The sequence below is a fragment of the Triturus cristatus genome, chromosome 1_1, assembly GCF_964204655.1.
Source record: "Triturus cristatus chromosome 1_1, aTriCri1.1, whole genome shotgun sequence".
Classification (NCBI taxonomy): Eukaryota; Metazoa; Chordata; class Amphibia; order Caudata; family Salamandridae; genus Triturus; species Triturus cristatus.
Window position 1 is genome coordinate 136,672,837 of NC_140579.1, and position 144,179 is coordinate 136,817,015.

The window sequence follows — 144,179 nt, forward strand, 5'->3', positions numbered from 1 at the left end:
TGTGATTTTAGCACGGTGGTGCGCGCGGCAGTTGTGATTATGTGTTCATTGCAGTCCAGTTGAAAAACAGCATTTCCTTGGCAATGAGGCCGACTAAATCCACTTAAGATCCCTTTGAAGAGTGTTGAGAGGTTAAAGAATTTTGGCAGGAGAGCCTTGAAATTAAGCGTGGGCAGAGAACTTCGCTCCGCCAGCGGAGTGTGCGGAGATTTCCCTACACCGCACTCCGCTAAGAACGCGGAGTAGGGGAAAAAAACTCTGACTCCTGAGCGGAGTTAGCCAGCTCCACCCCCCAGTTCATTGACCCCCCACTTCCACCCCCCCAAATAAAATAATAGTAACAAGTTAGTTTAAAAGAAATAAGCTACTTACTTGAATAGCAGCGTCCCCGGGCGACCCTCCTCCTCATCACCGTACATCTTGCATGAACTGCGCATGCACTCCAACGCGCGCATGCACATTTCTCACAATGAAATGCACATGCGCGCATGTGCAGTTTGTTCAAGATGTACGCAAGGAGGAGGAGAGCAGCCTGGAGACGCTGCAATAGAGGTAAGTGTCTTTTTATTTATTTTAAATTAACTTGTTACTATTATTTATTCAGGGGGATGGAGGCTGGTGGCGGAGCGGAGCGGAGTTTCATGGAGTTTCCCCCCAACTCCGTGGACCTCCGCGTAGTTCCACTCCACCAGCTCTACCCAGGGTTACTTGGAATAGCCCTGTATGAATAAGGCAAATTCAGGCAACCCACAGTCCACTGCCAATGACTTCAATAAAATGTATTTGTTGAAATGTTACATTCCTGTCCAGGTGGGAATTTTAGCAATAGAAAAAACAAGCTGGTGGAAACTGGCAACTGAGAGGCAGCCACGGGGATGGCAGATTAGGAGTGTGGATGGGGGGCAGTCCCATTGGAAAGTACCTCATGCCACTCATTTTCATCCTGATTCACGCACATTTCGAGAGATGTTTATGTACATTGCACAGCCTTTTATTTCCATCCAAACACACCCTCTTGAAAGAGCACACTGCAATCAGCTTAGCACATGAACTGGGGAACCAGATGAGGGGAAGAGAGGGAAGGGGGTAGGAGAAATAGTACCTCAATCATGTTAGGCACAGCGGACGGGTACTGGTTAAGTTTGATTAATCTGTACATGGTCCCTGCTCCAGAGAGGCAAACGGAACTAACATTTGGGCTGCACTGGCCAGTCAGAAGGCAGTAAAGAAGGCTGAAACTGGAGCCACCAAATGGTAAGCAATGGGTGGACTATAAACCTTTATTGAACGTAATAGTGTCACACGCATACACTTTCAGGCTCAACCTCTAAAAAGGGCCTGATCACTACAGGCCAACCCCAGAAATAGCACAGCACAGGGGCAGTCTCCTCCTTCAGCTTCTATGGTTCTTCTCCTTGGCAAAGGTTTGTCTTGATTCCCAGAAGTGATCTAAAGTTCTGGTGTCTGGGCCCCAATATTTATACTGCAAAATCCTTTGTCCTCTGAAGGCAGAGGGTGCCTGTGCCCTGCCAAAACCAGTTCTGTGCAGTTTCCTGGCAGGAGGTGGAGACAGCATTGTTGAAAGCAGACCTGACCCAGGTAGCTGAAAGGAAATCTCCTCACCCTACTCTCTATTCTATGAGGGCTCAGGTCAGTGAAAGGAAATCTCCGCCCCCTACCCTCTAATCTATGTGTGCTCAGGTCAGTGAAAGGATATCTCCGCCCCCTACTCTCTATTCTATGAGGGCTCAGGTTAGTGAAAAGAAATCTCCTCCCCTACGCTCTATTCAATGCAGGTCCTATTCAGCCGAGCCCTGACCCATCAGACTGCCGGAGCCAAGGCCCTCTCCAGCCCCCTGTCACTCACAAACCAGACATGGAATACACAAACATAGCAGAGGCATACTGGATGTTTAGGCAAGAAAACACCTATTTTCTAAAATTGGTATTTTCAAACACAGAATGTAAAAATCACCCACACTAAAAGATGTATTTTAACATTCTGAATTCAGGTAGACTAAACTTTATTTTCCTACCTTGTTCCCTGGGTCAGTTAGGATTAGAAGATGTTATAATCAAACTGCCCATTCTGGCCTATGGGAACAGCTAGCCTTGCAGTAGTGAAAAACAAAATTGTCTGTAATTCACTATCAGGACATGCTACACACACCAGGGCATGTCCTACCTTTTACATACAATGCACCCTGCCCATGGGGGTACCCTGGGCCTACCTCAGGGGTAACTTACATATAGAAAAGAGAAGGTTTAGGGACTGGCAAGTGTGTGGACTTGCCAAGTCGACATGGCAGTTCCAGACTGCACACAGGCTCTGCAATGACAGGCCTGAGTCATATTTTATAAGCTGCTTCTGTGGGTGGCACAACCCGTGCTGCAAGCCCACCAGCAGCATTTGATTTGCAGGCCCTGGGCAAACATGGTGCACTGTACTAGGGTCTGCCAAGTAAATCAAACAAGCCAATCATGGAGTCACTAATCCATAACACAAATTACAGAAGAGAGCATATGCACTTTAGCACTGATCAGCAGTGAAAAAGTGCCCGGAGTCATAAAACCACCAACAACAGGTCAGAAAACAATATAGGAGGAAGACAAGAAGTTCAGGGATAACCCTGCAAAAAGGGCCAAGTCCAACAGGCATGCTTCCTTATCTGCCCCCTCCTCACTGTAGTTGCCAAAGGTTGCCACGGTAGGCTCACTGCCGATCTCTTTAAGAGCTTTGAATGTTTGGGAGCCTACTGGTGAAGCGAGTGGAACCTATTTAAATAAAAAGTGAGTGAAGGTGTATGTTGCCCATCGGTTATTCTTTGGCCTCTTTACCAAATAAATAAAAACATTGTACTAAGGAACTTAAGTAATGCAATCCCCTAGTCTAGAGTCAACATGTTTCTGCCTCTTAGTAATAGCTCTATCCAGGTCAGGGGCATTCTTCAGGTCTGCTCTCACCCTCCTTTTAGCCTTATCAACTCTATAGTGATCTTGTTCTTTAAGGTGTGTTTGGGGAGAAGAATGGAAAATGAAGATAGAAACAAATGACTGCACCTGAGTTGATGTAGTGCAGATTCTTGTTCTGTGACCTATGAAGATAATAATAATCACATAGTTATTCAGACTCTTCCCTGCAGGGGTGAGGAGAAGAATTGCCTACTAATTACATATACCCAATGCTCACAGTATTATTTTACTATGATTGATATGATGGTAGGCATGTTGAAAATCCTTTACTCATTAGCATCCTGTTAGAAACTGGGCTTCTTTGCAGATACCCCTCTCTTTTTGCCCCATTTTAGACTGCTATATGCAGGTTTTTCACTCTGAATGGGCATTGGGACTTACTAACCGGGCCCCAGTGCTTGTGTTCTTTTCCTTAAAAGTGATGTAAATTGGTACACCCAATTGGCAAGGTACTTTGCCCCCTTCTAAGTCCCTAGTATATGGTACCAGTGGTACCCATGGCAAGGATGGTAAAGGGATTGGGATCACCAGGGCTGTAGCACTGTTTGTGCCACCCTGTGTGACCTAAGTAATAGTGTGTCTGCAGGTCTGCCATTGCAGCCCTGTACGAGCAGGCTGTCTGCTCGAGAGTGACTTTGCACACACCATGTGATGCAAAGCCACATCACTGCCTTAATGTAAGTAAGACACTCTTAAGGTTGTCTTCCTAAGCCCAGGAGGTAGAGTGCATTATATTAAAGGTGTGGATATATATGTCTATACAAATATATCCCTACAGTAACCTTGTAAAGCAAGGTTTTATTGTAAGTGACTGGTGGTCCATCGAGTAACATGGACTGGCTACCGAGAAAACTTGAGATAGCCGGTTCCATTATGGAACGACAAAATTGTGTCGTGTTTGGCCTCAAACATCGTGCTTTTTCACTCCAACACGATTCTCGTGTTGGGTGAGCCGGCCTGCATGTAAGTGCCACCCTTAGTGGGTGCCCACCTAAGGTTTAGGGCTCCAGTGCCTTGGCAGACTCCTTCGTGCCATTTGCCACCAAGACAAGAGTCTTCCCTCCTGCTGGTCATTCTAGCACATCCACAGGATGGGAAGGACCTGGGCAGGAAGGTGGTTACATCTCCGAATTCCCAGGATGGCTAGTGTTTACTGTCATCAAGGCTGTGAGCCTCAAAGGCTTTCACCACCCTTGATGTGTAATTACTCATCCCCCACTCGAGGACAAAGCCTTACTGCCCTGTCCATGAACCACTACAAAAGGGGAACCCCTAAATCAATAGAGGTAGAGCAGCAGGGGATAAATCACAAGTAAATACAAAACGGTCTGCTATACCTACAATCTTTTAACTGTTGCATCTAAGTCAACTTTTGAAAAGAGAAAAACCACTCTATCTAGACCATGCATAAATCATGATATAAAGCAATTAAGGATATTTATCTTTTTTTTATTTTATTTTTCAACTTAATTGGAAAAAACTTACTTGATAAGTACACAAATTAATATTGTAAAGACAATTTAACATATAAAGGACAAAATGGTCCTACAAATCAATAATGCCCATGGGAAACCTAAGATATAAAATAGTTCAGAACTCTCATTCATACTCAATCATACCATACATCCTAGAGGGTAAAAAAGTGAACAATTTAATGGCCCTACGTGGTAACCTAGTCTTATAAGGCGTAAACACACAGATAATCAATTGGACATGAATATTATACAATCAAAAAATATCCAAACATGGAAAGAAGAATGGAAAAAACAGGGGATTATTTTTTGAAAGATTGTAGAGTCTTAATAAATCCGTGTGAAGAAGAACAATTCAATTCAAAACGCCGACGCGCGTTTCGGTGTGACACCCTCTTTCCTGGGGTAACACCTTCTTCAGGGCTTAAATTATTCAGATACGGTTTCCATGGGACCTATCAAATAATAAACAATGAACATATAAATTGTTACATTTAAGTTGAATAAGCACTGGTCTATACAGTTGAGTGGTTGAGAACCGAATACATGGTTTCTGTTAGAAAGTTGCACACATCATACAGATAAACGGAAAAAATGAAAAATAAGAAATATAAAAAGTGGGATTTGTGAAAGAAACAATAAGAAAACAGTTTATGACAGATGTCAAAGTGTAAAATAAGGATTGCTAATAAATTTCTTATTCCTATACACAAGGTAGATAACTCGGAGAAAAGCTACAGATATATGCTCATCAAAAAACATGCGGAAAATGTCCTCAGATTTAAGTGGGACAAGTTCAGAGTTTCTTGTCGGGGACGTGAGTAGCAATAGGATGAAGCTCGTTCTCAAAACGAGTTGATGGATCTAAGAATAAATAAGGAATAAATAAGGAAGGGGGATTATTGGTTCAGTAGTAGGGCCTGCTTAAAACTGATACTACATAACATAAGCCACAAAAAATGGGATAGATCTACCTGAGGCCAGCGTGTCACAAAATATCTTTAGTGGGTGCTCCTAGGCAGATAAGAATTCAGGGTCTAAAAAAAGGAAATACAAACAATGTCGTTGAGTCGTTCTGAATAAGACTACAGATGGCGAACAACAAACTTGATTGTTGGGGTGAGCCACCTACTTGATAAACAAAGGAAAAGACTTGACTCCGCTGCTTAGGCCAGCCGTTGTATTGGGGTGAATGATGAGTAATATTGATGTTCCTTTGAGATCTGGGAGTCAAAAAAACAAACAATTGGTGTTTAGAAAGAAAATAGAAAAGAGAAACGTGAGTTTAGAGGCACCTCTACTTGCATAATGCCGCCGGTTTAGTAACTCGCTCACCATAGGGACTCGATGGGTCGAGGGAAAACACCACGCTGCTCGAATGAAATATGTGGATTGAACAATAACGCGGACTCGCCGCTAGCCGCGGATTCTAAAAATGAACGAACACAAAAAATGTTGGCGTTTGTGGAAAGCGCGGGAGATTCGAAAGCGCTTTAACTAGCACAATTGCACTATTCTTTAGTAAACGCTTACCGTAAAGACGTTTCTTGATAAGATGAAAAACCGGTCTCGACTCACTCGAGCAGCGCAGACAATGGAAGGCGCTTTATCCTCAAGGCTGGCCCCTCGTGAAGGAAACAGCCACGTAGCTCTAATCGGACAGGTGGGTCAGACAGTAAAGCGGGCTTGCCGCGAGTTCTGAGCGTAAACAAAAAGCAAATGGTGTTAGCGCTTACAAGAAGCGCAAGGGATTTGAGAAAGCTTAAACTAGAAAGCTGCCACCGGTTTTTAAAGCCGCTTACCGAGAATAATTCTTAGCCGTGTGATCACTCGTCTAAAATCGCTCGAACAGCACAGACTGTTGAAGGTGCTCCTCCCTCAAAAGGACTCTCTCCGAGGAAAGAGAAACGAACAGTTTGAAGGTACTCAGCTGTTTAAGTACCATTGAGGGGAGTGCCCAAACTGCGTCAAAATGTGAGATGTAAGAGATGGCTATGGATTACACCAGAGAGGTCGGAACGGATTTTTCAAAATTAGTGTCAGCGGCAGATCACTTAGAAGTACACTGACTATTATATTATTGTGCGTATGCTCAGACAAGTCAAACAAATATCGCTCAAATGGAAAATATAAAGGAAAAATCTGAATAAAATTTGTCATGGTCCTACGACAGTACAACGATATAGGACAAGTAAATCAAAGTGCGAAACAGATCTAGCGTGCAAACCACGATCACGACAAGACAGAGTAACGAAGCTTAATCTTCAGGAAGGCAGATAATTCACTATATCAAGAAGGTTATATGATTGCGTTTTCCCAAGGTAAGTCCTCGTTTAATCCCCGCGTTTTAGAGTCCAGAAGGAAAATCCAAAACACTTCTCGCTTCTTTCGAATGCGAGCACTGTCGGTGCCCTTTTGCGTTCTGACCTTCTCTAGGATGGTCCAACGTAGTTCCTTGTCCGTATGTTTGGACTCCATCCAGTGTTTGACCAATGGGGCCGTGAGGTTGTTACGCCTGATGTTGGATTTATGTTCCCCTATGCGTATTTTGCATTCTCTGCCGGTCTCTCCAACATAGGGGATATCACAGGGGCATAAGATGACGTATATGCAATTGGATGTTTTGCAGTTTGTCATCTCTTTAGAGTTGATTGTCCTTCCATTAATTACGAGACTGTCACCAACAATGGCATTCGGACATGCCTGGCAGCCACCACATTGATAGTGCCCTACAATGGGAGTGCTGCCAGTTATGGATCTCTGTGTCGCAATATTCCGTTCTGGTAGTTTAGCCCTCACCAGCATATTTTTGAGGTTTTTGTTTCGTCGGAATGCGAAAAGAGGTTTCGGGATCCTAGTTGTCTGGTTGTCTAGATTGAGCAGATGCCATTGGGAGTTGACAATTTGACGTATTTTGTGGTTTATGGGAGAGTGTTTGATAACACAGACCAGTTTTTCCATTTCATTTTCCTTCACTTTGGGGATGAACAACGTATCCCGATTGTAGTATCTCGCTCTCTTTAGAGAATCCCTAACAAGCCTGTTGGGGTATCCTCTTAGTATGAATTTCTGTTTCATAAACTCTGAATGAAAGAGATAATCTTTGACTGAGGTGCAGTTTCTACGGAGTCGTAGAAACTGACTGAATGGTATACTTGATTTTTGGCTGTTGGGATGAAAGCTCTTAAAGTGGAGCAAGGTGTTCCTGGCGGTTGGTTTCGTGAAAAGTGATACCTGAAGTTGGTGGTCTTCATGTTTGACATAAACATCCAGGAATTCTAGTTTTTCCACACTCCTTTGTGCTGTAAAACGCAGGTTGGAATCTGCTAAATTAATCCAAGAAATGAATTCGTTAAGGGATTCTTGGTCACCGCTCCAGACGAAGAATATATCGTCAATGAAGCGTGACCAGTGACGGATGTTCTCGTAGAAGGGGGCGACTTCGTTGTAGATGTTACGGTCCTCGAAGTGCCCCATGTATAGACAGGCGACACTAGGCGCACAGGCCGCCCCCATGCTGACTCCCTGTATTTGATGATAGAAATCACCGTCAAACTCAAAAAAGTTTTCTTCTAGAACAATCTCCAAACATTGAATCAGGAATTTTTTGTTGTGTAGTGATGTCTCTGATTCAATTTTGTCTTTGACTGTTCTCAGAGCATCCCCTTGTGGGATATTCGAGTATAAGGACTCGATGTCCATAGTGACTAGAATTTCTCGTTCAGGATCATATTGTAGACCCTCTATTTTAGAGATAAAGTGTCCTGTGTCCTTGACATAGGATTGGAGCGAAGTAACCAAAGGTTGTAGAAACCGATCAATATATTTTGAAAGTGGTTCTGTCGCCGATCCTATAGTGGATACAATGGGTCTCATTGGGGGGTCCTTTTGATTTTTATGAGTTTTAGGAACTCCATAAATAATCGGGATCCGAGTATGAGTAGGGGTAAGATACTCTGCTTCTTTTTCGCATATTTCCCCCCTCTCTACTGCTGATACGACTACCTGAAGGATTCTACGTTTCAGTCTAGGTTCCGGATTGATGTTGATTTTTGAATAATGTCTAGGTGCCCCCAAAAGTGCATGCATTCTATCCTTGTAGTCACAAGTGTCAAAAATTACTATGCCTCCCCCTTTATCACATGGTTTCAATGTGATGTCCTTGTTGTTTTTCATGGTGGAGAGGGCATTGTTTTCTTCCCTAGTGATATTATTGGTGGGAAGGGGTACAAACGTAGTTATTTTTTCAATTTTGCTGAGGACAGCTTTCTCAAAGAGCTCTACTTCTTTACCGATTTGATCAATAGTAGGCGTAAAATTCGATGGTGGTTTGAGGCCCGAACGGTTACCATTGTCATTATGTGCATCTCTGTTCTGAAAAAAAATTTTGAGTCTGATTTTACGGAAGAACGCATGCATGTCTGTCATGAGTTCAAATTTGTTCATCTTAACTGAAGGGACAAAGGATAAACCTTTTGTGAGTAAAGCTTCAGTGGGATCATCCATCGTGTATGATGATAAATTAAACACTGGAATTTTCTCTATGTTCGCCAGTATTGATTCTGGCGGGTCCTGATATATCTTTGTGGCTGAGCTGGTTCCTGGTATCTCTGTTGTTGGACTGGTTCCTGATACTGACTTCTCTGATGCGTGCCCTGATATTGATTGCGGTATTGGTTTTGAAATCGTGGGCGGAATCCGCCCCTTCGGTTCCCTAAAAAACGATTCTCACTCTGATGTCTCTCTCCGTCTGATCTATATTGGGGGGTTTGATAAGATGGCCCCTCACTGTCTGAGTCAGTAGTATCTGAAAATGTTATAATACGTTTGTTGCTCCACTGGGGGTTGGGGTTACCAGTCAGATTGTCATTTGTTGAAGAATAGAAGTTTTCAGATAGGTAAGGATAAGCCTTTTCCTGGGAGAACAGTCTGATATCCTTTCTTAGCTTCTCTGTTTTTCTTTTTAGTAGATATTCGCTGAATGAATCTAACTCTATCACAATCTCTTCTAATTTCTTCTTACCTTCTTCGAGGCCGCTTGATGCTTTGAGTTTGTCTTCTAGGTCCTGGATCTCCTTATTTAATAACTGGATTACCTCCCTTGCAGTTTCGACAATCAGGATCATCCAGTCCCTAGAGCATCTATTAGAAATCAGGGCCCATTTTTCAAGGAATTGCCTGATCTCAACAAATAGGCCTGGTATATTCCTAACTCTAAGGCCAATGGGAATAGTACCCGCTTTCAGATATTCCAACATAAAGTTGGCATGTGACTCAGTACGTTTTGTTTTTTTCTTTAAGTTGAATAGTTTAGTCCAATCCTCATTGGGGCCTTTAGAGAGTGAGAAAGGTCTATCTGGGTTAGGTGTTTGACCTATAAGGCGTGCATAGTCTTCGTCAGAAAATCCGAAGGTTTTGATACTGTCCATATGAAATTAGGGATAATAAACCGTTGGGTGAGGTAGGGGCAAATAGAAATAATAAAGAAAGGATGAGGAAAGACTAGGACAGAATAATCAGGCAAGCCCGGCGGGCTGAATTAAAGTTAGAATAAAAATAAATATAAAAGAAGTGTGTGCAACAATCCAGAACAAATTCAACAATACAACACTTCGAAAAAAACCCACAGCAAACAAGGCTGGGAAGGAAAAACCACTACAAAAGGGGAACCCCTAAATCAATAGAGGTAGAGCAGCAGGGGATAAATCACAAGTAAATACAAAACGGTCTGCTATACCTACAATCTTTTAACTGTTGCATCTAAGTCAACTTTTGAAAAGAGAAAAACCACTCTATCTAGACCATGCATAAATCATGATATAAAGCAATTAAGGATATTTATCTTTTTTTTATTTTATTTTTCAACTTAATTGGAAAAAACTTACTTGATAAGTACACAAATTAATATTGTAAAGACAATTTAACATATAAAGGACAAAATGGTCCTACAAATCAATAATGCCCATGGGAAACCTAACTCGGAGAAAAGCTACAGATATATGCTCATCAAAAAACATGCGGAAAATGTCCTCAGATTTAAGTGGGACAAGTTCAGAGTTTCTTGTCGGGGACGTGAGTAGCAATAGGATGAAGCTCGTTCTCAAAACGAGTGCTCCTAGGCAGATAAGAATTCAGGGTTTAGACCCTGAATTCTTATCTGCCTAGGAGCACCCACTAAAGATATTTTGTGACACGCTGGCCTCAGGTAGATCTATCCCATTTTTTGTGGCTTATGTTATGTAGTATCAGTTTTAAGCAGGCCCTACTACTGAACCAATAATCCCCCTTCCTTATTTATTCCTTATTTATTCTTAGATCCATAAACTCGTTTTGAGAACGAGCTTCATCCTATTGCTACTCACGTCCCCGACAAGAAACTCTGAACTTGTCCCACTTAAATCTGAGGACATTTTCCGCATGTTTTTTGATGAGCATATATCTGTAGCTTTTCTCCGAGTTATCTACCTTGTGTATAGGAATAAGAAATTTATTAGCAATCCTTATTTTACACTTTGACATCTGTCATAAACTGTTTTCTTATTGTTTCTTTCACAAATCCCACTTTTTATATTTCTTATTTTTCATTTTTTCCGTTTATCTGTATGATGTGTGCAACTTTCTAACAGAAACCATGTATTCGGTTCTCAACCACTCAACTGTATAGACCAGTGCTTATTCAACTTAAATGTAACAATTTATATGTTCATTGTTTATTATTTGATAGGTCCCATGGAAACCGTATCTGAATAATTTTATGCCCTGAAGAAGGTGTTACCCCAGGAAAGGGGGTGTCACACCGAAACGCGCGTCAGCGTTTTGAATTGAATTGTTCTTCTTCACACGGATTTATTAAGACTCTACAATCTTTCAAAAAATAATCCCCTGTTTTTTCCATTCTTCTTTCCATGTTTGGATATTTTTTGATTGTATAATATTCATGTCCAATTGATTATCTGTGTGTTTACGCCTTATAAGACTAGGTTACCACGTAGGGCCATTAAATTGTTCACTTTTTTACCCTCTAGGATGTATGGTATGATTGAGTATGAATGAGAGTTCTGAACTATTTTATATCTTAGGTTTCCCATGGGCATTATTGATTTGTAGGACCATTTGGTCCTTTATATGTTAAATTGTCTTTACAATATTAATTTGTGTACTTATCAAGTAAGTTTTTTCCAATTAAGTTGAAAAATAAAATAAAAAAAAGATAAATATCCTTAATTGCTTTATATCATGATTTATGCATGGTCTAGATAGAGAGGTTTTTCTCTTTTCAAAAGTTGACTTAGATGCAACAGTTAAAAGATTGTAGGTATAGCAGACCGTTTTGTATTTACTTGCCCTGTCCATGAAGACAGGTGGGAAACTTGCCTATTAGGCTAGCCTTAAGGGTGGGCTAGGAGGTCTGTACAGCCAAGGAAGGGTTCTGCCATGTTGGAAGACCCTGATAGAGAGGACTCTGCGTAGTAAAGTGATATACACCTAAAGGATGTTGGCACTCCATTGGCCACTGTCCCTCACACTCTTAACCAGTGTTCCCTGTAAGGTGTGCGCACACCTCTGTCCTCCCGAGCTCGCAGTGCTGTGTGTGAAGTGTGATGTCACTGATCATGTCATGAATGATGTAATATGTGACGTCATGAGCAGTGCATTGCGGGTTCCCGAGTTATAGTTAGCTGAACTAACTATAATGGTGCAATTTCTATGGTTTTGTAAAAGTGAATTGTCCAGCTAACTAAAACGTCCGTGAAACCTATGGTTTTTTCAGTGAATTTCTAAGGTTTTGTTAAATGAAAATTCCTAACTATAACATACCTGAAACCTATGGTTTTTTCAGTGAATATATATTACCTACTGGCGGTCGCCAGTAGGTAGTTATAGTTAGGACCACGTTTCCATAGGAAAACCTCAACATTCTATTTTGAATAACTTTGGCGCCGGTCGACGAATCCTCGCGAATTTCTCAAAATAGGTGGGGCGCTACGCTCCGCTCCTACCCTGAAAGTCTCGGGGGGATTCGTCAAGCGGGGGCTGAGATAAAAGGGGGGTCCCAAAACGCGTTTTTCCCATGCATTTTTCCATAGGACCTTTAGAACGAGCTACAGCCCGAACGGCTGAACAGAATTACTAGAAATTTGGCAGAGAGGTAGTCCCTAGGTCAAGGAAGTGCCTTTTGTAGGTTTGGTGTAAATCTGTTCAGTAGATTCTGAGAAAATAGCCTTTAAATCAATATATATATCTGAGCCCGCTTACGGTACGCTTACCGTACGCTTACCGTACGCTTACCGTAAGCTTACGGTGGCGTGCGCGAGCGCGATTCTGATTGGCTCTTAGATCTTAGTAAACATTCGAATCGGCCGAAACCAGGAAGCGGCGTCCGCCATTTTGTCTCTCGCACTGAGTGTTGTTTATCAAACATGATGGCCAAAAACATGTTACGGGGCTGTTTTGACAACTCCCTCCCACATAGTCATGTTGAGGGAGTCCCCAAACATCCCCCAAGAGCAAAAACGGTTTTATTTTTTTTTCGGCAATTTCGCGGGGTACGCTTACCGTACGCTTACCGTAAGCTTACCGTACGCTTACGGTAAAAAAATAAAAATAAAAAAAACACTATCCACACTTACCCCACCCCCTGTGCTTTTGGTGGCCGCAGGCCACCAAATGTGCAGGGCTTATTAATAGAGAAAAAAAACGTAATTTTGGCAACATGAAATTATAAAATCGAAATAAAAAAAACACTATCCACATTGACCTCACCCCCTGTGCTTTTGGTGGCCGAAGGCCACCAAATGTACAGGGCTTATTAAAGTTGATAAAAACCGTGCACGGAACGAACTGCGTTAAGTGGGCGCGCACGCCACAAATGGCGTAAAGTAACTTAGCATTTAAAAAACCGTACAAATTCACTGAAAAAACCATAGGTTTCACACACGTTATAGTTAGGAAATAGCATTTAAAAAACCTTGCTAATTCACTGAAAAAACCATAGGTTTCACACATGTTATAGTTAGCTGGACATTTTACTGATAAAAAACCAATGAAATTCCCCCGTTATAGTTACTGTAGGCAACTATAACTCACGCGACCGTAATCCTCTGCTGATGACATATGTGTCTTTATGAAAAAAAAATATTTGTAATATATGTATAGCTAAAATTTAATGGAAGAAGATATGGGCAAATAAGTGTCTAAATACAGTATTAGCATCAGCAGAGGATTGCGGTCGCGTGAGTTATAGTTGCCTACAGTAACTATAACGGGGGAATTTCATTGGTTTTTTATCAGTAAAATGTCCAGCTAACTATAACATGTGTGAAACCTATGGTTTTTTCAGTGAATATATATATATTACCTACTGGCGGTCGCCAGTAGGTAGTTATAGTTAGGACCCTGTTTCCATAGGAAAACCGCAACATTCTATTTTGAATAACTTTGGCGCCGGTCGACGAATCCACGCGAAATTTTCAAAATAGGTGGGGCGCTATGCTCCGCTCCTACCCTGAAAGTCTCTGGGGGATTCGTCAAGCGGGGGCTGAGATAAAAGGGGGGTCCCAAAACGCGTTTTTCCCATGCATTTTTCCATAGGACCTTTAGACACAGCTACAGCCCGAACGGCTGAACAGAGTTCCTTGAAATTTGGCAGAGAGGTAGTCTACAGGTCAAGGAAGTGCCTTTTGTAGGTTTGGTGTGAATCTGTTCAGTATTTCCTGAGAAAATAGCATTTAAAAGCATATATATATGTGGGCGGAGCCTAACCACACATCTCATCCTGAGATCTGATTGGCTGTCAGCACTTCATCCAAGAAGTGTTGGCAGCCATCTTGGGACCAATATACATGATAGCACCTCATTATAAAGCATTGCAGTTAATAGAAGGTTTTAAGACTTTAGTTACATTATAAATCATTTGTTGATGGTACCATACTCATTTTAGGAATTGTGGTATGTTCTAAGGTGATTTCACCATGTGAAAAAGCCTTCTGCTGGGATATCATGATTGAGAGAAAAATATTTTCTCATGCTTTTATCACAGAGGTTTGGAAGGTGATCTATAAGCTAAACTGAGAGCTTATTTTCTGTAAATTCACATTATCTTTCTCAGTCATGTGAGAATGAAGTCTGACATTCTCAGTAAAACATGTACATCCAACAAGGGCAGAGACTGTCAGTTGATTCCTTTGTGTTCTACTGCAGCTTCCCAGAGTGTTCCAAAGAACTTCTAGAGCGCTAACAGTCCTACTTATGATAAACGTATGGCACACCTGAAGCCATCTTGCTTGGATTAAAGTGGTAACTCTTAAAACATTTAATTTAAAAAGGAACAAAATGAGGGGGTTCATTTTTCCATAAAAAGTATGATTAGTGCTGCAGAAAGAAAAATTAGGGCACATTTTGAGTGACTTCTCAAATCCTCTTCTATTTCATTAAAAAATTCTGACATGCAGACTGAAACATGCACTTTCAATACCAGCAGCAGTTTTCCCTGGTGAGCAGTAGCTTTACTACAGTGATCTAATGAGCAAAAAGAGTGCTAACATTCTGAATTTATGGCAAATGTGTGACACATCTGAATGCCTTCTTTATGGAATCAAAGTAAAAAACTGAAAGTATTTCCTACTGAGGAGACTGCAGTAAATGAGGAAATTAGGAAACTTCATAACAAATAAGTCTCCCAAGATGGCCACCAGAGACAAAAGAGCCCAAATGTAGCCCAAATATCACCCAGATGTAGCCCAAGTATAGCCCAATGACAGAATGTCCCAGAATGTTCTTAGAAACAACTAGAGCGCTTACTGTCTTCATTATGACAAAAGTATGGCACACCTGAAGCCATCTTGATTGGAATAAACTGGTAACACTTAAAACATTTAATTTAAAAAGGAACACAATGAGGGGGTTCATTTTGCCATAGAAATTATGATTAATGCTGAAGAAAGAAAATGAGGGCACATTTTGAGTGACTTCTCAAATCCTCTTCTATTTCATTAAAAAATTCTGACATGCAGACTGAAACATGCACTTTTAATACCAGGAGAAGACTTCCATGGTGAACAGTAGTTTTACTACAGTGATCTAATGAGCCACTAGAGTGCTAACATTCAGAATTTATGGCAAATGTGTGACATATCTGAATACCTTCATGATGGAATCAAAGTAAAAAACTGAAAGCATTTCCTACTGAGGAGACTGCAGTACATGAGGAAATTAGGAAACTTCATAACAAATAAATCTCCCAAGATGGCCACCGGAGACAAAAGAGCCCAAATGTAGCCCAAAATCACCCAGATGTAGCCCAAATATAGCCCAATGACAGAAGTGTGCAAAACACTTATTATTTTGTGTTTTTGCAGTGTTATATAGTGCAGACTTGTCAGGTATTAGAGTGCTTTACATGAGCATTGGTTACATCACACAAGAACAAATTCATTTTGGTTGTAGACATGGGGAGACTAAGTGATTTGAGCAGAATCACAGAATGTCGAGCTGAAGCAGAAACTTCAACCTGGATCCCCAGTTGTAAAGTCTGCAGTTCTGGAAGTAAGACCACATCCTCTCCCCTAAGTGCAACATATAATCAAGAGGTCAACTGGATAAAAAAACATAAAGATAACAAATAATTTAAAAGTGCTTTGTCGCTATTTGAAAACTCAGAAAATATGTCCTTATTTTAGTCTTTTAGAGCACTAACCATAATTTTGATGCCAATAAGACCCTCTCATATATGTAATTTCTAAAGGAAATGCTCTAGGTATTACAGTTTTGATTACATCAAGATGATGTCAGGCGTTCCACACTTTTGTAATAAATATAGAATTTTAGCAATCTAGTTGTTCATTAGGATACTGTTGAGAGGCAGAGGCCAGGGGCACGGACTCTGAAAATTGAAGGCAGGTAGGAGGGTGCAAAGGCAACAATTTAACCACACTGAGCAGGCAGGAAGGGCCGTGGAAGCACAACAGACTATGGAGGGCAGTGGAAAGGGGGGCAGGGGCAACAAACCAACAATACAGGACTTGCAAGAGAGGCTGTTGGAGGGAAGATCTATTACGGGTCAAGGAAGGTAGGGGCGGTCCCCAGAGCCCCGGGAGCCACCACAGAACTGAGCAGGAGAGTGAGTCAGGGACAAAAGGGGCACCTTAATTTGAGCCGGGGTGCCTAGGAACGCTTGCTCCAAAAATGAAGAAAACAGACATATGAGACATGGAATTGGAGGCAGAATACAATGGCAGTTTAATGAGAAGATGCAACTTCAAAGAAACCGCAGAATAGAGACATAAAGTACAAAATACAGAATCCAGATAATCATACAGCTGTCATGATATTCTCTGTATCTCAATTAATGTACTGACAGAGAGAGAGAGAAAACACATCTATAAATGCATCATGAGAAACAAGTTACACCAAGGAAAATGTTACCTAGGAACACTCACGTTTACTCTTAGAGCAAGCATTCCTGCAATTACAATACAAAATCTTTTAAATGCAAAAGTAAAGAGAACAATGGTTAAACATAACATGACATTTCATATGGGTAAAATAGAATAAGATACTTCAAGCAAAGCAGAGCAAGACATTTTAAGCAAAGGAAGACGAGCTCCCAGCTCTTGGGGAAAACCTGCACAGCCTGTTAACCTACATACAGACGGCGAGGTAGTCCGTCGATATCTGTGGGTGCTCCCTTTTTATATCATTTTGTGGGCTCCTTTGCACACTACATCTACCTACATATGCTACCCAAAAGCTTCGTCTGCAGATTTTACCAGACATTTCGTCATTTACCCACTTAATGCTGACAATGGACTGGGTGAAAAGGTCAGTCTCTCAGGCCAATCGCTTATCGTAAGTTCCATAGAGCAAGCAGAAAATAATGGGTATTGTACGGGAATTCAATATATTCATGTATAAGATCTCCTCAGTTCTCCTAACTTGACGCTCTGCGGTTGCCACTTCCTTGAAAGCGGGAAACCTGCCCAGGAAGCAAGTACCAGTCCAGGATGCAGCCTACTGTATGTCGACAGCTTCAGGGGGATGTTGAACTTTGATACCGAGCACGGAGCACTCGGGTAGGGTGGGGGCTACTAGTTTGGAGCAGAAGGCCTCGCAGACCTGCCTTCAGACTGCTATACACTAAAATTGCAGAGCTATGGTCAATTTAACAAAGAGGCCTACATATTGAACAGAAGGGCCTACACAGGGGTTTTATGCTGGCTGAGTGGTAAGGATGTCTCAGGATAATTATAGAGCAACACAGGACCCGCTGGTCAATTTAATACGGCCTACAAATGCGGCTGGCAGGGCAAGGACAAGGGTCTCATACTTCAGGTGTGGACAGAACGGGCCAGGGGCCCCCTGTGATACAAAATCTACCCTCCTTCAAGGCTGTGGCAATGTAATAGACCATTGTGGGCAGAAGGAAGAGGCAATGGTAGTACAACCATACATGCCAACAGACCCGATTCAGCCAGGAAACGTCCAATGTTTTTAAGCTCAAATGGGCTTTATTTGATCTGTCTCCTGTCTACAATATCCTCTTTTTCAATGTAACTCAAAGGGAAAAATCAATACCCCAGTTTTTTTTCAAAATCTCCCTCTTACCAAGTTCAAAATGTTCGCAAGTATGGTACATTGGATCATGGAAGGAAATGGGATAGGGACATGGACTTGGATAACAGAAGACAGGAGGGACATGGAGAGGTGCACCAAACTGACCCTGCAGGGCAGGCATCAGGGTTTGCAGCAGCACAATACACCACACAGGGCATGCAGGACGGGAGTGCAGCACAACAATCCATAGAAAGCAAGAGGGAGGGGACAGGACCATGCACATGGACAACAGAGAACAGAGGGGCAAGAGGCAATGGTAGCTAGCTGACCATAATGGACAGACAGGAGAGAAAGCTGCAGCATAACAGACCATAAAGGGCAGGAGGGACGGATCAGGGGCATTACAATGGAACAGACAAGCCAGGAGGGAGGGAGTAGGGGTCTGCACATGTAAACAGAGGGCTGGGGGCAAGGGGGCAGGGCAGGAGCAGCAAGATAGCCATGGAGGTCAGGCAGGATGGGCACTAGAAGCAAGACACACCATGAAGAGCAACAGTGAGACTGTGATGGCATACACACAGACCATGGAGGGAAGGTGGGAGGGGGTCAGGGGCAGCTAACTGACCACACAGGGAAGGTGGGAGGGGCCATGGCAGCACAGAAGACCATACATGGCAAGTGGGAGGGTTAGTGGCAGCACAATGGCTATGATGGGCAAGAAGGAGGGTGCAGGGGCATGCACAAAGGACAATGGAGGATAGAAGGGAGGGTCAGGACCTATGCACAGACAAGAAAGTTCAGGGGAAGGGACCTCACAACAGACCACACGGGGCAGGCAGGAGGAGCAGTTGCAGCACAACAGACCAGGGAGGGCAGAAGGGTGTGGCAGTACAATGGACCATGTAGGACAGGAGGAAGAGGATAGGGGCATGGCATGTGGACAGGCAGGGTGGAGGTGGCAGGGACAGGTTACAGTCATCTGACAATGCTAGGCAGATGGGAGGGGAGTGGCAGCTCAACAGAACACTCAGAGTAGATAGGAGTGGCAGGTCCATGGGACATGGTGGGCAAAAAGGATGGAGCAGGGGCATGCACAAAGACATCGGAGGGCAGGGGGAAGGAGAATAGGGGCAGCAAGCTAAGCACAGAGTTTAAGTAGGAGGTCAATGATGGGGCATAGAATTGGGCAATGGAGGGCAGGAGGAGTGGATTGGTACATCATACTAAATTGAGGGCAGTGGCAGCACATCAGACCATGCATGGCAGGAGGGAGGAGGCTAGTCCATGGATTCACACAGCAGAGGATAGGGAGGAGGGGGATGGGGCAGCAAGCTAACTGTTCACAGAAGGCGGGTATTAGGAACTTTATTGTTTTTAAAACATTGTGTCTGTGCGAACTACTTAAAATTTGAACAAGTATGCAGCATAATCTCACTTTTATTCAGGAAGAAGAGGACGTTTGTGACTGTGACTCCGGGCTCACTTGGCAGCAACACCCCCTGACCCTCCACCCCCATCGCAAAATGTAATGCCCGTGAAAAGGGTAGGTGAACACAGTGTTATATAGAACATAGTCCTGAGAGCACGATTGAAAATGAAAACTAGATATAGTGTATGGTATAAACTATGCACCAAAAAGTGTGATATAAGATGAACCGGGCGTGAAATATAATATGCAATACATTGTGCGCAATGACAGATTCATTGGAGAGCGCGAGATAGCACAGGCACTAGCGCGTGCTATGCGATATGCGCCTTGGAGTGTAATATGCACAGGGCAGTGTTGTGTAACCTAACTAGTCTCTAAAGTTGTAATATAAAATATGTGCTGGGGAGTGTAACGTTGCATATGCACTGTGACAAAGATATGGATCCCAGATTGTAATATGTATGGCATAGCACTGTGCGTTATAACATAGGCATCGAGGAAGGCACGTTAGATGGGGCAATATAACCCGTGCGAAGACAAGTGTGGCATGACATATTCACGGGGTGGTGTTACAGTGCACATGGGCTAGAGAGTGTCATAGCATATGCACTAGCTAGTGGAATACAACACAGAGGTGTGTGGCACTCGGCAGGCAATGGTGGGTGTAACATAGCATTGGGCTCTGTCAGGAGCGCGCTGTGACTCTCAAGTGATGTTCGTCCCCTTTCCAGAGAGTAAAATAAAAAGTATTACACATCCGGCAGTGGATGTGTGTTTTATTAACTGTGAGGGGGGTTTCTTGCATAGTTTTGGTCCAATTTTTGTCGAATCCCCTTTGAATGGCTTGGTGTGCATGTGTATTAAATGTGCCCGTCAATAGCTACCCATGTTTGTATAAATAAACGACAAGGGTGTCTACCGGGATTAGGCACGGTAGGGCATCAGACATGTCAGAGCTTCACTAGTGGTGTAAATACATTCCACGTGGATTCATTGCATGCATAGTCGCCTTTTAATGAATATCACGCAAATCGTCATGGTGATAGGTACGTACGGTTTGTCCAGCATGTCCTAGGTGTGTCTATAAATAAATATTTTTTATAAATAATAAAAAACAGTGGCCGACCCTGGGGATTGGGGTCAAAAAAATATAATTAGGAGACAGGCCCTGGGGGATGGGGTCATCAGGGCCAATAAATTAGAATAAGAAGGGGAACCACACAGCCCCCCTTCTTAAAAAATTTAAATAAATAAAAGACTGGCATCGTGACGGAGGCCATGCCCCCTCCGTGCAGCACTCTGCAAACGCGCCCCCAACAGGCATCTCCAGTATGCGCCAGGGAGCTGCGCTGCAGACAGGTGTTCTGAGGCCAAGCCCCTTTTTACACCTCTCTGCAACGCAGCTCTGTGGCGCTTACTGGAGGTACCTAGTGGTCTAGTTTGACCCTAGGGACCCTTAGGATTCAAGGGGACTTAATCTCTCAACTTAGAACAGCCACAGGGCGCGTTTACACAGTGGTGAAGGGAGGGGACGGGGCCTGAGGTGACGTGTGCAAACACGCACTATGGCACGTTTTAAATTGGGGATATAATTTCCCTTCAATACTGAGGGCCCCTGGGGGCTAACTAGCCCACCAAGTGCTTCCAGTAAGCACCACTGAGCTGCATTGCAGAGAGGTGGTCCAGGCCGTGCCACTTTTTACACCTCTCTGCAACGCAGCTCTGTGGCACTTACTGGAGGTACCTAGTGGGCTAGTTGGACCCTATGGACCCTCAGGATTCAAATGAACTTAATCTCCCAACTTAAAATGGACACAGGGCGTGTTTACACAGTGGTGAAGGGAGGGGATGGGGCCTGAGTTAACGTGTGCAAAAACGCCCTGTGGCCTGTTTTAAGAGGTAGTTTTAATCCCCATGCCCTATTATATACTAGGGGCTTACAGAGGAGGTCATGCTAATCACAGGGGGACCCCAACGCATAATGTTCCCTAGTGTATGTAGGTGTTTTCACTGTATTCTAAGTGTCTTTTAACATAGCACTGGCTCTAGGACTGGTTAGTCAGACTCAGTTACCACCAGTATCCGTCTGAAAAAGTTGAGGGTACAGGATGATTTTGCAACAAGGCTTCTTTCTGCTCTTCTTTTTGTTCTTTCTGCACGTTATCCTTCTTCCTGCACTTATCTTCGTATTTGAGGACTTCTGTTGCTTCTTTCTGCACTTCTTTTGTTTCTTTCTGTGCATTTTTTCTTCTTTCTTCACATGTCCTATCTCTGCAGGCATAGTTAGAAATTAGCATTTAAAAAACCTTTGAAATTCACAGAAAAAACCATAGGTTTCAGGCACGTTATAGTTAGGAATTAGCATTTAAAAAACCTCAGAAATTCACTGAAAAAACCATAGGTTTCAGGGGTGTTATAGTTAGCTGGACTTTTCACTTGTACAAAACCATTGAAATTCCCCCGTTATAGTTAGTTCAGCTAACTATAACTCGCGCGCCCGCAATACACTGCTGATGACGTCACATATTACATCACTCATGACATGGTCAGTGACATCACTCATGACATCACTGATGACATCTCAAATGACATCACTGATGACATCACTGATGACATCATCCTTGTGATAGAGTGGCAGACCTCCTCTCACCCTAATATAACCTTTGATATACACATTCAAAAATAGAGACTAAAATTTTCAAAACAATGGACATACCAATACCAGTTACAACAACCTCTTCAGTAATTGTAAGATCCACATACACATCCACTCATTCACCAACAGTCCTATACAGTCACTCATACATGTACTCACTCATCATATGTACTCATACACCTATACATCCTGTTACACAATGCCACTCATCCATAGAGTTACTCACACACATAGTCACTCATGCTAATAAAGAATCAAACATACATTTACTTGCATATACAGTTAAACACACACCACCACACTTACTTCTACGGAAACTTACACATACTTAGTCTTTTAAACAATCACTTATAGAAACACATACTTATTCATACAGGAACTCTTTCAATCTCTCACTCTCACATATACTCACATATATACACCAATAGTCACATATACTAGTTTAAAACATATGTAGTTACTCATAAAGACACTATTGAGACAGTCATTCACTCACTAACACACCCATACACACACTCATCCACCCATACAGTCCTGCCCACATGCTGTGTTCAACACATACAAACAGTGAGTCACTCATTCATGCACCTATGCACTACGTAATACCCCCCACCGAACCATGCAGACACTCAGACTGATACTCAAAAAACCAACTAATAACCTATATAGACACCCATGTAGCTACTCACCAACCCATGCAGCCACTTATACACAAAGTGAGAGACTGATACAGATATTTACATATTTAAACATTACTCACTAAGCCATGTATTCACTATGATACACTTAATCAGTCAGTTACACAATCAATTTTTCAGAAACAAATCATCCATTTAGACACTTATATACCCATTTATTCTTCCATCGACCTTGAGATATACATATATAAAACATATTTAATTTTCAGAAAAACACACATTCACTGGATGATGTCATCAGTGATGTCATCAGTGATGTCATTTGAGATGTCATCAGTGATGTCATGAGTGATGTCACTGACCATGTCATGAGTGATGTAATATGTGACGTCATCAGCAGTGTATTGCGGGCGCGCGAGTTATAGTTAGCTGAACTAACTATAACGGGGGAATTTCAATGGTTTTGTACAAGTGAAAAGTCCAGCTAACTATAACACCCCTGAAACCTATGGTTTTTTCAGTGAATTTCTGAGGTTTTTTAAATGCTAATTCCTAACTATAACGTGCCTGAAACCTATGGTTTTTTCTGTGAATATATATATATATATATATATATTTATATTTATTACCTACTGGCGGTCGCCAGTAGGTAGCTTTAGTTAGGACCAAGTTTCCATTGGAAGAGCATTTTATGTTTTGCTTATAACTTTAGCGTCGTTTGATGAATCTTCATGAAATATGCCAAACTAATTCTTTGTTCATATCAGCTCATATGTTGAAAGTCTGGAGGCGATTTGTCAAGGGGGGGCCGAGAAAAAAGGGGGTCCCAAAACGTGTTTTCTCCATGTTAATTTACATAGGAAACTTTAGACAAGGCTACAGTTCGAACGGGTGAACGGAATTACCCCAAATTTGACAGGGAGAAGGGTCTTGGTCTAGAAAGCACGCTTTTGTTCATTTGGTGTAAATCTGTTCAGAAGTTTTGGAGAAATATCGAAATTTGCTGATATCAATATTTGGGAATTCTGCCATCTGATTGGCTGAGGCGTTACGAGCATGAGCTTGATGCTTATTGGCTGCGAGCGATTGCAACTAGGAAGTGTTGGCAGCCATTTTGTGATTCCGTTGAAACGAGTAAGGGGGAAAAGGGCAAAAAGAGTAGGAAACAAGAGGATAGGAGCACTGTAAGCTCTGTGGGGGAGTGCGAAGCGAAGTAGTCACTGTAGGAGAGTAGGATCTGCTCCACATTGGTACCCCCACTTTTTGCTGGTGTTTCACTGTTTTTTGACTTTAGTCTGGCTGTGGCCCTGCTAATCAGGACCACAGCCTAGCTGCTTCCTCTCTAAAATGGTTTGCATGTAGATTAGGTACATATCTAATTGGATTCTGGACTCCCTTATAAGCCCCTAGTATATGGTACTATGGTCTGCGCAGAGGCGTCAGTAGCAGCCCGATGATGAAGCATGCCACAACTTGTTGTGGGTGAGGGCAGTTTTTACAGAGTATGTGTGCTCTCCTGAAACATTTTGCAATTGCTATTGGATGTAGGCCGTTTTTTCACTCTACCTCTTTTTGTGTGGTTTACTTAATGCTTGAGGAGGATGAGGTAGGGTCTGTACCTTCTCCCCCTTTTCTTTATTGTGAGTATTATATTATCACAAAATGGATGCCTCTGCCACAGACACAAGTCTGGCCTCCTGCTGCTGACCGAAACTCCGGCAGGGGAGGCCTGGACAATAGGTTTCTTGTCTTCGGACACTTCTCCTCTTGACGGCAGCAGCAGTTCTTTGCAGGCTTCCATTGCAATCGACGACGCGACCCGACACCAAAAGACACCTATGCACCCGGCTTCCCTAGATGAGGTAACTCGAGTACTCTGGTGCTCCCGTGGGTGCTAGCCCTAGAACTTCTTAAATCCAAAAAGGGTTTGGTCCTGGCTCGATTCTAAGTGTCCCTAATCTTTTAAAATTCCTACCACGACATTGCCCATAGAAGATAACGGGAACCCGCGGTTGTGTTTACACACTGCATACAGTCCCCGTGGGTCCCCTGTGTCACTACCTTGGGTGGTTCCTTGGGGTCCCAGCGATTCTACAGGCTCTAGGCCTTGTGTCTATCCCAGACGTGGTTCTTAGACCACTTTTTTGGTATATGGTTTGGTACGCCCCCAGGGCCCAAACGTGTATTTGTGCTATTACTGATAATTGCTAACTTGTAAACAAAGTACTTCGAACTCCAGTCTCATAAAGAGACTAGAGGGGTGTGTTTTAACTTAAATACATATATTTTGAATATATACCTGGTGTGCTTGTCCTTTCATTTGATCATTCAAGAGATTATAGACTGGTAAAACAAGCTGCTTTACATTCCTTCAAGACTTAGCCTGAAGGCTGCTCTCCATAGCTACCATCAGGATAGCTTTCAATAAAGGTTGTCTTTAACCTATCACCATAAGGGGTTGTTTGGACTGATACAAGGTGCCCACTAGAACTAGTGGACAGTACATATCAGGCCACCTTCTCACATTGGTGGCAGCGGTGGGATTCCAGCTTGCTATTGTTTTACCAGATAATCTCAATTGAATAGATCAACTGAAAACCACTAAAGGTACCTGAGGTACATATAATATCAAGTTTAGCTACAGTAAGTTCTACTGAACTTAGAGTTGTGTGTTAAGGGCTAGCACACCCTTTCTACAACTCAAGAGAGTTTAGTAGGCCACACTAGTGTAGGTAGTGCAATACACCACACCACATTAGTAATGTCTAACCAGCCAGGAACCAGTGGGTCCCTGCCAGGAACCAGTGAGCTCCTTCCCTATATAAATATGAGGATCTCTCCTTTGCTCAGCATAGGGCCTTATGTTCCATTAGGAAGCTGAAGACAGGCAAAAGTCCATCCACCCAGCATCTCATAAAGATACTTAAGCAGGATGATATCACAGGGCCTAGTGGGCCTGATGGGATAGACAGTGTGGGTGGGGCAGCACCTGAGGGTGGGCCTAGGGGTGGAAACTCCCCTGACCCTACCTCTGATGCTGACCAGACTGGTGACAATGACCAGACTCTGGTGAACCCAGATCTCCTGGATGAGGATGAGGAGGATGACAATAATGCTCCTTCCTTTATTCATCCATGTAGACCTGACAACAGGATGAGAAGAGATAGATCTTTGTCAAGGGGATCTGTCCAGTCTAACTCCACTATAGGGACCTCTGTCTCTTCTCACAGAGGGAGGGAAACCTCCCAGGAGAGGAGAGAGAGACTGCTGAAGTATGAGCAGGACAAGTTCAACCTCAGAAAGCAGCAAATGGCCTTAGATAGGGAAGCCCTAGAGCTCTACAGAGCTAGTAAAAAGGAGGGACTAGAGTCCCTTGGTGGCAGCAATTTCCCTAGAGATAGGGAGAGGTCTTATGACCATAGAAACCTAAGTAAGATTGTCCTTCCCTACCAGAATGGGGATGATATCAACAAATGGATAACTGCCTTGGAGAGGTCCTGTAAAGTACAGAAGGTCCCTCATGGTCAGTGGGCAGCAATCTTACGGCTCTCCTTTGCAGACGAAGGTAGAGATAAGCTCCGCACTGTAAGAGAAGAGGATGCTGATGATTGTAAAGTCTTGAAAAGTACACTGATAGATGGGTTTGGCCTAACCACTGAACAATACAGGTTAAAGTTCAGAGACACCCAAAAAGCACAAAATCAAGACTGGGTTGACTTTGTTGACTGTGCTGCTAAAGCTCTGGAAGGTTGGTTATTGAGCAGTAAAGTGTGTGACTTCAAAGGATTGTACAATCTGATGATGAGGGAGCAGATTCTTAATAACTGTCAAAAATCAGCTGTTGCACCAGTACCTGGAAGACTGATCTGACCACTTCCCAAGAATTGGGAAAGAAGGCAGACAAATGGGTCAGAACCAGGGTGAGGCAGAAGGTACAGAACCAATGTGGTGACCCAAAGAAGCAAGATTCTAAAAACTCTGACAAGGGTGGGGACAAGGGTAAAGACCAGAAGTCTTCTCAAGGGCCCCATAAATCTTCTTCAGGTGGGGACACAGTCAGGAATGGGTAAAGGCCAAAAGAAACCTTGGTGCAAAATCTGGAAGCAGAAAACTCACTGGACCAGTGACTGCACCAAGGCCAAAGAAAATACTCCAGCCACCACCAATGCCCCTAAGGCACCTGCTCCCCCTAGTGCAGTTACAATTGGTGGTGGGAATACACAGAATACGTGTGTAGTAGGGTTGACCCTGGGTTCTGAGATGGACTATGGCCTAGTCAGAGTACCAGCTCAGGCTGTGATTGTCAGTGATGGGGGCATGGATATGACCCCCTTTGTGAGTCCCAGTAACTTGGGTAAATACAGACAGCAGCCTTTAATTAATGGAGTAGAAGCTTGGGCATTCAGGGACACAGGAGCAAGTGTCACAATGGTGAGAAAAGATCTTGTGGATCCTTGGCAGATTATGCTTGGTGAAATGTACCAAGTGACCCATGCTAACAATGTCAGAACAGACCATTCTCTGTCATTTGTTAACTTCTCATGGGGAGGGGTAACTGGCCTTAAGAAGGTTGTGGTAAGTGCAGACCTACCAGTACAGTGCTTGCTTGGCAATGATCTAGAAACTTCAGCTTGGGCTGAAGTGGAGCTCAGGACACATGCAGAAATGTTAGGGATCCCTGCACATGTAATTGCTGTGACTAGGTCACAAGCCAAAATGTCTAAAACTGGACAGGCCCTGGATTCTGGAATAAGGGACCAGGTGCCTCACAAGAGGAGGAGCAGTAGGGTTAAGGCAGAGCCTTCCCACCTCTCTCAGGGTACTGATCAGTCTCCTCAGGGAGATGATCCTGAGCCTGAAGAAGGAACTGTCCCAGAGGAGGTTGAACCTGACCAGGTTGAGTTCTTGGGGACAGGGAGCCCTTCCAGGTCTGATTTGAGCCAGGAGCAGAAAACCTGCCCCTCTCTTGAAACCCTCAGACAGCAAGCTGCTGATGAGGCTGCTGGGAATGCTAGTGGCACCCATAAAGTTTATTGGGATGATGAACTCCTTTACTCAGAAAGTAGAGACCCCAAGCCTGGTGCATCCAGTACGTTGGGTATACCTCTGACGTTTAGGGGTTTCCTATTGACACTAGCCCATGATATTCCCCTAGCAGGACACCTAGGCCAGAACAAGACTTGGGACAGAATTGTTCCTCACTTTCACTGGCCCCACATGTCTGAAGACACAAAGGAGTTTTGTCGCTCCTGTGTAACCTGCCAAGCCAGTGGCAAAGCAGGTGGCACTACAAAGGCCCCCCTGATACCACTACTTGTGGTGGGGGTACCCTTTGAAAGGGTAGGGATTGACATTGTTGGTCCCATGGATCCCCAAACAGCATCTGGGCACAGATTTATACTGGTGGTAGTGGATCATGCCACCAGGTATCCAGAAGCAATTCCCCTAAGGACCACTACAGCACCTGTAGTGGCAAAAGCTCTCTTGAGTGTGTTCTCAAGAGTAGGCTTTCCTAAGGAGGTAGTATCTGACAGGGATGCAAACTTCATGTCTAGTTACTTGACTGCTATGTGGAAGGAGTGTGGAGTGGACTACAAGTTCATCACACCCTGTCACCCACAATGCAATGGTTTAGTTGAGAGATTCAACAAAACCTTAAAGGGCATGATCAAAGGACTCCCAGAGAAGCTCAGGCGAAAATGGGACCTACTCTTGCCCTGCCTTTTATTTGTATACAGGGAGGTGCCTCAAAAGGGGGTTGGTTACAGCCCATTTGAACTTTTGTTTGGACACCCTGTCAGGGGTCCATTGTGTTTGGTGAAGGAGGATGGGAGTTACCTCTCAAAACCCCAAAGCAAGACATAGTGGACTATGTACTTCGTCTCCGCTCCAGTATGGCTGAGTACATGAAAAAGGCAAACAAAAACCTTGAGGCTACCCAGGAACTGCAAAAAGCCTGGCATGACCAAAAGGCTGTACTAACTGTTTACCAGCCAGGACAGAAAGTGTGGGTGTTGGAGCCTGTGGCCCTAGCAGCCCTCCAGGACAAATGGAGTGGCCCCCATACAATTGTTGAACAAAAAGGGGAGGTTACCTACTTGGTAGACCTTGGAACCCGTAGGAGTCGCCATAGGGTACTTCATGTCAACAGACTTAAACCATATGTTGACAGGGCAGACATGGGCTTGCTCTTGGCTACTGATGAAGGACAGGAGGAAGAGAGTGACCCACTTCCTGACCTGCTTTCTCAGAACCCTGATGATGGGTCAGTTAATGGTGTAGCCTTGGCAGGCGGCCTCACTGCTCAGCAACAAACTGACTGCAGAAACCTTCTCAGCCAGTTTAGACATAAGTTTTCTCTTACTCCAAGTCAGACAACCTGGTGCACTCATGAAGTGGACACTGGGGACAGTCTACCTGTGAAGAATAAGAACTACAGGCAACCTGACCATGTCAGGGACTGTATAAGGACAAAAGTCCAAAAGATGTTGGATCTGGGTGTGATTGAACCCTCAGTTAGCCCTTGGGCTAGGCCCAGTAGTCGTGGTACCAAAACCTCACACCAGTAGTGGGAAAAGAGAGATGAGGTTTTGTGTAGACTACAGGGGTCTCAATGCAGTCACTAGGACTGATGCCCATCCCATCCCTAGGGCAGATGAGCTGATAGATACTTTGGCCTCAGCCAAGTTTCTAAGCACATTTGACCTAACAGCTGGCTACTGGCAGATCAGACTAGCTGATGATGCAAAGCCAAAGACAGCATTTTCTACCCCTAGTGGGCACTATCAATTTGTGGTAATGCTCTTTGGTTTGAAGAATGCACCTGCCACTTTCCAAAGGTTGGTGAATCAAGTCCTTACAGTCCTGGAAGACTTTAGTGCAGCATATCTAGATGATATTGCTGTCTTTAGCTCCACTTGGGAGAATCACCTGGTCCACCTGAGGAATGTTTTGGAGGTCCTGAAAAAAGCAGGCCTAACTATCAAGGCTACTAAGTGCCAGATAGGGCAGAGTCAGGTTGTGTACCTGGGACACCTTGTAGGTGAAGGCCAGGTTCAACCACTACAGAGCAAAATCCAGACCATAATGGAATGGATTGCTCCAACTACCCAGACTCAGGTGAGAGCCTTCTTAGGCCTGACTGGGTACTATAGGAGATTTGTCAAAGGGTATGGATCAATAGTGACACCCTTGAATGACTTAACTTCTAAAAAGATGCCCAAAAAGGTTCAGTGGACAGCTAGCTGTCAAAAGGCATTTGATGACCTGAAGCAGGCCATGTGCACTGCTCCCATTCTGCAGAATCATGAATTACTCCAACAAGTTAATTTTCCAAACAGATGCATCTGAAATGGGGGTAGGGGCTGTACTGTCACAATTGAATGATGAAGGTCAGGATCAGCCAGCAGCTTTCATAAGCAGAAGGCTGTCCCCTAGAGAGAAACGTTAGTCAGCCATTGAGAGGGGGGCCTTTGCTGTGGTTTGGGCTCTGAAGAAGTTGAGGCCGTACTTGTTTGGTATTCACTTCCTTGTTCAGACAGACCATAAGCCCCTCTTATGGCTAAAACAAATGAAGGGTGAAAACCTCAAACTGCTTAGGTTGTCCATTTCCCTACAGGGGATGGACTTTACAGTGGAACATAGACCTGCGAGTAATCATGCCAATGCAGATTGACTCTCTATGTATTTCCACTTAGAACATGAAGACTCAACTGGTCAAGGTTAGTTTAATGTCCTTGCGTTTGGGGGGGGGGGGGTTGTGTAGGAGAGTAGGATCTGCTTCACATGGGTACCCCCACTTTTTGTTGGTGTTTCACTGTTTTTCGGCCTTCGTCTGGCTGTGGCCCTGTTAATCAGGACCACAGTCTAGCTGCTTCCTCTCTAAAATGATTTGCATGTACATTAGGTACATATCTAATTGGATTCTGGAGTGCCTTATAAGCCCCTAGTATATGGTATACTATGTACCTAGGGCATAGGTATCTCAGAGGCCTACCAGGGGCTGAAGCTTGTATTATGCCACCCCTGGGAAGCACTCCAAAATCGCACCACAGGTCTGCTACTGCAGCCTGGGTAAGGGTGTGCTTGCACCCCTTACAGTGGTATAGGCTACCTATATCCACATATATATACAGACACATATAGACCTATAAGTCACTCCTATGGCAGGCCTTGACAATCCTGAAGGCAGAGTGCTTGGTTTTGTGTGAGAAGGTGCCCAAGCATGAGCTGAGCCCCTCTGCAGCTTTCGGAAATACTTCCTTATGGCTGTTCTGTGATACAGCCATATCATATAAGTGTATTATAACCTCGCGGTAAATGCTAACTTTGGAATGGCTGCATCAAAACATGTTGTGTTTGGTGTCAAACGCTTTGGAATACTATTCCCCCACCAGTCCTTATAGAGGGAGAGATGTTCACACTGGTCTAACCCGGTAGGACTTTTCTGAGCCCTGGCATCACAAAATGGATGCCTCTGCCACAGACACGGGTCTGGTCTCCTGCTGCTGACCGAAATCCGGCAGGGGAGGCCTGGACAATAGGTTTCCTGTCGAAGGGAGGTGTAACCACCTCCCCAGACAGGCAGATGTTTATTGGGGCTGGGCGGGAGCACTCTCTGGTGCTTTGAAGTCCTGCACTGGGGGCACATTTGGTGTCCCTGTACATAGTCTAGTTCAAACTGGTTGCAGGGGCTACCTGCAGGCCATCTTCCCACAGTCACTCCTACCGGACTGAAAGTGCGGTGTTGCTCTGAGTGACATGGTGCTGAGGTGAGATGCTGCTACACTCGGGTATGAAACCGAGAGCCTAAACCGTGAGGTCATTGCTGTAAAGTGATGTGCTCTGGTCTTTGTAACATACCTGTGGAAGTAGTGTTAGTAGGCGTTTATACCATACAGGGAGTGGGAAGCGAACTACTGACCTCTATTGTGTGTTTATACTATACCGGAAGTGGGAAGCGAATTACTCACCCCTACCGGTCTGAAGACTCGGGGATTAAACCGTGAGCTCATTGCTGTAAAGTGATGTGCTATGGGCGCTGTAGCATACCTGTGGTAGTAGTGCTAGTTTGTGTTTATACAATACAGGGAGTGGGAAGTGAACTACTCACCCCTATCGGTCTCAAGACTCATGGATGAAACCATGAGCTCATTGTTGTAAAGTCATGTACTCTGTGTAGTAAGTAATAGTAGAATGTTAGTATGTAATGCTACTTGAATGTAAGTATGTAATGTTAGAATGTAGGGCTGTCATGAGGGGAATCTTGGGGAGTTTGTACACAGTGCTGGAAAAGACGGTTGCCTTGCTGTCTGGTCCTGTTGGTGGCTGTTTAAGCGGTCTTCTTTTCCTGCAATAAATCTACTTATCGGATCCACTGCTGTCTTCCTCTTCACTACATAAATTTGGCGAGGAGCGGGAGAAGGTAAAAAGAAGGCAGCACTCATCAAGATTTTGAGCTTGCTTGCGATCCTACCTCCGGTAGGATTTATATTTTTTGATTTTGGGATTCCTCTGCCTCTTCACTACACTCTGGTTGCTGTACTACACATGTGCAAGTAGTGTCGGTATAGTTTATACTAATTCTTTAGTTATGCATTAACCAATGCATCATGGCCCTATGGAGCGCCACCTCCCAGGCGCAGGTCATACAATGTCCCGGGGTGTGCATCCGCGGGACATTTATGTTTGCTATTACAGGGTGGGAGCATTGCTTCCACCCTGTGATAGTAAATTCTTGTTTGCCTCGTTGAAGCGAGGAGGAAAACCTTGTATCGCTTCAATAAAGCGGATCCGGATGGTAAAAATGGAGAAAAAAAAAAATGAAGCGGGGTCTCACCCGTTCATTTAAATGAGCCCACTGGTGGGTAATGCTCCGTAATGCTCCGGGGCCAATCCTATTATTATATTGCGGGGACCTTAATCTCATATGTAAATTAGGCGCGGGAGGGCACAGAGACGTTTTGCAGACATGGGGATCGACACCTCCCCGGGTATTGTTTACGAATTGTTCGGGGGGCTTCGAGGCCAACTCAAGACCGGGTTTGGCAACCTCCGGGGTTTTACTTAAATATGCAGGGTGGGCCTCGCCATTCCTTGAAGCCTCAGTGGCCCTAGGCAGTGCCTTATTGGTTCTGTAATCACATGGGCAGTACTCATGGTGTTATAAAGTGATACACTCATAGAACCCTTGCCGTTCTAGAATTACCCAGGCTTCATTTATGTAATAGTCTGTTGGTTTATATTTGGTAGGTGCACCGCAAAATTACAAATGTTTTCGCTCATAACCTCCTATCAACCGCCGATTTTCACAATAAACTACAGACAAGTGTTGTCAGAAAAAGAAGACCCATACACTCACTTATTGGTTAAAAAAAATTACTTTTATTAAAACAACACAAATAAATGGAAAGGTAACTTTATTCGAACAACAGTAAAACATGAAAGAAGTGGGTGGGAGAGTCAAAAGAACAGAGGGAGGAGGAGACAGAGCGTTGACCTACTGCACCCAGCCCTTACTGTTCACCTCCTGTCACCCGTGTGTCTGGGATGCTGGGGTCCACGAGAAACAGTGCGGTCCAGCAAGTCTTTAAAATGAAATGATATGAATAAGGCCAGAGATTATATTATTAACTACGGCAACATCGCTTGCCTGCACCTGTGCACTCAGGCTGCTGGACCCCAGGCCCTTCCCCCGCACTGTGCTCAAATGCAGCTCCTGCGCACCGAGGCGTCACTGCTCACCTGCCACAACCGGTGTGTCCAACGATGTGCCGGTGCGAGCTCCGACTCCGGGGTGGCACAGCAGGTCTCTGGTCTGAGACGGTGTCTTGATACCACGATGGAAGGTGTCAGAAAGGCCAGAGCATCAGCACCGGTTGAGCACCTGCTGCGTGCTTTTTCGTGCAACTAACTCTGTCTGAAAAGGGAGAAATCATATAATGTGGAAACGTCTTAAGGTAAATGAAGGTTTATTTCAAGCTTAAGAGAGAACACCAGTTGAGTGCATCCTTCCTTCTTGAAGTACGATCTACCAACTGTTGGTGGTAATCATGGTTCAAAGAGAAGTTGGAGTGCACAAGTCTAGACAAGGGTAAATAATAATATGTTATGCCAACGTTCACATACAAAGGAACAGAGCGCATGCTAGAAGCATAATGTGTGCATGCAATGCAGTGGCGCAAGCCTGTGTGCATGTACACTTAGTAGTCAGCTCACTACAGTGCCCCAAAAGCCGACGCCACGTGTCTGTAGGGCAGCGCTGCCCGCTGGCTCAGGCCTACAGTACAGTCCAGCAGGTCCTTAAAATGAGACAGAGATGTGACTGAATGAGGTCAGAGATCACATCATTACGCACGGCAACATCGCTTGTTTGCACCTGTGCACCCAGGCTGATGCACCCCATCCCTCCCGCCACACCGTGCTCAATTGTAGCCCCTGTGCACCCAGGCCCCACTGCTCACCTGCTGTCATTGGTTTGTGTCCAAACACGACGGCCAGCAGGGTTCACAATTTAGATGTAGTTTTGATTTCCAGGATGATGTACACCTCATGGATCCCTTTTTTTTATTGAGCATTGTGATATGCGAGGTTGATGCGGCCATATCACCTGAAGCAGTGTGGAAGAACTGGGACATGTGGCTCCTTCGTTATCCTATTTATACGTACGCAAAGTGGGCTGGGCTTGCATACGGCAGGCCAGTGTAGGGGTGTGAATAATTATTCCGGGGACCTGAGCGTTGTTCAGTTCCTGCCTGGCCATGAAGTGTACTTATGTGTGTGTCCCTGTTGCAGTTGTGACGTTGCACAATCTGCAATTTACATTAATGTAGCATATACCGGGAGGGCGGCAACTATCGCTAATGAGATGCTGTCCAAAAACATTGAATGGACAACATCACATGTCGTTGTCAAGCTTGTGGATATGCGCAGACACGCATGTCAATGGTGTGTGGTATTATTGAAAGTGTTGCTATCGCGAAGCACACACATGTGAATGTGCTCGGATGGAGGGAGGATCAGCAGTGAGGCTACGTCATACACAGTGATAACACTCATTACAGTCAAGCAATGCATGTCAAATGTGAATCTGAAAGTCTCACATATGACACTCTAGTATACTGGTAAAGCCTGACAACAGAGCATAGTGCAACACAAATCTACACATTACTCTTTACAGTTTGTCACATGTGATCTAGGATCTGCACTCTGCCCGTGGCTGATGATACCCCTTCGAGCCACCAAACCCAGGCCGAAAGGCAGCACAATAATGCCCGCACACACACACCAGGGGCATCAAGTAACACACATTTGTTTTTTGATGTAACATTTCAGATGCATGGCTATCACACGTGGAAGGCTTCTGTACAGAGCATGATTATTGATCAAGATGATCGTTGCATGTTGTGTGTATTATAAGATATGGGTACACAGCAAAAAAGTTTTCAAAAAATCTCTGTAAGCAAAAGAGGGGTCTCTCATCAAACGGTGTAGAGAGAATGACTAAAATGGGTGGGGTCCTCCAACTGTTACAATGGGAAATGTTATGAACCAATCAAAAGCGTTTTTTTAAGGTCACATGGCAATCGCGCACAGAGCGCGGAAAGAGGCCGCATCCGACGCTATTTTGAGAAAATATATTTACCATAATATGTTTATTACAGTTAGAAATATATAAATGTGGAAAATATTTTAGATTATCGCTTGCTCTCAACTATACTTTAAACTTATGTATTTATCGTTTTGAAACATAAAAAAATTAATGAGGGAATGGCGTACCCGGCGCGATACCATACGTCCATGACATAACACAGGGCCTGGCAGCGTGCACTCATCGCTTGGTACTGCATGTATTGGTACCGCGCAGCCATCGCATACCAAACTAGGAGTTGGCGCAACCTTATACGTATATGATGTTAGGCGGGACACGGTGCTGAGAAGCCGTCTGATATGAAATGCGCATCCTTAACGAGTTTTGCAATATCGCGGCTAGGATTCGCGTGGTGATGGAGCTTGGTACACTACCGGTATGGGAGTCTAGTTTTCTAAAAAAAAAAAAAACATATATACATACTTTTTTTTGAAGATATAAAAAATTACATAATTTTTACAATTTTTAAAAAAGGATAATAGAGTTCCAAAATATTACAAAAACATTTAGAAAAAATATAGGTTTTATAAATATTAAAATATGAAATTAACATTTAAAAAACCTTTGAAATTCACTGAAAAAACCATAGGTTTTATGGACGTTATAGTTAGACATTTCACTCATATAAAACCAGACAAATGTGCCCGTTATAGTTAGTTGAGCTAACTATAACTCGTGCACCCACAATGCACTGGTGATGACATCACATATTACATCACTCATGACATGGTCAGTGACATCACTCATGACATCACTGATGACATCATCCACGTGATAATCTGATGCACATGCTGATGGCCTAATATAAACTTTGATACACGCACTCTAAAATACAGACTACTATTTTTGAAACCATACACACAACAATGCCAGATACTACATACCACCCACTATTTCCTAGGTCTACACTCACATCCACTCACTTATACATGCAGTTACTCATCAATACAGTACTATAATATGCACTCATACACCTATACATACAGTCACAGTCCGCCACTCATCCATAGAGTTACTCACACACTTAGTCAGTCCTTGCAAAGAATCAATCACATAGGCATTTACTCATGTATACAGTTATACACACCAACTGTGTTATTTATACACACACCACATCACTTATTTATGCAGATACTAACACATACTTACTGTCTTATACAATCACTGATACAAGCAGACACTCTTTTATACACCCACTCTTCAAATAACATGCTCTCACGTTTAGTCATTTATATACTCCAATACTCACATTTACTGCCTTAAAACATATGTAGTTACTCACACATATACCAGTGAGACATTCATTCACTCACCAACACACCCATACACACACTAACTCACCCATACAGCCCTTCCCAGATGCACTTTTTAATCCATACAACCAGTGAATCACCCACTCAGACATGTATGCACAGTCACACCCCCCACCCACCCATACAGACACTCAGGTACTCAGACAACAAATCAATAACCCATATAGACACTCATGTAGCTACTCACCAACCCATGCAGCCGCTTATACACCAACTGAGACACTAATATAGACTTTCACACAGTTTAGTCACTAACCCATACATTCCGTAACACATGTTCAATCACTCACTTATACAGTCAGTCAAGCACCTACTAAATAATCCATTCAGGCACTTGTAAATCCACTTGGGCAGATTTACAAGAAAGTGACACATCGGTAGAGATGCGTCACTTTCCCTGCGCCAACATGCTAAATCCTTACGTCACCATGGATGCGCCGTAATTATAAAACGGCGCACCATGGCGCAAGGATTGACAGATGCGTCACGCATTGCTGGAGTCGTGTCGCAAGCACGACGCAACTCCAGCAATGCTCAGGGGCGGCCTATGCCTAACATGCAGCGTCAATTCTTACACCTGCTTTAAGCAGGCACAGGGTTTTGACGCAGAATGGACATAAAAGTGACTCCGCGAAATCTTGTAGATTTCACTGCGTCACTTTTACGGGGCTTCCTGCGATGGAACGCCCACCCTGCATACATTAAACCTGACGTAAGTTTAATGTGGCGCAGGGCTTTACAACGTGATGCATCTCCCTAGATGAGTCACGTTGTAAATGGTCCGCAACTTTTACGCTGCCGTTGCATCACAAAAGTGACGCCAAGAACGGTGCAAAAGTGACGCAAGGGGCTTGTAAATCTGCCCCACTGTTTCTTCAATACACCTTGGAATAGATATATATGAAAAATATTTAAACTTTATAGAAACACACATTCACTGGATGATGTCATCAGTGATGTCATCAGTGATGTAATTTGAGATGTCATCAGTGATGTAATATGTGACATCATCACCAGTGCATTGCGGGCGCGCAAGTTATAGTTAGCTCAACTAACTATAACGGGCAAATTTCTCTGGTTTTATATGAGTCAAATGTCCAACTAACTATAACGTCCCTGAAACCTATGGTTTTTTCGGTGAATTTCTAAGGATTTTTAAATATTAATTCCCAACTATAACGTCTGTAAAACCTATGGTTTTTTCAGTGAATATAAATATATGTATATATAGTACGCCACAAATGCTACCCTTTTTTAACATTACGAGTCACACTCACGAATGAGATTAAATCATTTTATTGAAAGAAAGTTGGCAGACAATGCGTTTCGGTCCCCCCGGACCTTGTTCATGGGTTATTAGTTTAGTCTTTCTTTCTTTATTGTTTATATTCCTTGTCATCATTCTCCTCATTCCCGTTTCGAACTCCCATATGCTGGGATTTGTAGTTCGTATGAACTGCAGTAAAATGCAGAACAGTACACGAATGTGCAAAACTGTTGAAATATTGACTAAAGTGCAAATGTGATATATGTTATTTTAAAAATAAAGCAAAAATAAAAGAAGGAAACATTTAGTAAGGGGCATTGTTTATCCCTCAGCAATATATTATTCTTTTTTCAGTTGCTAGGTTTCATGCACGTGTCGTGATTTACGGCCATTATCTTAATTCACTTGGGTATTCCAAAAATGTCAATCAACCTTGAAATCTCTACTTTCCACTCACGCATTCCATGTCCTTTGCTCTTTTATGTTAAACTCTTTATGATTAGCATTGATTGAGCATGACTATCGTCATCTCAGAGGCAGCTCCTCCGCTACTGTGGAGGAGCGTCACCCCCCCATCAGCCTAAAAACGTGAAAAATAAAATTATAAAACAGGTTTTTTTATTGTTTTATTTTTCAAGTACTAAGGGCTGAGCTGAGTCTTGGGGCGGGGCCATCGCGGGGTGGGGAGTCACGAGGGGTAGGGGTGGGCACTGCTATCAGTGCACCTGTCGGTCTAGCCGGCCATCTCAGGACGGCCGAACCGACATGCACACTGAGCTGTCTCCAACCCGAGCTGCGTTGACAGGTTGGAGATAGCAAGCTCAGGATCCCAGTCTCTGAGAAGCACACATTTATGGCACTCAGGCCAATCCTGATGCTGCTTTCATGCTGCCAGCAGCATGAGAGCAGTGTCAGGATTGGCCACAGAGGAGTGTGGGAGCCTGTGCTGCAGTGAGGACTCGGAGCAGAAGAGCAGCGGGCAGCAGGTAAGTTCTTTTTTCCCTTTTTTCTTCGTGTTTTCTTCGTCGTCTGTGTCCATCATGTCCCCTGCCCTGCCACTCTGCCCACACACCAGCCACTACTGCGTTATCTCCAAATACGACACAGCCTCGACCAAACACCATGAAAGCCTATAGACTGTCCCAGACTGTAAACCCATTGAGGCCCACGTCACAATGGCCCCTTAGGTAGAAAAGGGATGTCTGTGATATATAGAACACATGACAGCACCGAGAGAGCAATGGGAGGGTGATGTGGGTGTTTTGGAGGAGGAGGATTGGGTAGAAGCAAAGATGGCCACCAGAGTCCTGGGTATCTGTCTGATCCAACTCCAATATCTACACCGGGTGTACTACACCACATCACAGCTGAGTAAAATGAAACGTGGCCTAGACCCACACTGTTTAAGGTGTAGGGTGGCATTGAGGGCTTTCTTTCATACCATTTGTGAATGCCCAGTGATACAAAGCTATTGGCGTTTGATATGCAACGTACTGTCCTCGGTAGTGGAAATCTGGTGATACCAGAGTTTAAAACGATGCTGTTGGGACTGATGGACAAGTGGGGGTAGCAGGTACACTAGACTCCTGGTGACCACGGCCTCCTCCTCACCAAATGAGGCATAGCCCTACATTGGAGGGTTGAGCAGGAACCCCTTGTGATGGTATGGAGTAACGGTATGGACTATTCTGCCAGGGCAAAGGAATATGTATACAAATTGAGAGTGGCTGTCCTAAAAAACACAGCAAGATATGGGGCGCCTATATAGCCTACTCCGCAAACATATATACTTGACTTTCTAGATATTGTTGCCCTGTGTACGGTTATGTTACACCGGGAACAAGAGATGGGGTGTGCCAAGAATGATATGATTTGTATGATTAATGTGAGCATAAACCACATTGCAAAACGAATAAAAAAGAGTTGGAAAAAAAAATGACATCTGAAATTGAAAATGGAGAAGGAGAGAAAGGGTAATATATGTCTGAGAAGAAAAGGCAAAGGTGGAGTTAAGGTATAAAAGGTTGGAGAAAGGAAATTGTGTATGAAATAGTAGGTAATCTTTTATCAGGAGAAGAGTCAATCTTAAAAGGGATTATGTATGTAGAAAAATGTTAATTTTAATCTACCAAAACATTGGGAGGGTGTCTGCTATAAATCTTTAGTGATTCCTAGTATCTATCGTGTGAAAGATATTGATGATACAGTAGGACTTAGAAGAACAAACAGGAGTTCTGATTCAGTAGTTTTATATATTTTAGGAGCTATTATTCCCTCTGTAGGTGTTGCTATGAATGACATAAAAATTAGGCAACTTTCAACCTTAGTAGATAGAATGATGTAGATAATTCAGGAGCTTTTAAGAAAGTAAATGAATAAATGCTTACAATGAGAGCAATGATGATTCAAAATCGCTTAGCATTAGATATTGTTTTAGCAAAAGAAGAAGGAGTTTGTAAGGTGGCTCATTTTAAGAATTGATTTACTTATGTGCCAGATTATAGGAAGATAATGGAGTCACATCTACTTAACCTGATTATGGTTTCCAATGAGATTAACTCACTACCTGAACCTAGATAACAAGGGAGTGTAGGTTCCTGGTTAGGAATCTAGGGGAGAGTTTTAAGGAGTTTGGTAAGTGGATAGGTGAGGTGAGAGGTGATACTTTGAGATATCTATTAAACCCTGTGCTAACATTATTGGTTTGTGCAATAATTCGGTTTTGTTTAATTATTTTTTGAAAATGGGTAATTAAGATTGGTCAAGGTAACAGGTTAAAAAAGACGCTAAAGAAAATAGGACATTTCTATGGAAAGTGAATGTCAGCGTTAAAGGGAGGATGTCTACAACCAGGTGACAGTGGTTGAAGGGAATTCCTGAAAGAGGACGACTTCTTTAAACTAATGGCTGATCAATTAAGAATTATTACAGTAGATTAGATTATTATTTAATAAATAATCAGAGGGGGATAACTGCTAAAGTTTTCCCCAGTGCACATTTTAACGTAAATACAAGAAATTGAAATGTACCAATTTTATCATAGTGTATGACTGTTGTCTATGTATTGATAATCTTGCTTTTAAAACATGATCATTTCCTTTAGAAATGTGTTTTACAACGTGTTTTAGTTAGGCCAACTTTTGCATTTTAATGTAAAATGAACTCTGTACTGAGGATTTTACATGAAGCGCAAATGCTGCATAAACTGCTCTTCTTTTATACCCCCTCCCATCGGGAAAAACATTAATTTATGTACGTGACTTTATTTTTCATGATGTAATGTTTATTTTGTAAACTGTGAAAAATACAGGATGTAGAAATGTATCTAAGCTTTCTTCAGCAGCAATCAAGCCTGTTTACAGATGAGCAGCATTTGAAACACAACGTAGCGAAAGCAAAGTTGCTTGCAAAGGACTTTTCTAGTTCACATGCTTGAAACATTCAAGGTATAGGCAATTGCTCTGATGTAACACTGTTTGTTGCTGTCTCCGGATGAATATGACGTATTAGTTGCTAGTAGCAGTAGGAAGAAGGGACTAGTGTTAAGAGAACTTACAATGATGCTGAATCCTCTGATTTGTTCCGAAACGTACCTCAGCCAAATCTGCCTTAGCCTCATTGCACTGACTTCCTATCCAGGAAAGGATTCAATTTCAGACCATGTGCATCGCACATAAATCATTGACAGGAAAAGGATCCCGGCTGATTCAGGCTATGGTACACCCCTATCAACCTAAAAGAGACCTAAGATCAGAGGGCAAATATCTGTTAATAGTTCCAAAAGTTACACAAACCAGATGTGGAGGCCGTATGTTCTCATATTGTACTGCCAAGCTCTGGAATCAGGTCCCTCTTCATGTTCGCTCTCAACTTGACCACTGTCACTTTCGCAAACAGTTAAAAACCTTTCTTTTCCCTTGATAGGTTATGAATTGGATTTAGTGTCTTTTTAGCTCGGGGATGGCTTTGGGTAACCAGGCGCTTTATAAATGTTTCTTCATTCATTCTTCTTCATTTGCTCAATATGGGTTCACACCACTGTAAGTTATTATTTTTAAGTATTAACTATGCAAAAATTTGTATAAAAAACCCTGGTTTTAGGGGTGAGCCAGAGACTTTCCAATTTCCTCCCGGGATTCTGTTCATTTGTTCGGAGACTATCCTTTCAGAAGCTCTGTCAGTTTGATTTCTGACTAGAGACTTTGGGCCCGACTACGAGTTTGGTGGTCGCGCAGCAGGCCGCCACGCCAGCACCCCACTCCGAGACCGCCAAACTCGTAATCCGTCCACCTGCCAGATTATGAGTTAATCCTGTGCTGGCGGTCCTGCTTTGGCGATCCCACGGTGGTGCCTTTTTAAGGCTCATATTTGAGCCTTAGAAAGGCACCACCGTGGTGCCGTGGGAGTGCCAAAGCACGTTCCTGCACAAAATAGACTGTGCAGTCCATGCCGTCCTGGAACAGGGGGTGCGAAAACAACATGTGCCCCCCCATGCACAGATGTTACAGGAGGCCCTGTTATGGCCCCCTGAGTTTCCCCACTGCCACCCTGTTCATGGTGGGCTTACCGCCATGAAAATGATGGCAGTGAGGAAACTCATAATATATGCTCTGCAGTGCCGCAGCAGCATCACCAGCATATTGCTGCCTCAGGCTGCTGCGCCACCGCTGCAGGATCAAGGATGCCAGCGGGTGCAGCAGCCCAGTGGTGGTCCAACCGCCAAACTCATAATACGGCGGGAGAACCGCCAGTCTGGTGGTCCACAGCCTGCATGTCGATGGATCGCCATAGTCAAAGTTAGGCCCTTTGTCTTTTCCCTATTCATACTTTATTTTCATGCAAAGTTGAGCTCAGTCAGTCAGGCGCCTGCGCATTTAGTGCATGTCTTGCTCCTGGCTGCCATACTTGCATAAAGAACCCTGTCTGTCAGGCTGACCATCTTGTTGAGAAAAATGTGGGGAGTCGTGGCCCCTCCCCCCGAAAGGACGGGTCGCAGCTGGTTTAAAATGAGCAAATATGATCCTCACTTTCTCCCCACTACTGCGACCTCCCAGTCTGTGTAGCACACAGCACGAAGGATTACACTGCCAGGGGAAAGTGGAAGGGGCTCTGGTTTAATTGTGTGATTGGATAATCTCAGGGACTTCATTGGCACGCACGGTAACCATCGGAATCCTGTATAATAATAAAACTAGCGTAGCCTCGTAATCAGCCCAGCGCACCTGGTTATTCTTCTCGGCCCCTCCTCCCATTGCCTCGCTACTAAACGCCTCGCGGCCCCCGCTTCGCGGGAGCCGCTCGCAGGCGCAGACTTTGGTGGTGTTTTAAATCGCTTCTTTTACCCTGCATGGAGGAGCTACTGGGACACTTTCTGTAGCGCTAATCAATTGGAGCCTGTTTTATCTGCTGGGACTGCGAGGTCCAGGGTGCGTAGCCTCGTAATCAGCCCAGCGCACCTGGTCACTCTTCCTGGCACCTCCTCCCATTGCCTCGCTACTAAACGCCTCGCGGCCCCCGCTTCGCGGGGGCCGCTCGCAGGCGCAGACTTTAGTGGTGTTTTAAATCGCTTCTTTTACCCTGCATGAAGGAGCTACTGGGACACTTTCTGTAGCGCTAATCAATTGGAGCCTGTTTTATCTGCTGGGACTGCGAGGTCCAGGGTGCGTAGCCTCGTAATCAGCCCAGCGCACCTGGTCACTCTTCCCGGCCCCTCCTACTCCCACTATATGAATAAAGGCCCACAACCGCGTCAGCGGGACGCGTTCGGGGCGTAGCTCAGGGCGAAGCCCGGGCAAAGGGCGGGCTCGTCTGAGCTCGTCCGAGCACGGTAGAGGACGGGACGGGGCCCAACTCTTGGCTCTAAGGGTACGTGGATCTACATTTGTTACCTGCTGTCACTGGTTGCCTGCGTTGCATCTGATTTACTGGTCTACTGGGCCCCAGAAACCTTGTTTAATTTGTCTGTTATTATCGCCGGGGTCTTGGCTATGGCAACTGGAGGTGTGGGGAAGGGGAGGAAGTCCATTACTGGGCCAGGAGTTGTTGGCACACTTGATAATTTTATCACCAGGGCCACCTCTGTCCTACAGAAGGAAATTGAGTTAACTAAAAAAAAGGCTCTCCTTGAACCAAGTCTTTACTAAACGGTCCTCATTGGGGAACATTGCTACAGTGCAGTCACCAATCAACCATTGCACTGTTAGCCAAGCGCATATTGCAAATCCCCACGATCGCCTATTTACATCCTCAGCTTTGATTCATAACACAAACAGCTCTACCGAGTGTGAAGAGTCTACTGCTCAAGTTTTAACCCTCCCTGCAACTTCTGTGGGGATAACTAGGTCTGGTCTAGTGATCCGCTCGGAAGCTACAAATTCTACCTTGACAAAGCAGTCTGTTAGACGTAAGCGAAGTGGCACAGCTGCCAAATTGGTGACACAAAGTACTGAGTGTGATTTGGGCACGGAACTTGGAGGAGAATTTTGGACCAAACTGGAGCAGCTACTTACTGCAACTTGTCTCCCAATGTGCAACAGACTTGATTTAATTGAAAAAAAGCTATCCGCTTTTGAACTACGGTTTGTTGGTGCCTTGGGGGCTATTGAGCCTAATATGCGGGAGGACATTAATACCAACTCTTCTCTTTCTGCTACAAACACAGTTGGACCCACTCTCTCTGCACCCAAACCATCTAACCCGAGGTCAGAAGTCGCAGTTCATTCCACTCTGCAGTGTGATAGGCTTGGAACTATTGCCCAAATAGCACCTAATGGCCCAGCCTTACTAACTGCAATCGAGAATGCTCCGAGTAGGGGCAATTTTGTCTCCACAAATCCACCTGCTGATTTGAACACTAACAATCCTCCACAAAATACCCTTAGCTGTCCAAACACTGGCACTCAAGTGACACATGAGCTAACTTGTTTGGACCTTCCCCCTGAATCAGTTCCATATGTGGTGGTACTTTCGGGGGTTCCTACCTTAGACAAGGGTATAAAGGAGGATTTTAGCAAGCTCAAAAATAAGTGCATACATTGGCTGAATGGCCACAACAGGTGCAGGAGCGAAATTCTTCTCGTAAGACGACTAGACTGGGTGGGACACAGAACCAAAGATATACAGGGAGACTGTGTTGTAATTAACTTTAGAAACCCCAGAACAGTCAGTTATATTTGTAACACGCAGTCACGTACCCCAGGCTGCTCTGAAACATCCATCAAAGCCCTCCCACTCACCTATTTTTACCCGGGTCCACGTCTACTAGGCTGTGAAGCTCCTGGGAGGGGCTGGGCAGCTGGTTCAGGCAGGGTCCAGGTGGGTTTTTTTCCCCATCGTTTCAACGAAACCCAAGTTGACACCCAATTCTGCCCACCTGCTCTTGAAACCTTCCATCACTTCAACAACTATAGTGTTCTAGATCAGGTGGACTGACGTTTGGACCCCGGTGCTTTCACCATCTTGACTGGGGCCCAGAGAGGGCTAAACAATATCAAGGTAGCCAGGGGGGTTAATTATCCACGGTCTGAGTCTTCTCCCCCCGCGCTTACATCTAACCCTAAGATAGTCAGTCTTATGGAATGTTCTACTACACCTTCGGAAGATCTTCTTATACTGCTACAGCCGGGGGGGTTGGTACACGAACACGGCCAGGTAAACCTGGACAAGGAAAGCACCCTTCCCAGTGACCTCTCCACTAAACGAGAGCCCAAGCTTGATGTCAACTTTATTTCCTGGAACGTAGCGGGCTTAAAGAACAAACAGATCTGCGAAGAGTGGGGTAATTTCATGGACACTTTTGACATCTGTCTATTGCAAGAGACATGGGCCACGGAAAATTACCAACGGGAGGGGTTTGCTTCTTTTGATATCCTTGCCTTAACCAGTGGTAGGGGGAGACCTTCTGGAGGTCTTAACACCTGGGTTGCAATTCACCTGGGTGCTACGGCCAGGCAACTCCAAACGGGCTGTGATGATATATTATGTGTTCTATTAGACCTGCCTGGGAATAAACATCTAGTTCTCTTGAATGTTTACTCAAGACCTTCCCCAGGTGGAAGAGAATCTAAGGTCATTACAGCTTTGAATGACTTTATTCTGACTCTAGATTCTGAATATTCTGTCATAGTAGGTGGCGATTTTAACTGTCAATATGAGCCACTTAGTCTGTCAGTTCAAAATGACCCTGTGGCGGAAGATACACATTTGAACATCCCTGAACCTATGATTCCTATGGTCAAAGCCTGGACTCCACTAGTGTTACAAATTCTTTCTCTCACCCTTTCCCTATCCCTGAGGGCTTGCAATGGCAGATTTAAATCTGATCAGCCCGGACAAACTACCTTTAATAGAGTTGGGCACTTGTCGATTTTGGACTATATCCTGATCGATATAAAATCCTGGGACAAGGTGCTAGACTTCAGGATGGTCACTCGTTATGATAGCGACCACAATGCTCTTACTATGAAATTGAAATCAGGCAGCTGGGGTTCTATAACCAACGGCACTGTGGTGTTTCCATCTCCGCAACCCCTAATTCTGCACAACAACAAACGAAGAGTTAGATGGTCAAGCATCCTTGTGTGCCCCGAGAAACTGGCAGAAACCTACAGATTGGCACTGCCCTGTCTCAACGAAATGGCCGGAGTTGAGTTAAATTGCTCTTCTATCGAGGGCTTATCTAGTCCTGTTAATATCCATACTCAGCTATTCACGCAACTTTTGGACGTTTTCTCTCGCTCACAGGCCCCCAGGGCCCATGTGGTCAATAAACAATCTTGGTATACCTCCGAGTGTAGGAAACTAAAAGCTGAATTGATCTTGGCAATTAAAGCCAAGGACAAATCCAGGACTAAAATACTCCGAGTCCAGTATAAACAACAAACCTATAGGGCAAGGAAATCTTGGGAAGATGACATGTGGGAGGAGCTAAGAACAGCATTGCAGAATAAGGATTTTAGGACCTTTTGGGCCATTGTTAGCAATGGCAAGAAAGATCCTGACACCATCACTGGCTCTAACATAGCTCCTGCAGTATGGGAGGGGCACTTTGGGGGTTTATATTCTATAATGAATTGTAATCCATCCTCCTTAACTGATTTTCCCCCTAATACAGCCTGTTGTGTTGAGTCCATCCCAACAATCAAGATCAAAGAGGTTGAAAATGCCATCCTCATGCTTATACCTAATAAAGCGCCGGGGCTGGACAAAATCCCAGGTGACCTTTTCAGGTCTGAATCCATGATATGGGCACCATATCTATGTGTCCTGTTTAACTCCATCTTACACGGCGCAGAACCACCAGTAACTTGGCGAGGTGCTGAGATAGTGCCAATTCACAAAAAAGGCTGTCCTTTACAGCCTTCGAATTACCGCCCGATAAGCCTAATTGATACAACTCAAAAGCTATTCGGGCGTATAATCTTGAATAGACTACATGCCTGGGAAGAAGAAAACAATGTTCTAAGCACTTTGCAGGCTGGCTTCAGGAAGGGTATTTCAACTCTTGACCAGATCTTCTGTCTCCAGGTTATATACTGGAAGTCTGGGAGAGTGGAGGGTGGCAGCCTCTACCTCATCTTTGTTGATCTAAGATCAGCATTTGATCTGGTCCCGAGAGAAAAGCTCTCGGCAGTCATACAAACGCTTAAAGTTCCCACTTATCTCTTAGATGTTTTGAAGAGTCTCCACAAGGGCAATTTTGCTCAAGTCAGATGTGGAAAGTATGGTGAACTCTCTGAACGCTTCCCCGTTAATCGAGGAGTCCGACAAGGATGTGTGCTAGCGCCCACTTTGTTCTGCCTATACATCAATGGGCTTATAAAACATCTTTTAGCTATAAAAGATACTGATGTCCCTAGGCTTGCCTCGGGCAAAGTACCAGCCCTAATGTTTGCTGACGATACTTTGTTATTGTCACGCACCCCGATGGGAATCCAGCGCATCCTAGATGGCTTTGTAGACTTTTGTAGTGATAGGTGCCTTGAGATCAACTTAGCCAAAACGAAATTCATGATTCTTAACCCTCCCAAACATACTCGCCCCAACCCAGTACTGAATGGTATCCCCCTTGAACGGGTGAAAACGTTTGGTTACCTGGGGATTACACTCCAGGAAGATCTGGGATGGGGAGGTCAGGTTGTCAATTCCACCCTCAAGCTGACTCAAACCATAGGAGGTATGGCTAGATTCTTCAAAGGCTCGGCCTTTAAAACAGCTGCACCAGTGGTAGAAATATTTAAAACCCAGGGCAGAGCTGCATCAACCTATGGAGCGGAACTTTGGGGTCATTCCAAAATTGACAGTCTATCAAGGGTCGAAAACTGCTTTATAAGAAACTTGTTAAGTCTACCCTCCAGTTCTCCGCTGGTCCCTATTAGGTTCGACCTGGGCATGCTACCCATTGAAGAGCTGGTGGCTGTGCGGCCTGTCCACTATTGGAAGAAACTATGGTCTAACCCGGATCTGGAAATATACGGAAATATACAGAGATGAATTTTTGGGGCTTTGGCCTATAATCAAACACATGAATATCCCCTGGCTAATCCATGTCAGGGACATCTGTTCCAAGATTGGTTTCCAGGAACTCCGGGATACTCCAGAAAGCTCTTGTCCAGTTGTTTCTAAAACCAATTTGGCTGAACAGTTTAGATTCTTTTATTTATCACGCTTGCACATGAATCCAAATGTAGGTAGGTTGACTGCCCAGTTTCTTCAGATCAAACCGAACTACGGGAGGGAGTTATTTTTGGATTTGATTTTCCCCCCTGTTGCCAGGAAGCTATATGTTCAATTTAGAATGGGCACCCTACCAATTAGGTCTTTTACCTCTAGATGGGACACTAACAAAAACATTTCATGTCCAGCATGTGGGTATAAACTAGAGGATGATAACCATGTGTTCTTTTTTTGCCCAACGTACCTTACTCATAGGAAACGCTGGATAAAGCCTATCTGCAGAAATCTTGGTTTTAGAGACTGTGCTAACGCCCTGCGAGTTTTAAAATACGACACCCATTCTCCAATTGTTTTTGCAGTCTCACGTTTTCTAAATGCTGTATGGCTGCAGTGTAGGAAATTTTCCACCAATTGTTAATCACTGGAATATTTTAATCTGACTATTTTATTTTGTTCTGGTGGATCAAATGTGTTTTGCTCTTAGACATGATATTATTGTAATGTATTGTCGCTTTTATGGCCTTCGTGGTCGAAATAAAGTTTATGAATGAATGAATGAATAAAACTACAGTTAACCCGTTTAGTCAAACAACTGTACAATAATTGGTCAAACTCAAAAACCTGCCCAAACCAGAGGGTTTTAGCAAGGACTAGCTTCTCAGCTACCAAGACACAGCTGAAGAAATTAACATTATGGTAATCACTGGGTCAGGGAGTCTTCAGACCTTGCTAGAAAAGCAGGTGGAATCTTGGAGGTAGATTCAGAAGAACTCCAATGTCATGTAGAAACTTTCACCCTATGCAGCGGCATCTTAACAGTGACTGTCGCTATTAGTGATGTGGACCAGCAATGAAAAGCACGAATGTTTGTATGGGAACACATTTTTCTTTATTGGTTTTGAATGGAAAATACCAGTCAAATACTAAAATAACAACACAAAGTGTTACTCATTTTTAGTTCAAATTGTTTAATTGAATTATATTGTAAGTAAAACAAAGCATAGAGGAAAATGAAACCAAACAATTAAACAATCTACATCCATCAATCACAAAACATAAGCAAAAATAAAACAATCTGTCCAAATAAAAGAAGCTTATGTGCTTTCATTTTTGGAAGCAACATTACTGACATGCATGAAATAGCTGTGGGTCAATCAATCAATCAATCAATCAATCAATCAGTGGGTAAACTCAACTTGTTCCTCAAGAAGGTATTTAGACATACTATCGAAAAAAGAAATATTGGGCACCAAAATATTGTGTCAAGAATATTTAGGACACAAAAATTGTGATGGTAAGTTTCTATAAGTAAGTAAAGTTTTACTATATATAACTCTACATCTATGTACCTTGGCGATATATACATCAAGGTACACAGAAGTGGAGTTAAGAATAGCAAATCTACACTTACTATTTGCATTTACTTTCTCGATATGTTGGTCCTTAAAATTTGACGCAATGTTATGTCCACGTGATATTTCTGTTTCAGATATTCCGTCAGTGGTCCCCAAGAATTGAAGAAAAAAAACACACGAGAGCTGAGCTTCGATATTAAATTCGAAAAATCTGATGAAAATGAATCATTAACAGGTGCAAAAGAAAGCAGAATTAAGATAAGACGAATAATGTGGATATTTGAGAATTCAGTTACAAAATAGGAAAACCTACAAAAATCCTACTAAATTGAGACTCCCAGAAAAGGAAGCTGCCTTAAGAAGAAAAGCTGCAGATGATCCGTGTCCTCGCAAAAAGAAGCCTGTCTGTAGTGACTCTTTGCAGACGAAGGGCAGTGCTGAGGTTGGATGTGTCGACCTGGTGGATGCTTTGAATGCATCTGCCCTAGTACAAGTGGTGTGGTAGTTACAAAGAGTAAGTAGCTTTTGGTACAATCACGTATTATGAGATCCGCGGGTACCGTCAGGTATTTTGCGATCCGTGGGTACCATCAGGTATTATGAGATCCGTGGGTGCTATCAGGTATTATGAGATCTGCGGGTACCATCAGGTACTATCAGATCTGCGGGGACCATCAGGTATTATGAGATCCGCGGGTACCATCAGGTATTATGAGATCCAAGGGTACAGTCAGTTATTATGAGATCCGTGGGTGCTATCAGGTATTATGAGATCTGCGGGTACCATCATGTACTATCAGATCTGCGGGGACCATCAGGTATTATGAGATCCGCGGGTACCATCAGGTATTATGAGATCCGCGGGTACCATCAGGTATTATGAGATCCGTGGGTGCTATCAGGTATTATGAGATCTGCAGGTACCATCAGGTACTATCAGATCTGCGGGGACCATCAGGTATTATGAGATCCGCGGGTACCATCAGGTATTATGAGATCCAAGGGTACAGTCAGTTATTATGAGATCCGTGGGTGCTATCAGGTATTATGAGATCTGCGGGTACCATCAGGTACTATCAGATCTGCGGGGACCATCAGGTATTATGAGATCCGCGGGTACCATCAGGTATTATGAGATCCGCGGGTACCATCAGGTATTATGAGATCCGTGGGTGCTATCAGGTATTATGAGATCTGCAGGTACCATCAGGTACTATCAGATCTGCGGGGACCATCAGGTATTATGAGATCCGCGGGTACCATCAGGTATTATGAGATACAAGGGTACAGTCAGGTATTATGAGATCCGCCGGAGCCCTGAAGATCCATTTAGTTTTATTCGGTTGCTACTCTGGGGGAAAATTAGGAATTTCTAGAGGATTGGACATGAATCACAGATTCCTTTTGTAATTCCTCATTTCCCTGTGGAAGCTCAGGGTTGTACCTTTAATCTCTATTTACTTCTCCCCAACCAAACAGCACTGGTACTCGGCTATGGCATTGTTAATTCCGGGTAATTGTAATTACCACCTCCAAATCCGGGCTATTCCTAATGGGACCATGAGTGGTATAAAGATTATCAGAACAGGTTTCTCAAAAAGGCATTTTCTTCAAGATCACTTGCACCCTGGATACCCAGTTACCCACCCCCAAAAAACATGCATTGCAGGCACTAGTTCAGCCCTCAGGTGGGTCTTTCTATGAAGTCATACCCTCAACTAAAAGATCATTTCGCCAGATTATTAGAGGTCGGCAGACGTGCTGCTGATTTAAACTAGTAACTGATGACGACACCCGGTTACCCCGCTGCATAAACACACATTTAGTTGCTAAAATGACTCAAAGCTTTATTTTGCAATTATTCACACAGCAAAGAAGTGCAATATGGAGTAGATTTGTTTCACACCGGTGCTAAACATCTTCAAAAGACATCACTGGGGTTGCTAGATGTCTCCGCTTCTCCTGGCCACCTTGTGTGAGCTCTGCAGGTCTGATGGTGAAGAACAGATGATTGTCTTCCCTGGAGTTAAAGCAGCCCATGACAGTGAGTATCTTACCTGCAGTTTCATGATCTGTGCCCTTTCTCCTTACAGACGCTGCTATCTAACCCAACCCATCTATCTCCATTCACAGTTAGAGCTGCTATGGTGGCCAGTGCTTAGATGTCATTTTTGATACTCTGGAGAGCTTAACAACCGGGTGTGTGATTCATACAGGACGCTAATAATATCACCAGGAGCTGTAACACCACTTATTCCTGGCTTACACATTAATGTTAATTTGATCTTTTTGGGGTATGACTGTACAGATGATGGTTGGCATATGGCACGAACTTAGCATGCGTGACACATACCACACGGAACCGGCAAAAAATACCGAGGTGAGACATGCACAGGGACTTCACACAAGGATGCATCTCGTCTCCTCCACTCCATCACCCCTAGACCCTCTCCAGTCCTCCTGGTCTTTGCAGACCATTCACCTTTTACCCAAGCAGTGTTCTATTGATAACATATAGACTCAGCTGAAGCAAATCACCTTATTTACAAAGAGCTACATTTGTTTGATTTGTGTAAGGAGGAGCAGGTTGAAGGTCTTGAGGAAGTTGCAAGAAGGCACTCAGGTCTTTTGTTTTTAACCGTAGGCTACCTGCAAAAGAAAAGACACAGTTAGAGCCCTTGAAGAGAAAAACAAAAAAGATAAAGAAAAGCTGGTGTGTCAATTGACTTGACAGTATTCTTTTTACATTGAATTAAAGGAGTAACAATGACCGTTCTTAACGTCCGTTGTGCAAAAATCAGTAAATCTTTATAACAAATGTGAATTCTATTGCCCAAAATTAAAACAAGCTTCGTGCAAGAAATAGTGATTTTTTTTAATGCAAAAATCAGCCAAGCTTCATAATTCTATGGGGCAATGATAGGCAAGCCATAAAAAAGTGAATAACATGGGACAAACCTTTGTGGACTAAACAGTAAATTCTATCATGCAAACTTCAACCAAGCGTTAAAAAAATTACGTGTTTTATGCTGGTAACATCTGCCAACCTTTCAATAAAAGCAGTAAATTCTATTGTGCAAAGATTAACAATTTTATAAAAATGGCAATGTCTGTGTTGCAAAGAACAACCAACATTTGTAGACAAAGATGGCATATGTAACCATAACAAGCTGGCTGTCACCTCTGTAAATGCACTGAGGAATTTGTTGGTTGAGTGGTGGATTATCACCGAATGACCATAGACAAATGTAGGATCAGTGCACGGATTTTGTTAGATAAGTCCCTTGAGTTTGACATCGTCGATTGCCCAATGCTCTTGCAACGCTCAGCCTTGCAGTTGGTTGAATCAATTCTTTCTAATTGAATACAAGTGGTTCAACTGGTCTGGGCCCAGAATATAGAGGCAAGAATATCATTTACAAAAAATATTGCTCCTTTAGAGTTAGTAATGGGATTTCTGCACCCAATGGAGTGAGGCTTTTGTAAAGTATATCTAGAGAATAATATTCGAGTCAGACAATATCTTTGGTATGATATTATGGTGTATAACTATTCAACTTGGGCCTTCCATGTCAGCTTCTAAGCAGTTTGTTTAGGGTGCCCCAAAGATTTGTCTCTTTACCCTCTAATATTTAATGTTCATTTATATCCTCTCACACAGATGGTGAAAGACTTTAACCTCTGGTATTAGCTATTCAGATCCTCTTCCAACACCTATTAACTGATCAAATTCACTGTCCTTTCAGGTGTGAGAGGTTATGGGATGGTGGATACCCACAAGCTATCCAAAACTCAATCCTTCAGTCCAAGGTAACGTTGACAGGAAAAAATCCTCTTTCTTGGCACTGCCGTCTCCTGTCAAGCCTGATGGGTTTCCATTGATCCCTGCTCAAGGACTGAGAAGTTTTAGTTCATTGATCAATGCAGATGTATCTTTTTACCAAGTGGTTGCCAGTTCCAAAGGGTTTTTGGGAATTCAGATCACCTCAAAATGTTGTGCCTGGTCTTCAGCTATTGATCTATCTCAGTCAATCTGTAAATCTAGGCTCTTCCTCCAAATGCTTTCTGTCCCTCCCGTGGTTCAAATATTCAAAATAGGAGGCTAACTTTTTGGGTACACGGTGCTGTTTTGTGGAATGCTTTTCTGAAATCCTCGAAAGAAGAAAGAAAATGTATTCTTTTTGGGAAAAGTTTAGGATGTGGATGTTTGTTTCAGCCTAATTTTCCTAGAGAGCCCTTTTAATATAAACTTGTAGCGAACAGACAACTGTTGAGAGACTTTATAGTGCCATGCGCTATAGAGGCCCATATAGATAAACAGACAGGTGTGCAGAAAGACATCCCCTTGACCTCTTTTGTGACTGTATCATAGAATGAGCTCATTTCCAGTCTTGCATCAGCATCACACTTATCTCACCTGCACTCGCGCCATCAGCGGACTCCTCTTCTCGGTCCAGCTCCATTCCTCATCCCCTTGATGATCAGGATGGTGCCCACGATAACACCAATGATCCCCACGGCTAGACCCAGGGCGCACACCAGTGTCTGTGCCTCTTCTGATGGTTGATGGGGCACATGGGCACCTGCCAAGGAGAGTGAGACGGTTGTTATGCTGGTAATCTCACCTTTCCCTTCAGTGTAAGTGCTCACAACTTGGATCTAAAGTGCATCTTCTAATATATGCTGCTGGATTTCAAAATAAGAGACAGTCCCAGGACTCCTGCTTCCTTCAACACTTTCATGTGTTTTTAAAAAGTGCCATCTCTAGGTTGGTTTTCTGTGCCTAGTTACCTGGCCATGTGTTAAGTGCTCTGTCACCCATTAGATCGAGACCCATGATACATAAAGCTGCTAGTAAATTAACAAATAAATATAGAGAACCCAGCAATGTAAAAACATAGAGATGGGGCAGGAACTAAGGGGAAATGGGGTGACGAAGAAGAGGCAGGGAATGGGGGCTAGCAGCTGGGGTCCATCATGCGGAGCGTTTCATGTGGTATGATTTCCTGGTTCTCCCAGAGTCCAGCCTGTTTCAGAATGTGTAAGGTCAGGAGTCACAAGTAACAACCACAAGCACTGCTTTGACATCATCATAAAGTGATGGTTGATCTTGACACTGCATCCATCGCCCCTGGTGATGAGCGAAGGACCACCTAGGCCAGGGCTAGTTATTTGTGGATCAAGAGCCCCATGTCCACAGCAGGCGGCGAGTGAAGGACCCATGAGATGAACGCAAGTTTTCAACACAGCGAAGGAAGTCCTGGAGGTTTATTTGAGCGGACTCCACTTTCCTCATCTCTTGTTGTGCCAGTTTTGTTATAAAAGTAATCCTAGACATTTTCTTTTGATGCAGGACCTCCTTTTTATTTAAAACAAGCAGGCATCCTCAGGTGACATGGAGTACTTCACTTGGAAAGCACACAGAGGGAGAACAGGAGTTACCTGGAGGCAGTATTAAGCCTTCACCCCACTGCACTACATCAAGAAGGTGCCAGATTGAAACTCAGGGCTTATTTCTGAGAGTCCTGCGTTATTTTTGAACCACATAAAGTGGTACATGTGTGCAGTGCTCTGAATCCGATTTATGAAGCCACTCAAAGACACCCTGCGTTGCTTTGAGAGTCCTCATAAATCTTCAGAAAGGCAACGCAGTGAAAATCGCTGCATCGCCTTACCCTGAGCCTGAGAGGCATTCCACGGGTATTGCGGAGGGTGTTTCCACGCAACACCCATGGATTTTGCAGCGATTTAAAAAATCAAGTAAACCTCAGGAAGCGCCAAATCCCAAGGTGAGACATAACAAGGAGAAATTACTTTATTTCTCCTCGTTTTTTCCTCTTTCTAAGTGTGCTGCATTCTGCCACACACAGAAAGAGGAAAACGCCTTGTAGGGTTGTTGTGCAGGAAGGTGCTCTGTCTGGTACAATAACAATCCTGCATGTAATAGAGGTGCAAGTGGGCCTACGTTGGTGCTAGGCTGCCAAAACTGCACCAGCGCAGGGAGAAAAGACAAGAATATTTATGCAGTTTCATTGTTAGTCTAGCCTATCTCCATCCCTAAATCAGCTTGTACCTCTAAAACAGTGTGTGCTTTGTAGTTATGTGCTTCTCTGTATACATCCGAAATGGTTCACTACCCTCTGATGTTGCTCTTGTCCTTCCTGTTGTGTCAGACCCTACCATACCTGGTTGACCTGCCTTGGCACAAAAGAAGCACAGGTATGTTTATGTTTTATTTGTTATTTTGTTCACTGACCACCACGCTTTGCTGAGAGAAGATAAAAAAAGGGATGGACTTGGCTTGTAGAGTCCACGAGGGGCCTAAATGCTACCTAAGCTTCTAAGCAGAGTCTGACAGGATGGTCATCGAGCCCTTCACACTTCAACTGGTCTGGTTCAGTCTAACATGATGCAGCTGAGTGTTTGATGGGGCAGAACCTTGTTAGGGAAGAGCTCTACCTCAAATCATCTGGCAGATAAGCAGCAGGTATTGGAGAGTAACCTTTGGGGATCTAGGTGGCTTTTATGATGGGGATGATGCAGTATCTCTGGGTGCCACATCTGGAACCAATTAATGGGCGAAACATAGCACCTTGAAATTGAGTTGTTGTATCGTGGGCGTCAGTGCAACGACTTAGTGTGAGGATGAAGTAGTCTGAGCACTTTTATCCAAAGGTGACACAGATCCTACTGTAGTTACTTTCAGGTTTGAGTAGGTAGGACAGCGTGCATCCAGGTGCAGTGGTCAAGACATACATGGCCACTGCAGGTACGTGTGAATTGCTTTAAGGTAGCACTAGGAGTAAGGGGCATTATATGTTACACGGCAGACTCTGAAAAAGAACTGTCCTGATTCTAAAGGGAATTTTTGAGCTGAAGGTGACACTTGGATTAGAGTGTTTACCTGGTTTTTGCTGCTAGATGGTGGGTCCGAGAAGTGAGGCTCGTACCAAGCAGCATTAACCAGACGACATTATTAATTGTCCACTTCTGAATGTGAAGGAGGCAGGCTGCAACTAATAGATGGAAGAAACTCCTTACTGTATCTTGAGGTGGAGCTGGGGGTCAGTGCAGTACACTTGGTAGACACTGACATTACTCTGCAGCATCAGGGAGTGTGGGACACATATAGATTGAAGGGGCTGGGAGATACACTGTTAGGTACTCCTCAGGGCAGACTTCTCATGGAGGACATGAAGGATCCCAGTTTCACCTCATCAGTTCTGTTGGTGTATTAGCAATAGAAGCTTTTGAGAAAGGTTCAATCAATATCGATTGATTCGGAAATGATCGAGGGGGATTATATTATAATACAGACCACAACATCTGACTTTGAACCAGCTCTGTTTTTACATTTAGGACGGTGGTTTCTGTGCCTCAGCCGGGGCAGACAACAGATAGCTATGATTTCAAGATGGGTGGGGAGTCGAGCAGCAAGCATTGGTTTGTGGGTTTTTGACTAACAGGAAATACCCAAAATGGCTTGACAGAGCTTCTGTGTTACCATTCGTCTTTTAGAAGGGCCATGAAATCCCTGCATGACTTAGGGCCCGGTTAATATCTTGACAGTAAAGCTAGTCCATTGGGGTGGTGGCGGAGTAGCCTTACCACCAAGAGAATACTCCACCCACCAGATTTAGAAGTGGGCAGACCATTGGTGTAACCACGGTAGTGACTACTACGTCTCCGGCATGGTTACACCCCTTCGACCGGCCAACAGAGTACAGGCTGTCGGAGAAAATGGCTAGATGTCCACCTGCCCAATTTAGATGGGCGGACATATAGCCATTTTCCGCTGTCTGACACCACCAGGCAAACCCTGGCATTAAGGGGCCATAAAAAAAACAAAAATGCCCTTCTCACTATGGGAGATGATGTCCATGGCGAGGGGGGCATTATTTGTTTTTTATTTTTCAAAAACAAAAACCCATTTTGGGGTTTTGTTTTTGAAAATCAAAAAAGTTTTGAAACTTTACCTTACGACAGTAAAGTTCCAATACATTCAAGAGAACGGCCTTGACTGCGGTTCCTGTGAATAGTAGAAATGTCCATCGAACTAACGGACATTTCTAAATATGGCAGACGGATACTCCATCAGAGCGACAAAGTAAACTCCGTCCGCCAACTTCTAAATCAGCCCCTAAGTTATAATGCCTCTAAGTTTCGATGCATTAATGATTTGTGTTGGATACTGGATAGCTCAAGTTTGTCATAACTCTACAACTCTTAAATTATAGAGGTCTTAATAAAGTGAGGTGGTTTTGTGCAAAAGAACAGGCCAGGTTATTCTCCGTATGGCTGCAATGCTATTCGCTGCTGCAAGGGGCATGCCGGAGTGAGCTAGGGAGGGCACACTGTTCATAACCGGTCAGAGGTTCAGTGTTACTGGATGGCTCAACTCTTCCAAAGGGCTGCATAAATCACTGTTCCCACACCCTCCAGCAGGGTGCTTTATTTAATGGTACATCCATGGTCAATTACCCCACCTGCACCTCCCACCTTCACCTGTGGTGCAACTCACGTAGATCTCCAACATAAAGAGTGCTGTGGAAGTTGTATTTCTCACACTGGTACAGAAGGGGTGCTGCTCTGGCACGGATCATACCAGAGGCGTTTTTATTTACTTCATAGGCAAAGTGGGCAATCGTCAAAGGCCGCCACTTTCCAGGGAGCCCCTGAGAAATTGAACTTTTCCCTCAATATTACTTCTATTTCTCTATCTCAGCCGTTAACATATAATTATATATTGTTTGGCATCACATAGCTTAAATTAGTGGGAAATGAGTAATAAAATTCAAAGTTGTTCCGTACAGGGGCCCCCCAAAATATTTATTGCCTGGGCCCCCAAAATCCTTAAGATGACATTGGATCATACTGGACATCTAGTTAAGTAACTTGAAAGGTGGTAAACATTTCCATTCCACTACCCGGGAGGGGGGCGGGGTGAATTGTAGCGAGTTGAGACTTACCCCAAAGCCTGTTCACCGTGCGCTCCAAGCCCCAGTGGTCCACCGAGCACGCGTACTCATCCCCCTCTTTAGGGATGAAGGTTAAGTAAAGAAACTTTGAAAATGAGAAATCATCATTTGGGTAGAAGTCGGTCTCTGCTACCCCTTGGTACACAGGTTTACCATTCTTCAACCACGTGGCGTTGATGGCGGGTGGGAAGAACTTGTTCATGAAACAGATTAGAACGTTCGGCTCCCCCAACTCCAGCGAGTTCTCTGTGAACACCATCACTTCTGGGGGATCTAAGAAAGAACCAGAGTAGTAAGGTTAGAAAACTATGCATGGCTGTCAGGGTGGGGAAAGGGGGAAAAGAGGGTAGTGGGAGGATACGATGTAGAGAGCAAGAGGAGAAAGAGATACACTGATAGACGTGGGGGCAGGAGAAGCAAGGAGAGGAAAGTGGAGGCTACCAGGGCTCGAGGAGAGATATGAAGAATGTTATTTGTATCATACACAGATCCCAAAGTTCTGATCAGGAACCTGCCTGGTAAATTTAGGAGAAACCTCTGGGCAAGTAAGATCGTTACCGGTGGCAATTTCACCGTATTTGGAACCAGTAGACATCTCAAAGCGCGGCCCCTTTGTTTGCAGAAGACACATGTAGACATGTGGAAAAGTACCAGAGGGCAAACAGTAGGAAGGCAATACATTATTACCAATGCAACTGCTGGCAATACTGGACAGATCTGTTAACTTGCGGTACAGACAAATCCTTTTTACAGGCCACAGGTGCACCCTCACATTTATACCTATTACTTGCTGCGGTCTCCCATTACATTAAAAATACTTGGGCCCACTGCGTATTGACCCCCACAGCATACCCTGGTATGTCTCTTACATTATATGGGGAATGGAGGACACTTCGTCGGATGGCTATATACGGGTATACGAACACATGCCGCTGCCACACTTGTATCCCTTAGAACAAAATGGTCCAAGGACTCCACTAATGAAATCTCAGATAAAGCCTGGAAGTGTATACTTGAACACCCCAAAAGAGTGTCCCGTAACGCCAAACTAAAATTCATACAAACAATGGTTCCACACAGGTCATATCTCACCCCACAAAGTATCCACCGTATGTTCCCTGAGGCTCACCATAGCTGCCCTCGTTGTAAAGGAGACGAGGCGGACTTCCTTCACATGCTGTGGTCATGCCCCCGACTCCAGGACTACTGGAATGGCATCCGTAGATACCTGGGTGAGGTCACACACATTCCCATTGCAGATAATGTTCTGGACTGCCTCATGGGCCTTCGCAGATGCACAAGTACACTGAAGGTACAATTGAGATTTGTAGATCTGGCCCTCATCCTAGCAGTCAGAGCTCTTACCATGAGCTGGAAGTCCCCCAGGTGCCCAACGTTGTCCAGCTGGCATGATGACATGATACAGTGGGGGAAAGCTGAGAGCGTAGCCCTTCGGAGGGAGGAAGAGAAAGGACTACGGAAACAACCCATTTCAATGGATTGGGATGTCATGCTACACGACTTCGAACTACTTGACGCCCTGCCCCTACAAGGTACCCCAACACCGTAGTTTAATAAACTACTTCTCGACCACCTGATTGGAAGCCCCTGAATCCCTGACGCCCACTTGGTAATTTTAGTGAAATATAGACCCCCAGGTAAATGCCGTTCAGACCCCCCTTAGATACCAATGGCAATACCATAAAACAGACCAGGAGCATGGGATGGGAGGGTTAGGGTGGGAGGATGTTGTTGGGATTGATTGTTTCAGTTAAAGAGGAAATTTATGCTTTATGATATGAATGCTCAAATACCAAAGTTATGTTGTATTCGGACACTGTTATCTGCATTTATAAGTAATTACAGTTCCTCTCCAGCTACACTATATGTATCACTGTATAATGGTTTCATGCACTGTACTGTTTATGCTCGCCTCAAAACAGAAAAATAACCAAAAAAGACCTTTTAGTAATAATTTCAGCACTGTTACGATGTCAAGGTTCCTCAATAAAGTTTGTTTAAAAAAAAAAAATTGCGGTACAGACAAAATGTCTGCCTATCTAATTATCTTTTCCACTCCACACTGTTCTTCACTATTCCATAATGCGGAGCCAAAATTCAAACCTTCAAATTGTGGGTTAAACATACATTTCAGTAGTGATTGCTCAACTCCCTGAGACTACTTGCCAGTTGGTACCTGCCTATTTACTGTTCTACAGCCTTCATCTGCTGTGGCTTCCCTTGCTCATTGCCTCTCCAGTCTCAATATTCAAACGTATGAGATTTTCGATGCCCTCAGTGTGTCACAACACTGAATCCCCCTCATAGGGATCCACAGTTCCAACAAAGAGCTCCTGCTCTTCAGTGACTTTATTCCAAGTTATTGAAAGTGGATTGCATAAAATGAACCTATCGTATTTACTAAAGCTTTTAAAAGTTCTCTTTATTGATTTTAAGGACAATAAACAATAAGGTGCACAGTGGAGATAAACCACCCTTAGGAAGGATAAGAAAACAAACTCATATCCATTAGTCATGACAATCAATCACCAGTATTCCCACGCATCTTTAGATATGGAGACCAACATATGAAATCCAGGGTTCCCATATCCTGCCATATTTATGTGGGCAGCAGATAGCCTCATACGCTGCTTTCTCCAACATGGCGCAACTCTTCATTCCCTGTTGCCATTCATGCACACTAGTCACACCTGACCACACCCAGTGTCTTCAATGTTCCTGGTAGCAACTAAACAACCAAGTCTACCAACGTTTCAATTTGACTGGAAAATCCTTCCCCCTCCATTAGCCCCATTAACAGTACCCTGGGAGGTGTAGTCACTGGTATCTGCACTATCTCGGTTAGAATTCTCACAACAGAAGACCAAGGCCTCTGTATTTCTGTCAGGTCCAAGTCATACAGTAATCCCTCCCTTGTTAACTCTACATACAGGACGTATCGGGGAGTATATTTTGCCCATCTTCCAGAGTCTTTAAGGTGAATGGTATATGCAATGCATGTAATTAAATTGCTTACACCGCCATTTTAATTTCTTCACACTCATCTTCTCCCAAAGACCTATTTCTGTTTTACTTGTGTATTTGGGGGGTGCTGACTATTATTAAGCAAGTGCAGTATATTTGAGAGATTTTTACCTTCTTCAGAGGGATCCACGCGTATTTTATGGTTTATCAGGTTATAGTCTGGGGTCCTATAGTGAGTTTTGATGTGACAATCGTATGTCAAAGCTGGAAGTACCTATAAACTTGCATCTTGTGTTGCTCATCCTCCTCCACCATTCTGGAGAAGGGTATCAAAGTTTTTCTTACACATTTCTAAGCCAAGCATAGAACTTAGAGGCCTACGCTTCAGGTAGATCAGTAAGTAACATGGGAAGATATCCTTCCTTCTTTAAAATCCATCAGTGACCAGTATCTAGCAAACCTCAATCTCTAAACACTAAGAAACAACTACTTCCCAGTGAGTAGGAAACGCGGCCACATCTGCTATCGCCTCAACCTTTTTCTTTATATACCTCTTGCTTTAGCTGTCTCACCTGTTATCATAACTATAGAATACAAACGCACCAAAATTGTTTGTTTTGCTGAGAGCCTCTGCTCACCTTTTTACTACCGCAACCACAACCCAGCGCTGCAATCTCCCGCTAGGAGGCGGCCAGGCAGCTCTGATTGGACCAGCCAGCCCTCTCAAGGACAGTCTGTAGTGAGGAGGTCCACGCAAGTAGGTTGTAATTCAGGATGTTTTATTCATGAAGATAACATGTAGTAAAGTTCAGAACATCAAGTAGTTAAGTTGTATATCAGAACCCCACCAGCAGCTGCCTATCAGCTGCTCAGCCCATGCTCCACTGTCACTTCACCTCTCCGAGTCCCAACATTCCGAGGCATCATCAGACTCCAACATTCTAATGAGTTCAGAGCACAGGCACTGACTGAGCAGGGGTGGTAAAATACCTTACATAACAAATGCAGGATACTACATATCCCTTTTCCTTCCAAACAGAACAACAAATACAATAAGTGCTGCAATAGAAAACGAGGGTGAGCAAAGGACAGAAAGCAAGGAAGGAACAGCGGTGAGACAGAGAACGTGACGGGAAAGAGCGAGCACAGCAGAGCGAGGGGATAGAAGGGAGAAGACAGGAGGAGAAGGTAAAGTGTAAGTAAGCAAATAGAAAACCCATCCTAAAACAACAATGAAATAGAAAGGAGACGGAGAGAAGAAAGGGAGGAAATACGAAATGGAGAGAGAACAGACGTGCCAAAGACAACCCCCAAACATACCCACTGGCCAGTCAGGTAAGAAAGGAAGGAAGAATAAGGCATGATGCAAACTGGACACCAGCCTACACACAGACACAAAGAAGAGGGAATAACGGAACTACTCCTGATCAGGGAAGGAAAAGAATAAGAGTACGAACGAGGGAAGGCTGGGGACATAGGACGACAACAAGCAATATAAATCCAGAAACCAAGGATGAAAATAAGTAGAACATCACAAGGAAAGCTGGACATAATGGAAAACAGAGAAGAGGCAAAGTAGATACATACAGTATAACTAATACTTACCCCCCATTTTCCATAGGCAATAACAATAAGATATAAGTGTAACATTGCGTTATAAAAAACAGCAAAATACTGAAAGTAGAAAGACAATTTCAGCCAAGGGGATTGAAACCCAAGACCATCCTCTACTGCAGGAGTGTGAGGAGCACTGTAAATGGGACAAACGCCCATGGCAAAGTAGGCCGTATAACGTAAACCCCCAAGTAGAGAAAAACAGTACTGCCCTGTAAAGATGGGACAAAGACCCATAAGAGACCCTGCGTGAGGGGATGTTTTTAAATGTCTTTTCTGGAACGTAGCAAGCCTTCTGAACAAGGTGGAGAATAATGATTGCTTTACATGGTAAAGGGCTACAATTTTGTGTGTCTTCAAGAAACTCGGGCCAGGAACCGGTGCATATAGATGTTTTTTTTTCTGGCTGCGCGCCAGCCAGCTACTTGTTGGGGAACCATCATTGAGGTGGCCAGCTAAACTTAATAGCAAATACTATGGACTAAAAGGTTAGTAACACGCACCTTGAGTCCCCTCACTTTCAATTCATTTACATCATGTAGGATTAGAAGACCATGATGGTTATTGCCAATTTTTATAACAACAATTTTGCCTCTGGAAATACTGACATAGCTAGCCTACTCAAATGTTCTCTTTGTAGACATCTAAATGATCTCAAAACGGTATTCATTGTATGTGGGAGGGGGTGATTTTGACTGCAAATTATGCCCCCCTATCAAAAACAAAGGCATGTAGATTGATGGGAGATGTCACTGAGGACCAATGTCATTTAGGAAACAACCTTTACAACGCATTCATTACATCGCACTACCTTTACAATGCAGTCTTTACATCGCAACATCCTTTACATTGCATGCCATTACAACGCAGCCATTACATTGCATGTCACTACAACGCATGTCACTACAAAGTAGGCATTACAACGCATACCATTACAACGCATAATACCCTAAAACTATCTGATACTTACCCTACTGTTGAACTCACTGGAGTTAGAATAGTAATTTTTACCCCTACACTATCCAACATTTATCCTACTGTTGCACTCACTGGAGTTGGAATAGTAATTTTTACCCCTACACTATCCAACACTTACCTTAAATGTGATGTAATGGTACGCGTTGTAATGGTATGCGTTGTAATGGTATGTTGCGATGTAATGGAATGCGTTGTAAAGGTAGTTTCTGAAAATGCGATGTAGTGATATGCGATGTAAAAGAATGCGTTGCAAAGGATGTTGTGATATAAAAACTGCGTTGTAAAGGCCTGTGTTGTAAATGTATGCATTGTAACGTCATACATTCATATAATTTTGACCATAACCCCAGTGGTGAAATTTTTAATTCCATATTGTTAAAATTGTTCCTCTTTCTCACAATAGATCTTTTTGCACAGTCACAGATCAGCTAACATACAAAGGTGGAGGTGGAGGTAGCCTTATTGATTTTATTGCCCTTTCGGAGTATTATAAAACAAAAGGCTGTGGGCTTTTCAATTCTGTAAAAATGTCTTAGCGACCACCTCCCCTTGGCTATCTCCTTTGAGACACGGAACAACAAAAAAAACACCCTGTATTCTACCAATAGCCTACAATAAGAACAAGGGAATTATGCAAAAATGGGCAACAGAGAACCCTGATATTATTCTGGGAGAACTGGTAAAGAAAAATAGGGGGCAGGGTCTCGCTAGCTTAGAGAGTGAACTCAATCCAAATATCATGCTGGGCGTTTTTGACAGTATAACTCAGTCAATTAATAAGTTAGTGATGGTTGATAGAAGACCGAGAGCCCCTAAGTTCCCAAAATGGTTTTACCATGATTATTGTTTTACCCACAGCGACCTTGTCTCTGGCCTGAAAAAGAAACCAAGGGACAGCTGTGCTGGTAAGGCTGTGCAGGCAACAATATAAACAGGCTATCGTGGCCCGTGAGGCTGAGCTCAGGCAAGAGGCATGGGAAAAACTGCACGGAAGGATTCCAATCTCTTTTGGAAGACGGTTAATTCCCCTTTCTCAAGAGATAGCCACAACACCTGCATTGATGTCACATTCCCACCCGATAAATGGGTTGACCACTTTACTGGGGTGTATAGGAGTAAAGAGAGACTACCTACTTGTCAGAGCTCACATCCAGTCACCTAAAGAGCAGCGGCCAGCAATTAGTACTGCCCACTTATCAGGAGGTCAGTGGTGCCTTCAGCAGACCATCAAGAATAAGGCGCCTGGCCGCGACGGGATATCTGCCGACCTTTTCTTAGCAAACCTTTATCTGCGGTTACCAGTTCTTACACATATTATGAAATGTGTATCTATCACGGGGCCACCACAATCTTGGTCCAACACGATCAGACTACCCATTTTTAAAAAAGGTGACAGGCCAAACCCCAAATGCTATCAACTGATCTCGTTAATTGATTTCACAAGTAAACTCATGGGCAGTATGTTACTTGATCGTCTTGAGGCTTGGGTGGCAGAAAGAGGAAATTTCTGTGACATACAGTATGGTTTTTGGAGGGGCCTCGGCAATGTTGAGCAATGCCTGAACCTCCACCTGGTCATAAGCAAGTATAGGATGGCAAAGAATGGCACACTCCATCTAGGATTCATGGATATAACGTCTGCCTTTTGAGTGGGTGGACAGGGGGAAACTGTAGAAACAAATGCTAGGAATGGGCAGAGATGCACCCTTACTGCACTTCCTAGTACAGATGCACAAAGATGTGACTTGGAGAATAAGATACAAGACTAATGCGAACTCACTATCCCAATCAATATGAGGTGTGGAGTAAGGCAAGGTTGCGTATTAGCCCCTTTTTTGTTTTGTTCATACATCAACGATCTTGAGGGCCATCTTATCCAGGGGTAGGCTGATACACCAAGGGAAGGGTATAGAAACCTACCAGCTCTGCTTTATGCTGACGACTGCATTCTGATTTCTAGAACTGGCGTTGGCCTACAAAAACTTAAGTAGATTTGCCGCCTTCATGAGTTATCTGGACCTAAAAACAAACACAGATAAGCCGCATGTCAGGGTAGTTGGGAAACTCCCCCCACCTCCCCCCCCCCCCCGAAGTAATGTTTTATTTTTATTAACACAATAAAATCTCTCATGTACCATCCTTTTCTCACCTAGGCGTCTCATTCGACCAAAAGGGTTCCTGCATTACCTCATTGAGGCCAGGAAGGTTTTTTTTCTCAAACAAATCATTGAGGCACTTTTCAGATTTGTCAAGCAATTAGGCTCAAAACCACTTGACGCCCTAACTATCTGCTGCTCTGTCGTTATGCACGGGGCAGTAGTTTTGGGCTTTGCCACCGTCTCATTCTTACAGACAGCAGAAATGCTCTTCTGAGGAGACTCTTGGCGGTACCTACCAGTTTCCCAATAATATTATGTCACATGGAACTAGGTTTGGTCACCATAGAAAATCACATCCAAAGTGTGCCTATAATGTTGTGGCAATCTATTTGGTCAAAGGACGAACCTGCACTTAATCGAGTAATTATTCAAGGCTGCTTTTGCCTTGATTACATGTATAAAATCCCAAGGCTCAGCTATGTTAGGAAGCAGCTTGAATTTCTGGGGCGAGTCGCATACTTCCTGAATCTGCAACTTATCGCTACTATTCCCAAATATGTTATATTAATAAAATTTGTAGAGCGCATGTATACCCTGAGATGCCTTGGCACTGACTGCACTAGAACACGATTGCACAACCCTTAGTTTCTAAAACGCCACGTTTTTAGCCTCTTTCTAAAGCAAAGCAGGGTGGGCAATGTCCTCATATGGGGGGGGTGGGCTGTTAAGTTTTTTGAATCTGGATACCATGAGGGTCTTGGCTCCTAAGGCGCACAGGGGTTTGCTGAGTGTGTACCACTGGAGCTGTGCCTTAGGTAATCAGGGCCTGTGTTGTGTGGTGCCTTATGGGTGATGCAGAATGCTTTAAACTTTATGCAACTTCTCATTGGAGGCCAGTGAAGTTTCTGGAAGATAGAGTGAAATTTATGAATTCCTAGTAGAATCCTTGCAGGAGCTTTTTGTATCATCTGGAATTTGTTAATGTATTTTTCCTGTAAAGTCAAGTAGAAACCGTTACAATAGTCTAATTTTGATAGAACTAAGGCGGAGATGACAGTCTTTTTGGTGTGTCTGGAATGAAAGAGGGAATTTTTTTGATCATCCCGAGTGTATAAAAGGATGAAGAGACCACGGCTATCACTTGGGTGCCATAGTTAAACTTGTTGTCAATTTGAACTCCCAAATTCTTGGCTTTGGCCATGGTGGTGGGAAGAGGGCCTAAATCTTTTGGCCTCTATGAAGCGGTCCAAGATGGAGAGAGGCTTCCAAAAGTTACCACCTTTGTTTTCCCTGTGTTGAGCTTCAGACAGTGACTGTTTATCCAAGAACTAATGGTGCACATACAGTCGTGGAAATGGGTATAGAGTTTGGGATTATTTTTAAACGCTGACACTACTAGCTAAGTGTCATCAGCGCAGGAAGTGAGTGAGATATGAAAAGTCCTGATTAGAGTGGCTAGTTCTGTAACATAAATGTTAAATAGTGTTGGACTGGGGGAGGATCCCTGAGGAACACTGCACAGAAGTGAAAAAGGGGGGGAATTCATATTGTCGTAAGGCAACTGTTTGTAGTCTCTTAGAGAGAAAGGAGGTCAGAAGAGACAAGGCCTTGTCTTTGATTCCTAGTTCAGCCAGCCGATTGATCAGATTCTTGTGGTCCACTGTATCAAAAGCTGCAGATAGATCAAGGAGAATAAGAGCTGCGGAGCCTCCTCTCTCCAGTGCAGCTCTTATCTCCTCAATGGCTTTGATTAGGGCTACTTCTGTGCTGTGCCCAGGTTGCACTCCGAACTGAATCGGATCCAGTAGAGGGTTATCTTGGATGAATTGAGCAAGCTGCGTGTTCATTATTTTTTCTACGAATCTTGCAGGTAGAAGAAGGCAGGAGATGAGACGATAGTTATTAGAGTCGACAGGATTTAGTGTGAGCTTCTTGATCAGAAGGAGAATAGAGGCTCTTTTCCATATGGAGAGGAAGACACCGGTGGTAAACATGGAGTTGAGGATAGACGATAGATTGGTAGCTATCAGGTCAGGGGCCAGTTTTAGAGTTGCAGGGGGCAGGGGTCTAGTGGAGAGCTGGATTTCGAACTGCTAAGCATTTTGGTGACTAGCGCGGGGGAGGTGGATAGAAATTCTGTGAAGGAGGTGTGGTGGGGAGTTCACTGAATGGTATGAGCCTTGTCGTCCCCCTTAGTTGAATTGTCAAATTTTTAGAATATTAGATCAACTTTGTCCCTAAAGCTGTGGGCAAGCATGTTGCAGAACTGTTGGCTGTGAGTGGCTGTGCCTTATTGCTAGGAAGAGTGGTAAGCTAGGTCACTACCTGGAATAGCTCCTTAGTGGAGTCTTTCGCTGCTTCAATTTGTGTGAAGAAGTTACTCTTTTCTTTAACTAGGAAGTTTTTGTATTTAGTCAGTGCTAGTTTGTAGGAGGTTTTCTTGTGGGTATCGTAGTGTGTCCGCCAATGTCTTTCCTGTCTTCTGCAAGCTTGTTTCTCCAGTTTGAGTGCCTCAGTAAACAAAGGGGCAGAGGGTTTACTTCTGTTAGCATGGAGGTGTTTGGGTGGAGCTAGCGTCGAGAAAGTGGAGTTCAGCCAATCTGTGTAAAGGGAGGAGGTTAGCTCAGTGTCTTGTGGAAGGGTGAGTTGTGATTGTAGAAGGTATTGTGTTAATGTGTTTTTGTCAATTTTGCTTCAGGCCCTCCTATGAGTGGAGTCATAGGAGTTCTGGCAGGAATGGGGCTCAAGGGGAAGATAGATTCCAAAGATGATGGCATGATGGTCTGACCAGGATATAATCTAATGTGAGCAGGGAATTACTAGTGAACAGACCGTCTAGTGTGTGACCAGCCAGATGTGTGGGCTGCTTGATTAGTTGTGACAGTCCTAGTGAGGCTAATGATTCGACTAGCGCTTCTGTGTCTTTATCAGATTGAGATTCTAAGGGAAGAAAATGTTTATCCCTTGGTATAGTAAAATCTTTGGTGCATAGACTAGCTTCAAGTAATTCGCTGAGGTTGTACCCAAACCTATTTCTAAGGCCAGGTGGGCAGTACAAAAGCAACCCTTTAAGTGAATATTTATTGTTCACCTTTAAATTGAAGATAAAGGCCTCACAGTCTGAGGATGGCGCAGCTTCAGCAGTGGCTGTGTTCCAGTTGCGGTATATTAGAGCTAGACTGCCACATCTTTTTTGTGGTCTGTCTAACCTATGTAGAGAGAAGCCAGTAGGTACTGCTACGGCGAAATAAGGGCTGGATGAAGCATCTGCCCAGGTTTCAGTGACAATACTACATCACGTTTATGACTGTCTAGGAAGTCGGATACTTTGATTTGATGCTTTGGGAGGGAGAGTGCGTTGATGCGGGCGCCACGTAGGTTAGGCTCTTGCTTGTTTGCATGAGAAGGAGGGAGTAGTGAGTAGACACTCAGAGGGGTGTAAAAGGTGGTCTCAGCTAGTTTAAAGCTGCAGTTGAGGCAGTTTAGAGTTGATGATTGGGGGCAGAAGGGAGCTTAAAACATGCACAGCTGGAGGAACATGCTGGGTTAAGCGCATGGAGTTCCTTACTGGTAAAAGTAATTCTGGTGGCTGGGTGAGAGAGAAATAGGGGTTCTGGTGCTAGGCACGATCCAGCTGCGGACGGGCACAGATGGGCTTGCCTTTGGTGCTCCTTTGGCACGCCAGCAGCACACGTCCGCTGTGCGGACACGCTATTGCCGTCCTTACATATCTCTCCATGAAGAGGGGGGTGCGTACTGATTGCCGGCGCCAAAGCGCCGTCACAAAATGTGGATTAAAAGAAAAGGGGTTTTCTAACCGGGGTCCAGCAACCCCTTCAGCCCTCACAGGCTCCTCTGTGAGTGGCAGAATCCTGGTAAATAAAATCAAGTCAAAGTGAAAGTGATAAACAATAAAATGAATAAAAAGGGAAGTGACTTCCTTTAGATGGCACCCAAGCCAGGCACCTCCAATAAGCGGATTACAAGGAAATGAAACCAGCAGTGCAGTCTTGCTCAGGACTTATCAGTTGAAGAATGATCTTTTAAATATACTTAAGGAACACAGGGAACACACAGAGGCGGGGAAGAAGACAGTGGCCGAATACTTAAAGAATATGGATGAGAGGCAATACACATAAGCAGCAAGTGACAAGTTATAAGTATACAAATTGATAAGCAATCAATAGTCGTTTGTTGATGTTGTTGTATGTCTTTATTTCACACACGCTTGGTGTACATCTTTAGAGACAGCCAACGCGTTTCACCCTAACAAGGGCTTCTTCGGGGCAAAAAAGTAGTGGCTGAGTGCGTTTGCCAAAGAGATACAATCCGGTAGTGCGCAGTCGGTATGGAGCGTCCGATTTGAGGACGTTGTCACAAAGAGAGAGGCCTCAGGCCAAAGGGAACCGTCTGTGTATCTTTATTCGAGAGAATTCAGGCTGGATTATTACGTCAAGGGCCAAAGAGCCTCCAAGGTTCTTCAGAGGAGTATTTGAGTAAAGCGCAGTGTAGCAAGTCCTAATTTGTGTCCGGCTGGTATGAATACTTACCTTTAATCACCACTGAACGAGCTGAACCATGTCTTTGGTCCTCTTTATGTCACATGAAGATATGCTATCTCACAAGGTTTAGTATAGCTCATCTCTTGGTTCCTTACCCCAGTAATGTTTATCATGACTCCCTTCTTGATCCATGCCCCTGTGTTTCAAACTCCACGCAGAACATGCTGCGTTTTCTTTTTTCTGTCAGTAATATACTGACCCTCGGAAGGAATTTATAACAACGTTATTAAGAGTCCTGAATATTAGACAGTGCAGACTGGCCCTGTATTACCTCCAGCTCCTCCTCACAGAATATATATATATGTCGAATGATATACAAATTCATTCCTTCAGTGGTACGTCTAAGGAATAAAGTGGGGAAATGATCTTTGTAACATATGTTGTCATGTTCTGAGCTGAAATGGCTCATACCGGTTATTTAGATTGGCCATATGTAGCTGCTCAGTTCCCAGTAATAGTAATAACCTTTCTCATGACCGTATTTCCAGAATTGTATCTTTTTAGGATCGGATGGTCGCACTTTATATTTATCACATTAATATACTGTGTGAATAACACTTGATTTGCACATTCTAAGTGTAGTTTGGATTGACCAGAGATAAGATGCATAGTTCGCTGTAACATGCAATCCTGTAACTACCCAGCCAAGATTGCACTTTTAGGATGTACATTCACACTTTACTCTCTAACAATTTTTACTTTCTATGAATGAGATTTGATTTGTATAAAAAGACTGCTTTTTAATGGTTTAAAGTAACATGTGTAGCCTGGGGCCACACATACTCACGCAATTATTGGCATATGAAGATCATTCTTAAAAAACACATTGTCAGCTGCCACATGCAATTAACGACGATCTTTTATGACTACCTTTGCTCTTTTGATGGTTTTAAAACATTTGTCCAGACTGTTTTAACTGACCAGATGCTAATGGTAATATGGATTCTAGTGTTTGTATTTTATCAGTATTATTGCCTTGATGATTGTTTTAACATGTATTTGCACATATCTTTTATGGCTGCCAAAACCGAATAACGAATATTTGATGATGATATCAATATATACATATGCAAAGGAACTTTGGGTCAGCCCTCTTGTGAGAAACTGGGTTATTGGTTGAGGGGGATGAAACCATACTCAGGCAACAACCACAATCCTTGCCAGGCTGAAACAAAAAAAGTCACTAAAATAAGCAGTGCTTAACCCTTAGAATCTCAATCTGATAAAGACACAGAAGCGCTAGTCGAATCATTAGCCTCACTAGGGCTGTCACAACTAATCAAGCAGCCCACACATCTTGCTTGTCACACACTAGACGGTCTGTTCACTAGTAATTCCCTGATCACCAAAGACTGGGCATTTGACGCTTAGCACCAGAAAAAGACCACTGGACAAGCCTGCACCAGCTCCACCACCAAAAAGGAGAGACTTTGCCACCTCCCCTTTGAGGATTCCTTCACCTCCTCCACTTCCTCCTCCTCCTGCACCCAATCATTCTCCCACACCATCTCCAGATGATGATGACATTTGCTACGACACAGGGGACGGAGCGGACGACCAACCAACAGGGGACCCTACTCCTACGGGCTCCCCAGACCCATGGGACGACTACAACATCCCAGACGTCCCCAACGTCCCACAGGACGATCTTTACCCTTCCAGACCCTGCCCCCCAGAGGACACAATGGGCTTTAACCAGCTACTCCATAGGGCTGCCCACTACCACGGGGTTGATCTCCACACAGACCCCGTGGAGGAGGATTTCCTCTTAGACACATTTGACACTGCACAGAGGTCCACCTCAATTCTACCCATGCTTAAGGGGGTTATTAAGCACGCACCAGAGGTCTTTAAAGACCCGGTTAGGGCCAGGGTCATCAACCCCCGCATTGAGAATATAAGGCCGCCCCAACAGATCCAACCTACATTAGAGGCCCCGCACCACTAGACTCCCTGGTAGTCTCCAATGCGAGGAAACGTGCCAATTCCCAGGCATCAGGTGAGGCTCCACCGCCAGATAAGGAGTCTAAACTCCTGGACGCCACTGGCAAGCGGACGGCGTCCCAGGCGGCCAACATATGGTGCATTGCTAACACCCAAGCGCTCCTAGCCAGATATGACAGGGCACATTATGACGAGCTGGAGTCCATAATGCAACACCTCCCTGACAAATACAAAAATAGGGCCAACAAACTAATTCAGGAGGGTAAAACAATCACTAATACCTCCATCCGTTGTGCCCTGAATGCAGCTGACACCGCCTCCAGGGCAATAAATACTAGCGTCCTTCTGCGTAGGCATGCCTGGCTACGCATTTCAGGGTTCAAACCTGAGGTTCAGAGTTCCATCCTCAACCACCCCTTTGATGAGAAACACCTGTTTGGCCCTAATGTCGACGTAGCCCTCGAAAAAATGAAAAAGGACACAGACATGGTAAAATCTATGGGAGCCTTGCAGTCGCAAGCTCCCAGGCGCTCCTTTCGCCGTTCCTCCTTTAGAAGCACCACCAGAGGCTACTCCTCCGACAGCACCTCCACTTCCTACAAGGCCCCTACCCAATCCACCTTCACTAGGGGTTACCAAAGAGGCGGTTACAGAGGTAACAACAACAAAGGCAGAGGCAAAACTAACACCTTCCGCTCTGCCTCCACCCCCACCCAATGACTTCCCTCCACTCCCCCCAGACTATTCCACTCCATTCGGGGGCAGACTCCACAATTTCCTTCATGTCTGGGCTACCATCACCTCCAGATGGGTACAACAGATAATTAAATCAGGCTACTGTCTAGAACTAACATCTACCCCCCCATCCATTCCACCCAAACAACGCCCAATGTCACAGGAACATTTGTCACTTTTAAAGCAGGAGGTGATCTCCCTCCTACAAAAAAGTGCAATAGAACCAGTTCCTACCCACCAACAAAACAAGGGAGTTTACTCCCTATATTTTCTCATACCAAAAAAGGACGGCTCTCTAAGACCCGTTCTCGACCTCAGACCCCTAAACCAATACATACACACAGACCACTTTCACATGGTCACACTACAGCAGGTACTTCCTCTGCTCTCCCAGAACGACTTCCTTGCCACCCTAGACCTCAAGGACGCCTATTTCCACATTCCCGTTCACAACGCTCACAGGAAGTTTCTCAGATTCGTAGTGGACAGTCAGCACTACCAATTCAAAGTACTCCCATTCGGAGTCACCACAGCACCACGGGTGTTTACCAAGTGCCTAGCGGTAGTGGCAGCATACCTGAGAAGACAACACATCCACGTCTTCCCATACCTAGACGACCGGCTCATAGAAACCAGCTCATACAACCAGTGTGTACAACACACTCATGCCACTATCAAACTACTTCACGACCTGGGGTTCACAGTAAACTACGCCAAGTCCCATCTGCATCCGTCCCACGTACAACAATACCTCGCTGCCACCATAGACACCTCAAGAGTGCTAGCCTACCCCAGTTCTGCCAGGATAGCAAACATACAGGCTCTTCGCGCCAAATTTCAACCACAACACTCTCTTCCAGCCCGAGTGTTCATGCAACTTATAGGGATGATGGCCTCTTGCATATTCATTGTACCTCATGCAAGACTCCAGATGCGTCTTCTCCAAGAGTGCTTAGCACGCCAATGGAACCAGGCTCAGGGTCAACTATCAGATCTGGTGTTGGTAGACGGTCGTGCCCATCGCTCTCTGCAGTGGTGGATCACCAAAAACCTTTCCAAACGGCGACCGTTCCTAGAGTCGGTTCCTCAGATAGTTCTAACTGCGGACGCATCGCTCTCCGGCTGGGGAGCTCACCTAATACATCACACCATGCAGGGCAGGTGGACACCTCAACAAAAGTTACTCCACATCAACCATCTGGAGTTACTGGCCATATTCCTAGCCCTAAAAGCCTTTCAAAGACACGTCTCAGGCAAGGCTGTCTTAGTCCGCACGGACAACATGACAGCCATGTACTACATCCAAAAACAGGGCGGCACACACTCTCTGCAGCTCTCTAAGCTAGCACAGAGCATATGGAGGTGGGCCATACCTCAAAACATTTTTCTCCTAACCCAACATGTCACAGGAGTCCAAAACACCATTACAGATCTGTTGAACCGTCAAACACAACAGATCAACGAGTGGGAACTTCATCCACAAGTTCTTCAACCATTCTTTCAAATGTGGGGGCAACCACAGATAGACCTCTTCGCCACCCACGAAAACGCCAAATGCCCAAGCTTCGCCGCCAGATATCCACACCCATTGTCCAAAGGCAATGCGATATGGATGAGCTGGTCAGGCAGATTTGCGTACGCCTTTCGCCTCTCCCACTCATTCCATTAGTGGTGCGCAAACTACAACAACATTCCCTAACTTTCATCCTAGTTGCTCCGACTTGAGCCAGACAACCGTGGTACACCACATTGCTGGAACTCTCCATAGTTCCACACCAAAAGTTACACCTCTCTCCACGCCTCTTAACCCAGAACCATGGAGAGATCAGACACCCAGACCCAGCTCAGCTCAACCTTGCGATCTGAAATCCTAGAATTTGGTTACCTTAATCTTCCCCCTGACTGTATGAACATCATTAAAGAAGCTAGACGACCTACCACTAGAGCTTGCTACGCAGCCAAGTGGAAACGTTTAGTGACCTATTGTCACAACAATAACGTCAATCCCTTACATGTGTCTATCCAACACATCGTAGGCTACTTACTACACCTACAAAGATGCAACCTAGCCTACACGTCTATTAGACTACACCTTGCTGCCATAGCAGCATATCTACAAAATAGACAGCATCTACCACTCTTCAGAGTACCTGCCATAAAAGCCTTCATGGAAGGCCTTAAGAGAATAATTCCCCCCAGAGTGCCACCCTCACCTGTGTGGAACCTAAACATCGTTCTCACAAGACTAATGGAGCCTCCATTTGAACCTCTACATAAATGTGAGCTTCAATTTTTAACATGGAAAACTGCTTTCCTTGTAGCCATTACTTCGCTCAGAAGGGTCAGTGAGATACAAGCACTCACCATTCAAGAACCCTTTCTGCAAATGCATCATAATAAGGTTGTTCTCTGCACTAATCTGAAATTCCTTCCTAAAGTCATTTCTCCCTTTCACCTCAATCAATCTGTGGAACTGCCCGTATTCTTCTTGCAGCCACAAACCATTGCAGAAAGAGCTCTACACACCCGAATTGTCAAAAGAGCTTTACTCTACTACATCGAGAGAACACAACCTTTTCGTAAGACCACACAACTATTCGTGTCTTTCTCACCACCACACAGGCAACCCCATCTCCAAATCTGGGATAGCTAGATGGATTGTTAAATGCATACAGATTTGCTACCACAAAGCAAAACTAACACTATCTGTTCCCCCTAAAGCCCACTCTACACGTAAGAGAAGGGCTTCCATGGCATTTTTAGGGAACATCCCCTTAGATGCTATCTGCAGAGCAGCTACATGGTCTACACCGCACACTTTCACTAAACACTATTGTGTAGATGTGCAAACTAAGCAACAAGCTAGTGTGGGCCTAGCTGTCCTTAAAAAATTGTTTCAAACAACTGCAACAGATACTGGTGATCGCCGCTAGAAGCGAGTACTGCTATATAATCTATGCACAGTGTGTAATCTGCAGCTCATATGCCTCGAACGGAATATGCTACTTACCAGTATGCATCTGTTCTTGGCATGTAGAACTGCAGATCTACACACGCCCACCCGCCTCCCCGGCTACCTTTATCTGTTCCAGTTTTATATTATTTAGATACAGCACACATGGGCATCTTTCCTGTTTCTTACAAAGCTCCATCATTTCCCTGTTGGCGAAAAACAATCTGAGGATGGAGCCGAAACCCATGCGCACTATGATCCAAAAGAGGAGTCACATACCTCGTGACTTCCAAAGACTTTCCAAGACAAAAACAAGTGCAAACATCTGGGCCCAACACCAGATGGCGATCTATGCACAGTGTGTAGATCTGCAGCTCTAAATGCCAAGAACAGATGCATACTGGTAAGTAGCATATTCCTTCCTTGCACGCGTAATACTGTTTACACACATCAATGCGCGTCATCTTCATAAAAAAATTTGGGTAACAAGAAATATGTACATTAGTTGCATGTGTGACTTTGTAGTCTGTGTACTTCGCCTATGGGGCATCTATATGTAGCGAAATTCACTTTTATTTCCCCGAATACAGTACAAAAATGAAGCATAGAGCAGATATTCTGCTGGTGGGCCTTCAGATTAGATGGTGACCCCTGCGCCCCAAACTGGGCTCCAATCAAAACTTGGGCCACCTCTGAAAACAGACAACTTATTGGAGCGAACATCAACATATTTGTCTCCATCCACGTGTGTGCAATGGTGTGAACTCAGTAGAAGTGCTTCTCATGAAATAAATACAAACAAATGATTGAGGACTGAACAAAAACGCCAAGAATGGGGTCGGGAAAGTGAGGTTCTTCATAAACTACACCTCACTGAGCGCTTGAAGAGCTCTCCTCTGTTGCCTTTTGGGCTCTGCCGGCGGGGCCATTGGAGGAGGGGGCGGGGTGGAGCCAGGGACGCTGTCTCTCCTAGTCTTCTTTATTCTGTGAGATATCATCCAGCTGAAAGCAGCCCCGTCCTGTTAATTTTTTCCAGAGGTGTCAGAAGCAGACCTACTGGCTGAGACCCTCTTGGTTACTCAGCGAGTCTGTTTCATTTTTTAAACATTTCTTCCACCAGCCTGCTGATTTGTAAATGCATGAAGACAGGGAGGGGGAAGGTAAGATTCTTTCTGTTTCTCTTGTAAGCCATGGGCCGGACATTGGAGGAGGGGGAGGGGTATAGCCGGCCATAGTATAAGAAACAAGAAGAATCTTACTTCCCCCCTGGTCTTCATGCATTTACTAATTAACAGGCTGAAAGACGAAATATTGCAAAAATTAAACAGACTCGCTAAGTAACCAAGAGGGTTTCAGCCAGCAGGTCTGCTTCAGACGCGTCTGGAAACTTTCTAGGCAGCTCTAATCACTGTGCCTCCTGCAGAGCCCGGAACTTGCACAGTAATTATCTGCAGAGTGCAGGAAGCACGAGTCAACCACAAAGCATTGTGAGGGAAGCCCTTAGCAAAAACATTCTTTGAGTGCTAGGACAAAAAGTAACAACCAGCATTTGCAATGCAATTGGTCGGACCATTTATTTCGATTTTTTTACTTAGTAGAAACACACACCGTAATAAAGAAATTTTAAACTGGCTAGGGAGTTCACAGTGGTTTCATGACAAAGTGCGCTGTGCTCTCTTGTACGTAAAGCCCAAAAGAACAGAGCAAAAACAGTTACATTGTTGGCAAAAACAGGGCACAAACTAAATACATAAAAGATACTTTTAGAAAAGCACAAAGTGAGCCTGCAAATTGTTTTAATCAAAGACTGAGCACGTGAGCAGAAATTCATCATGAACCCGGCTTCTTACGAAGTCAAACAAAGAAATACCGTTCACACAAAGACGGAACATATTGGAAAAGGCCAGCAAACGAAAAAGTACATTTAAGTACTCTTCTGGCGAAGGAAGAAGAAGGGAATAAACGCTGCATAAGCCGAAGCAGAGTGAATGTGGGGGCAGGAGGAAGTGCACCTCATCCTCCCATCCTCAAGTACCCGCCGTCTTCCTCGTAATTAATGCAGCAGCGACGGGCGTGCAGATTACTGGGAGAACCACATTTAAGTGAAAGCAATATGTTGTAAGACAATACGGATATATTTAATCACGTAAAGAGGTAGACGGCAAGTGGTGGGCTGGAGAGCAAACGTGACTGAGCGCCCGGCAGAATGCGGGGTCGAGAGGAGATGAGCGCGAGGGAAGACATGCTAAGGAAGATGTCCACGTGCAGATAGTTAAATGCGCACAGACAGCGAAGGGGCGCCCTGGTCAGCAGACAGACAGCAGCATGATCCACTTAAAATTGTTAAATTATCTCACATCCTGCACAGTGGCCATTGGTCACAATGAGGTGTATTGTTCTTTGGCAGAGCTGCGTGGGAGTTCCAATGGCGTGAGGCCGAGGTTGCTTCTTAAGGAAAACAATAAAAAAAGCGCGCGCGCTGAAAGTTAAACAAGCACTGCAGGCTTTAAACAGAGAGCACGTCATGGAACTGCAATAAAAAAAAGAAGCCCGCGAGAGAGGCGTTTAATTACCCATGACAACAAAGGAAAGGCAGATGGCGGCTCTGCGCGCGATTGTGCGCGTAACCGCAAGCTTGAGGCCAGCAAAAGCCTGGGTAGCACTTTGAAAACCCACTTACTAGATGTCTCGCCAGAGCAGCGCATTCATTGGCTCAGGCAAGACCTAAAAAGAAAACAGAGCTGAAAGACAAGCGTGGCCACGCAAGCATCTACAGCGTTTAGCTTACGGGAGCGATCGGCGGCGGGCACGATAATTGCAAACAGATGGCGCCCCTGCTCGCTCCCGCAAGGCAAATGCCGCATATGCATGATGGCCCATTGGAAACAGTGCAGAACATGCACAAGTTTCCACAAAAGCCCAGAACGAGTTCAAGAGATCACGCCAAAGTAGCGCTTGCACGCTGCGTAGGCGAGACCTAAAAAGGGTTTCTACACCCGTTGTAAACGTACTTCAGTCTAAGATGTACTCTTGGAGACTGCGCAAGCTTTGATATCTATTTGTGCAGTGAGCCACGAGCTTGGCGCACCACATCGGATTCTCTGGCACCCATACAATGTTTCACTGTAGCAGTTGAAATGCTGGCTTTTGAGCACTGAGTAGGCCTACATAGGCCAAAACTGGTCTAGTGCTGCTTGTATTCCCTTGTGGAGAGGCCTCACCTGGTAGTTCGAGATAAACTGTTTCTGTTATGAGCAGCATCATTACTAATTTGTATAAGGCAGGCCTCTGTCTAGAGTAGCATGTTGTGCAATGAGGAGGGTCTCACTGGCAGTGTGCACGGTGGGCTTGAATGTGGTCCAAAGCACTCACCAGTGGCTGAGATTAATTCATATATTCTCTCCATCACTTTGTAGTTGCAGAATATTTTCCGTTAACATGAAACATTTGCAGACCTGGCAACTTTAGAAATGTTTTCACCATGCGATTTGGGCAGAGAGGGGGCGGGTACTATGAGAGGGGATTGGGCCATGAAGAGCAGGCACTTTGGACCCTCTGCACTCCCAAAGTACCCACAATTACCCTCCCCACAGGAAAAATTAAACCATCAGGAGCCGCTCTCCGTGTCCTGGGGATGTGCTAAATGGAGCCCAGATGTGCAGAGCGTTCACATCTGAGCTTGAAACACATTCAAGATAGTGGCTCTCCACTATCATTCAAGAAACCCAATCATGATAGTGGCTTTTCACTATCATTCATGAAACAGATTCAAAATAGTGGTTTTTAAATATCATTCAAGAAACAGAGTCAAGATAGTGGCTCTTCACTATCATTCCAGAAACCCAATATTGATAGTGGCTCTTCTTTATCATTCAAAAAATAGATTCAATATGTGGCTCTTCACTATCATTCCAGAAAACCAATCTTGATAGTGGCTCTTCACTATCATTCATGCAACAGATTCAAGATAGTGGCTCTCCACTATCATTCATGCAACAGATTCAAGATAGTGGCTCTCCACTATCATTCATGCAACAGATTCAAGATAGTGGCTCTCCACTATCATTCCAGAAACAGATTCAAGATGTGGCTCTTCACTATCATTCAAGAAACAGTCTCAAGATAGTGGCTCTTCACTATCATTCAAGAAACAGATCCAAGATAGTGGCTCTTCACTATCATTCAAGAAACAGATCCAAGATAGTGGCTCTTCACTATCATTCAAGAAACCGATTAAAGATAGTGACTCTTCACTATCATTCAAGAAACAGATTCAAGATAGTGTCTCTTCACTATCATCCAAGAAACAGATTCAAGATAGTGGCTCCACTATCAATCAAGAAACAGATTCAAGATAGTGGCTTTTCACTATCATTCAAGAAACAAATTCAAGATAGTGGCTCTTCACTATCATTCTAGAAACAGATTCACGATAGTGGCTCTCCACTATCATTCCAGAAACCCAATCTTGATAGTGGCTCTTCACTATCATTCAAGAAACAGATTTAAGATAGTGACTCTTCACTATCATTCAAGAAACAAATTCAAGATAGTGACTTGTCACTATCATTCAAGAAACAGATTCAAGATAGTGACTTGCCACTATCATTCAAGAAACAGATTCAAGATAGTGAGTAGTCACTATCATTCAAGAAACAGATTCAAGATAGTGGCTCTCCACTATCATTCAGGAAACCCAATCTTGATAGTGGCTCTTCACTATCATTCAAGAAACAGATTTAAGATAGTGACTCTTCACTATCATTCAAGAAACAAATTCAAGATAGTGGCTCTCCACTATCATTCCAGAAACCCAATCTTGATAGTGGCTCTTCACTATCATTCAAGAAACAGATTTAAGATAGTGACTCTTCACTATCATTCAAGAAACAAATTCAAGATAGTGACTTGTCACTATCATTCAAGAAACAGATTCAAGATAGTGACTTGCCACTATCATTCAAGAAACAGATTCAAGATAGTGAGTAGTCACTATCATTCAAGAAACAGATTCAAGATAGTGGCTCTCCACTATCATTCAGGAAACCCAATCTTGATAGTGGCTCTTCACTATCATTCAAGAAACAGATTTAAGATAGTGACTCTTCACTATCATTCAAGAAACAAATTCAAGATAGTGGCTCTCCACTATCATTCCAGAAACCCAATCTTGATAGTGGCTCTTCACTATCATTCAAGAAACAGATTTAAGATAGTGACTCTTCACTATCATTCAAGAAACAAATTCAAGATAGTGACTTGTCACTATCATTCAAGAAACAGATTCAAGATAGTGACTTGCCACTATCATTCAAGAAACAGATTCAAGATAGTGAGTAGTCACTATCATTCAAGAAACAGATTCAAGATAGTGGCTCCACTATCATTCAAGAAACCCAATCTTGATAGTGGCTCTTCACTACAATTCAAGAAACAGATTAAAGATAGTGACTTCTCACTATCATTCAAGAAACAGATTCAAGATGTGACACTCCACTATCATTCCAGAAACCCAATCTTGATAGTGGCTTTTCACTATCATTCAAGAAACAGATCCAAGATAGTGGCTCTTCACTATCATTCAAGAAACAGATTTAAGATAGTGACTCTTCACTATCATTCAAGAAACAAATTCAAGATAGTGACTTGTCACTATCATTCAAGAAACAGATTCAAGATAGTGACTTGCCACTATCATTCAAGAAACAGATCCAAGATAGTGGCTCTTCACTATCATTCAAGAAACAGATTTAAGATAGTGACTCTTCACTATCATTCAAGAAACAAATTCAAGATAGTGAGTAGTCACTATCATTCAAGAAACAGATTCAAGATAGTGGCTCTCCACTATCATTCAGGAAACAGATTCAAGATGTGGCTTTTCACTATCATTCAAGAAACAGATTCAAGATAGTGGCTCTCCACTATCATTCCAGAAACCCAATCTTGATAGTGGCTTTTCACTAGCATTCAAGAAACAGATTCAAGATAGTGGCTCTTCACTATCATTCAAGAAACAGATTTCAGATAGTGGCTTTTCACTATCATTCAAGAAACAGATTCAAGATGTGGCTTTTCACTATCATTCAAGAAATAGATTCAAGATAGTGGCTCTTCGCTATCATTCAAGAAACAGATTCAAGATGTGGCTTTTCACTATCATTCAAGAAACAGATTCAAGATGTGGCTTTTCACTATCATTCAAGAAACAGATTCAAGATAGTGGCTCCACTATCATTCAAGAAACAGATTCAAGATAGTGGCTCCACTATCATTTAAAAAACAGATTCAAGATAGTGGCTCCACTATCATTCAAGAAACCGATTCAAGATAGTGGCTCCACTATCATTCAAGAAACCGATTCAAGATAGTGGCTCCACTATCATTCAAGAAACCGATTCAAGATAGTGGCTCCACTATCATTCAAGAAACCCAATCTTGATCGTGGCTCTTCACCAGGTCAGCTTGCGATGATGGATGAAACCGTGTTTCACTTTGCACTCTGTGATTTGGCAGGCCTGCATCTGCAATTCATCCAGGACATTAAGAATAGTCCCGGGCACTAAAATGGGACGAGACACCAGGGGACGTAACAAGACAGATTGACAGAAAAAATAAGAGAAAGATAGGCACAAACAAAGACAGAATAAACTATTGAGAAATTTGGAGATAGACATGGAGGAGTATAGGAAAGACAGAGAACAAGATAAGGAGAGCAAGAGACATGGAAAAAGAGACAAAAGGAGATTGACAGAGCGAAGAAAGCCAGAGTAATAAACAAGCATTTACAATGCAATGGTCTCGGCATTGTTAAATTTAGAGCTATTGGCATTGCTCATGACATTATTTTTGTTTAGGTTTCTGTTTTTAAAACATTTAAAGAAACGGCATTGTTATTTACAATGTCAATACCTTAATCACTCTCAAATGCGAGACCAATTGCATTTGCACCCACACACAGAGCCGCACACACAAAGCTACCCACACACACAGAGCCACCCACACAGAGCCACTCACATAGACAGAGCCACTCACATAGAGCAACCCACACACAAATAGAGCCACCCACAGAGCCACCTACACACACAGAGTTACCCACACACAGACAGAGCCACCACGCATAGAGCCACCTACAAAAAAAGCCACCCACACAGAGCCACCCACCCACACAGAGCCACCCACCCACACAGAGCCACCCACACAGAGCCACCCACACACACATAGGGCCTCCCACACACAGAGCCACCCACACACACACAGAGCCACCCACACACACACAGAGCCACCCACACACACACAGAGCCACCCACACACACACACAGAGCCACCCACACTCACACAGAGCCACCCACACACACACACAGAGCCACCCACACACACACAGAGCCACCCACACACACACAGAGCCACCCACACACACACAGAGCCACCCACACACACACAGAGCCACCCACACACAGAGCCACACATACATACACAGAGCCACACACACACACAGAGCCACACACACACACAGAGCCACACACCCACATACAGAACCACACACACAGAGAGCCACACACACACACACACATAGAGAGCCACACACACACACACATAGAGACCCACACACACACACACATAGAGAGCCACACACACACACATAGATCTAGACACATACACATTGATCTTGGGAGCCAAAGCAGAAGTGGCACCCACTTCACCTCCTGTTCAAATGTTAACTGGTCTCTTTGTTGCTTATGGCTGTACTCGCGTGTTAAACTGGTACTAATGGTGTAAAACCTTTGTTTATTATTTATTGTTTATTATTATTATTATCATGCAGTTTTAACATGTAACATGTAAAAATGACAAACTAATTAAGCAATACCATCACAAAATGCACCGCATTATGATGCATAATGTGCCTTGTAGTGCCCCATAATTTAGTCAATCCTGCAACATAATTGGCTCCTATTCTGTTGCATAATTCAAATGGCTTTGCAGGTACCATATTGCACCAACATCACTACGAGATTAATGGGGAGCCTTAACCGTTCCAAATGTAATGTTATGTAATGTTAAGTACGCAAATCCCAAATTAAATATGGATGAATATTTATACCATTAGCAAAACCAAATACGTAGAAATACAAATGGAAAAGGCAAAAACAAAATACTATAAAGTGGGAACCCTAATTATACATGAAAGTCATACACGGGACAAATATCAGAAGATGTATCCCATCTATGTTTGCACCACAATGTCAATGCAAATATTGGTGGATAGGGCTGGTACCCAGGGCCACTCTAACGATACGATTCTGCGGCAGTGCAGTTTTCTGCACAATTATGGGTCTGCCTCATTTGCCACATAACGAATCATCTGCTGCACAATATGCAGAAGTGTAGGTTCTAGCTGAAACAGGTCAAAAGTTACCAAATGAAAAAACGCTGCAGCAACTGTTGCTGCGTATTAGAAGACCCTGTTCAAATGTTAACTGGTCTCTTTGTTGCTTATGGCTGTACTCGCATGTTAAACTGGTACTAATGGTGTAAAACCTTTGTTCATGCAGTATTAACATGACAAACTAATTAAGCAATACCATCACAAAATGCACCGCATTATGATGCTAACTCACTCATTCATTAATTTTCACAGAACACGGCGAAACGCTTTATTTTTATTTGCAGTTTTAAACAGGCGAACTAGGCCCAATGGCATTGGAGCACTTTACATACGCACCAGATGACTTTACACAAGGTCAGATTCACTATTAATGTGTTTAAGGCGAGATTAGGTGATTTGTCCAGAATCACAGGATGCTGAGCCGACGCCGGGACTCTGAAACCGATTCCAAATCGATAGCTCTAGCCGTTGGCCCACATCTCCTCCCACATGGGTCAATTAGAGAGCTCTGACAGCGAAAGCAGTTAAATTATCTTTATGCAAGTAGAACACCACATTAATGTTTTCCAAACAAATGCCAAAGGGGTGGGGGCGGCTTTGTGCTATTATGCAAGCACCCTCTACCTCGCCTCTTTTATTCCACGCATGGTGTGGTCTACTCCAGAGCAGCCCGAGTGGGAGATCAGGGCCCCCCTACATGGACAACCCTAAGCCCACACCTACGCACCACGACCCCCACTCATCTGCCTCCTCTCCAAACCCCAGGCTGTCAATACATATGGACCGAGGGTCGTAGCTGGGCCCAGCAGGAGGAGATTGCCTCTTCATCTCGGCGCCCTCCCTCTCCCTGTACTCCCCCAACCCCACAACAATACAAATAGCTCCACAATGTCCCACTCGCCTCCCCCAAGCCTCTTACAGTCCCCGGGAGGTCTGGGGCGGGGGCGGTGCTTGGGGCCCTCCCTAGTACCCATTGGCTGTGACTGCAGTGGGCAGGACCGGCTCAGGAAGTGGGTGTGTCCGGAGACTGCTGAACTCGAAAAAAAAGGTGACGCGGGGGGGGGGGCTTACGTATGCTCCTCGTTATTTGACAAGGTACAGCGGGGGCATAGGGAGGGAAACGGGGACCAAGGCCGTCCTTCCCCTGTCACCCTGCCTTGCCCTCTGTTCAGGGGGTGCAGCTCTGCAGCTCTGCACTCCTCTAGCACCCTCTGTTTTTTTTCTTTTCAGATTTATATAGCGCATACTCGACATGAAGGTATTGCAGCGCTTCACATGAGCACCAGTTTAGAGCGTACATTTCTATAGTTGCATTTGTTTCCTCGTTGCACTACTTAACCCCCACTAATCCCCTGGTACTGCAGAACTTCAGAGGGGACGAGCACCAGCCGGGCCGTGTACGGGGTACCATGGTGGACAGGGATGATGCCATGAACACCACCATCTTTCTCCGAGGTCAAGCAGAAATGCCTCGGAGAAACGCAGCGTCATTTCCGGATTCGGGGGCGTGTTTTTCTTTCTCTCCTCTTCCCATTGGCTGGAATGTTTACATTCCAGAGGAGAGAAAGAAACTAGAAAACACACCCCCGAATCCGAAAAAGACGGGGCTTAAATGGACAGACGCCCCTCTCCTCCAATGGCTGGCCTCCGTTTAGGAAGCCAGCCAATGGAGAAGAGGGGCGGGTTCAAGCCCCACACTAAGAAACACAAGATCTCGCCGGCGAGACTGCGCAAGCGCAGCCTACGCAGACCGAGACCTAAAAAGGGAGAGTGAGAAAGAAAGTGCGAGAGAGAGACAGGGATAGACAGAGACCGGTAGAGAACAACAGAGAAACAGGAACGTAGAAAGAGAGCGAGAGAGATAAAAGACACAGATCAAGAGAGGCACATCTAGACAGCGAGACATGATGAGAAAACAGATAAAACAGAGTAAGACATGGAGAGAGAGATGGGGAGTGGCAGAAAAATTCCCTGGAACGACAGGGAGTGATGAGGAGAGTCAACCAGAGAGAAACAGTAAGAAAGTTGGACAGAGACAGTGAGTGAAAGAGAGAGAGAGAGAGAGAAAGAAAGAGACAGAGTGAGAGGTAGAAACAGTGAGAGAACGAGAGAGACTGAGAACGAAAGAGAGAGAGAGATTGAGAGAAAGAGAGAAAAAAGGTACCTCCATGCATCCGTTTATCAGTAACTACTCACCTCTATCTACTTCTACTTCTGTGTGTCCATCTATCACTATGTCTATCTACATTTATCTATCGTTGTCTATCACTTATCTCTCTCTATCTTTCTCTGTAATTCTATCTGTCAAGCTTTCTACTTTTCTATGTCTATCTATATATCTTTGTTAATCTGTCTATCTTTGTTCATCTACGTTTGTTTATCTGTCTAACTAGCTGTCTATATATCTGTGTCCATTTGTCTGTCTGTCCATCTATCTAAATGTGTTTATCTATCTATCTCTGTCTCTATCTGTCTGTTTAACTTTGTTCATATGTCTGTCTATCTTTGTCAGTCAATCTATCCATCTATAAATCTATTTATATGTCTGCCTATCTATCTTTCAATCTATCTATGGGTGTCTATCTATCTGTCCATCTATCTATGATTGTATGTCTATCCATGTATCTATTAATCTATCTATCTATCATTTCTTTATCCGTCCATCTCCATTTATGTATCACCTCCCTATCTTCATCAATGTATCTTTCGATCTCTATCTATCTGCATCTGGTCAGTACTGATGATCAGTGTGTGAGCTCTGGTCAGGTCTGATCGTCACTATATGAGAAAGGGCAGTTCTTACCATTTTTAGCTGCTGTGTTATTTGATCTCTTCATCCAGATGCCTAGATTAGATTTATCCACAGCCAGGTTCCCCAGAGCCCCTTGCGCCTCAAAGCTAGTAAACGTTTCGAAGTCCGGGAGCCTCCAGGACACCTGCTTGGTCGCCGCCTGCACGTTGAATATCTCATCACCGTCCAGCTGGAACATGAACTCCCCGAACTGGTCGAAGGTCTGCGTCACTTGCTCCTGGATGAGGGTGTGGCGCACTGCGGAGAGAGGAGAAAGAGAAGGGGTGAGACCTCTGGCGGCAGGAGCGGGTACTGCACCGGCAGCACGTGCCGCACCTGTTCAATGCAGGCTGCATCCCTGCGGCGCTCCACCCAGATCACAGCATCCCCTAGGCCAAGGATGGGCTCAGGACAAGGGGCGCCAGCACACTGTTTTTCCTTTCTCATGACTTATCAGGCACATTCATTGGCTCGGATTGTTCTTTTTAACAAGTCTTAGTGTTGGCCAATCAGTAGTGACATGTGCACCTGCCTTTTAAAGGCCGCCTCTGACTCACTGGAATGTTTAACACTTTATTGCCTACAAGAAAAAAGGCAGAAAGTCTGGCACTAAATTTTATTTTACATTTCACAAATGGCACTTTGTATGACATATGACACCATCAGTCATTCCTGACTTTTCAGCCAACAGCACGTTGCATTGTGGGGAATTTACTTTTGTTTTTAACACAAGCTTATGGGCTCAAACCCCCAGCATGCAAAGTGCTGTTGGCTAAAATCCCAGAATTGGTCACAGGTGTCACACATGACAAGGAGCAACGTTTCAGCTAGGTTTTCAACTATTACAAAGTTGTCTAGATTATTAAATAAAACCGGTCGTTTCACTTGTCAAAACCAAATTAAACATGATCCTCTCAGACATATAGGACAGGTATGACACAGGTAGCTTACAAACTAAAGAAGGAGAGAGAGGAGTTAAAGGGCTGTTGTATGCTCCCTGTAAACAGACACAACCATAGGACGAGCACAAGTGAAGGTAGTCCGTACATCAGGGATAAGTCTCTAGGTTTGCATAAGTCCTCTGAGATGACCTGTCTCTGCTGAAGACAAGGTTATAGCCAATCTTGTCTTATTTCTTCACCAGTGGACTGTAGCCAACAGGTGTTTACTCAAGTGGTAGAACATCTCTTATACTTCATCAGGGCTACACAAGTTAATTATCTGAACCATCCCTTTCAGTCAAGTGGAGAACTCATCAGTGTATTGTCAGTAACAGTGACGAGTGGTGAGATTCTGGAGCTGGGTATGCAGTGTATATGAAAAGCGCGCCCTGCGGGTGGTATTCTGAAGACACCCTGCAGTAGGATTGTCCCTCGTGTTGATAGAGTTCCGAGTGCAACACTTATGGAGTAAGCATACATTCATGTGGCCACGTAGGATGATCAACCCTCACCTACAAAGAGTGGTACACTCTATGATAGATTCCACATCTAGCACTTGAAAGTATCCTGGAGTCCTACTGTTCACTGGTTGCAGAGTCTTCTAGCTGTGGGTTTCCTATTCTCTGTGAGGTTATGTCTATTATGTCAACATTTATGTTCTTCATTTGTTAAACTGTCAAATCTACAATACAATTGTATTGGGTGAGGTTAAAATAGTTTTACTGGTGCCTTCCTACCACAAAATTAAAAACAGGAGGGTCGAGCATGAGACCTTGCTCCCCAGTCTTTGCTGTCAACAAGTTTCAGCACTTGAATTTTTATCCTACGGAGTCAGGCGCCTTCGTCAGGGCTATAGGTTTTGGTATTTCACATCAAATACTGTGAAACGTCCCTGGTTTATAGTGCATGAACTGCAGGAGCGTTCAATATATCCTTTGAGTTTTTAATGAATTGGGTAAATAACAGTGGAAACACCCCCTCTTCATAGAACAGCTACACTTCGAGCAGAAAAAATGCAGGCTCCCCTACTTAAGAAAACAGGTACAGCAGCAGCAGAACCTTTCCCCATCATGGGATACTTATGAATCAAGCAGCAGCCGGACAAGCTTTGCTTCCTCACAGGCCACAAACAACATGGCAGTAGCAAAGCAAATAAGTGAAATCCATGTTACAGACAGGTCTCACAGCAAGCAAGCAGTACTATGGAAAAACGAAGGCGGTGCCTAGAATTCTACCATGGACAGCAGAACTCCCCAGATGGGCGGAAGAGGGGTGGCCATGTAGAGTGGACCTGGCACCAACAAAACATCAAAAAGCAGCAGAAGCCCCATTTCAGAGTGTGATAAATTTCTCCTGAAGCTGGTAGACAAACACACCAGGCCCCTTGAATAACATACCCACCCCCATATAAACAAGGATTTGCAATGCATTTGGTCTCGCATTAGTGAAAGTTCGAGCCATTGGCGCTGCAAATGACAATGCTTCTTAGTTATGTGTTTTTGTTTATATTTGTCCTATCTAAAGAGATAGGAAGGAAAGAGAATGGAAAGGAAACAGTGAAAAGTAGGGGTGGTACGAGTAGTGATTTAAAAGAAAGAGGAAAGATGGAACAGTAGCATAAGCCATAAAAGAAAGTCCACGAAACAAGGAAAGGGTGCAGTACCACAGGCTGTTACTAGGTGTCCCTCTGAAGTTCTAAAGAGACCACTATTAGCCACATAAGGTATTGCACCCTTGATGCAGCTTAATAAAGGAGGTTGTTCGGGTATTGTTTTTTGTTGAATGCAGAATAAGAGGTGCAATGTTTTAATGTTTGTATGACACAGCAACTTTAACACAAGTGTTCCCAAACTGTGTGCGCATCCGTTTGCGGCTCCCTCTGCTTTTTATGTTGAAGTTGAGTGGAGGAGTAGTAGGGAAGAGAAAGAAGGACGTGGCGCTATGATCAGAGCAGCCGACTTCGGAACTAAGGAACCAAGCATTTACAATGCAATAGGTCTGCGAGTTTTGGAGCTATTGGCATTGGCTATTGGCATTGCAAATGGCAATGCCTTTTATAACAAATTAAAAGGCATTCTCATTAGAATACCAAAAGCAGCACCTATTGCATTGCAGAGCGCGATGTCCGTGAAGCAGGTGCCGCGCTCATCGAACTTTAAAAAAAAAACTAAAAAAAAAACGAAAGAGCGCGGTGACCCTGAAGCGGGCTCAGCGCTCATGACTAAAGTTAATTTAAAAAAAATAATTAACCCGAGCGCGGTGTCCCTGAAGCGGGGCTGCCCTCAGTATTAAAGTTTGAAATAAAAAAACAAAAACAGAGCACAGTGTCCCAGAAGCGGGCACTGCGCTTTACATGCAAATACGACAAAATAAAGCAGCTGCCATTGTCCCCATCAGTGCTCACTCACTAGATAAAACAGTTTGTGTAACGTGCCTATTAAAAGGTCCAGTCCTTATGGGCGGTAACAAATGGTGACAAGGGGGTAACAAGGAGGGACTAGCAAGCCTCATAATGAATCATAAGCCAGCATTTACCAAGGACAATTACACCAGCCAATGAAAAATATGGGAGGAGAGTGGGCGAGGCTTCCCCAGCATAGTCTACTACAGCATGCCTCGCAGAGCGAGCAGTGCATGCGTGCTGCGCTAGGCTCAACTTAAAAAGAAAAATGAAACTTTTCTGCTGCTCTTAAAAATATTTACGCACCCATTCACAAAGGGTAAGGGGTCCCCTGGGGACCCCTTCCTGTTTGTGAGTGACTTACCACCCTTTTAAAAAGGGTGGTAAACTGCGAGTGTTTTGCAATCTTACATGGGTGATGGACTCGCTATTAGGAAGGGACGCCCTTGGCACACGTGAAATACAAATGAATACCACTCTCTACAGGGGGGCAGGGGGCGCCGGCGGCGGATGGGGGGGGAACAGATGTTGCCCTCACACCATGGTAGGGAGTTGGCTGCTCGTTCAGTGTTTGGGGGGGGGGGGGGATTTGTGAGCGCTGCGGGGCATTTTGGATTGTTGGACTTCGCATAGCACCCCGGTGTGGGAGCCCCTCAGTCTTTGTGGGTTATTTGGGGCCTCCCTGCCAGCTAACTGGCACCCCATGGGGGGGGGGGTGGAGGGGGAGACCCGGGGGTGGGCCAGTGCACTGGGGGGCCCAGTAGGGAGGGGGGGCGAGATCGGGTCCTGGCAGGGGTCACTGCCCAGTAGGAAGGTGGGGGGGGGGCGTGTCCAGGGACGCTGTTGGGGCTTGCAGGCGGCATTGTTAGGGGTACTCGGGGCAGGGGCGAGGGACTGCCTGCATGGCACGAGGCCGAGGGGGGGGGGGGGGGGGATCCAGGACCGGCGAGTGAGCCCGGCAGTAAGAAGGATGCCAGTGAGGCGCACGACGGCCTCAGAGCGCTGGCTAGAAGCAATAGGGGGGTCCGTGGCGGCCTGCCCTCCGTCGCGGTATCGCGCAGCACACAATGCACTGTTGAGAATTTTGCAAAGTTTTGAAGATAATCTGTGAGAGAGGGTTTGGATGTTGTGGATAGGAGTGCGGGTCGGCTGGCATGGATGTTGAGGGAGGAAGTGGGAGCTATGAGAAGGTGTGCGACGGGGTTGAGGTGTGGAATGGCAGTTGAGGTGAACGGGGCTGAGGCGGGTTGCTAAAGGAGGTGGGGGGGGGGGGGGGGGTTCATGGTAACCGGACTGTTTTATTGTTGTTGCAGGAGTTCAGTGCGGCCACAGACTGCTGAGGGCACGGAGAATGAGGGAACAGCATCTCATGGCAAATGGTGGAGGTCCTGGACAGACACTCAGGTACACGATTACGGCTGAGGCCTTGGGATTGGGAAAGCAGGGCGAACATGGGGACTTCGGCTGGTCGGCTGGGGTGTGTAATGGGTGTGAGGGATGTTGCGGAAATACCAGTGCTGCTGCGGCAGGTGGCAGGAGACAGGATGGGGACCAAGCGATGGGAGGGATGGGTCCGAGCGTACTATATGGTAACCAAGGTCCAGATGACAGGGGCACTGATCACGATCGCACATGGGGCCGGAGGTGCCAGTCGGCACGTAATCGGTCATTGGTATCAAAACATTGGGGCAGCACATGAGGGTGGGGTTTCAGGGGCCGGGCACTTGCCCCGGCGGCAGCTGGGGGGGTGCAGTGAAAGGTGAGAGGACCGAAGGGTTGTTTCCAGGGGGCTACGACAGGTGGGAGTCGGGTCAAGGTAGGTTCAAATGTGGCGACGCCAGGGAGGGCGTCAACGCAATAGGCAGACACTACCCGCAGCTGAGCGTGTTAGGGATTTTGGCAGCATTACGTAGGCTCACTTCAGAGGAGGATACGGGGCCAGAGCAGATTGCTCGGTGGGGGAGGGGGGGGGGTCCATCCGGGGACAGGGCGACCGGATACCCAATGCTGTTACGCAGGTGGGTGCGGGGGGGACGATGTCGGGTCCAAGAGGTCCTTCCCGGTTAGCTGGAGGCCATAGGTGCATGGCGCTCGATGTCTCCTGAGAGGAAGCCAGGCCTCCGACGACGACGTAGGAGGTGGCATGCTTTGCATCACGGCTTACCGATTGCGCGGGGTGAGCTCGTCGGATAGGCGGTCCACACTTGGTGGGGGCTGGGGTTGCAAAGCATTATATAACAGAGAGTTTAGGGGTTTCGTATCAGGGACTTGTTGCATTGCAATTTTTCCGTGAGGGCAGGGGGATACTCGAGCCAAGTGCGGGATGGATGGGAAGGTCTACGGCAGCGCATACATGGTTGGAAAGTGCTACGCAGGGGGTGTGTGGGGAGCAGGTACCAGGGGGACAGGCGACTGGCGCACAGGCATGGCCGGGGCAGGTTTGCGGTACTGCAGGGGGTGGGGTTTCTAGATGGGGAAACAGGGGGATACCGAAGGCATGAGTGCAAGGGTGCATGCGGAGGCTCGGAGAGGGCCATTGTTTGGACACATGCAAATGGTACGGCAAAGGAGTGTGAGGTAGGGTATGTGCGGGGATGGCCGAGGAGGCAGGGTACAGGAAGCCTGAACACTGTGGTAGTGTCGTAAAGACGCTGACGATATGATATATTCCATAGGGTTTTTTCGTGGAACTGGGGTGTATGTTAGGGCAAACCCTGGAGCCGGGAGTTTATGGTCCAGGTGGAGCGGCAGGCAAGCGGGCGGTGGTTGAGGTGACAGGCTATGTAGCGCCCGGTGTTTGGGGGTGAAAACATGGGGCACATGAATTTCGAGCATTATTGGTCTCATACGAAGGCCGGGCTTTTGTGGTGAGGCTATCTTACTGAGACGTAGGGTGCTTGTATATTGGGGGCTGTGGCGGCAGGAGGACCCCGAGTGGGGTGGGGGGGAGGCTGAGGAATGAGGAGGCCGGGAGTACAGTAAGGTGTTCTCTGGCGACATAGGTACTGGACTAGGGGCCTCTCGGTTGGATTTGGGACGACTGCCGAACGAGTGCTGAGGGAAAAGGATGTATTTCTTGCAGGACTAATCCTTCTTTTTCTATCACAGGACCTGGGAGTAGAGCGGGAGCGAGGGAAGTCGCCTGGATGGGGTGGCCATTTCTCCCGGCAATTGGACAGCACAGGAAGTGACCTAGCAGGTGTACAGACGTCACTGGGAGGGGACCACAGTCATCTGGCTGTGAGATGATGGGGGAAACCAGTCGAATGAAATTGGGGGGTGTGTTGTTGCCAGTATGGCGGACATTGTGTCACAAGAAATAAGAGGTTGCCCGATATGAGGATACATGCGTGTGAGAAACGTATGCTGGGGATATGTCAGGACTGGCGTTACCCTATGATCGAGCATGGGGCAACCTGGTCATGTGAATGAATTATGCATCGCAGAAGAAGGGATTGGGGGGGGGTTAGTGAACTGGCTGGCCAGGTCGTGGCACGCTGGTGATGAGACTGTTTTCAAGGAGAAATAGGTGGTCTTGTTCATAAGGGGGCACCTTTCACGGCCAAGGAGTGGTCTGGAACTGTTTCATTATTTACATTGGGACACAGGTGGCGGATGGTCATCCACGGGGGACGGGGGCATCTCTCATGGACGAAGATTGGCCCGAGCATGTTACGTGTTTACATGGACGTAGGTCCAGGTGGTGAATGGTCGTTCACTGCATTGGGGGCACCTTTTTACGGACAAGGAGTGGTCCAAACTGTTATTGTTTACAAGGGACGCAGGTCCCAGGGGTGGAGGGTCATTCACCACGAGGGGGGCATCTTGTGTTGGACAATGGATTGGCCCAAAAGTGTTGCTGGTTTACTTGGGACACTGGTCCGGGTGGCGTATGGGCGTCCACTGCGATGGGGGCACCTTTTTTACGGACAGGGATTGGCCCGCAGATGCTAATTGCTTACACAGGTCCAGGTGGTGGATGATCGTTCACCGCGAGGGGGCACTTTTCTTGGACAAGGATGGGCCCAAAAATGTTGCATGTTTACACGGGATCCAGGTCCAGGTGGTGAATGGTCTTTCACTGCGATGAGGGCACCTTTCTTGCGGACAGGGATTGGCCCAAACAAGTTACTTGTTCCACGGGATGCAGGTCCAGGTGGTGGATGGTCGTTCACCGCGAGGGGGGGCACCTTTTTTCAGACTGAAGATTGGCCCAGACATGTTGCTTGTTTATACGGGACACTGGTCCAGGTGGTGGATGGTTGTTCACCGTGATGGGGGGCACCATTTACGGCAAGGAGTAGCCCCATGAAATGTTACGTGTTTACACGGGATGAAGGCCCAGGTGGGGTATGGTCATTCACCGCGGTGTGGGCATCTTTCATGGTTGAGGTTTGGCCCGGGAAAGTTCCTGGTTTGCAAGGGACGCACGTTGAGGTGGATGGTCATTAACCGGGTGCTGCAGAGTGGGGAAGCATTTTAAATGCACAGGACTGAAGGGGCACGTGTTCCCACTTAGTATGGGCACCTTTCGCGATCAACGATTGTCCCAACAATAGTAATTTTATACGGGACACAGGTGGAGGATTGGTGGGCTGCGGGGTCAGCTGACTGGAGGCAAAAGGTGCCCAGGAACGTGGGGGGGGGTGGGGCAGGGAGCCGCCCAACGGGGGTTCCCTGGTTGGCGGTACTTTGGAGGGGTGGTGAGTCACATACGGGTGGATCCACCCCTCGGAGGGGGGGGGAGAACGGTACAAAGGTGACTGATAGCGGGGCGCAGGAGGCAATGAAGGCAAAGTCAACAGAGGATGCTTGAAGGGCAAGTGAGGGTGAGAATGGGGAAAGGAAGGAGGTTACCGAGTGAATGGGGAAGAGTCAAACAGGTGAGATGGTTTTGAGAAGGCAGAATGGAGAATGTGTGGGTATGGGATGGGAAAGTATATTTCTTGCATTTATGTACTGTTAATAAAGTCTAAATGATTGCAACCATGTCCTAATAAAATGGCCTTTTACACTTCAAGTAACAGCGTGGGGTGCAGTTATTGCGCGAAGCGTGCCTGGCCCTTCAGTGTGTAAGTCAGATGAAGCACTGGCACCCTGGAGCTGGTCTGGCTGCTGCTGTGTCCGTGTGCTGTCCCTGCCCCGCGGCTCCCTCTAGCAGCCCGCCTAGCAGCTGCTCATGGCCACTGCTACCCTCCATAATTGGACCCAATGTCGGCGGCATCGCTCCCCCAGCAACGTTGTAAACAATGGTTGCTGGAAGCGAATCATGGGTCGCTAGGGGGGCGTTGCGAATGGTAGAATAGGCAGCTGCCCAGGCTTGAGAAGTTTGTATGTCTCCCCGTCCCCACTCCCCGCATCTGTATCAGCCGTGGCTGGGGTAGAACGCCAAAGTGAGAGATAGGTGTGCAGCCGCCATGAATCCGAAGCTTGGTGTGCCACACTTTATAAAAGCAGATACATTTAAAAAAAAAAAGCATTTTGGTGGTGCACACGATAACGTTGTGCAGTCACCATATGTGCTTTATAAAGAAATTAAAAAATGAATTAACAAAATTTAAAAAGGATATGCTTGAGCCGCTCTATATAAAGGGCGCGGCTGCCATTATTGAAGTTCAAGGCATCAGGGGAAAGGCGCACCGCCATGAATATCAAGCGTGGCATGCAGTGCAGAGAGCGTGTCCAACAGCAGGAAGGAGAAAGCCCTGTAAAAAAATAGTTCTTGGAGGCTGTTATTGAAAGATTGCTGGGAACAACACAAGTAACAGGGAGTGTCCTCATGGGAGGTCACAAGAAGAGACAAGGCGTTACTAAGGAGGGACTACTAAGCCTATTGACCACTGAAGAATCACCATTTGCAAAGGACAGGGACAACAGCCAATTAGATGGGCGGAGCTTCCTTCACATATCCTGAATACAGCATGTCTCCAAGAGACAGCATAAGCGCTGCCTAGGCAAGACCTAAAAAGCCCAAGCGGAGAGAACACAACATAGGGACACGTTCCCCCAACAATTTTATAGGTAATTACCAATGAGATAAACACAGCATGAATGTAGTGAACACATGAAAGGGTTTTTAGAGAACATGGTTAGTGAAGATGTGGAGTAAAAGTTGCAGTTTCAGCTGAGATTAGGCGAAAAGATAGAAAAACTGTCAACACGTGCTTGACTAACCTGGTTAAAAGTCCTGGAGAAGTCGATTATGCGGGTAATACTTCATTCACCCTTGTTGTACACCTTTGTTTATTGTGAGCATGCTACAGTGGATGTCAGTATTTGAATGTGGCACCCTCTACACAGTTTTATAAACTGGAAACAAAACAAAAATATATATATTTTTTTAATGTTAGTGCCAGATCGCTGAAGCTTTACTCAAGGAGAGGAGGGTGTGGATGGATGAGTGAGCGAATAAGTAAGATCTGACACCACCCTCACTTATGGGATATTCCATGTCAGCAGCTTGAAAGTCCTGATGCTGTCACTCAGAGACATGCTGTCACTGCTGAAAAATCTGCTCTAATATCCTGCAGATTTTTTACAGTCACTTCCTGTAGGTCTATTTACTGTGATCCTCTTACATGAATGACTAAAGACAATATGAGTGGCCAGAATCACACAGAACGTTAGCACGGAGCTGGGACCTCCTCCCTTAAAACTCGGGTCCTGAGTACATTTCTGTTTGCCTTGAGTAGCGCTGTGTAGAGTGGCGTTGCGTGTAGTGGTCTGCGGTGTGGAGTGCAGGGGCAAGGCGTTGCGTGGAGTGACGTGGTGTTGAGTGGCGCTGTGTAGAGTGGCGTTGTATGGAGTGGCATGCGGAGTGCAGTTGTGTGGAGTGCAGGGGCGTCGCATGGAGTGGGGTTGCATGAAGTGGCATTGCACGGAGTACACTGGTGACACGTGGTGTGGCATTGCGTGCAACAGAGTGGCGCTGCACAGAGTGGTTTGCATGGAGTGCAGTGGCATTGAGAGGAGTGGGGTTGTGTGGAGCGGAGTGGCGTTGCACAGAGTGGTATTACCTTGAGTGTCGCTGCTTGGAGTGAAGTGCACTTGTGTGAAGTACAGTTGCGTAGAGTGAATCAGGTCTGCGTGGAGTAGCGCTGCGTAAAATGGAGCGGTGTTGCATAGAGCAGGGTGACGTTGTGTAGAGCAGGGTGGTGTGACGTTGTCTGGAGTGATATTGTACTGAGTGGCGTTGCTTGGAGTGTCACTGCGTGGAGTGTCGTTTCATACAGTGTCACTGTGTAGAGTGGCGCTGCGAAGAGTGGCGCTGCCATAAGTGCCAGTGCTTGAAGTGGCGCTGCATGGAGTGGCGCTGTGTAGAGTGGCATTGCGTGGAGTGGCGTGCAGTTGTGTGGAGTGCAGCAGAGTGAAGTGTCGCTGCATAGAGTGGTGCTTCGTGGAGCGGAGTGGCGTTGCGTGGAGTGGTGTTGTGTGAAGCCGCGTTGCGTGGAGTGGCGCTGCGAGGAGTTGTGTTACCCTGATGTCACTGCTTGGAGTGGCATTGCATAGAGTGGAGTGGATTAGGTAGGGTGAAGTGCAGTTGTATGGAGTACAGCTGCATAGAGTGAATTGGCATTATGTGGAGTTGCGTAAAATGTAGTGGTGTTGCATGGAGCGTTTGGCATCGCGGTGTATGGAGTGTTATTGCTTGGAGTGGCATTGCCTTGAGTGTTATTGCTTGGAGTGGCGTTGCTCGGAGTGTTGTTGCTTGGAGTGGCGTTGCTCGGAGTGGCGTTGCTCGGAGTGGCGTTGCTCGGAGTGGCGCTGCGTGGAGTGGCGCTGCGTGGAGTGGCGCTGCGTGGAGTGGCGCTGTGTAGAGTGGCGCTGTGTAGAGTGGTGCTTCATAGAGTGTCGCTACGTAGAGTGTCGCTGCGTAAAGTGGTGCTGCATAGAGTGGCGCTGCCGTGAGTGCCAGTGCTTGGAGTAGCATTGCGTGGAGAGGTGCGGTGTAGAGTGGAATTGTGTGGAGTGGTGTGCGGTGTGCAGTTGCTTGGAGTGCAGCGGAGTGGAGTGGCGCTGCGTAGGGTGGTCCTGCATGGAGACAAGTTGCTTGGAGTAGCTTTGCGTGGCGTTGTGTGGAGTGGCGTTGCGTGGAGTGGTGTTGCCCTGAGTGTCACTGCTTGGAGTGGCATTGCATAGAGTGGAGTGGGTTGGCTAGGGTGAAGTGCAGTTGTATGGAGTACAGTTGCATAGAGTGAATTTGCACTGCGTGAAGTTGCGTAAAATGGAGTGGCGTTGCATACAGTGGGTGGCGTGGCGGTGTATGGTGTGGCATTGTACTGAGTGGCATTGCCTTGAGTGTTATTGCTTGGAGCAGCGTTGCGTGGAGTGGCGTTACATGGAGCGGAGTGGTGCTGCGTAGAGTGGTATTACTTGGAATGGGGTGCGGCGTGCAGTTGTGTGGAGTGCAGCGGTGTGGAGTGGCGTGGAGTGGCATGGCGTTATGTGGAGTGGTGTGGAGTGGCGTGGGGTTATGTGGAGTGGGGTTATGTGCAGTGGAGTGGGATTATGTGGAGTGGCGTGGAGTGGCATGGCGTTATGTGGAGTGGCGTGGCGTTATGTGGAGTGGAGTTATGTGGAGTAGAGTGGCATTGAGTAGAGTGGCATTGAGTAGAGTGGCATTGAGTAGAGCGGCATTGAGTGGAGCGGAATGGTGTGTGAAGTGGTGCTGTGTAGAGTGGTGTTGCCTTGAGTGGCGCTGTGTAGAGTGTCATTGCCTTGAGTGTCATTGCTTGGATTGGCGTTGCGTAGAGCTGAGTGGTACTGCATGGATTGGTGCTGCGTGGTACTGCATGGATTGGAGCTGCGTGGAGCAGAGTGGTACTGCATGGATTGGAGCTGCGTGGAGCAGAGTGGTACTGCATGGATTGGAGCTGCGTGGAGCAGAGTGGTACTGCATGGATTGGAGCTGCGTGGAGCAGAGTGGTACTGCATGGATTGGAGCTGCGTGGAGCAGAGTGGCGTTACATGGGTGGTGTTACATGGAGTGGCGCTGTGTACAGTGACATTGCCTTGAGTGGTGCTGTTTGGAGTGGCGCTGTGTAGAGTGGCATTGCCTTCAGTGTCATTGCTTGGAGTGGCGTTGCGTAGAGCGTAGTGGTACTGCATGGAGTGGAGTTGCATGGAGCGCAGTGGCGCTGCATGGAGTGGCAATGCGTGGAGCAGAGTGGCGCTGTCTAGAATGACATTGCCTTGAGTGGCGTTGCATAGGGTGGAGTGTGAGGGCCGTCTGGTGGATTGGGAGAGGGAAAGAGGCTAGATAGAGGAGAGAGAATGAGTGAAGAGACATCCATTACAAACATTGGCCAGGGCATGCATCACAGAGCTGAACACAAGGACAAGAGAAATGGGGAAAGAAAGGGTTAACCGCCTGTAGATGTCGCACCCACTGCCAAAGAAAACAGAGGGGGGGAGGGCTGGTGCTGGGCGATACACAGTGCAGGTCTCTCTGACATGAGAAACCCACAGCTGTGTGCGTGCTTAGAGGGTGGGGGAGGGCTCCAAGCACAAGGAGGGAGGGGGAAAGCTACAAACAGGAAGACAGAAGGGATTATCAATGAGTTTGTGAAGCAGAGAAAGGGAAAGGAAAAGAGTGCGCGCAAGAACAAACATAAAACATATATGAAAAACAGAGTACTGCCACAGTAACAAGGGCAGTCTCTTGAGAGGGTCCAAAACAGCAAAAGGCAGGACCAATTTACCATATCCACCAAACAAAAGCAGGCATTGCAGAAGAGCAGTAGCAGAAGCCAATAGGAAAGATGGGAGGTTCTTCACCCACACACACCAGATACACCATGCCTCACAGGGCAGCGCATGCGCACTGCGCTAGGCTCGACCTAAAAATGACGAAATAATGAAGTCATACTTTTACAAAATGTGCCACATTATGCCGCAAAATTTGCGTTTTCTTGCCGCATAATTTACTCAAACCTGCCGCATAACTTGGCCCTCTCCTGTCGCATAATTCCAGTGGTCCTGGTTCCAAGCTGCCCGTTTCCACAACAGAGTAACTTAATGAGTAGTTACTAGTTCACTTCTGCCACTGGGTTACAGGCCTCAGCTCCAATCAGTGATTTTGTTTTGCTCTCTCTTCTCAACATTCTGAGGCAACTTCTCAGTCCCGTTACCAGCTCCACGTTGGTAGTGTAGCTCACAGGACAGTTTTGGGTCAGACAGTGAACTCGACTGAGTGGTTTAGTCCAATTCCACAGCTCACACAGCGCCTACCTCGGATCCTTTAGGGCAGCGTTCTCATGCAACCGGCCCCCTGGCAACTAACTGATACTCCATTCTCGACCTATGCCTTCAACGTCGTTTTCTATACACTTCCTCTCCTGTCACATTTCTTGATGTATTACCCCCAAGCTATGTGCCCTATCCTTCTAGTACTTCGACTCGCCGCCGCTACCCTAGTAGCGCCCGCCTTCCTCTTTCCCCCATCATCCTCGCCCTTCCCATTTTTCAACTTTTTCAACCAATCGAGTTAAGACTGGAGTTAGCTGTTTCAGGATCATCTATCTCGCTAACTTGTCCAAAACTTCAGCAAAACGGTTCAAACATAACACCCTTTAACAGTTTCCTGACTCCCTCTTCGTTGACCAATTCCATAGTGGTCGCTATGGGAGGCTTAAAACTGACCTAATTTTCTTCACTCACGACATCCCTTCCTGGACCACTATCTTCAACAGCTCCTTCAACCTTACCTCCTCCTCCTCCTCTATCCCACACGGGCAACAGTTAACAATCTCCCCCTCTACTTGTTTTAATGGCCCACTCACTATTTCACTCTATAACAATGGTACTGTCTTGATTCAGGCTAAAGACACTTGTCTCTCTCTTTTCGACCACCACTTTCCTTCCCTACTTCCCACTCCTGGGACTGTGATCTCCCTTGATTCTTCAACTAACTCCTCCCTTCACTCCCTATCTCCTCCTCTAACCCTCCTAAACTCCAATAGGCTGCTTTCCCAGGAGGCACAGGCCTCCGCCCTAGCCGACCCTTTGCCCTTCCTCGCTCCTGCTTCCCCATCTCCCATTCGTCCCCCTTCCAAATGGGACGCTACCCTCAACACATCAGCCGTACCTATGGCCAACACTCTCCTTTTCCCCTCAGCACCATCCTGGAATTCAAAAGTTACCTCCTCCCCCTCAACCCAGCCTACCACCCCCTTATTTAATCCATCTTTCCAACAGCCTGATCTCCCAGTTAACTCTGTGTACTTTCCCCTTTATTCCCTCCCTTTTCTTCTACCCTATGCGCTCTCCCCCTCTCCTTGTATCCTGAATTCTGCACAAACCCCTTTCTTCTCTCTTCATCCTCCCATCTCGCCAGTAATGCTGCTCAACCCTCTATCCCCTCATGGCAATCTCTTCCTATTCCCTCCCCCGGTCCTTGTAGAACCTTGCTCTCTCTTCAACTGCCCTCTAGGTCAATCCTCCGCACTCTGCTTGTTGCCAGTCCCCATACACTCACCTCTCCTAGCCCATGGGACTTTTATTTTATAGTATTCTCGAATACCTGTTATAAATTCTTCATGCTAATGATCATGGTCCCTATTTTTCAGTATGTTTGATTCTCTTGGACCAACTGATTCGAAATAAAGTTATTGTATGGTGACTTGATGATCTTCAAGGCTGCAAAAAATATATAGTGTGTTTCAAATGACTTGTATTTACTATTTTATCATCTATATTTATTCATAATTCCATACGAGCGTAGTAATTAGTCTCTACTATAGTGGAGTTACAGAACGCATGATCATTAGCATGAAGAACTTATAACAGGTATTCGAGAATACTATAAAATAAAAGAGCTTAGTACCTAATAACAGTGGTAGTCATTAATATATATTTATTTAAATTTGTACCTCACAGTAATTGTATTTTATTCTCGTGGATCAATATCACGCTATCCACAGATTAATGGTCTTTTTTGAATGACACACAAATGGACAAAGATTAATAGTGAGTAGCTCACACGTCCCAATTTATTAAATAAAAGGAACTTGTATAAATAGTAGAATTATCTGAAAATTTTCTTGTCTTAATCTCCCTACAGTATTGGATATTAATAAGTGATGCCGAAACGCGACTGAAAGAACAGTTATATCCGCATAACCTTTCTTGTAATATTAAGTAAGCAGTGTATATTGAATCTTCATCTTTTATTCGAAAAGTACACTGGAAATGTAAAACTAGCACTAATCCTTATTTTAAGTTCACATTACTCTATTTGAGTTTTTGGGAGTCTTGGAAAACTTTTGGTTCTTTAATTTCTTTCACATCTCTTGCAGATCACCTTGCTTTCACTTTATCTCGCATACCTTTAAATTAGTCACCCTTGCTATTACTTCTTATTGTCACATGGTCAAGGTGATGGTCAATCAAACCCATGTAACATCAAAAAAACTGGAGTGCAACTTCTGAAAATACATTTTTAGTTCTTCGTGTGGCGCTTTCCTGACGAAGACGCAGTTTGCGTCGAAACGCGCGTTGAAGATATTTCATTTTTTCTGCCACAGCTTAGTTGTTGTTGTATTAGTAACAGGTTTTAGTCTGTTGAAATATAATTGTTTCAATTCACTGAATGAAGGTATAAATATGAGAACATGATATGTAAGAGTATTTTTGTGTAATGTATTGTGTTTTTTTTAACATATTGTAATAAAATTGCAGTTTATAATTCTTTCAAACACTTTCTCATTGTTTTTTTTATATATTGGTTGTTACACTCAGTTTTATATTGTCTGCATTAGAAAAGCATACAGATCAATAGATCTGTGACAAATATAATAAATTGCCTAGGGATATACAATACCCTTAGTTACAAGACTTCTAACACCATCCCCCTTCCCCTCTCTAATTAAGTCTACTCTGTGCACTATTCCGACCATCTCCTCTACCCGAACTAAACATCAGCCTTATTCTACCCTGGCACCCTCATACAGGAACATTATCCCTATTACCCCTAAAAGCCCTAACGCACCCTACACCAAAACAGTCCTGTCAGAGTTGCACTGTTTGCTCCACAACTGCAGATCTGCAACTAAACACACGCTGGAAATTTCAGACACCATCAATCTTCACAATCTTTACATTCTTTTCCTCACTGAGACCTGGTTCAACGACACCTCTCATACTATTTTTGATCTTCTGCTACCCACCGACAATTCCATCTTTAGAAATGACAGAACAGATAAAGCTGGGGGGAGGTGTTGCAATCATCTTCAGAAACTCCCTACAATTCAAGGTTTTTCCCAACAGCTCCTTCTGTACATTCGAATGCCTTTCTCTGGAGCTTTAAGTGCAACACTGCTCCCCTTTCAGATTTCATGCCATTCATCACCCGCCTGGTGACTGCTTCTCCTTCTTGGGAGGAATTCACCGACCTTGCCAGCGACCAATACTCTCAAAGTGACAGACAGATTTTTCTGGGACATTTTAATCTCTACTGGGGCTCCTTGGAAGACTCAAATGCCAATAGGCTTGCCACTTTTCTCTCTGTAAATGATCTTATCCAATACTGAACCAACACATTCTACGGGCTCTATTCTGGACCTTGTTATATCTAAAGCAGGCATGCTAACTATTGCTGACCCTATTCAAGTAGACTGGTCCGACCACTGCTTCATCCCCTTTTCTCTTCACCTATCCTACTCTATAACTCTTGGCCAGACTAAAAGGACTACTACCTGGTTCCGTAACACCAAAAATATTGACCTTGAAATTCTATGCGATTCTGCTATGATATCACTTCCGATGTTAGACCCTAATTCGGATGTCAACGATCTTACCTCCCAATGCCATGCCAGTCTTGCAGTCGAAATTGATAATGTTGCTCCAGTTTAAAGAAAAAAGAAAAGGCCTATTCCTTCTGCACCATGGTTCAATAAATCCCTCTATGAAGAAAGGAAGAACCTGAGATTCATGGAGAAACAATGTAGACAATCTCCATCCACCACTTATCTCTCTATTCTACGTTCAGCACGATCAAAATACCACAAACACATCTTTCATGAACAAGCGTCACACTTCAGAACCCTCCTCCGCTCAGCCAAAAAACTATTTGACCTCATCAAAAATACAAACTTCTCTCCCTTAACCATCAAGCCTGACGATCCTCCAAAGAAAGCAGCCGAATTCGCTATATTCTTTGATGAAAAAGTGAAATCACTGGTGGATCAGGTCATTCACCCTACCCCCCTAGAGGAACGCAAATCCTTAGTCATTTGACAGAACTTTGACGCCATCTCTGAAGATGCCCTCCTCAAATGCATTCTCGAAACAAAACCCTCTAACCATTCTTTCGAACCCATCCCTAGTGACATCGCCATTAACTTCTACACCCACACTCTCTCCTATTGGACCAGTCTGGTTAACCTCTTTCTCAGCCAAGGCTCCCTTCCTGCTGCCCTTAAAACAGGTCAGTTTACCCCACTTCTTAAAAATCCCTCCGCTGATGCGAATGACCTCAATAACTTCCGCACCATCACCAACCTCCCTTTTCTTGCGAAAATCACAGAAAGATATGTAGCGAAACAACTCTTCCAACATATCAAGGATAACAACCTTCTCGACAAATTCAAATCTGGTTTCATGCAAGACTGCAGCACTGAAACAGCCCTGCTGCAAATGATCGACGATGCCCTGCATGCACTTGACTCAGGGGAGTCTTGTCTTCTGATTCTTCTAGACCTTTCTGCAGCTTTTGATACTGTTAATCACAACACTCTCCTAAACACTTTAAAACAGAGAATGACCTTGGAAGGCACAGTGCTTAAATGGTTTGCTTCATTGCTCTCTGATAGAACTCAAGTTATTAAAATAGCAAGCAGCCTTTCGTCTCCATTAGCGGTAGGTCAAAGTGTCCCTCAAGGCTCTATCCTTGCACGCACTTTGTTCAATTTCTATTTGGAACCATTGGGAAATCTCCTAAGTAAATCTGGGATCCTCTACCACCTCTATGCGGATGACACCCAAATCTACCTTAAGGTGTCTTTCGCACACGATATCTCAATCCTCAACTCTACTCTCAACTCTATCCAAAACTGGATGTCAGCTCATTCTGAATCCTTCCAAAACTGAATTCCTCCTTATCTCTACCTCACTATCTCCTCCTCCTGCTCAATCTTAGATGGAGAAGCTGAATTTACTTAACAACAAACCTTTCGTTGTCAACAGCGCTAAATCCCTCTGTGTCATACTAAACAAAAGGCTCAATCTACTCTCCCACATCAATTTCATTGCAAAGAATGCACATTACCAACTGCGCCTTCTCTGTGGGATTCGACGTTTCTTTCCGGAGCAAGACCTAAAAACCTTGGTCCAATCTCTGGTTCTCTCTAGACTGGACTATTTCAATTATCTCCTTGCTGGCCTCCCCAAATCTCATCCTTTCCACTCTCAAATCCATCCTCCATTCAGCGGCTCGCTTTGTTTTTGGGGTCAAAAGAAGTGACCACATCACACCCATACTGTTTTCTCTTCGATGGCTTCCCATGGAAGCAAGGTCAATCTACAAGACTGCCTGTATCACCCACAAAGCCTTGCACACTTCCTCCCCTCGATACCTGGCAAATAAACTTAAAATCTCTGGAGGCTCTAGACCTTCGGGTAATGCTGAAAACGTGCTGCTTGAGCCCCCACCTTCAAAAGGGAAAGATCGATGGCTCAAAATCTGGAACTCGCTTCCTCCATTTCTCCGTACCACCACCTCTACTCTGACTTTCAAAACAGACCTCAAATCTCTTCTCTTCCAAAGACACTTCCAGAATTAATACATCCCTTTTCATGACCCTCAAGGAAGTTCTGACAATGTTGTAAATATGTCATCTATGCCTGTACGATCTTCATACTACTGTGTTTTTGTTTTTTGTGTGACTGCCACCCATTCTTTTATTTTACTTTTTAAACTATCCCGTTTGTATCTGTAACGTGCAAGTATGTAAATCTCCTCATGTAACGTGCTATTGTGAAGCGCTCTGACACATTTGGGTAAAGTCCACGCTATATAAAAATGCATTAAATAAATAAATAAAATACTATAGTGCCATATATTTTGGAGAGGGTAGAAGCCAGTGCCTTGAGGTTCCGAGTCTTTTACACTAACAGTTCTAATTGCTCTTTCTTGTTGCCCCGCCCCCACATTCGCAGATCTCACCCCACTGCACTGATCGTAGTTCCCATTCTTTTTTGCACTTCAAACTCTAAAGTTAAGATTTACAATGAGGAGCTGATGTGAGCAGGAACTGGTGGGCATAGACTCTGTATTTGTCAATCAACTTGGTTTCTTTATACTTAGGAATGTTAAAATAAACACCGTTTTTTTGCAGTTTAATATATAGCGCGAACTCGACTCGAAGGTATTGGTGCCCTTTACGTGAGCACCAGTTACTTTACACAGGGTCACATCCTTGTGTTTTTAGGCACAGGTTGATTAAGTGATGTGCCTAGAATCACAGGATGTTTAGCCGACGCCGAGAGTCGCACCTTGTTTCTCAGTTCTAAAATGGGCAGCCCCGGCCGTTATGCCACATTCTCCCCCAGTGAGTGTCGTTAGACGTGTTTTTTTATATAAGAAATACAAATTAGATTTTTCAGTGACATTGCAGTATGTTTTCTCTGAATAAATGAATTTGTGTAGATGATCGGAAATTTCGACTGCCTTTAGTCAGCCTACGGTACAGAAGGTGCAGAGGGGGGAGAGCTCACGATTGGAGTGAGAGAGGTGGAGGAGACGAAGGTTGAGACACAGGGCGAGGTCTTTGTTGAAGTAACATCACTGCCTTACAGAGCGTTTATTAACCGTTTCTCCAGGAGGCCAGCAGGTTGATTTAAACACCTATATCTGGGAACCTGTCTCCGGGCTGACACTTCACAGCACTCACACTCACCTTGGACGGCAGCCGTGTCTCGTAGGATCAGCACAGACAGCGTGCTCACCAGTGCCACCCACAGTGGGGGGGGCAGAGCTCCCCTGGTCTTCATTTCAGCAGGGCAGGGTCCCCCTCCTCAGCACTCACTAACAGTCCGATCCCCCGCTGCAGCCCTCTGACGGTACACTGCCCGCAAACTGTCCTGCGTCTGGCGAGCCCAAGGGGGAGGAGATCGCACCCTGTGATCTTGCACCAATGAGAGCCGGCGCACCTGGTGACTCAAAGGTTGCTGGGCAGAGCATCTACCAGTGGGACTCTGTAAGACATAGAGGGCGGGTGCTCTGCCTCTTCATCTCCAACGAACTGGAGGACCTGTGAGAGACTTCAGACCGTGAAAATTATTATTTTTAAAAATGGGTACATGTAGTGTACTAAAAAGCACACTTTTCTCATATATTTGCTAAGAAGCCGTGGGCTTGAAGAGCACTCTTTCACATTCAAGTCCTCTCAAGGTGTGCTAAGCCAATGAGACCTGATGCTCTCGAGCAGTTCAGCCCATTGTTTTCGGAATGGGCTATGGAGGCCCCTTATGTAAAAAATCACCTCCATTATGCCAGGGTCAGCATTTTGACAGGGATGCCCCTCATATACCATGGGTGCCCCCTCATGCAAAAAATTACCTACGATAGACCTGTGTATAGGAAGCTGGCTCTTTATATGATATGCCAAAATGAGATGGTAGGAAGCAGGCTCAGAATATACTATACCAAAGTAAGGTATAGTGTACACCGAGTCCAGGGGTTCCCCAGTGGTATAGCTGAGGCTAAATTAGGTAAGTACTAACAGCTCTCTTTGTGGTAGTGTGGGTGAGCAGTTAGGCTTATCCAGAGGGTGTGTTAAGCATTTATTGTATTCACTCAATCAAGGACTGATACACACACACTCAGGGGCAGAATCCAGACCAATGAGGGAAGTATAAAAAAGATATACTTCTGTTTTATTTTAGAACCAAGCAGGACTTGGCACAGGTGAGTAAAATATTCTTTCAAATGCAAGGCTGGACACAGAAATGCAATTGCAGTGAAAACTGGAGTTCTTACAGGTGTGTAATAGCTTTAAAAACAGTTCAGAGTACTCTGAGTTTAACTATGATTACATTTAGATTACTTTTTAGTTACATTTACTTCTTGGGGTGGTATGCCTAGATACCATACTATAGGCCCCACAACACAAGCTGAGTACGACTTTTCTTAGTGCAAAACACAGTTACTTTCTCTCCATACAAAACCACAGTTCAACACAGAACATTTTAGGAACAAAAACTCTTAACATTAGTTCCCATAGGAAAAAGAAGGTTATCGGTTTGCAGGTAAGTAAACAACCTGAAAGAAGAGTTTTTTGGGGTTAGAACCAAAGTTCCCCAAGGTCCAGGTAGGTACTCAAATTGCACCACCAGCAGCAATTGGGTAGCTGGGTGCAGAGTGCATGGGCCCAATGTTAGACAATGGGGTTAAGGGGGCCTTCGGTCAGAGGATGCTTATGAGCAGGCCACTCGACTGTGGGAGCAAAGCTCCTGTGGATAGGATCAGCACTGCAGGGGCCAACAATCTGCATAGGAGCTGCACCACCAGCAGCACATGGGCGGCCGGGTACAGAAAGCCAAGGAGATGTCGGAAGCCCTGTGGATTCCAATAGAGATCCTCAGTTTGGCAAGGAAGCTGCAGGCTCAGGGAGAGAGACTTTCTAGAGGCGACCAGTGGCTGGAGAGGTAATCTGGGGTCTTGGGGGATGCCTGGACACCATAAGTTGGGCCCCCCTAGTCCATAGGGTGTCGGGTGCAGGGGTTTCTTTTGTTGCTGGATCTTCTTACCGGCTCTGGTCGCAGTCGGGGGGAACCTTCAGGTTGAGGCTGCAGGCGTTGTCTTGCAGCTTGAGAGAGGTCGGGGATTACCAGATCCCAAGTCAGGATCGCTGTGGAGACCCCCTCTTGGTGTTGGGCCACTCAAACTCAGGCTGTGGGTGTCGGGTGCAAAGTGGCGCAGGACCACGGATCCCCCTGGACTTGGGTTCTGTGTTACAGTCTTTGGCCTTGAGCAAATCCGCTGCTCACGGGATACAGAGTCTGTAAGATGGATGCAGGGCAGGTCCTCCAGACTCTGGGGGCTGCTGGATACACCGGGTTTCTTGCTGTAGGCAGGTCGAAGTCGTGACAGGGCGGTAGGGCTGGGCCCAAGTCAGTTGGTGTGCAGGTTGGGACCAATGGGTCCCTTTCTTGGGGTGAGTACACCCCCAATTATGTCACCCTACAGTGGGAGTGGGGCATGAGCCTCTCCCTGATTGGCTGAGTCCCCCATCCTCAAGATAGCAGGGACTGAGACGTGTGCTTCACGTCTCCTCCCCCACCAAAGGGGTGGGGTTGGCTAAACTGGGCACACCTCGCTTCCTCACTTGGTTTTCCTGCCGGTTCTCCCACCTGAAGTGGGGGTCACAACCAGCCTGTTGCTGGGGGCAGCAAAAGGCAGGGACGGCGTACAAAGGCAGCAGGCCTTTGAAGCTTCCCTTTTCTTGGACCCAACCTATCCTGGTGGAGGAGGCATGACACCTCTGCCCAGGATGGCCTTTGTTTCTAGACCCAGAGAGTGGAGGCCCTCTACCCAGGGGTCCAGGAACCCCGTCTGGTGGTGGCAAATGGCGAGCAGCCATTCAGGAACCACACCTGGTCTGGTCGTTTTTTAGGGGGCATCTCTCAGATGCCCTCTGAGTGAGTTTTACATTATACCCGACACTGGCATCAGTGTGGATTTATTGTGCTGAGAGGTTTGCTACCAAACTTCCCAGTTTTCAGTATAGCCATTCTAGAGCTATGAAGTTCGCAGTGACCAACTCCCAGACCATATACTCTTTTTGGCTTTACTGCACTTACAATGTCTAAGAATGGACTTAGACACTGTAGAGGTACAGTGCTCATGCAATTGTACCCTCACCTGTGGTATAGTGCACCCTCCTAGAGGGGTGACTAACCTAGGCCTCAGGTAGTGGGTTGCAGAAATGGCACACAGGGATGTGTGCCATGTCGACTCTTCACTTTTCCCTGCTCCAAAACACGCAGCCTGCAATGGCAGTGTGTGGATGTTAAGGTGCAGGGCCTCTAAGGGTGGCACAATCGGTCTGCAGCCCTTAGAGGTCTTCCCTGGTCACAGTGCCCTTGGTACCCAGGGTACCTTTTACAAGGGGCTTACCTGTGGCCTGAGATGCCAATTGGGAGTACAAAGGTACAGCTTTGGGAAAGAACACAGGCCCTGGGAACCTGATGGGCAGGGACCCAGGGCATGTCAAGTCAAAGTGCATCATGTGTCAAGCAAAAAGTGGAGGTTAGCCTTGCAATAAGGGGCACTTCCCTACACAACCCCCCACCCCCAAACGAAAGAGGATGAGACTAATCTTTCCCTAGAGAGTCCTCATGTCTAAGTGGAAAAATCTGGAAAGTCCATCTGCATTGGCATGGGCAGTCCCAGGTCTATGTTCCACTGTGAAGTCCATTCCCTGTAGGGAGATGGACCACCTCAGCAGTTTTTGATTTTCCCCTTTCATCTGCATTAGCCATCTGAGAGGTCTGTGGTCAGTTTGAACTAGGAAGTGAGTACCAAACAGCTATGGCCTCCCACTCAATGGCACTCCAACACTGCTCCCTGGGGAGTAGCCTTCTGCTTATAAAAGCAACAGGTTGGTCTTGTCCATCATCATTGGTCCAGGATAGGACCGCTCCTATCCCTAGCTCAGATGCATCTGTCTGCACAATGAACGGCTTGGAGTAATCTGGAGCATTGAGAATAGCTGCTGAGCACATTGCCTCTTTTAGGGTGTCAAAAGCCTTTTGGCAACCAACTGTCCAGTTCACTTTCTTGGGCATCTTGTTGGAGGTAAGTTCTGTGAGGGGTGTCACAATGGAGCCATACCCCTTCACAAGCCTCCTGTAATACCCAGTCAAACAAAGGAATGCCCTAACTTGAGTGTGGTGGTTGGAAATTCCCAATGCAGAGTTGCTTGTATTTTGGGTTGGAGTGGTTGAACTTGGCCTCCACCTACAAGGTGGCCCAAGTACACAACTGTGCCCTGCCATACCTGGCATTTGGTTGCCTTGATAGCTAGGCCTGCAGCTTGCAGGGCCTGTAAAACCTCCCCCAGGTGGACCAGGTGATCCTGCCAGGAAGAGCTAAATAAAGCAATATCATCAAGATAAGCTGCACATTAGCCTTCCAACCCAACAAGTACTTGATTCACCAACATTTGGAAGGTGGCGGGGCATTCTTTAGACCATAGGGCATCACAGTAAACTGGTAATGCCTATCAGGTGTGGAGGATGCTTTCTTTTCTTTTGCTCCTAGAGCCACACCAATCTGTCAGTACCCTGCAGTCAATTCAAGTCAAAGGTACTGAGAAATTTGGCAGCCCCTAGCTTATCTATAAATTCATCAGCTCTGGAGATGGGGTATGCATCTGTCTTGGTGACAGCATTGAGGCCTCGGAAGTTCACACAAAACCTAATTTCCCTCTTTCCACCATGTGAATGAGGCTTGAAGACTTGGAACCACTGGTCTAGCCCAAGGGCTCTCAGGAGGCTCAATGACCCCCAACTCCAGTCTCTTACTGACCTCAGCTTTGATGCTTTCCTTCACTTGGTCAGACTGGCGATAGATTTTGTTTTTGACAGGCAAGCTGTCTCCAGTGGCCACATTATAGGTACACTAGTGGGTCTGACCAGGGGTCAAGGAGAAGAGCTGTGTATACTGTTGTAGAACCTGTCTGCAATCAGCCTGCTGTTGGGTACAGAGGGTGTCTGAGTAAACAACTCCATCCATTGACCCATCTTCGGGACTGTAGGAGAGGAGGTCAGGGAGAGGTTCACTCTCTGTTCCCTGATCCTCATCAGTAACCATCAGCATTGTCACATCAGCCCTGTCACAGTAGAGTTTGAGGCGGTTCACTTGTATCACCCTTCTGGGGGACCTGCTAGTGCCCAGGTCTACCAAGTAGGTGACCTCACTCTTTTTCTATAGGATAGGGTAAGGGCCACTCCATTTGTCCTGTAGGGTCCTTGGTACCACAGGCTCCAAAACTCACACCTGCTGCACTGGGTGGAACTTTTGGGTCATTCCAGAGCTTCTGCAGCTCCTGGCTGGCCTCGGGATTCATGGATGCTTTTTGCATTTACTCAGCCATCCTGGAACAAAGGCCTAGTACACAGTCCACCACTTCTTGCTTTGGTACATGATGGGTTTTCTCCCATCCTTCCCTCACAAGAGAGAGTGGCCCCCTTACAGGGTGGCCAAACAGAAGTTCGAAGGGTGAAAACCCTACTCCCTTCTGAGGCACCTCTCTGTCGGCAAAAAGCAGGCAGGGTAACAGAACATCCCATCTCCTTTTGAGTTTCTCAGGGAGCCCCATTATCATGTCTTTCAATGTCTTGTTGAATATCTCAACAAGGCCATTGGCTTGTGGGTGATAAGGTGTTGTGAACTTATAGGTCACCCCATACTCATTCCACATGGGCTTCCAGTATACAGACATGAAGTTGGTATCTCTGTCTGATACTACCTGCTTAGGAATCCCTGCCCTGGTGAAGACACCAATGAGGGCCTTGGCTACCATAGGGACCGTAGTAGCCCTAAGGGGAATGGCTTCAGGATACATAGTAGCATGATCCACTGCTACTAGTATGAACTTGTTTCCTGAGGCTGTGGGAGGTTCAAGTGGACCCACTATATCCACTTCTACCCTCTCAAAGGGAACCCCAACCACTGGTAGTGGAATTAAGGGTAACCCTGGGCGGAGCTGGCATAGTGCCTCTACACGTAGCTCCATGAAGTTTGAAAAAAACTCAGTGGAGCTAAGCATAGCTCCACTCCGCTGCCTCCCCGCTCCCTCCCAGCTCCCAAATGCTTAAAAAAGATATAAAGAAGGCACTTACCTGTGTTTCTGCTGCCTCCCTTGCCTGTCCGCTCTCCTTCCTGCTCCTCTCGCGTCCTCGATGTCCTTGTTCGTAAACCCCCCCCCCCCACTATGTTATAAGTGCCTTCTTTATATCTTTTTAAAGCATTTGGGAGGGAGCGGCTAACTCCGCTCCACCACGAAGGTGTAGTTTTGCCTACTCTGCATTCGCCATGGAGCGCGAAGTGGGCAAATCTCTGCAAACTCCGCTGGAGGAGCGGAGTTACCCGCCCAGGGTTAATTAAGGGGGCCTTTGGGTGTCCTCCTGTCTTGCCACTGGCTTGTTTGGTGACACAGGAGCTTACAAACTCCTTTACCTTTTGGTACATCTGGGGCCAATAAAAGTGGCTGACAAGCCTTTCTCAAGTTTTTGTCTGGCCCAGATGTCATGGGCTAGTCTGAGTAGGAACTCTCTATACAACTGAGGCACCACGACTCTCCTAGTGGCACCAGGTTTGGGGTCTCTGGCCTCAGTGTACAAAAGTCCTTCGTCCCAATAGACCCTGCAGGAGCCACTGACATCTCCCTGCTCCTAGGCAGCAGCTTGCTGCCTCAGGCCTTCAAGAGTGGGGCATACCTGCTGCCCAAGACACAGCTGTTCCAAAGAGGGGCCATCCTGGGCCCAGCAGCTCCACCTCGTAAGGTTCAAGTTCCATGGGCTCGAGGGGGGCGTGGCCTAGCCGCCGACCGAGATGGCCATGTAGGCTGGTAGCTCCGCCGTAAGCCTCCTTCCAATTTAATACTGTGGCGGTGCAGATGACTATATCGCCGCGAGAGTGACTCCTGGAGGCGTGTGAAACTAGAGGGTAGCGGCGGATGCAACTCCGGACCGGCTTGTGCTCGCGATGCGGATCGGCACCGAGGAGGGTGCTGTGGCATGGTGAGGCCTGAGGCTGGGCCTGAAGCCGGGGCCATGTGTGAGGCAGTGAGCCGTAGCTCGGCGAGTGACGGTGCCGAGTTGGAGGACTGGGTCAGACGCTGGCGGCTGGGGAGTTAAGCGACTGCTGTGGGGTTTGAGGCTCCCCCTACATCATGGCTGGGTGCCGGGCTTCCGCGGAAGCCCCGCGGCGACAGGGGTGCGGACGTGTCTGCGGGTCAGCCATGGCTTGCAACCGGCAGGAACTCTGCCCCCGCGGCTGTGCCTCCCACCCCCCTCTGCGTTCCATCGGCGGCCAGCGGCTGGCACTGCCCATCCTACCACATGTGGTCATTCTTCGGGCCCTCCACTGATGCCCTCCCCCATTGCTTGCCCTGAGATGATATCGGCAGTGCTGCACCATGGGACCGGCCTGTGAGGCTGCCTTGCATGCACATATGCTGGACTGCGTCACTGCTAACCTGTGAGTGACTGTGATTGCTAGGGTCCTCTGCTTACGATTTGTTGCCTGCCTGTTGCTGCCACGCATGTCAGTTACCCACCCTCACCCACCAGTCGCTATCACGGATTCTGCTGGGGTGCCTGGCCCTGTTCTACCTGCCCCTAGTGCCGCAGTTTTGTTACGCCCTTGGATTGCGCATTGAATGAGGCTGTGAGGGGCCTGGTATTGGTCCTGCTGTTGTAGATGGGTGGCACCTGTTGCGGCTGATTCGCCGTGCTTGGCCGAGGGACCTGCTCATAGCCACCACTGCCCACATTGCGCAGCACGTTAGGAGGGTATGGGGCACAAGGACCCCCAACAAGGCACACTACCTTTCAAAGCTTCAGGGCCTGGCACGTCGGTGCAACAGTCCACCATGGCGGGGGCGGCGAGGTTCCCACACTGACAGCAGCGGGATCAGAGGGTCTCTTGGCTGAACTACGGGCAGGCTACAAAGCCCTGAACACCAGATTTGATGCCCTCGATCAGCGCCTAGACACAATGGGGGCCCGGTTGGACAAACATGAGGGGCGTGTGACAGTGGCAGAGAGTAGAATCTCTGATCTGGAGGATGGCGCGGCCCAAATTGCTAAAAAGTACGAGAGAATGGAGGGGCTTCTCAAATCTGTAGCGATGAAAAATGAGGATTTGGAGGCCCGGGGGCGCAGGAATAACATCCGCGTTACGGGAGTGGCCGAGATAACAAACACGGGCAGGTTGGACCGCTTTGTTGAAAATCTCCTCACAGAACTCTTTGGCAGGGAATCGTTCACTGATGCCTTTGTCGTAGAACGAGTACATCGTATCCAGGGGCCGCGCCCGAATCCAGGGTTTCCTCCCCATCTGATCATAGCACGCCTCTTGAATTTCAGGGATAGAGATACTGCTCTGCGTTTTGCCCGGGAGAAGGGTCAATTGAACTCCCTATTCCCTGATTTTACAGCAATGGTGCAGGAGGCACGCCGGAAATATGCAGGGTTCAAGGCTGCTCTGCGAAAGCTGGGCCTGCGTTATGGAATGCTGTACCCTGCGCGCCTCAAGGTTGATGTGGACGGACGGTCTCGGATCTTTGATACCCTCCACGAAGCTCAGGAGATCTGACATCAATACTCCAATGCCACGAAGAAGAACACTGTCACATCTTCATCGCACTCTCAGGACATTCCGGACTCAGGAGCGAGTGCGGACCTGTTTGGTACCGGTTAGCTCCTAGTACTGTGCTCTTCTTCTAAAGTTGCAGTTGAACACTATGTTACAGTGTTTTGTCGCAGCTCCTCACAGTAATGAACAGTTGGCACCACAATGTGCCGCCACAGATGTGCGAATATATTGTTATGGTATGATATAGTATGGGGGACATGGCGGGGTGTTGTCACCTCCTAAGTGCGGATGCACACCTATTTGTTCCTTTGGGGTTCTATTGTTTTGGTTTTTAGTTTGTTCTTCCATTTTGGCATTATAATGAGGGACAGTTGATGGGGCGGATGGGTGGTGGGAGGGGAACAACCTTTACAACGCAACTTTTACAACGCACTACACTTACAACGCATTTTTTACAACGCATAATCCATTACAACGCATGACATTACAACGCATGACACTACAACACATTTTTAAAAACTACCTTTACAACGCATTCCATTACAACGCATACTACCATTACAACGCATAACATTACAACGCATAAAATAACACTACACTATCCAACACTTACCCTACTGTTGCACCCCCTGGAGTTAGAATAGTAATTTTTACCCCTATACTATCCAACACTTACCCTACTGTTGCACCCCCTGGAGTTAGAATAGTAATTTTTACCCCTATACTATCCAACACTTACCCTACTGTTGCACCCTCTGGAGTTAGAATAGTAATTTTTACCCCTATACTATCCAACACTTACTCTACTGTTGCACCCCCTGGAGTTAGAATAGTAATTTTTACCCCTATACTATCCAACACTTACCCTACTGTTGCACCCCCTGGAGTTAGAATAGTAATTTTTACCCCTATACTATCCAACACTTACCCTACTGTTGCACCCCCTGGAGTTAGAATAGTAATTTTTACCCCTATACTATCCAACACTTACCCTACTGTTGCACCCCCTGGAGTTAGAATAGTAATTTTTACCCCTATACTATCCAACACTTACCCTACTGTTGCACCACCTGGAGTTAGAATAGTAATTTTTACCCCTATACTATCCAACACTTACCCTACTGTTGCACCCCCTGGAGTTAGAATAGTAATTCATACCCCTATACTATCCAACACTTACCCTACTGTTGCACCCCCTGGAGTTAGAAAAGTAATTTTTACCCCTATACTATCTAATACTTACCTTAAATGCAATTTAATATTATGCGTTGTAATGGTATGCGTTGTAAAGGTAGCATGCGTTGTAATGGAAATGCGTTGTAAAGGTAGTTTTTAAAAATGCGTTGTAGTGTCATGCGTTGTAATGTCATGCGTTGTAATGGATTATGCGTTGTAAAAAATGCGTTGTAAGTGCATGCGTTGTAAAAGTGTGCGTTGTAACGACATACATCCGTGGTGGGAGGGTGGGTTTTGGGACAGTTGGTCAAATTCACGATTTGTATGTTTATTCATATTTCCTTTACGGTTTAGCAAGTCTATTTTAAGAATACGAATGTCCATTGGTCCAATTGTTGTGGAATATGGCTAGCAAGGTTCTGGCAGAGACCAATGTGGCCCTGATATCTTGGAATGTTCGGTGTCTTAAACAATGCCCGCAAGTGTAAACACGTGACAAATTACTACAGCGCCACCAAGTGGATGTTGCCTTCCTGCCGAAACCCATCTGACTATGAATGCTAACTCACCAGTGGCTGCTGCCTGGAAGGCACGTAGATATTTTGCTGGTTACAGTTCCTATGCCTGAGGAGTGACAGTGCTCATCCACAGGAGACTGCCCTTTCATGAGGAGGAGGTATACAGGGAAGCGGGCGGGAGATATGTGTTGGTTAAAGGCTGTATGTTGGAACACTCTGTACTCTTTGTCAATATCTATGCCCCGAACGTAGACGACCCTGAGTTTTTTAATGACGTTTATTCACATATTATCCGCATGGGGGCAGACCATATATATCTGGGAGGTGATTTTAATCTGACACTTAACCGGGAGTTGGATAGCACTTCGTGTACAGCAGCCACCAAACCACGCGCGAGGTGCGTCCTGCGGGATGCCATGGAACAGTTAGATTTGGTAGATGCATGGCGACACCACTATGTCCACGATTTAGGGTACACACACTACTCTGCACCCCACAACACCTGGACATGCCTTGACTACTGGTGCCTTTCGGCGGCTGCGATACTTTGGCTCAAAGACGTCACTCATTTGCCGCAAAAGTTGTCTGACCACTCCCCGGTATTGGCACATTTACAGATTCCGAGGGCTGGAGGAGTGGAGCGCACTTGGCGGTTTCCGGATATGGCCCTGCAAGACTTGGCTTTCGCAATTGAACTAGAGGAAGCTATCGTGGACTACTTTCAGTTGAACGCCGGTTCCGTAGACTCCAAGGCACCCTCTGGGAGGCATTTTAAGGCATACGCAAGGGGTATATGCATTTCCAAACATGCTGGAGTGCTCCGGTCACTTCGCCACACGATGCGCAAGTAGAGACAAAACTTAGGAACCTTGATAGTAGTGCACATGATGCGGACGACCCCCCTGACATGCTTAAGCGCACTGCTCGGCTAGCTGAGTTCAATGAGGCCTCAGACAGAGAAGCCACATTTCTGGGAAAATACGCCATAGCTCGATGATACGGGGAGGGAGAAAGACCTGGCAGGATGATGACAAGATTGATGCAACATACTCGCAAACCAACATACATAGCTGAACTTACTGGGGATTCGGGGGAGCGGATAACAGGAAATGTAGGAGTACTACGAGAGGTACTTAAATATTATATGGAACTCTACACCTCTAAGACTGATTCATCCCTGGAGGATTGTCAGGAGTACCTTGACGAGATTTCCCTCTTCTGGATGGACAAGGCCCATCAGGAGTTATTGGCCGAACCCTTCACTGAGGGGGAAATATCAGACACCATTGATGCGCTCGATTGCTCTAAAGCGCCTGGTCTAGACGGCTTTACAGGCTGCTTCTATAAAAAGTACAAAGATTTCCTAGTCCCACATCTTATTGATGTATTTCAGGAGGCGGTGGATAAGGGGATACTCCCACCCACTCTAAGAGAAGCAGTTATAATCCTAATACCTAAACCCGGTAAAGACCACTTGAAATGCTCCTCATACAGGCCCTTGTCATTGCTGAACTTTGACAATAAAATCTTTGCTAAAGCGATAGCCATCAGGCTCGCATTGATTATCGAGCAACTCATATCCCCAGAGCAATCTGGCTTTATTCCACACAAATCCACGGCTTTGAATACACGCACATTATTCACTACACTGAACAGGCTTGAACTGACTCTACCGGCTGCAGCGGTGCAATTAGACGCCGAAAAGGCGTTCGATTCACTGGAATGGCCATTCCTCTATACCACCATGCGCAATCTGGGGATGCCTGAATGGTTCTTGGCTGTGATCAGATTGTTGTACACTCAACCAATGGCTTGTATCCGCCTCAATGGCACGCGGACTAGGGCATTCCCTCTCACTCGGGCACGCGGAAGGGATGCCCCCTGTCTCCCCTCCTTTTCAAACTGGCACTAGACCCGCTGCTGCGCCATTTACAGAGCAAGCACAGCCACCGCGGCCTTCAATTCAAGACTGGACCATTGCTGCTCACACTCTATGCCGACGACATAAGTGTTTACGTGCGGCGCCGGGATGACAACTTGCTAGCGCTGCTTAGTAAGGTTACTAGATATGGCACCCTGTCAGGTTTAAACATAAATTGGGATAAATCGGAAGTGTTCCCGTTGACTGAGGCGGTTTGTGCTAGAGCAGGGGACTATCCATTAACTTGGTGCGACGACTCGGTCAAATACCTGGGTATCCATATTTACAGGGACCGGGACCGTGTCCTGCAGCTGAACTATGGCCCGGCGGTCGAGAGGTTCGAAAATAACGTAGAACGATGGCTGCGACTCCCTTTGTCAATGGCAGGCCGAAAAGCCATAATAAAAATGGTGGTGTTGCCGCAATTTTTGTATTTTTTCATGAACATTCCAATCCCTCTCTATAATAGTTTTTTTCCAGCTTGCACACCTTGCTTGGGAAGCTAGTGTGGGGTGGTAGGCAGCCCCGGGTTGGCTGGGACACCGTGGTGTTGCCCTACGAGAGAGGTGAATTTGGCGTTCCGAACCTGCAAATTTATTATCTGGTTGCCCATGCGAGGTTTGCTCGACACTGGTATAACACAGATATTCGGATTCCATACTTTCGCCCTGAGGCGGACTTGGCACTTCCGGCCCCACTCCATACACTACTGCAGCACGGCTTCCCTAGAGACCCGTGTGATATTCAAACGCTGTCCACCACAAGCTGGGCCTGGCTTAAGCTGGCGAGGGTGACTGGTATGAGTGCACTGTACTCCCACGCACTGCCCTTGGCCAGTAACAGTTGGATACCCATCCTGCAGGAGACGCTAGTCAAACAAATGCTATCTAAATTTCAGCTGATTACCTTTGGAGACCTGTTCCCTGGGGGACACATATTCTCGCGCACTGAAGATCCTCGTCTTCGGGAGGCCACGACTCTGGACCATTTTGTGCTCATGCGCGTACAAAAGGCGCTTCGTGCATGCATGGAGAGCTATCCCTTGGCGCCCACTGAATTTCCTCTCCTGACTGGGGTCATTAGTGGCAGGGATGGGAACCACCTGGTTGCAAAAATTGTACAAGGGGCGATATCGCGGCTCCCGAGTAGAGATGCGGCGGTGAGGGCTGCATGGGAGGGGGATCTTGGACACCCCTTAACTGACCTCCAATGGTATCGTTGCTCCGCACAAACGCGAAAAGTGTCGCCGAACCACCGCCATAAACTATTACATTTTAAGTTCCTGCGGCGTGTATATACCACCCCTAGCAAGCTACATCGCATTGACCCCGCGCGTTCGGACGCCTGCCCGAGATGTAGTGCCCCGAATGCGGACTTTGCACACATGACGTGGACGTGCCTTAAAATAGAGGACTATTGGAACTCAATTTTTCGAGAGATATCTAAGATGGTTGAGGTGGAAATCATGCCATCACCCCTCCTTGCTCGACTGGGGTATGTCCATGACCTCTCTTGATCCCGGCATCGTTTTTTAGCGATGGCGCTCCTGCTTGCTAGACGCGGAGTGGCCATTAAGTGGGTATGTAAAACTGGCCCTACCCTCCACACATGGTTGCACAGCATGACATACTGCAACACCACCAGTGATACGTATGCCCAACTACAGCCGCCCACCTCTAGACCAGTAGATATTTGGCAACCCTTATTGTCTTGCCTACTACGTTTGCAAGAGCCTAATGTTACGCCTATGCAGACACCACAGACACCGTAGGGCCAAGGGGCATATCCTGTGCAGTATCCCAATCCTTATTGTGTGTCACAAGCAATGTTAAATGTGGCTGTAGCAGCTAAATGATCACGACCACTGCTGTAACTTCAAAGCAAATATTGTATGTGTGGATGTATGTCATCGACCCATGCTATCTGAGTATTAGACATCACGGATATTCCTATCGTTAGCCATTCATCCCTTTTGCTAAATGCAGAATGTGAATGTTACAACACTGACCAATTGTTTTCTTTTTTGTAAAAGTTTTATTTCGAAAATGGAAATAAATAAAGTTTTAAAAAAAAAGTTCCATGGGCTCAGTTCCCTCTGGGGCTGGTAAGTCCTCTCCCTGAGGAGTGGGGTCCTGATCTTCTTGCTGTAGGGAAGCTGTTTTACAAGTCTTCCTACCTTTTCTCTTGGGAGGTTGGGCCATCATTTTAGGCTCCAACTCTCCTTTTCCACTCTGTGCTAGGTATTGTGCTCTGGTTTATGCAAACACTATCTCAGGGATGTTCAGCATGGCTGCATGTGTCTTTCTTTTTACCTCACCCCATGCTGAGGTCTCCAGATCATTTCCAAGCAGACAGTCAGCTGTGAGGTTTGGAGATACCACTTCCTGTTTCAGGCCAGCAACCCCACCCAGCCTCCCCACCCGCCAATCTAATATCACCATAGCCATAGACAGTACTGACACTGTCAGCAGTGGTAACTGGATAAGTTCTTCCAGTCAGGTATTGCTCTGGGGAAATCAGTGTATCTCTCACCACAGTGACACTGGCACCCGTATCCCTCAGGGCTTCTATCTTAGCCCCATTCACTAAGGGGTACTGCAGGTATTTCTTTAAATTAGGGGGCTAGACAGCCAAAGTGGCTAACCCTCCCTCCCCTTCAGAGACTAAAACAGCCTTGGTCACACTATTGAACCCATCTGGAGGTCTGACTTTCCAGTGTTAGCTGGAGGAGGACTAGGAGCCTTCTTCTCGGGACTGGCAGGATCTCCAGTTAGGTGTCCCCTCTGGCTACAGTGGAAACACTAGGCCTTTGCAGGATCACAATTGTTCCCTGGTGGGCTGTGAAGTGTTCTTGGGCCCACCCCCCGGGACAGGTTTTTGGGGGTCTTTAGAAGACTCTTGTTTTTTGTCTTTGGGTTTCTCACCTTCTTTCCCCTGAGGAGGCTTTGTGACCACTTTCGTTTGGTCACCCCCAGTGTTGGTCTTGGTCTACCTTGTCTTGACTAACCTCGGGCACAGAACTCCGCTACGCCAGCGGAGTATGCAGAGTTTTGCCAACTCCGCGCTCTATTGGGAATGCGTAGTTTAGCAAAAAACTCAGACTCCACAGCGTAGCGGAGTTTGCCCTGCCACCCCCACACCGCCACAGGCTTTTTGGCTTACCTGGCCACGCCGGTGCTTCTGTGCCCTGTTCAGACTGTCTTCCTAATCCTAGCTGTCTCCAGTCCTCTCCACTCCAGGCTCGCCCGACTCCCCAGATCCTCTAGGTCACTCTTGGAAGGACTGCGCATGCGCCCCCGCGCGCATGCGCATTCCTCTCAAGAGTGACGTAGAGCATAGGAGTTTCGTTTTGCCTCGGGAGTTGAATGAGCCTTGAGTGGAGGGAGGAGACAGCCAGGCGGACAGCCCGGGCAGGGCACTGAACCCCGGCGTGACCAGGTAAGTCTGCTGTGGCCTCGGGGTGGGTGGCAGCAGCAGGGGGCGGAGCGGAATTCCACTGAGTTTTTAGCCAACTCTGAAATTCTGCGAAGTGGCACTCTGCCATCTCCGCCCACCCTTAGTCTTGACCCAGTGGTCCGCCTTCTTTCCCAATTCTTGGGAAGAAATTGGAGCTAGGTCTACCAGATACTGATGCAACTTTTCATTGATGCAGTTACTTAAAATGTGTCCTTTTATGAACAAATTATAAAGTTCTTCATAATTCTGCACTTTACTTCCAATCACCAGCCACCTAGTGTTTTTACTGAGTAGTCTACAAATTTCACCAAGGACTGACTCTGGGATTTCTGAGCCCCCCTGAATTTAATTTTGAACTCAATCAGGGTGCCCTTCATGAGTTCATAGGACTCTGCTTCTGCCCCAGTAAGCGTCAGAGGTTTGTCTCTGCACTTACCAGAGGAGAGTTCCCAAAGAAGGGCCCCCCAGTGAGTCTTCCTCACCTTTCTGGCCTTACAATCCCACTCAAAGTCTGTGAAACACTTCATGATGCCATCACCATCCACAAATTCAGGGACAATCCCTTTGGGGATTTTAGGATCATAGGATGCTTCTCTCTCTTGGTTTTTAGTATTGCTGCCACCATTGATGGATCCTAGGCCCATATCTGCTCTCTCTCTTTCTAGACCTAGGAGCCTACTCTCTAGGTCTAGTCTCTTGGCAACCTTGCTAAAAGGTTGTCCTCTTCAGTGAAGATGTCCTCACTGTCTTATACAGAGTCTAGCCTACCTCTGCAGGTACTAGGCCCTCTACTCCCTGGCTAGGCATTGGGGAGCACAAGGTTCCCTTCCTCCCTATGTAGTTGAGGGTAAAAGACTACCTTCCTCATCTCCCTGTGCGTCTTCCCCATCAGGAGAAGGTGATCCTTTTCATACTCTGCCAGTTCTTATTTTTCTAGCTTTACAGAGAAACCTTACCTCCCTAACCCTGAGGTTGGATTAAGGGGTGAGGTTGATCTCCTTGGCCATATTCCCTGGATTGCTCATTATGTTACTAAAGTGGGGTTCTTTTAATAAGACCTACACAAAAAAGTTCTAAGTTCTTCCCCCCTAACTTCAGTGACTTTTACTTTTTCTAAAAAGGTTACAGGTACTTAAAACACGGCCCTATCAAGACTTTTAGTGATTTTGGAAAAAAATAGTCAATTCAAAAAATGAGTTGAACTAAAGGCAATGTTTGGATTCTTGTTGTGGGATCAGAGGTTGACTAAGTTAGCCCAATAAATGCAAGGCTTTACACCCCACCACTGATCCTCCAATGTAGGAAGCTGACTCTGTATATACTATCCCAAAGTAAGGTATAGTGTGCACAGAGTCCAGTAGATCCCCAGAGATATAGCCGAGGCACAATTAGATAACCACTAACAGTGTGTGGTCGAGCAGTTAGGCTTATCAAGAGGGTGTGTAAAGTATTTATTGTATTCACTCAAGCAAGACTGAAGGCACACAATCAGAGACTGAATCCAGACCAATTGGGTAAGTATAAAAAGGTATACTTAAGTTTTATCTAGAACCAAGCAGGAATTGCCACAGGTAAGTAAAATATACTCTCAACTGCAAGGCTGTGCACAGAAATGCAATTGCAGTGAAAATTCGAGTTCTTACAGGTTTGTAGTAGCTTACACACTTACTTTTTCTTCATACAAAACCACAGTTCAACACTTAGTACATTTTTAGGAACAAAGGGGCAAATGCATCAAAGAAAGGAATTACGATTCCTAAATAGCGATTTTTCAAGAATCGCTTTTTAGGAATCGTAATTCCTTATGCAGGTAGGAATCGCAAAAAAATTGTGATTCCTTCATATTCCTTAATAGTGACTCGCAAATTGCCTCCCCATTCATTCCTATGGGCCTCGAGGCCCATAGGAATGAATGAGAATTAATTCGCAAATTACGATTACCAAATAGGTACTCGCAAATTGCGAATGCAATTTGAAGGGTGCAAGGGGGCCTAAAGGCCACCCTGCTGCACCCCCAAAATTAGCATGATGGTAATTAGCGTTTCCTAAATGCGAAGTCGCATTTAGGAAAGGCTTGTTGCATCCCAAATAGGGAATCGCAATTTGCGATTCCCTATATGCATTCACAATTTAGGTAATCGCTAAATTTGCGATTACCTTTATTGCAAATGGATTTTGGGTTGATGCATCCCAATTGGCTAAATACCGGTCGCAAGGGGGCCCGTTTGCGACCGGTATTTAGCTTGATGCATGGTATGTTTTGTTATAGGGGGTTTTATACCGCGCTCAAATACTCGAGAGTGTCCTGGCGCACGCAGTTACCAAAGCCCAATAGAGTGGAAAACATGAATCAGCTAGTTGAAGAGAAAAGTTTTAAGTTGTTTCTTGAAAAGTCTAGAATCCTCAATATGCCGCAGTTCCACTGGGAGAGAATTCCAAGCCATATCCACTTTAACAGAGACGGACTGGCCTCCCAACCGTGACCTACGAAATCGGGGGATAATCTTCTGACGTTGGGTGGCTGAGCGCAAAGATCTGCTGGGGACATAGAAGACAAACCGCTTCCTAATATACAATGGCCCCAGGCCATGCAGGGCTCTGTGGGCCAACGTGAGAGCTTTAAATTGCACTCTTTGGGCCACCGGAAGCCAATGCAGGTCTCGTAAGTGCTGTCTTACGCATGTGCCCCAAAAACTCATAACATTGATTCCTAAGGGAAAAAGAAGGTTATCGGTTTGCAGGTAAGTAAACGACCTGCAAGAATAATTTTTGGGGGTTAGAATCAAGGTTTCCCAAGGTTCACATAGGTACTAAAATTGCACCACCAGCGGCACTGGGGCGGCTGGGTCAATGTTAGCCAATGGGGCTAAAGGGGCCTTCGGTCAGAGGCTGCTTACGAGCAGGTCACTCGACTGTGGGAGCAAAGCTCCTGGGGTTAGGATCAGTATTGCAGGGGCCAACAATCAGCACAGGAGCTGCACCACCAGCGGCTCAGGGGCGGCCGAGTGCAGAGTGCCAAGGAGACATCGGGAGCCTTGTGGATTCCAATGGAGATCCTTGGTTTGGCAAAGACGCTGCAGGCTCGGGCAGGGAGACTTCCTGGAGGTAAGAGAGGTAAGTTTGACCACCCAAGGCTGAGGGGCGTTGGGTGGAGAGATGTCTTTTGGCGGTGGATCTTTTTACCGGCTCTGGTTGCGGTTGAGGGGACCTTTCCGGTTGAGGCTGCAGGCGTTGTCTTGAAGCTTGAGGGAGGTCGGGTATCACCAGATCCCAGGTCAGGATCGCTGTGGAGATCTCTTCTTGGTGTTGGGCCACTCGAACTATGGCCGTGGGAGTCGGGTGCAGAGTGGTGCAGGACCACGGATCCTCCTGGACCCGAGCTCTGTGATAGAGTCTTTGGTCTTGAGTAAATCCAGTGCTCACAGGAGACATAGTCTGTAAGATTGTTGCAGGGCAGGTCCTCTGGGTGCTGCTGGACACACCGGGTTTCTTGCTGTAGGCAGGTCGAAGGGCTAAGTCAATTGGTGTCCTATTTTTCCTTGGTCACCACGGCTTCTTCAGTCCTTCTTCTTTCTTCCTCGAATCTGAGGAGGCAAGGTTCTGGGTGGCCCCTAAATACAGAAATTAAGGGCGTTAAAATGGGTGTGCAGGTTGGGACCAATAGGTCCCTTCCTTGGGGTGAGTACACCCCCTATTATGCCACCCTCCAGTGGGAGGGGGGCATGGGCCTTGTTAGAATCCGGGTTCTCTGGTTGGCACAGGTAGGTACTTGTGTCAAGCAGGGAACCTTTCCTCTAGTCAGGGTAGGGGGATACACTCTAATAATAACCCCTGCTCACCCTCTAGGTAGCTTGGCGCGAGCAGACAAGGCGTTATCTCAGGGCGTTTAGGTTAAGCATTTTTGAATACCCACACAGTAATACAGTGACCCTCCACAAATGGACTCCACACAGGATATATATCAAAAATAATACTTTATATAGGTTTATCAGGCTTAGCACAAGACCAAATAACGTTTAAGCAGGCCACAATACTTATTTTCAAAGAGTTCTTAAGTTTAGCGTATTTTTACAGTTCTGTGCGTGTCGTCCCTCTTCATACGCGTCGTACACGGTAGACACAGGCTTTGGGACGGGTCAACACGCGCTGCAGGCGCTCCAGGTGAAGCGTACGCCCTACGGCGTGAACGGGCACAGTACCTTGATGCTAGCTGAGTTCGTCACGTACACTTCCTTGGCAGCAGGCGTACAGTACGGTGCGAAGTCCTCCGGGCGGCGCGTACTACGGTACGGGAGACCTTGGGCGTGCGCGGCTCAGGGGACGGGGCGAAGGTACGGTCCGTACTGCCAGACGTTCGGGTACGCGACGTACCGGGATCGCTGATCTTCACTTGGACTGCTGAGACAGGCGAACAGTATGCTCCGGACGGGAGACGTACGCGACCACCACACGTACTACGGCCTTTCCCAAAGCAGGGAAGAGGCGCGTACAGTGATAGTACGGTGTGTAGGGGGGTGCGAGCTGGTACGGTGATGTCCTTCAATTACGGTGCGAGCGACGGCTCGTAGGGGCAATAACTCGCGTTGCTTGGGCTGGCAGTACCTTCCTTCGCGGTGCGAGCTACGGCTTGTAGAGGGGCCAAAGACGCGTTGTTCGTGCCGGACAGCGGGATATCAGCTCACAGGGAGTACGCCGCAATCAGCGAGGCGTACACAGCAGTTTGACGCGAAGATGTGAGGAAAACAGTCCGTTTTCCAAGGCGATTCCAGTAATACAGTGACCCTCCACAAATGGACTCCACACAGGATATATATACAAAATAATACTTTATATAGGTTTATCAGGCTTAGCACAAGACCAAATAACGTTTAAGCAGGCCACAATACTTATTTTCAAAGCGTTCTTAAGTTTAGCGTATTTTTACAGTTCTGTGCGCGTCGTCCCTCTTCATACGCGTCGTACGCGGTAGACACAGGCTTTGGGACGGGTCATACACGCGCTGCAGGCGCTCCAGGTGAAGCGTACGCCCTACGGCGTGAACGGGCACAGTACCTTGATGCTTGGTGAGTTCGTCACGGACACTTCTTTGGCAGCAGGCGTACAGTACGGTGCGAAGTCCTCCGGGCGGCGCGTACTACGGTACGGGAGACCTTGGGCGTGCGCGGCTCAGGGGACGGGGCGAAAGTACGGTCCGTACTGCCAGACGTTCGGGTACGCGACGTACCGGGATCGCTGATCTTCACTTGGACTGCTGAGACAGGCGAACAGTACGCTCTGGACGGGAGACGTACGCGACCACCACACGTACTACGGCCTTTCTCAAAGCAGGGGAGAGGCGCGTACAGTGATAGTACGGTCCGTAGGGGGGTGCGAGCTGGTACGGTGATGTCCTTCAATTACAGTGCGAGCGACGGCTCGTAGGGGCAATAACTCGCGTTGCTTGGGCTGGTAGTACCTTCCTTCGCGGTGCGAGCTATGACTCGTAGAGGGGCCAAAGACGCGTTGTTCGTGCCGGACAGCGGGATATCAGCTCACAGGGAGTACGCCGCGATCAGCGAGGCGTACACAGCAGTTCGACGCGAAGATGTGAGGAAAACGGTCCGTTTTCCAAGGCGATTCCACGGCGGTGAAGTCCACTGTTCCTGGGACTTCGTTCAGGGGGCAAGCTCACTCACAAGCCCTTGGAGATCTTCAGCACAAGTCAGATAAAAGTCTCTTTAGTCTTTGTTCCTCTTCTTCAGCAGCAAGGCAACCACTGCAGGCCAATCCCCCAGGTCAGGGACAGTACTCCTCCATGCAGCTTTCCCGGTTCCTCCTCGTCGGACAGAGGTTTCTTCTTGGCAGGACAGGATCTAATTTCTTGGGAGCAGGGCTCCTACATTTATACAGCAATTCTTTTGTTCTGCCAGGCCAGGGGGGCCCTTGCCTGGTCCAGTCCGGCTTCTGAGCACTTTGTTTTTGCGATGCAGGCTGCTTCTTTCAGGGTGCAGGGCAGAGCCATCAGATGCTCCACAGGGGGCGGAGCCAGCATTGTGGTGGCAGAGCACAATCCTATTCAGAGTCCAGGTGTACTCCTCCCACCCATCTATCTGCCAATCTTCCTATTCACCACCAGGCTACCTAGCCCTGCCCATCTGGGTTTCCCCAGCCCTGTCACTCACACAAGCCAGACAGCAGATACACATCACGCAGAGGCGGGCTGGAATGGTTAGGCAAGCAAAGGCCAACTTTCTAAAAGTGGCATTTGCAAACGCAAAATATTAAAATAAACCTTACTAAAAGATGTACCTTATTATTCTGAATTCAGGCATACTAAACTCGATTTTCTACCATGTTCCCTGGACATGTTAGGATCATAGGACTGTAGGAGAGTGGCATCGACTGCATAGTTGCCCCCAACTTTTTGCTGATGTTTTGACTGTTTTATGACTTTAGCCAGGCTGTGGCCCTGCTATCTAGGACCCCAGCCTATCTGCTTCCTCTGTTAAACGATGTGAGTACCCTAGGTACAAACCAATTGGATGCTGAGGATGCCCTGACAGTCCCTTGTAGATGGTACCTAGGTACCCAGGGCATGGGTCCCTCAGTAGGCCTACCAGGGCTGCAGCACTTATTGTGCCACCCTGGGACAGCCATACAAACTGACACCACCAGACCACTACTGTAGTCTGGGTAAGGTGGTGCTAGCACCCCTTACAGGGATATAGGTACCCTATATCCCACCCCAGTACAACACATATACTCTCATAGGTCACCCCTATAGCAGGCCTTGCTAATCCTGCAGGGCAGGGTGCTGAAGTATGTGTGAGGGGGGACCCCTACATGAGTAGGGCCTCTCTGCAACCTTCATAAAATCATTGCTGGGTTGTTTGTAGTGTAGCCATACCATATACTCTTAACCGCATTATAAGTCTATCGCGATAGCATGATAACTTGAGAACGGCTACACAAAACCATATCGTGTTTGGTGTCAAACATGTAGGAATCATACCCCCAGTCCAGCCATGGGCATGAGGGCACAATTCCCCCCTGCTAGAGGGGCGATATGGGAAAAGCGTCAGAATTTAGACACCAATTTAAAAGTGCACACGTAGTACAAAATGGCTACTACTCGCCACCCACACGACTCTGGCTGGCTGTTGCTGGGGAAAACACCAGCCTCACCAGCTGGACAATAGGGCTCCTGTGGCAGGGAGGTGCTAGCATCTCCCCAGACAGGATATGTGGATTGGAACCGGGTGGGTGCACCAAATGTCCTTTCAGAGTTGCACGTAGGCAGCTACAGCGCCTGCATTCTGCATACACCGCTTGGGACCGGTTCAGGGGCATCCTGCCCCTCGCCCAGGCGGGAAACACACAAAGGGGAGAGGGTGTAGCCACCCTTTCCCGCCTCACCACTCATTGGTGGACACTACTCTGGACACTCCCCTAATCTTGGGGATAAAGGTGAATAACGTGGCCCAGAGCCTCAGATTAATCTTGGACTTCACAGACTTGACCTTCGACGAGCTGCTGCCCAGCTGACTGAAGAAATCTCCCTTGGGATAAAGGAGTTATCCCCCTGCTTGGCAGGCACCTGAAACACTGCGACCCGGTTGGAACTTCGCTGCTCCTACGGACTTCGTCGACTCCTAGCAACCTTGGGGTGAGTTTCCCGAGCATCCCAGAGGCCAGTGAGTGTGCACAGCAAGGCTGAGCACCGTGGACCGCGTGGGTGCCGAGATCTCCAATGCCCCGGGACACCAGCCACCTCTTGCATAGCACACGCCCAATATTGAGCCAACCACTTTGCAGCAATTGTGCCAAAGATCAGCGCCCTGGCCCGTGGGCTCCCTTTTACGCACGCCAAATTGCCGCCTTCCGCGGTCTCTTGTCTCTCGACTTGTCTCTCGACTTGCGGGCCCTAGCAGAGGACAATCTCGACAACTAAGAGTTCCCCTGGTTGCTCCAGGCCTCCTCTACAATCTCTCCAAAGGAGACCTCTCACAGACCTCGTGGGTCTGCACCAGTAGCTGATTTGTTCATCTTGAGTGGGTTGCGGTTGCCAAGGCTTAGCGGATCCAATCCGGACACTAACACCGCAGCGACCCTCATCCGACGTGGGACAGTCGCCCTCCAGAAGCTGGCCTGCCTTGAAGCCTCCCGGAGCCCGTGGCTGCAGATCCAAGCTACACTACTTTCCACTAGAAGCACCCGACTTTGAAGGGCTCTTTCCTTTGAGCTCCCTGGTCACTTTGCCGTGACCCAGACTCTGTCCCCTCTGCTTTCAGGTTCTTCTCTACAAACTCTACAACTTCAATCTTCACGGCATCATCAACGCTTTTGGCTAGCAGCAGTTTTGTACATTTTCCCATTGAAAATCAACCCGCGACCCGACATCGAAAACGACCTATGCACCCGGCTTCCCTGGGGCAGGTAACAGTGGTACCTCGGTACTCTCATGGTAGTGGGCTCCTCAAAAGCTTAACTCTAAAGTTTTAACTTTGAACTCCTGCTAGAAGTGTCTTTAATCTGTTTAAATTCAACCGCGACATTCTCCATAGGCTTTAATAGGGATCCAGGGCACTTCGCAAAAGTCAACAAGCAAGCAACTTACAGGGTAAGTATTTCGAGGGCCAACACACACTTGGGCACCGGAGTGCACGAGTTTCCTCACCCAGGGAAGCCGGGTGTATAGGTGTCCTTTGGTGTCGGGTCGCAATGCTGTTTTCAATGGAGATCACTGAAGACTTGCTGCTTGTGACGACTGGAGAGGTGTCCGCTGGAATTCGAAGATGGATTGGAGTTGCAGAAGACCTAGAAATTGAGGGGACAGAGTTCAAAGTCACTTGCCAGTGACCGGTGGCCAGCAAGATGGATGACCACAGCTGTCGCGTCTCTTCAGGTCGATGATGGTGTTTTGTCTCTTCAATCGCGAGGTCCAGGAGGGTTCGACGATGACCAGCAGCTGGATTCTGAGGGTCCCACAACGTCTGCAGCTGTCGACGGTGTCGGCACCCGGATTGGAGCCAACAAGCCTTGGCAACTGCAAGTCTCGTGTGGAGTGAAGATTGTCAATGGTGCAGACCAGCAAGGTCTGATGGACTTACCCAGCGAGGGTAAGTGAGGGCAGGCCCAGAGCAACCAGGCGAGCCCTTGAAGTCGATGTGGAGGTCTTCAGGTGAGTTACTAGCCAATGGGCAAGCAACCGCGAAGACGCCTTTGCAGGAAAAGTTTCACAGGAGCCCACGGTCACTCGGGACGCGGTAGGCCGCTGATTGTTAGTACTAGACCTGCTAGGGACTTGGACAACAAATGGTCCAAAGCACAACTTCGTTGAACGTAGATTAGGGCTTGCACTTGAAATCAGTGCACGGTTCCCTGGTATTGCTGTTCCTCGTCACTCGTGGGTCCAGATGCCACAGCTTCGCTGGGGACTCAAAATGGCCGTCGAGAGGTCAGGAAATCCACTTCAGGGGACGCAGGGACTTCGGGCTCCGGCGGGAGCGGTAAAGTTTGCAACCGTTGTCGAAGAGTTTTGGTGCCTGCCAAGCAGGGGAGTCACTCCTTGACTCCAAGGGAGATTCTTCAGTCTTCCAGAGATAGTGGAACGTCGAAGGGCCAGGATTCTTCTTTGTAGAGCGTCGTCCAGGTGTAATCTAAGTTGCATTGGCAATGCTTGGTATCTTATAGTGAAAAGATGGGAGGGACTAGCTCTATGACCACTCCTCTAGGAGGGTCAGGGTAGTGGGTGGTTACACCCACTTCCCTTTGTCCAGTTTCGCGCCAGAGCAGGGGCAGGTAGCCCCTGAACCGGTTTGAGCTGGCATATGCACAGAGGAGCCTACTGCTCCCCCAGTGCAGGACTTCAAAGCACTCTAAGAGTGCACCCACCCAGCTCCAATACACTAAATCCTGTCTGGGAGGTGGTGACACCTCCTTGTGACAGGAAACCCTTTGTTGGGCTCCCTCTACTGCGAGTTTCGGTCAGCAGCAGGAGGGCAGCCCGGTGTCTGTGCTGGTGGCATCCATTTTGTGATGCCAGGGCTCTAGAAGATTTCTACCGTGTAGTACAGTGGGTACATGTCGTCCCCTCTAGAGGGGTGGGATCCTACTCCCACACCAGTTACTGGTGTGGGGGTAGGATTCCAAGTTGTTTGACACCAAACACGACATGTTTTGATGCAGTCATTCCAAAGTTAGCATTTACCGCGAGGTTATAATGCACTTAAGTGTATATGGTTTAACCGCATCCACAAACAGCAGTAGAGAATAGACTCTGCTAGCTGCAGAGGGGTCCGGCTCAGGCAGAAGCACCCCCTCACATAGTAAACCAAGCACCCTGCCCTCAGGATTGTTAGGGCCTGCTAGAGGGGTGACTGATAGGTTTATATGTGTGTGTATAGTGAGATATAGGAACCTATACCTCAGTGAGGAGTGCTAACACTACCTCACACAGGCTGCAGTAGCAGGCCTGTGGTGTCAGATTGTGAATGCTTCTCAGGGGTGGCATAATACATGCTGCAGCCCCTGGTAGGCCTGTGAAGTACCAATGCCCTAGGTACCTAAGGTACCATATACTAGGGGCTCATAAGGCACCACAGTATCCAATCACTAGTGCATCTAATATGCACACCAAGTTGTTTAGAGAGATCAGTGAGACTGGGGCCCTGATTAGCAGGGACCCAGCCAGACTATAGTCAGAAACCAGTGTATACATCAGAAAAAAAGTGGGGGCAACATAAGTGCAGATCCTACTCTCCTACACACTACACTAGACGCAGGGACATTAAACTAACCTTGACCAGTTGAGTCTTCATGTTCTAAGTGGAAATACCTCGCGAGTCCATCTGCATTGGCATGTTGGGTCCCAGGTCTATGTTCCACTGTATAGTCCATCCCTTGTAGGGAAATGGACCACTTGAGCAGTTTAGGATTTTCACCTTTCATCTGTTTGAGCCATAGGAGGGGCTTATGGTCAGTCTGAACTATGAAGTGAGTGCCAAACAAGTATGGCCTCAGCTTCTTCAGGGCCCACACCACAGCAAAGGCCTCCCTCTCAATAGCTGACCAACGTTTCTCTCTAGGGGTCAGCATTCTGCTTATGAAAGCTACTGGCTGGTCTTGACCTTCATCATTAAGTTGAGACAGTACAGCTCCCACACCCAGCTCTGAAGCATCTGTTTGGACAATGAACTTCTTTTTGTAATCTGGACTCTGTAAGATGGGGGCAGTGCACATTGCCTGCTTGAGGTCATCAAATGCCTTTTGACAGCTAGCTGTCCACTGAACCTTTTTTGGCATTTTCTTGGAGGTCAGATCATTTAAGGGGGTCACTATAGATCCATATCCCTTAACAAACCTCCTGTAATACCCAGTCAGACCCAAGAAGGCTCTCACCTGTGTCTGGGTGGTTGGGGCTACCCAGTCCATTATGGTCTGGATCTTGCTCTGCAATGGTTGAACCTGGCCTCCACCTACAAGGTGGCCCAGGTACACAACCTGACTCTGCCCTATCTGGCACTTAGTGGCCTTGATAGTGAGGCCTGCTTTCTGCAGGGCCTCCAGTACATTCCTGAGGTGGACCGGGTGATCCTGCCAGGTGGAACTAAAGACAGCAATATCATCAAGATATGCTGAGCAATAGGTTTCCATACCAGTCATAACTGTATTCACCAACCTCTGAAATGTGGCAGGTGCATTCTTCAAACCAAAGGGCATTACCACAAAGTGATAGTGCCCATCAGGGGTCGAAAATGCTGTTTTAGCCTTGGCATCATCAGCTAACTTGATTTGCCAATAGCCTGCTGTAAGGTCAAATGTACTGAGATACTTGGCTGAGGCCTAAGTGTCTATTAGTTCATCTGCCCTTGGTATTGGGTAGGCATCAGTCCTGGTGACTGCATTGAGGCCCCTGTAGTCAACACAAAACCTCATCTCTTTCTTACCGCCCTGGGTGTGAGGTTTTGGGACAAGGACTACTGGGCTAGCCCAAGGGCTATCTGAGGGCTCAATAACACCTAGCTCCAACATTTTCTGGACTTCAGTCCTGATACAGTCCCTGACATGGTCAGGTTGCCTGTTGATTTTACTCTTTACAGGCAGACTGTCTCCAGTGTCCACCTCATGGGTGCACCAGGAAGTCTGACTTGGGGTCAGGCTAAACATATGCCTAAACTGATGTAGCACTTGTCTACATTCAGTTTGTTGATGTTCAGTGAGGCTGCTTGCCAAAGCAACACCATCAACTGACCCATCTTCAGGGTTCTGTGAGAGCAGGTCAGGGAGAGGGTCACTCTCCTCCTCCTGGTCCTCATCAGTTGCCATGAGCAAGCTCATGTCAGCCCTGTCCATATATGCCTTAAGTCTGTTGACATGGAGCACCCTAAGGGGGCTCCTGGGAGTGCCACGATCTACCAAGTAGGTGACCTCTCCCTTCTTTTCAACAATTGTATGAGGGCCACTCCATTTGTCCTGGAGAGCTGCTGGGGCCACAGGCTCCAACACCCACACTTTCTGGCCTGGCTGGTAAACAGTCAAGACAGCCTTTTGGTCATGCCAAGCTTTTTGGAGTTCTTGGCTTGCCTCAAGGTTTTTACTGGCCTTCTTCATGTACTCTGCCATCCTGGAGCGGAGACCAAGTACATAGTCCACTACATCTTGTTTGGGAGGTTTGAGAGGTAACTCCCATCCCTCCTTCACCAGACATAATGGTCCTCTGACAGGGTGCCCAAACAGAAGTTCAAAAGGGCTGTAGCCAACCCCTTCTGAGGAACCTCTCTGTATGCAAACAGAAGGCAGGGAAGTAAAAGGTCCCATTTTCGCCTAAGCTTCTCTGGGAGTCCTTTAATCATTCCCTTTAGGGTTTTGTTGAATCTCTCAACTAACCCATTGCATTGTGGGTGATACGGAGTAGTGAATTTGTAGTTTACACCACACTCCTTCCACATTGCAGTTAGATATACTGACATAAAGTTAGAACCTCTGTCAGAGATGACCTCCTTAGGGAAACCCACTCTGGAGAAGACTCCAATGAGGGCTCTTGCTACCACAGGAGCTGTGGTAGTCCTTAGGGGTATAGCTTCTGGATACCTGGTGGCATGATCCACTACCACCAGTATAAATCTGTGCCCAGATGCTGTTGGTGGGTCAAGGGGACCAACAATGTCAATCGTTACCCTTTCAAAGGGAACCCCCACCACAGGTAGTGGTATCAGGGGGGCCTTTGTGGTGCCACCTGTCTTGCCACTGGCTTGACAAGTGACACAGGAGCGACAAAACTCCTTTGTGTCTTCAGACATGTGTGGCCAATGAAAATGTGGTACAAGTCTGCCCCAGGTCTTGTTTTGGTCCAAGTGTCTTGCCAATGGGATATCATGTGCTAGGGTCAAGAGGAACCCCCTAAACTTCTGAGGAATTACCAACCTCCTGGTGAATCCAGGGGTAGGATCTCTAGCCTCAGAATATAGGAGCCCCTCATCCCAACCTTATGTGACCCACTAGCACTCCCAGCAGCCTCAGCAGCAGCCAGCTGTCAGAGGGGTACAAGAGTGGGGCAGCACTGTTGCTCTTTGCTCAGATCTTCCCTGGAAGGTCCCCATGCCCCAAAGAACTCAACCTGTCCAGGCTCAAGTTCCTCTGGGGCAGTTCCTTCTTCAGGCTCTGCTTCTCCTACCTCAGGAGGGGAATCTGAGATCTGAGACAGAGGGGAAGGCCCAGCCTTAACCCTACTGCTCCTCCTCTTGGGTAGCACCTGGTCCATAGTTTCAGGATCCAGAGCTGGTTCAGCTTTATGCATTTTGGCTTGTGACCTGGTCACAGCAAATACCTCTGCAGGTATGCCCAACATCTCAGCATGAGTCCATAATTCTACTTCAGACCAGGCTGAAGTCTCCAGATCATTGCCCAACAAACATTCGACAGGGAGGTCTGCACTAACTACTACCTTTTTGAGGCCAGTTACCCCTCCCCAGGAGAAATTCACAACTGCCAGGCTATGGTTGGTCCTGGTGTTGCTTGCATTGGTTACCTGGTACATTTCACCCAGGATGATCTGTGTAGGGTCCACTAGATCCTCTGCCACCACGGTGACACTAGCACCTATGTCCCTAAATGCCAAAGCCTGTTTGCCATTTATGATAGGCTGCTGTTTGTATTTGCCCAGATTACTGGGGCTCACTAGGAAGGACATATCAAGGTCTCCCTCACAAACTAGCAATGCCTGTGTTGGTACTCTGACTAGGCCAGAGTCCACATCAGAACCCAGGGTCAACCCTACTACACCCTTATTCTGAGTATTACCTCCACCACTGGCTGCACTAGGGGGAACAGTTGCCTTAGGGGCTGGAGTGGTGGTGGTTTGGTCTTTGGACTTTGTACAGTCAGAAGTCCAGTGCCCTTTCTGTTTACAGAATTTGCACCAGGGCTTCTTTTGGCCTTTTCCCTTTGCAGATTGTGACTCCCCACCAGTTGCAGATTTTTGGGGCCCTGGTGAAGACTTCTGATCTTTAGATTTATCCCCACCTTTCTCTGAGCCTTTAGGATCTTGCTTCTTAGTGTCACCACCTTGGTTCTGGTTTTTCTGCCTCACCCTGGTTCTGACCCATTTGTCTGCCTTCTTTCCCAATTCTTGGGGAGAGGTCAGATCAGAGTCCACCAGGTACTGATGCAACAACTGGTTCTGGCAATTATTAAGGATCTGTTCTCTCATTATAAGATTATACAATCCCTTAAAGTCAGTTACTCTACTACCCACCAGCCAACCTTCTAGAGCCTTGGTTGCACAATCAACAAAGTCAGTCCAATCCTGAGTCTGTGCTTTCTGGGTGTCTCTGAACTTCAACCTGTACTGTTCAGTGGTTAAGCCAAACCCATCTATCAAAGCACTCTTCAGGGCTTCATAATCATTAGCCTCCTCTTCTCTAACAGTGAGGAGCTTGTCTCTCCCTTTGTCTGAAAAGGAGAGCCACAAGATTGCTGCCCACTGTTTCTGGGAGACCTGTTGAACTTTACAGGCCCTCTCCATAGCAGTTATCCATTTGTGGATATCATCCCCACTCTGGTAGGGAGGAACAACCTTAGACAGGTTCCTATGGTCTGGAATGTAATCTCTGCCTCTAGGGACACTGTTGCTGCCACCAGGGGTATCTAACCCCTTCTTCTTAGAAGCTCTTTGGAGCTCGAAGGCTTCCCTATATAAGGCCAATTGCTTGGTTCTGAGGGCAAGCCTAGCTTCCTCATACTGGAGCATCTTGAACCTTCTTTCAGAGGAGGACTCCCTGGGAAAGTTGGAGTTCCTCTGGTGAACAGATTCTCTTCCAGAGTGGTATGAATGGTCAGAGTCCCTTGAAAGGGACTGTTCTGCTTGGGTTTTTGGATCAGATAGAACCCGCTCATCAGAGCCTCACTAACCCAGCCAGAACGTTACCCCCTCCCCCTCCCTAGGGCCTATTTACAATAGGTAACCACATATATCTACCACCTAAGGACAGGGAATTCCTACTATACATACCAAGACCTCTTGTAATCGGCGGCCTCGCGATCCCATACGGATCCAGACCTCTCTACCCATACGACAGTATCACAAGTGGCGGCCTCGCGATCCCATACGGATCCAGAACTCTCTACCCAGACGGAAGTCTCAGCACAAGTGGCGGCCTCGCGATCCCATACGAATCCAGACCTCTCTACCCAGACGGCAGTCTCAGCACAAGTGGCGGCCTCGCGATCCCATACGAATCCAGACCTCTCTACCCAGACGGCAGTCTCAGAACAAGTGGCGGCCTCGCGATCCCATACGAATCCAGACCTCTCTACCCAGACGGCAGTCTCAGCACAAGTGGCGGCCTCGCGATCCCATACGAATCCAGACCTCTCTACCCAGACGGCAGTCTCAGAACAAGTGGCGGCCTCGCGATCCCATACGAATCCAGACCTCTCTACCCAGACGGCAGTCTCAGAACAAGTGGCGGCCTCGCGATCCCATACGAATCCAGACCTCTCTACCCAGACGGCAGTCTCAGCACAATCGGCGGCCTCGCGATCCCATACGGATCCAGACCTCTCTACCCAGACGGTAGTCTCAGCACAATCGGCGGCCTCGCGATCCCATACGGATCCAGACCTCTCTACCCAGACGACAGTTCATACGACAGTTCATCCTATGATCACCATAACATACAAAAAGGGAATCAGTCTCACTATTCATCAGATCACACAAGGACTGCCAGTTCGAGCATAGCCTGTTCTCTGGTTCGAGGGGCTCCTCTCTCCCTTATTCAGTTACCACTTACCTGATCAGGGTTAACATCTGTTCATGTAGCCGCAGCTGACTAGAAGAATAGGCTACCCTCTCATACAAGAACACGCAGCACATGTTGGTTCACTACAAACTGGGTACTTTATTACTCATTACATACGCAATCACATAACATTACAATATAACACATAACCTGCAAAGAAAAGTGAAAGATTAAGTTGTGCACTCTAATAAGAAAGGGTCGACATCACCTTAGTAGTGTGTAGCCTGCACTCAGTGGTCATCTAGGTTCCCTTCTCGTCTATGCCTCGGCTCGCCTGGAAGTCACACCTCCGCAGTCACGGATACACGTCTGCACCACTATGCGCTGTTCCCTTCACCCTTCTCCGAGTCACTGGGACCTCTTCCTTATCGGCTACTCTCTCCTCTCTGGCTATTCTGCTAGGAGAGTATCTGTCTCTCGGTTTTTCTCCGCCTCCAAGATGGCGTCTGTCTTCCCTGGAATAAGTAGTAGCTTTACTGCTAACGGCTAGATGCCGCCTACGGACTGAACATGTAACTGCCTCAGACTTTCACTAATATAGAGGTGCGTTTCCTCATGGAAAATTCCGGCCCGTAACCTGCCGCCCACCAAATTCTTGTACCTCCCCGTACCAAGGACACGTTCCCAGCCGGCCGGCCTGATGTAGTGTCTTCGGCATGACGAAAAATACAATCCTTCGATAAGGGCCGGCCTGAACCGGTTCTCTCCAAGCGAATAACACCTCATAACTAAAACATTACATTTGACCTAGAAGCATCCCAAGCTGCCGGAGCAGAAAGAAAGATGGAGTCTCTCCCGTTTGAGGCCTACCAGGCCTGAATTCAGCACGGCTCCATGAAATACCCTCACTACAGGACAGGTTATCCCTAATACTAACGAATCTATCCCCTAGGCTATGTGTGCAAGCCCTGATCTATGGGGAAGAGCACAGGATCATGTCGAAGTGCCCTGTAAATAGGCTCCATTCACTACTCTAACCCTTAGACTTGGATGGTAAGAGACTGAAGTCACATTCAATCACCTTTCCTCACAAGAAGGCCGGGAAAATCGAGCAGAACATTTCACCCTTGACTTCAGTCTATTATACATCCATTAAACAGAACTAATATCTGTGGAAGAATAATATGAAACAAAACTAACTGATCTATGTCTAGTACCAGGTGTGCAGAATTGAAGTAGTGAAGGAATACACTGAATAAAGCAACAGATAGAAATCAAAATGCCGATAGTAACCAGAATACCTCCTAATATCTGACGTAACATATGCAAATCAGGTAACCAATTAAAGAGCCAGTCAAACCAGCCCTGGTCAATGTGTTTTCTAACTTCTTCTGTCAAGTCATGTAGTTTATCAATGTGAGCTTGAATGGATTTTGTATGATCAGACAAGTTAAAACAACAAAGACCCTCAAAATCAGAACAATCGTGTCCATGTTTAAGCAAAAGATAATCAATGGCCGCTCGATTTTGCAAGATAGCTCTACGTTCACCCTGGGCGTCTAATAGCATGTCAGACAGGACTGTAGAAGTATGATTAATGGATTTCACCATCCAGCAGGCCATTTTCCCAATAGATTTGGCATTATAAACTGCCAAAGCAGGAACACCAACAATTGAAATAGCCAGGCTAAGGTATTCAGACTTGGAATATAAATGCAAAGATGAGTCACATCCTCCTGTAACCTCACTGTATCTCGAATCACACGAGAGTTGGCATTCGGATGTGATGAAAACATTAACAAGCTCAGTCTAGTAATGGCACAAGGGCCTCCAGAAATAATTGCGGGGATATATGGCCAGGAAGTATTACCACATGAGAAAAGCCATCCGGCAGGTAGTAACATCGTGCGATAATGACTGGGGGTAACTACCAAACTCTTGCAAGTCATGTTATTCTGAACAGAAGTACATGTTTTCGGTGTCCTTTGAAGGCACAAAGTTCGTTCATGAGCGGTGAATGAAGTGGCACCTTTCAATCTTAAACGCATACATTCAGAAATCGCACTAGGATCACAAGTAAGGAAAAAACACAAATCACCCTGTGTGATATTATAGGTAACTATTTGGGACTGGATGGGGGGTATCGGGTCTGACAGTACAGTACACAAGGGGCAATACTCATGGGTAGCAAAATCGCCCAGAAGAACATTGGGGCGAGCATTCGATATATTGAAAATATGAGTCAAAGTCTCCAATGAAGCAGGGACAGCAACTAAACAAGTCGCTAGAATGTCAGTCACCGATCTCATCGGTGTCAAGCAGAAATGAGGGGCTTTAGTCACTCGTTTGGCTAACGTAGTCCAAAAGTTCGACGACGAATCCCACGCAGCGAAGGAACGCGACACTCGGGTTCTCAACTCAGCCCGGGTTGATGGGATCCCTCCTCTCTCGTCGTACCAGCCCAAAAGGAGTCCAACGCCGACACATCCTGCAGCAACAGTCCAAAGAATGATCTGAAAGAGAATCAAATACAGGCATTATTCATTCTCGTAAGTAACATTTGTCAGCCGGGACTGCTTCCCAGCTATCTTTCCCTGGTCTCATAACTAAAATGGTGTTGTCTTGACCGGTTGCAATGACCTCTGCTTGTTCAGGGGGATTCTTAGGCGACTGCACCCAAACTCTGGCCCCAGGATATCTGTGGAGCCAAAACCTTTCTGGCCTCGTACAGTTAGCAACGTTGGGGCAGTGCCTTTTGTGATCTCACCACTGAAAACAGGCATTATTAGCAATTGAGCCACTCGGTCAGTTTGATGTATCAGTAAGTCAACCTCACTGCTATTCAGCAGGAGCACCTTAATCTCTCCCTGATAATCACTGTCAATGATTCCTCCAAGCACCTGAACGCCTTTTACAGCCAGCCCCGATCTAGGGGCGATTAATCCGAAATTCCCAGTTGGTATATGAACACCAACACCAGTTTCAATGATGACTTGATTCTTACTTTTTATAACGGTGTCATCCATGGCATGCAAGTCTAAACCTGCCGACCCTGGGGTCGCTCTACATGGAGCCAAAGCTCCGGGAGTAATTTCCCAGTACATCACAGTCTCTCTGATTTCATTGGGCTTAGCATCAACATTCGGAGGAAACAAACGCATAAGTGGAGATTCAGCATTTAAAAAAGGACGGTTATTCAAAATCAATAGCGCTTGAGGCAAAAAGTCTCGCCAATTCTTATACTTGTCATCTGTTAATTTACGTAACTGATCTTTCAGCAGGCCATTCAACCTCTCCACAAGACCCGAGGCCTGTGGATAATATGGTATATGAAACACCCATTCAATATTGTTTTCCACACAGAATTCCTGTACCAATCTTCCACGAAAATGGGATGCATTATCAGATTGAATTTGGAATGGCACACCATAATACATCATAATCAATTCCAATGTTTTAATAGTATTCAATTGGGTAGCTTGCTTACAGGGAAGGGCCACCAGCAGGCCACTGTATGTATCAACAATAGTGCAAACATATTGACAATTCCTACTCATAGGAAGTGGACCGATGTAATCAATCTGCCAAATTTGAGCGGGCAATTTCCCGCGATGTAAATGACCTTTAACAATTTGGGGCACTTTGCGCTGCCTGATATGCTGACAAATGGGACAATGTAGAATAACATTTTTGATTAAATCTAGGGGAATATAAATTCCTCGATCAGCAGCCCACCTGCTAGTGGCTTTCTCTCCAAAGTGTCCTGCTTTCTGGTGGGCCCATTTCGCCAATCCCGCAATATCAGAATCTTGCCTGTCCACCACTGCCTCAGCAATTTTAGATTTCTCATCTGCAATGTTATGAAAGAATTTGTCAAGAGAGTCTATCGGGGTATGAGCATCCACATGGAAGATTGTAACAGTACTCTGTGGGAGCATTTCCCAAATCTCCTGCCATAATTCTTTTCCCCACAGTTCTTTTGAATGCAATTTCCAACTATGGGAATGCCAAGTCGGTAACCAAACTGCCAGTCCATTGGCAGTAGACCAAGAATCGGTGAAAATATGACATGTGCCAGGTAACTCTTGTTTCAGAACTTGATAAACAGCATAGAGTTCAGCAAATTGACTGCTCTTACCCTCACCAGTTGTACTCAGCAATTTTTGTGTGATCGGATTATAGGACACCGCCTTCCAATGCCGTTTTGTCCCTATGAA

The 144,179-nt window shown here is 46.1% G+C and overlaps 1 protein-coding gene across 1 annotated transcript; it reads right to left on the reverse strand.

Moving 5' to 3' along the window:
• Window positions 1-49,573: 49,573 nt before the first annotated feature.
• LOC146869817 (mamu class II histocompatibility antigen, DR alpha chain-like) lies at window positions 49,574-108,466 on the reverse strand. The gene is made up of 5 exons (XM_085618881.1): window positions 108,243-108,466; window positions 88,018-88,263; window positions 58,947-59,228; window positions 54,395-54,560; window positions 49,574-52,626 (listed from the first exon to the last, which is right to left on the reverse strand). The coding sequence occupies exons 1-4, from the start codon at window positions 108,334-108,336 to the stop codon at window positions 54,409-54,411; spliced, it is 774 nt and encodes a 257-aa protein (XP_085475007.1). The 5' UTR covers window positions 108,337-108,466; the 3' UTR covers window positions 49,574-52,626; window positions 54,395-54,408.
• Window positions 108,467-144,179: the final 35,713 nt, after the last annotated feature.

What these genes read in the sequence shown, in the direction of transcription:
- LOC146869817 (XM_085618881.1), bottom strand. Translation starts at nt 108,336, where the DNA reads ATGAAGACCAGGGGAGCTCTGCCCCCCCCACTGTGGGTGGCACTGGTG. An exon ending in AGACACGGCTGCCGTCCAAG is followed by an intron (nt 88,264 to 108,242) that starts GTGAGTGTGAGT and finishes CTCTCTCCGCAG; the next exon opens with TGCGCCACACCCTCATCCAG. An exon ending in TAACACAGCAGCTAAAAATG is followed by an intron (nt 59,229 to 88,017) that starts GTAAGAACTGCC and finishes GTTCTTTCTTAG; the next exon opens with ATCCCCCAGAAGTGATGGTG.